This window comes from Cydia splendana, chromosome 25 (assembly GCF_910591565.1).
Source record: "Cydia splendana chromosome 25, ilCydSple1.2, whole genome shotgun sequence".
Lineage (NCBI taxonomy): Eukaryota > Metazoa > Arthropoda > Insecta > Lepidoptera > Tortricidae > Cydia > Cydia splendana.
The window spans coordinates 10453038-10554127 of record NC_085984.1 but is presented as its reverse complement, the minus strand read 5'-3'; the positions used below and the strand labels follow the sequence as shown (position 1 = coordinate 10554127).

General features: G+C 38.9%; 7 protein-coding genes and 1 non-coding gene across 8 annotated transcripts; 4 read left to right on the top strand and 4 right to left on the bottom strand.

Moving 5' to 3' along the window:
- Positions 1 to 4830: 4830 nt before the first annotated feature.
- Positions 4831 to 11731, top strand: LOC134802927 (zinc finger protein 271-like). Its single transcript, XM_063775643.1, has 4 exons — positions 4831 to 5096; positions 5403 to 5600; positions 7148 to 7321; positions 9621 to 11731. Exons 1-4 carry the CDS (start codon positions 4994 to 4996, stop codon positions 11513 to 11515), a joined length of 2370 nt encoding a protein of 789 aa, XP_063631713.1. The 5' UTR covers positions 4831 to 4993; the 3' UTR covers positions 11516 to 11731.
- Positions 11732 to 13808: 2077 nt separating this feature from the next.
- On the top strand, positions 13809 to 33746 carry LOC134802940 (uncharacterized). Its single transcript, XM_063775670.1, has 5 exons — positions 13809 to 13898; positions 15264 to 15514; positions 26574 to 26766; positions 33377 to 33570; positions 33624 to 33746. Exons 1-4 carry the CDS (start codon positions 13838 to 13840, stop codon positions 33511 to 33513), a joined length of 642 nt encoding a protein of 213 aa, XP_063631740.1. The 5' UTR covers positions 13809 to 13837; the 3' UTR covers positions 33514 to 33570; positions 33624 to 33746.
- Positions 20145 to 20247, top strand: LOC134803024 (U6 spliceosomal RNA). Its single transcript, XR_010145935.1, has one exon. It is a non-coding gene; the product is annotated as a U6 spliceosomal RNA (small nuclear RNA).
- An 8226-nt stretch (positions 33747 to 41972) lies between the features above and the next one.
- On the bottom strand, positions 41973 to 48347 carry LOC134803004 (translin). The gene is made up of 7 exons (XM_063775731.1): positions 48211 to 48347; positions 47953 to 48040; positions 46737 to 46833; positions 45897 to 46012; positions 44452 to 44534; positions 42822 to 42913; positions 41973 to 42296 (listed from the first exon to the last, which is right to left on the bottom strand). The coding sequence occupies exons 1-7, from the start codon at positions 48286 to 48288 to the stop codon at positions 42161 to 42163; spliced, it is 690 nt and encodes a 229-aa protein (XP_063631801.1). The 5' UTR covers positions 48289 to 48347; the 3' UTR covers positions 41973 to 42160.
- A 1122-nt stretch (positions 48348 to 49469) lies between these two features.
- LOC134803008 (adenosine 5'-monophosphoramidase HINT1) lies at positions 49470 to 50411 on the bottom strand. The gene is made up of 3 exons (XM_063775735.1): positions 50274 to 50411; positions 49839 to 49950; positions 49470 to 49662 (listed from the first exon to the last, which is right to left on the bottom strand). The coding sequence occupies exons 1-3, from the start codon at positions 50385 to 50387 to the stop codon at positions 49502 to 49504; spliced, it is 387 nt and encodes a 128-aa protein (XP_063631805.1). The 5' UTR covers positions 50388 to 50411; the 3' UTR covers positions 49470 to 49501.
- Positions 50412 to 50905: 494 nt separating this feature from the next.
- LOC134802965 (adenosine 5'-monophosphoramidase HINT2-like) lies at positions 50906 to 54764 on the top strand. Its single transcript, XM_063775701.1, has 3 exons — positions 50906 to 51037; positions 51657 to 51771; positions 54144 to 54764. Exons 1-3 carry the CDS (start codon positions 50954 to 50956, stop codon positions 54314 to 54316), a joined length of 372 nt encoding a protein of 123 aa, XP_063631771.1. The 5' UTR covers positions 50906 to 50953; the 3' UTR covers positions 54317 to 54764.
- A 4988-nt stretch (positions 54765 to 59752) lies between these two features.
- Positions 59753 to 82981, bottom strand: LOC134802934 (alpha-1,3-mannosyl-glycoprotein 2-beta-N-acetylglucosaminyltransferase-like). Its single transcript, XM_063775662.1, has 9 exons — positions 82654 to 82981; positions 67698 to 67813; positions 66473 to 66686; positions 65104 to 65182; positions 63895 to 64044; positions 62826 to 62916; positions 61517 to 61621; positions 60656 to 60823; positions 59753 to 60018 (listed from the first exon to the last, which is right to left on the bottom strand). The coding sequence occupies exons 1-9, from the start codon at positions 82946 to 82948 to the stop codon at positions 59905 to 59907; spliced, it is 1332 nt and encodes a 443-aa protein (XP_063631732.1). The 5' UTR covers positions 82949 to 82981; the 3' UTR covers positions 59753 to 59904.
- A 1970-nt stretch (positions 82982 to 84951) lies between these two features.
- LOC134802624 (alpha-1,3-mannosyl-glycoprotein 2-beta-N-acetylglucosaminyltransferase-like) lies at positions 84952 to 100374 on the bottom strand. Its single transcript, XM_063775260.1, has 9 exons — positions 100137 to 100374; positions 99094 to 99209; positions 96084 to 96297; positions 95339 to 95417; positions 94874 to 95023; positions 94281 to 94371; positions 91771 to 91875; positions 86416 to 86583; positions 84952 to 85068 (listed from the first exon to the last, which is right to left on the bottom strand). Exons 1-9 carry the CDS (start codon positions 100240 to 100242, stop codon positions 84952 to 84954), a joined length of 1146 nt encoding a protein of 381 aa, XP_063631330.1. The 5' UTR covers positions 100243 to 100374.
- Between the last annotated feature and the right edge of the window lie 716 nt (positions 100375 to 101090).

Sequence of the window (101090 nt, the reverse complement as noted above, 5' to 3'; positions counted from 1 at the left end):
GAGGAATACAGTAAAAATATTATTTCCTTCGTATTTGGGTACCTACCATTACTCATTCACTGTAAATACCCGGAAAACACACAGAAACTGTAACTGCAGCGGATTAAATAGATTTTTTATAGTAATAAAAAATATTCGAATATTCGAAACCTGAGCGGCCGAATATTCGAATATCAAAACAGGCCGAATATTCAACAAATTCGAATATTCGAATATTCGAATTGCAAGCCCTAGTTGGAAGTAGTTATTTGAAGCACAAGGTTAGACAGGATAATCCAGAGTTGGTGATTAGAGAATTGGGAACAACGGAAAATAAATCTATCACTAAGATATTGGCGTCGTAAATGAAGTGGAGGCTCAACACACTCAACTTGCATGGCATTGATAGGGCTTGAATTCATGGCCCCACAAATCAATCTGAGTGCTTTGGATTGAATACGATCTAGTTTTTGGAAGCCAGCTACATATCCTGGCTCTAACAAAAATGTCCCATAATCTAAAATACTTCTTATCAAGGCATTATACATGAGTTTCATGCAAAAAGGATGTGAACCCCACCAAACTCCTGAAACGCACCTGAGGATATTAATATTTTTTTCACATTTAGAAACTATGTAATCACAATGTGGAAGACCCGTTAATTTATTATCTAAAATAACACCTAGGAATTTGGTTTTATCTTTAATGGAAATGGAGCAGTTATTAAATTGCACATTGATCGGAGGAGGAAACATTTTTCTAGTAAACAAAACTACAACACTTTTATGCACTGAAAGTTCCAGACCATTTGAATCTAACCATAACTTCAATAAGCCCAAAGAAGAAGTGACTGATCTACTGGCTTGTTCAATAGAAAGGTTTGGCGAATATAATAAATCATCAGCATATTGCAAGACTCTAACCGTGTCATTTAAGGATGATTCTAAATCAAATGTGTAGATATTATATAGCAAAGGACTTAATACGGATCCTTGGGGAAGACCTCTCCACACTAAACGGGAAATCGTATTGTTGTCATCTATGAGAAGGCTAATGGACCTTTCTGATAAAAGGTTTATTATGAAATTGGTTAACATTACTGGTATAGCTAATTTGTGAAGTTTTGCTTGTAACACTGAGACTAAGACATTATCATAAGCGGCGCTTATGTCAAGAAAAGCAGCTACTATAGACTCATTTCTAGAAAATGACAATCGAATATCTGAAATTAAAATACCCAAGCTATCATAAGTAGACCTACCTTTTCGGAAGCCAAATTGACTATGAGAAAGTAATTGGTTTTTTTCTACAAAATATTCTAGTCTGTTTTTAACTAAATGTTCTGCTACTTTAACAAATACTGAGGAAAGGGCAATTGGACGATAAGAAGAAACATCTGACACTGGTTTGAACGGCTTTAAAATAGGAATAACTATTTGAGATCTCCAAGAATCAGGAATTTTACCAGACTGGATAACAGAATTTATTATATTTAGATAATAAGAAAGAATACCATCACTAGCATTTGCTAAAAAGGAATAAGGAACTCCATCTTCCCCAGGTGAAGTATCTTTTAAACCACTTAATACAGCTTTTAACTCCTCCATTTTAAAAGGCTCATTTAAAGTATTATAATAGCATGAGTCAAATGAAAAGGCAGCAGGGTGAAATACATATTCTTCGGGGACGGAAGCAGGTGCTAATCTATCCATAAACTGTGTAGCAAGGTTAGGAGGAAGGATCTGTCTAGAGGACTCATTGAAAGCATGTCTAAATCTTTTAATATTATTCCATACTATGGATGGTTTTACGCTAGGACTAAGAGACAAACAAAATCGCTTCCAGCCTTCGAACTTTTTCTTTCGCAACAATTTTTTTGTCTCACGAGCAACTTGCATGAATGTCTCAAAATTTTCATTTGTCATAAAATGACAATATTTTCTTTCAGCCTCCTTACGGTTTCTGATAGCTTGTGTGCAATCATCATCCCACCAAGGCGGAGAAGGTATTTTACCTGATGCACTGTTTTTAACCGGAAAAATTTCATCAGCTGCTTCAGTCATTATCTGAGCTAATGCAACTGAACAACTAACTACATTACTATCATCTATGGACGGTAAACACAACAATTTCTCCTCTACACGGGTTTTGAAAAGTTTCCAATCAACATTACTTAAATTATACTTAAGCCTAGGGCTAGGTTTCGGAGATGGCGGAATAGAAGATGGAAATGTAATAATGATAGGGTAGTGATCACTCCCATATGTTGATTCCAGAGTATGCCAAGTGAGAGAAGCCGCAAGATCAACTGAACAAATTGATAAATCAATAGCGCTAATTGACTCTGTTGGAGCTGTTCGGCGGGTTGGAGAACCGTTGTTTAAAACACAAAGATTGTGTTGGTCTATGATATGAATGAGGCGATCTCCATTATAATTAGACGATGAACTACCCCAAACCTGGTGATGTGAGTTAAAATCTCCTAAAATTAAAACGGGCCTAGGAAGAGAAGAAATTATTTGTTCAAGCTCAACAAAAATAGATGATGAGGGATGAGGAATATATACAGAAATAATACAGATGTTATTTACAATGGCAGCAACAATTGAAAAATCATCGCTATGGGATGGAAGATGAAAAGGTGAAAATGATATGGAATTCCTGACAAGTAGAGCTACTCCGCCCCATCCGCCAGGAGTGCCAGGTCGCGAAGGACGGTCCTCTCTGAGACATGAATATCCCGTGACTCTAAGAAGAGCCCCAGGCTTGAGCCATGTCTCAGAGAGGGCAAAAACAAATGGTTGAAATTTGTTTAATAAATGAATTAAATCTTGTTTTTTATTTATTACACTTCTGCAGTTCCACTGTATAATTTTGGCCATTATTTTTAATAGTTGAGACAAGTTCTTCAAGCATGGGGGCAACGTGGGACGGTATTCTTACATTAGGCTGAGATAAATGATCAATTAACGCTTGTATTTCCTCAGCTACTGAAACATTATCTTTAGGAGACTCTTGCTGTAGTGCACAGCCATTTTGAGGAGATGGAATGATATATTCTTTAACTAAAGCATTGTGAGCTGCTGCATCATACCCTGTTGTTATAAGTTTTTTAACTGTACGTGGTTTCAAAAAAGTTGTCTTTTTATAACTGTGTGACTGCATGGTTGTACCCGGGGCTGGATTATTGACACTGCGATGTAAATTTGGCTGAGACTGTGGCTGTTGGGGTGATTGTGTCAGAAGGACATCGGCAAATGATTTTGAAGCAGCTGGATGTAATTTAACAGCCTCACCATAAGAAATACAATTGTTAGCCATAGTTACTTTAATATCCTTCTGTCTCTTGTGTTCCGGGCAAGCCCTGTTCGTGGCGAAATGGAAACCATTGCAAAGGCAGCAAACGGCATCGTCCTCCTCCACTGAACAGGTATGACCGGAATGCAATTGACCACACTTAAAGCACTTGGGTTTAGATCTGCAATTAGTTTTCGTATGACCAAATTTAGTACAGTTGAAGCACTGGATTGTGGGAAAGATATACAGTTCGACAGGCAGTGAGTTGTAGCATGAGAATACCCGTTTTGGTAAAACTTGACCATCAAAAGTTAGGACAACTGTCTCAGAGGGTTGCCACGAAACGGCACCATTAACTGTAACTCTATGATTCAAACGCCGAACTTTAAGCACTTTTCCACACCCAGTGGGCACGGAAATGTTGGACACTATTTCCTCCTCGGACCACTGTGATGGAATACCACGGACTAGGCCCATGCGCGTTACTGTAAATGATGGTATGTATGCTGTTAAATTTTCGTTGTCAAGTTGAGGATTGGTTACAAACAAATTAGCATCGATATGATTTGCAAAAGCCATGGAAATTCTTGTCCTACCAATACGTTTCACGCTGCCATTTATAATATTTTTGAAGCCGTTTTTTACTAAGAACCTACCAAAAGACACCGGGTGCAGAGACGAGTTTGGATCAGTTTGTTTTAATTGAACATGCACCGTAAACGGTGCAACATCAGCTGTTGAAAATAAATTTCTGCCAACTTTTGTTGTTTGAATATCAGAAACTACTTTATTTGTGTCAGTATTTGTTATAGAATGAGCTTGGGTCTTTTGTACAATTTCACACTCGCAAACATATTCCCCACCAGCATTTCGCTTTCTCTTTTTGTTACAATCTTTACACCTCTTATTTTTATATACTTTTCTTTTTAAATCATTTTTATTATTTACAGATGTATCAGTATCCATGCTAGACTCTATTTCAATATTTATACCAACCTGGAGGTTTTCTCCTCCAGGGTCGGGAGGATCATCCTCCCCCATTGTAAAGAATTACAAAAGACTTACCTAATATGAGTGAATGTCACAATATATACAGAAAACAAAAATATTTACATGTAATACTATCTAAAATATATACAAATTACCAATTCCTTGATCTTAAATTGAATTAAATGTACGAGAAACCAAAACACACAACCGCCACGTTTCACGTTTCCCGCGCTTTTTTTCGAGGAGCGGTTTATTGGGCACGAGTCAAAGGGGCTCTTTACATTCGCGTTCGGCTGTCATTCTGTTACGAACCTTATACCATGCTGTTTGTGTTTAAAATTGATTAGGTCGACGAGCTTACGAGCTGTGGCCAAGACACGAGACGAGCCACGAGCCGAGCTACGAGGCGAGAGTGTAATCATTGGCTCGACGAGCTTACGAGCTCAAGGCGAACACGACACGAGCCGCGAGCCGCGAATGTAAATAAGCTTAAATACCAAGTTGCCAACATTCTTAATAAATTAAAAAAATAACAAGTCAAATTCAACTGTCAATTTTCTAATCTGTTATTATTGCTTTCGTCAGCCAAAAATAAAAATGTACAACGATTAAGTAACGTTTGTCTTGTTTTGTCGCTTTTAGCTACGTGAAGTTACATTCTTGGCAAAAGCTGTTGCTTAGCGTTAGTTGTTGTGATGTACCTGTATTGAAGTTTAGTCTAGTTAGCATGTCTGCGCAAGCGCCGTGCGTGAAGCAGGAGCCGGCGGGTGAACAAGACCAGGGCGCGTGGTGCGTGAGGGACTTGCCAGCCTCGCTGTTCGCGGGCGAAGGTGAGTGACAAGGTCTTTTCCTGGTGAAGGTATCGTATAGATAGGCAAACAAGTTTTGTCAGTAACAAAAAATTCTACTATATTGTCAATAATTCACTTTGTATAATTCTGGATATAAGATTCCATCACCATACCTCATACCCAAAACAATGCTATAGATTGCTATAGATAGAAGACTATAGAATATAGGTTGTTCATGAGAAGTTATTTTCGTAGTCTTATTGCATATTAAAATATTCAAATTAATATTGTGTCTTTTGAATATTGTTATAACATTATGACTTTATGATATTTTCAATCTTGTAGTGCACATTAAAGAGGATACAGAGCTCAAAGTCAAAGAAGCCGAAGTGAATGAGAAGCTGTCATGTGAAGAAAGTCAAAGGCCATGCATGAGCGAGGCAGACATGGTGACCAATCTGTTCATGGACCACGGCATGCAGGACGAGCCCTTGCTGAAACCAAAGCATGTGCAGGCACAGGAAACGGCTTACAAACTTCATGGTAACTTTCTCTGCGGTTTTCTTTGTTTTTACACTTTTTACCTGACTACGGCAAAGCAAAAGGGGGGTTATGATTTTGACCGGTATATATTATGTTTAAATTAATAGGTTAAGCCCCGTCTCCATATTGCGCGGCGGCCGCGTGAGCATTGTTCTACCGCGGCAAACCTGTATTTTGGCTCGCGAGCCAATTTCGGCACCATCTTGAACTATAGCGCGGCCGCCGCGCGCGGCAGGCGATCCGACGATTGACCATCGACCACATTATATCACAAACATTAATTATTCGGAATGAAGTATAGCCAAATAGAAAAATGATCTGTTGCGATAATCACTACATTTACTGTTCCAAAGAAACTGTTTAGTGCCGTATAATTTAATTAAAGTATGCCACTTTTCATTATCCATGTTTGCGGCCGCGCGAGCCAACTGAAATATATACACATCTGTCCCAACTGCGCGCGAACAATCCTTTGCCGCGCGTCGAAAAACCGACAATGAATGGTTCGTCGCGCGGCGCGTTCTAGCGCTCCAATGATCGAGTTGGCTCGCGCAGCAGCCCGGTATCCATTGCGCGCGGCTGCCGCGCGAGCCAATGCTCGATAGCTTGCCGCGCAAAATGGAGACGGGGCTTTAGACAAGAGATTTATCACAGTTCCACCTTGAGAGCTAATATGTATACTTTGTAAGTTGTCTATTATGGGTGGAAGGAATGGGGTTTTATGGGTGGGTGGGTATTATTATTATGGGTGTATTATGTATGTCTCTCTATAAATGTTTTACTGAGGTTGTGCAATAAAGATAATTTGTATTGTATTGTTGTCTCCATGAAATTCTAATTCTCTTACTACTGGAAGTATCCAACCAAACCAATTGAAAACAACCTCCACCTTACAGGAGACCACACCTACTCTACAAGTCTCGGGTTTTTAACAATTTGAAATAAACTCGAGTTATGTCTTAATTATAACTATTATAAGAGTCTGAAAAACTGAGTTGAGTCTTAAAGCAGAGGACTCAAATGACTTGAGTCTTAACCAACACTAGTTAACTGTCCATCGGTAGACCTTATGCCTTTTGTAATAAGGTCCACCAATGTAGAGTTAAGAGTTTTGCTGTTTGTATGTCAAAATTTTACAAATCATCAATAAAAATGTTTATTCAGAGACCATACTTTTATATCCGCAACGCAGGCTTCGTCAGGTAAACACAAATTTACAATTAGCTACAGGCACAAAAAACTACAGCGATAAAATCCGCAACAGGCTTCGTCAACTCACTCTAAAAATACACATTAATAAAAACAAACAACCTACAAATAAAATACACCCTCCAACTCACCGCTAGCAGGCAGTGTACCCAACAGGCTGGCCGCATTTCCCCGTTGAATAGCGATGCTAATTCTCTGGGCAAAATACTGGCCAGCCCTTTGGTCACCCGTGGCATCGACCAAACGCGACGCCAAACCCTTATATAAGCAAAATTCAAAATCAAAAGTAGTAGTCAAAATTGTCAAATTATAATATTTTAACTAAAGCATACTTTCAGAGGCAGCCATAAAGGGAGAACAGCAGGAGCTGAAAAACTGTACTGTAAGGCTCGAGCGCATTGATAAACTACTTATCCACGTGTGTCCCAGCACAAAGGACCATATCCGCACCATATCCTCAACATGTGTTAACAAGGAAACTGGCATGAAAACTGAAACACTGGATGACAGTTGTAAGACTTGTAAGTATTTAATATCTGGGAGACTGAGCTTTGCTCGGAAAACATAAAAAAACAAAAATGCGCGTATTCCCAGAGATAAGACCTAGCTAGATCGATTTTTCGCCCCCGAAAACGCCCATATAGCAAATTTCATCGAAATCGTTAGAGCCGTTTCCGAGATCCCCGAAATATATATATGTCGGAGACCGATGGTCCTAAAGGCGGGTGGGCGCATGGGGGTAGTACCTAGATGTATTACTTCACAGCTAAATTAGTATGCTACCATTGCTACCAGTGCATGAAATAAACCTTAGGACTCGTTAACCATACTAGTGCCTACTATATTTCAGAACTAAATGATGAAATGAACTAATTGCTATTAGAATGTTGACTGGTTAAATTGAAAATGAAAAGATCACATGAAACCGTTCAAATCTTTATTCAAGTCAAGCTAGGCCGGCTCCAACCCTATGCCTCTGACATGAGAAGATTTAGCCCTATATGGGACCGGCAACAAACTCAAGAGGGACAAATCTTTTCAAAACAACACATAACACATCCTTTCTTTATTTCACAAAAGTAAGCTTCTAATGAAACATAAGAAATCAAAATAACACTTGAAATAAAACACTTAGCTAAATGGTTAAAGAACGCGGGATTCTATAAGCTATCAGAATAATTCTTCAGGTATAAGCCTTCAGGAACGTGGCGAATTAGGCACGAGGTTGGCTAACGAGTACGTCCGATCTCAAGCGCGGTCCGATCAAGAAGAACTACCAGCGACGGAGCCTCTCTGCTCCCGCCTCAAAGTCAAGTTGGCAAACCTGCTCGACCAGTCTACCAACATAACGACAAAAATGCCAACTCGTGCCTACGTTCACCCAAGAGAAACCTCTTGACGTTCCAAAGCCTTCTACCTGTCATTTTAGTTCAACAACACGCCAATAGATGGCGTTACTCTCTACGCAACTTTATTTCAACAATGCGCCACTAGACGGCGTTACTCTCTACGCAACTTTATTTATTTCGTTACAACCAAATAATACGTAGGTCAACATTGCTAATCGATTTTATACAGGCGTCTAAAATAATGAACTATAACGCTGCAATACGTCTTTCTGGTGTCAGGCTCCGACATATACAAGAATTGCTTTAATTTTAGGAAGAGACTTAGCAGCATTTTTGATTTTTTTATATTTTCCGAGCAAAGCTCGGTCTCTTAGATATTATCTATAGTACATGGATTTCAAGGTCATAAAAGTCAACTGGGTATACCAAGTTGATTTTTGAGGACGTTATTTTAGTAACAACCCAGTTTAGATGTGACGTTTTCAACCAAAAGGTACCACATTGTCGGTTGTCGATAAGGTTGATTTCAAATTGACTCCTTATTAACATCCGACAATAAGTACCCTTTTGGTTGAGAATGGCACACTGATCTTTATGGCTCCTCTACACGATGGCCCAACCTGTTGGTCCGATATGTTGGGCCAACGTGTAGAGGGGGTAGTGGTGTCGGTTGGCTTATGGCGCGCGGGATGACGATGAGTTGGCCGCGGTGTCGGTTTTTCGGCCGCACATCAAAGGGATTGGCCAAGCGATGACGGTACGCATCTACACGTGGCCCAATCCACAGTGCGTGCTCGGACGCGGTCGATTGCGGACGTTTGTGCTCAATATCAATTTTCGTTTTTTTTTTTATTAAAATGACGAGTATTAAGTGGATTTGTTATGGAAGTAATGAAGGAATAGGAAATTTACTCAGACAGTACATTTAAAATTTAAATAAATAAATATAACAATACATACTTTAAATAGTTAGTTAAATAAATGAATATTAGATACATATCTAACTATATGTAGTAAGTACCTACATTGCACAATTTGCACAGCTATGTTGGTAAGCTAGTAACAAAATTAAATAAAAATTATAATATGCTCTAAAATAATTTAAGCAAATTATACGGTAACATGAAATTAAAAAAGAAATTTAATTAATTTAATTCTTTAAAAAAATCTAACATTCATTTATTTTCGGGAAGTAGGTAGGTATCATCAAAAACTCTTGCAGCTTCTACGACATTTTTTTTAATTACTTGATGATAATAATGGTACGTGCGTGATAAATTGCTGCAACGGCTAATGCTTCCACGTCCATCTTGGAAACCGGTTAGATCACAACTGAATGTCGCCATCGTGTAGATGCGTTCCAACCACCACAAGGTCATCTCTTTGGCGCAGCGCTGGGCCATCGTGTAGAGGAGCCATTATAGTTATATGTATATTGCTTGATATTGTTTTTTCTCTTTAGCTGCTACCAACCACGCTATAGCGGTGAAGCTAGAACGCCTGCAGCTAAGAGACTGCTGCGTGAGGCTCGAACGCCTCCAACACCAAGAGGCGCTGCTTAGATGCAACATGGGGCCCGCCGCGCTCTACCAATCACAAGCTAAGCGCGCCGTGTCTGGACCCTCTAATTCGCGACACGAAGCAAATACTAATAAAAATAACCCAGAGATGTATGCGTGTAACGATTGTGGAAAAACGTTTCACCGAAAATTTAACTTAATACGCCATATTCAAAGTAACATTTGTAAAACAGAGAGACCATACTCTTGTCACACATGCGGGAAAACATTTAAACAAAAAAGCCATTTGAATACACATACATTTACTCACACGAGCGTAAAACCATACGCTTGTGAAACATGCGGGAAAAAATTTAAACAAAAAAGCCATTTGAATACACATACATTTACTCACACTGGCGCAAAACTATACGCTTGTGGCACGTGCGGAAATAAATATAAACATAAAAGTTATTTGAAAATGCATGCATTTATTCACACTGGTGAAAAACCGTATGCATGTGAAGTATGTAAAAGGCAGTTTTCGAACAGTGGTTCTTTATTTGCTCATAAACGAGAACATACGGGAGAAAAGGCTTTTCTGTGTCACATTTGTAGTAAACCGTTTTCGAGTGGGACTGTTTTAAAAATGCATATGAGGATGCACACTGGCGAAAAGCCGTATTCATGCGAAATTTGTAAAAAGCAGTTTGCGTATTCTAACAGTCTAACAATACACAAACGGATGCATACAGGGGAAAGGCCATATTCGTGTGAGTTTTGTGAGAAACGGTTTAAGACTTCGGGTTATTTAGGCATACATAGACGGATCCATACTGGCGAAAGACCGTATATGTGCGAGATATGTTATCGGGAGTTTTCGGATTCTGGACACTTTTTGGAACATAAACGGACCCATACCGGCGAAAAGCCTTACTCGTGCAACGTATGTGGAAAGCAGTTTAGGCGCTCAGAGCATTTGCGTATGCATGAGCGAATTCACACTGGCGAGAAGCCTTACTTTTGCGAGACTTGCGACAAACGATTTGCGCATTCGCAAAGTTTGCATAAGCATAAACAAACTCACAAAGAAAAATCGTATTTGTGCAAAATATGCAATGAAAATTTTTCACAATTGAGAGACTTTAAAAAACATAAAAGGATTCACAAGAAGCGTGATTTTACGTGTGAAATATGTTACAAATCTTTTACCCGTTTGCTCCATCTGGAGACGCATAAACGTATTCATACTGGCGAGAAGCCTTATACATGCAAAATTTGTGACAAACAGTTTTCCCAAAAAGGTCACTTGAATGTGCACTCTCAAATTCATAGTGACAAAAGGCCGTACGCTTGTGAGATATGTAATATGCGGTTCAAAGATTACGGTTACTTGCTCAAACACAAACGAATCCACACTGGCATAAAGCCCTATTCTTGTGAAATTTGCGGAAAAAAGTTTTTGGAGAAAAGCGGTCTGATCAGTCATAACAGAATACACAGTGGTGAAAAGCCGTATACGTGCTACATATGCAAGAAATCATTTGCACATGCACATACCTTAACTATGCACAGAAGACTTCATACCGGCGAAATGCCTTATACGTGCAAAGTTTGTAAAAAGCAGTTTTTATGTTCGTCTGCTTTGTCTTCTCATGAACGGACTCACACTGGTGAGAAACCATATTCGTGCCAAGATTGTGGCAAACGTTTTGCGCACTCATCAGCGCTTGTTATACATATTAGACGAACTCATACTGGCGAAAAGCCCTACTTTTGTGAAGATTGCAGCAAAAGCTTTGTGGATGCAAGTAGTTTGGGTAAACATAGACGCGTCTGTACGGGTAAAAATTCGTAAAAAAATTGTTATGTGAACTTTATAAAAAAATGGTCGCAGTCGAGATTTACATACATAAAACAGATAGCATTTATTACAATGAAATAAAGTAGACAAGCAAATATTGGTTTTGGTTGGGAATGCTATCTAATACGTGTATGTGTATACTCAACTTGAAAAACATATAAAAGCGAAAAGTAAAATTACACTAAGCGCCACTTGCACCATCCCACCAACCCGGGGTTAACCCGTTAACACAGTCAGATTGTCCTGGTAACCATGGTAACTCCAGGTTTAACCGGTTAATCCCGGGTTAGTGGAATGGTGCAAGTGGCGCGTATTCTAAAATTAAATATAATCTTATTTCTTAGTATTTTTAATACAAAATTAATCAATTTAATTTATCAAATGCTCAAAATATTATTAATCAATTAAATTGTCAAATCACAAAATACCTACAAATACAAATGCATTTCAACACATCTAAATTTAACCTTATAAAATAACTTACAATTAAATAAAAACTAAATTACAACTAACACAAATAGTCCCCCAGATCCGATCCCTGCGGAAGGGTGCCCATAATGCTGGCTACATTCCCCCGCTGAATCGCAACTCCAATTCTTTGGCCAAGGAATGAGCCAGCCCTAGGATCCCTGGTGGAGTCAAGGAGCATCTTCTTCAAATCTTTGTACAAACTGAGCGCATCCTGACACCAAGGTCCCAAAGTTTCAACCGCAAATGCCGAAAACAAGTGATTGCCCGACAGTCCAGCATATTTGCGGCGTTTTAGAGCTTCAGCTGCTGCCGCCGCTCCGCCAGGCCTTAACGAAGTAGCGGCTAAATGGGACGGCGCCAGAGTATCCACGCAAGTTGCATCCCAGATAAGCGGCCGTCCCATCCGCCAGGGAATAAGGGTCATTCCGTCGGGCCTCTTTCCGTCGTCGCGCACAAGACCGGGAGGCTCCAACACAGATGGCACGCCCACACTGACAAGAGCCCGGCGGATAACATCATTAAGGCTGGCATGGCGGGAAAAGCGACCTGCGCTCTTCCGGCAGGAAAGGCCGTGGTAACCGCGACTATCAACCTCCTATCTTAATAAACTATCTTATTTAAAATAATAGGGCGAATTCAAGTTTTCGCCTTTATATTACATCTCCTCACACTTTTTGGACCGCGTCTTCTGAGATGATATTTATGAAATGTTTCTCATAGTCATAGTTGTTTCTTTAAGCTTGATGAGCTATTTAATACCTTATTAAATTGTCTTTTTTTTTCAATATTCAACTTTTTTGATTTGACTGCACTTTGAGGTAGTTACATGGAATTTCCACTTTTGTGTATTTGCCATTTTTACAAGCTTTTATTTAGTTTCACCTGTCCGCTGTCTGTCTGTCTGTCGGTCTGTAATCAATTCTTGCAAGTTAAATTTGATCCACTTCCCGGTTTCCGATTGAGCTGAAATTTTGCATGTATGTATAAATCGGATGACAATGCAATATTATGGTACAATCGAGCTGATCTGATGATGTGGACAGGAGGTGGCCATAGGAACTCTGTGATGAAACAACGCAACTTAATTGTGTTAGGGGTTTTTAGAATTGTCTCGATGAGTATTAGTTGTCTGTCGTAAGAAAAGTACAGTCAGCGATAAAAGCTTGTACCAAAAATGAAATTTTTGCCAAAAACTTATTACAGATATTTGTCTCCCATAAAAAAACCTCTGTCAGAGGTTAGATTGGATAGACTTCCTGACTACCCAAGATAAAATCCAGTTAATAGGTTTAACTTATTCGTAAGATGATATTCCTAAAAACATAAAAAAAGTTGTGAAAATGGAAATTCAATTGCGTCATTGTGGAAAAGGACAAGTTAAAATTGTCACATTGTGTTGTTCAAAACTTTTCAAACAACATTGCAATAAAAATGAGATAACTCTAACAATCTCATATTTTTCAGTATTATTTTTATTTTATTGTATGTTATGTATGTTGTATAGTGTGCTATGTACTCTATGGTTTACTAGGTAGGTTACTTCTGCACTCTGGCAGAACATTGCAGTAATACCCCCTATTGTTAAGTACCTACATCTTATTGTTTATTTATGGTGGTGATAATTTCGTGCTTTGAAATTGACAGCTACACGAGATGGCGCTGTACGGCTCCGCACATTAACTATCAAATTCAAATCTAATTGGTCAAGCATAATAAATAATAATCAATATTTTGATTAGCCAGCAACCTACACTGAAAATTTTATTGTTAATTAAATATCGTAATAAACAATAAACAAGTAAGTACTGAAATAAACTGCCATGAAACATAACAATGCGATAAGAGATGTGGCAACGACGCGGCAGTTTCCTCATTTTAATATGCAAGCATATAATTTTACTAACAGGTATTTATTAATTATTGATTAACTAATTAATAAAAACTTTTTAAGTTTCTTTATTTTTCAAAAAAAACACGAACAATATAACGTAAATTCTTGGAACTGTTTTAAAAAAACCGGGCAAGTGCGAGTCGGACTCGCGCACGAAGGGTTCCGTACTATAATGCAAAAAACGGCAAAAAAAACGGTCACCCATCCAAGTACTGACCCCGCCCGACGTTGCTTAACTTCGGTCAAAAATCACGTTTGTTGTATGGGAGCCCCACTTAAATCTTTATTTTATTCTGTTTTTAGTATTTGTTGTTATAGCGGCAACAGAAATACATCATCTGTGAAAATTTCAACTGTCTAGCTATCACGGTTTGTGAGATACAGCCTGGTGACAGACAGACGGACGGACGGACGGACAGCGGAGTCTTAGTAATAGGGTCCCGTTTTACCCTTTGGGTACGGAACCCTAAAAAGCAATGTTTTCTTCTTCCTCGCGTTATCCCGATTTTGCCACGGCTCTTTCCCATGAGTTCCCCCCGCTCCCGCCTGGGGAACTAATCCCAAGAATTGACGTTGGCACTAGTTTTTACGAAAGCGACTGCCATCTGACCTTCCAACCCAGAGGGGAAACTAAGCCTTATTGGGATTAGACCGGTTTCCTTGCGATGTTTTCCTTCACCGAAAAGCAACTGGTAAATATAAAATGATATTTCGTACATAAGTTCCGAAAAACTCATTTGGTACGAGCCGCGGTTCCTAAATGATGTACCTCCTCCTCTTCTTCCTCGCGTTATCCCAGCATTCGCCACGGCTCATGGGAGCCTGGGGTCCGCTTGACAACTAATCCCAAGATTTGACGTAGACACTAATTTTTACGAAAGCGACTGCCATCTGACCTTCCAACCTAGAGGGGAAGCTAGGCCTTATTGGGATTAGTCCGGTTTCCTCACGATGTTTTTCTTCACCGAAAAGCAACTGGTAAATATCAAATGATGTACCTAAATGTTGTATAGTTTTTAGGGTTCCGTACCTCAAAAGGAAAAAACGGAAGCCTTATAGGATCATTCGTGCGTCTGTCTGTCCGGCCATTTCCCCCTCCCCCCTTTCCCCGAAACTACTGGGTCTAAAATTTTGAGAAAAATACACAAAATAGTTCTTTACCTATAAAACCTATTAGAAATGTGCAGTTTGAGTCGGACTTAATTAATTAGTTTTAGATCCGACCCCTACGGGTTTTTCTAAAGACATTTCATTTACGTTCCACATAAAAAAATAGGTACATTGTTAAAAATTGGATAATTGTACGGAACCCTTGGAACGCGAGTCCGACTCGCGCTTGACCGGTTTTTATTATTTATACTGAATCAGGCACATGTTCAGGTGTATTACGGCAGACCGTAACCAAACAGCTGCCTCAGGAAGCCTACCAGTTTCAAGGCTATGTGCCATCCCGTCAACCGACTACGGACCCGAAATTGATAAGCGTGCATAGGCAAAAGGAATTACTGGTGATGTCAGCGGCTGATATCATACACGGGACTAATCCCATGATATGGCGCACCGCTGAGATCAGGATGAGGAGCGACCAGTGCGCGTCGTTTGAGGTCGGCTTCGTCTTTAAGACTCTGGAGGTAGAGGATTTTACAGATACTAGCTTTTTATCAACGTGCACACCTAGCGCCACTGCTAAATAATCGTGATTATTTAAATTTAAGGACAGAGGTATTTAAAAAAAGGGGGCCGCTACGTACTGTATTGTGTAGTTAAGTACCTTTAGAATAAATCAAACTAGTTTTTATGTTGCTGGATTCATCAATCTATGCGTCTAAAGTTAAAACGGCCGTTTTTGTTTTGAGTTCCTAGATCGACGAATCCAGCAACATAAAAACTAGTCTGATGTATTCAAAAGGTACTTAAATATACACAATACAGTACGTAGCGGCCCCCGTTTTTAAATACCTGTCGTTAGATTTAAATAATCACGATTATTTAGCAGTGGCGCTAGGGTGCACGTTGATGGGCTCTTAAATAAAAGAAAAATATAAGTACCTGAGAAAAGAGCCAAACATCATTTTCTTGCCAAAACGCGGGTTATTTTCATAGTGGACATGAGCGTCAAGTTGCGAATTTATCAGTACTGCTGCTTGACAATAGATGTCGCGTCGAACGAAAAGTCTAATGCTCAACAATTTTCAGCTAATATTATAACCGGAACTCTATTTTCAACTCCTTCTGCTTTAACGGCCTCCTAGCCTAGTCGGTAGTGACCCTGCCTACGAAGCAGGGGGTCCCGGTTCGAATCCTGGTATGGGCATTTATTTGTGTATTTATCACAAATATTTGTTCCTGAGTTATAGATGTTTTCTATGTATACAGGGTGGTACTTTACTATGATCTTTGCTGAAAGTATATTGTTATCTAATTAATTTTCAATCAATTTAATTATTATCATTTTAAAGCTAGGTTAAGTAAAACAAAAAGACATTAAAAATTAATCATTTTACTATAGGTGACAAACCTAACTGCCGCTATAAAGTTACTGTTTACATTTTCACAGTATGACAGAGGTCATCACTCACTTCACTTACGTAGAATACTTTACACTATTTACATGCGATGTTCAAAAGTACCGCCATGTCTGATTATGCACGCTGCTGCCCGTGCTCGCGTATGTCGGTGTACCTGCGACTTAGATAATATAACCAACGGAGACGCCATGTCTATCATTTTCGGTACAAAATAGTCTGCCGTTTTTTGCGGGGGAGGGGCACATCAAATGTATACGTAACGTAAACATAGCCATGTCAGATAAACGTCAGTCCATACATGTGATTGACATGAGGTTGACCATTGGCCGCCTATTTTCGACAGAGGGGAACGCCTGTTAATTACCACTCCGTTTGGTTATATTCTCTAAGACCTGCGACAACATTTGCTAAACTTTGGTTGGTCTAACCTTCTTGTTTATTATTTATGACCGGCAATCTAGATCTGTCAATTCCTACATTTATTTAGCAGTGACATGTAATTGTCATTTATTTTTTCATTTTTGCTACAAAAGGTCATTAAACTTATTTTCATGACGTCATCGCCCGATCAACTTGCTAGGGTTGAAACAAGTGGATTTTTGCACTAAAGTTTAACCGGCTTTATCTCGTAAATAGTAGAACATAGTTCATTGGGAAAATATAAAGCTATTAGGTCGAACAAATCCCCGTTTTTGTAAAAGTTCTTCGTTCTGTTCCACCCTGTATAAGTATTTATATATCATTACATATTATATATATCGTCGTCTAGTGCCCACAACACAAGCCTTAATAAGCTTACCGTGGGACTAGATTGATATGTGTAAAATTGTCCTATAATATTTATTTATTTATTCTGCTTGTAATATTAGTTGTAAATTATTTTAGTAGTACATTTTTGGTCAGTAGCGACACATGTGACATCTGGTGTCAAGTAGCAGTATTGATAGTTCCACTACTTGACGTTAGATGTCGACTACGAAATAACTCGTGCTTTGGTAAGAAAACTAATGTATGGAGTTACCACTCTTTCTTTACCTACTTATATTTCTCTATGGCTTTACTTACCTTGGCGCAGACGCTCGGAATGACCATGTACAAGCAAGACAGCACTATACATGTGTAGAGCGACGTCCCCTTCCCACCTGTCATTCCGTACGGAAACCGAATCAAAATTCCGTACGTCTGCGGTTAGTCTAACACCTTCGAGCAACACCGGCTTCCGACACATCGGAAGGGAGGGGCCCAAGCGATATCTCACCGTACAAATCTTTCTGCCATTTTTCGCGGGGGGAAAGGTGCACACAGTCGCACTTCTCACACACTTACATACAAAATCCAATCTGTAATGACGACACAAATACATAGAAAATGACACACGTCAAAGACCAATCTTGCAAACCTCGATCTCTTTTTGTGTACGGACGAGTGACAAGTGTCACAACACACGCACGCACACTAACTCATTTTCGTTGAAGTATGTTATAGTATTCTGAGAGATGAGAAGTCGGATTTGTCGCTCGACCGATCCGCAATTTGTACTGAGCGAGCAAAATCGATAAATCCAACAATTACATGAGACTAAAATGTAATAATTGTGTTTGAATCAGGGATGTTACGGAGCTCCGGTTCCGTTTCCGTTAAGGCGGAACTTCCGTTTGGTATTACACATCCGTTTCTGTTCCGGTTCCGTTATGTTTAAAACGGAAGTTATAACGGATGTCAATGCTTCGCGCGGCGGCAGCGTACATTTTATTCGTGTTATTAAAATTAAAATCGTATGTGTTCTGTTGTGTACTGACTACTGACTGTGTGTAGTGTGTGTGGTGAATGTTAGTGTGTAAAAAAACGCACAATGAAGCCGAAATCAAGTTCGATTTGGAACTATTTTGATGAAGTTAGTGGGGACACGGCTAAGTGTAAACTTTGTCTGAAGGTTTATTCTAGAAAGGGGAAAACGACTACATCGTTAAAAAATCAGGCTCCGATTCTGGTTCCGTTTTCGTTTCCGATACCGTTTTCGGTTCCGTTTCCGTTTTCGGTTCCGTTTCCGTTTTCGGTTCCGATTAAAACCACATCCGTTACATCCCTGGTTTGAATGTAATTAAACGTATGATATGTAAAAAAAAAATATTACATGTGAAATGTAACACTTTCTTTTTGTAAATTTGATGTCCTCGACCTCTTTTTATAACAAAAAACCGAGCAAACAGGCATTTTTGTGCAGCAGTGTTCACGCGCGCGTCTGGACTCGGTCTAGTGAAAAACCCAAGTGCAACTAGTTTTATTACCCGCGCTAATCTTGTACCTCGGCAGAGGGGAAATAGTGCGAATGCCGCCTCCCTTCCGTGTTGCTCGAAGTCTAACACAGTCAGAAATATTTTGGGTTCTGGTTCAGCATATATCAGCTCTTTAAATTATCGCCCACTGCTGAGCATAGGCCTCTCTTCTAGTACGCCACTTGTCCCGGTCCCGAGCCAATATCATCCAGAAGTGACCCGCAATTTTCCGGATGTCGTTCACCCAATGAGCCAACGGACGCCATGTTTTTTCATCTGAAAGCGGCTATTCCATTTACCATTTGTGCAACCGACGAAAAGTGTATGAAAAACCACCCATTATACTCTGTATCTTTAGGTATTTAAATAAAAGTAAACAAATAATTTGTATATTTTCGGGTAGTTATAATATTTTTTGGTTAACCAACCAAAGGGAGAGGCCTATGTTCAGCAGTGGACGTCTTATGGCTGAGATGATGATGAACCAACCAAATACAAAACCGCCTGGATCTGTCACTGAACGACCTGACTTTAACCTACATTAAACAACTGTACCGATATTCGGAACCTAATAATAATATTGAGAATGGCAACACTGCGTAGTCGGTCGTATTGTCCTTTTCTAGCATATACGTCCTTCTCTCTCCCACACTCCCACCACTCAGGCAGGTTGCTTTGACAGTTAAACAAGGCAAATTTTCAAGTCATTGGCTTGCTGTTTTTCCATCTGGAAGGTCGTGAAGCTAAACTGCTGGTGAGTTTTTGAATTTGTACCCCAGTTTAGCTGACTATATTGAAAAACAGTTTCTAACGGTTTTTGCCGTTCGAAATAAATATTTAAATTTAGTTGTCCGATAAACTATCTAGCAAATAAAAACGATCCGGAATAGTGATGTGCAAGTGTTTTCAAAGGCTGCCTGCGCGCACCGTGGCTATGCCAATGAAAATACTAAAACACATATGTTAGAAAACACATCGAGCTGGTAAAGCGTGCACGTGTCACCATTAGAATTTAATTTTATACCTACATTAAGTCTCTTCCGAGTCTTGTTAGTTTAAATCTTTGTGTGTGTATAATAACGGTTGAAATTATAATACTTAAATGGTGATGTGTGGAGGCATACCCTTCAGTTTTCAAGTGATTTGTGTTTTCGAATACGAAAGGATCGGATAGTTAATACGTGTTAAGTAGAACCTATGTATTGAGGTAGAAGTTTATAGACGTGTAGGTTTTATCTGCCCAAGTATCTATCAGCAATTTGTCTTTTTATCCCGTTCCGGGTTAATATAATATTACAAAATTATTTTTTTGTGAATTAAATTGCTGACAAATAAGTGTACCCGCTTAGGAGTCGACGAAGCCCCGCCTTCGCGGGGCTTCTATTTCCGCTCTGAGGGACACAAGGTAACGAACAAACCTACATCGCAAACATTGCATTTATTTTTGTGGAAAGTGAGTACTTCGCAGTACATAAACTTAAATCTGACTAGACATAGAGAGAGATTAGCATGGCTCTGCGCAAGAATGACATGCGAAATCGTGAAGTATTTCACTCTTGATCTACCAACTTATATCTCTCCAACTAGATATTTAATTTTGAAAAAATTGTTAAAATGTAGGTAGGTTAAAATGTAGGTACCTACTTAAATAAATAACTTAGCAGGTACTTACAGCTTAAAAGGTTAAGGAAAATAACTCTTGCATGTAGTTGCTATATGTGCTTGTGTTATTTTGGATTTGAATAACTGGATTATTAATTCGTTACGTAACTACCAAGTAACTACATACAAGAGGGTCAATTCTTAAGCCTACCTACCTACCTACATAAATAGTACACTTGGCATTAACGATACGGGAATCTTTAGATTTATTCATTGACGAAGACGCATGGTTTGGTTCATATTATCAAATTATATTAGTTAACTGAAGAGTTTAGTTTTGGCAAATCTGCGCGTCACCGTGAATGACACTTTCTAAAAGTGCCTGTAAAAGCCTGCATAAAGCCTTTCACCTTGTCGAGCAAGGAACCCGCAACTAAGGGAATATTACCCATAAACTCAGGGTATTCGATTTGAATGATATTCTTAAACCTACGTCTGTTATGGTTCCACCTGCGTAAGGTGTGCCTAAGAAAATCTTTTATTCGTTCACAAACTAACGTCAAGTTATTTGTGATGAAACCAATATATTATGTACCTATCTAAGGCTGCGCAAGGCTGCCATGTCTCCACCTGCGTAAGGTGTGCCAAAGAATCTTTGATTCATTCACAAACTGACGTCAAGTTATTGATGATAATATTATAACCTATGTAAGCCTGCGCAAGGCATGTCAGACATATTCACAGAAATATAAATGATATGGTCATAAGTCATAACACATGCGAGCAAGTAAGCCACAATCAGAAAAATATTACAAAAATGAATTTGTAAATATCTCCTTTTAGAGAAAATAAAAAGGGTTCTAACAAAATCAGTCGAAATAGGCAAAGCTTTGTTATTAGTTTTCATTTTTGTTTACCAATCTATTCTAAAAGGGTCCCAAACACCCTATTGGCTAAGCCCAAAATTGGGCTAATTAACTGTGGTAAAAGTGAAAACTGCTTTCCATTTACATTACATTTCTAAAATTATAAGGTATAAAATAACCTAAGATTCCAGGCCTATCTCGACTCATTTTTATTTTAAAGATGAAAAAATCTTTGCACCCTAATATAAAATTGTGGTCTGGAGACGCTTAGCCTCATAACTTGGGCGGCATAGAGAATACTAAGAGATTTAGTCACCTAATTTCGATTATAAGCCCAGGCAGAAAATTGATAATTAGAATCAGGAGTGGTCAATCCACCAAGGTCCGGACAATCTGTGGACTCTAATTTAATCAGACTATGTAAGCTCACGACAGTGCTTACGGTTCCATTCTGAAATAAGCTATGTTTACAATATAATTCAAATTATATTACTCATGGTGTGAAACAAACAGCCTGCTCAAGGTGTACAAAGGGTCCGATTAACGGCCCTATGAATATCTAAAAAACCTTTGGAGTCTAGGCCTGCTAAGGCAGACTAGAAATAAATACATATGATCTCAATGTAAGAGCAGCTCACAGTTGCATAAATTATATTTGCCTCGAGAGCACTAGACTTTCAGTTAACATGTTTACGAGTACCTACCTATGTACACGACATGACCAAGGTTACCTGCCTATTTAACTATTATATCCCTGACTGCCATGGTATAGGAAAATTATCATGTGCTGGCGGTGCTGCACAAGCATGTTTGAAATAAAATATATAAAACTGGCCTGACGGGCGTTTATCAATTATGTATTTTACACCTTGTGTCTGTATTGTGACCCAGGAAGTTTTAAACCACCTGTATCGTAAGTGCTCCTATGCACGGATTAAGTTTATTTTAAACTACCCATGCCCTAACCTCAAGGGCAAGTGCTTCTATGCACGGACTAGATACTGTTATCACTTAATTCACTTATCATGACTTGTCATAGTTTGATACTACACGTTTAACAAATTTAAGACCGTGGAATGTACCCACTACAAAAAGGTTTTTAAAAACAGTGACTGAATGGTTTGCACGAACGGTTCTAGCACAACTTCTGGGCGGTCACGTCTAGGGCATGACCCTCTAGTTCTCAATTTATACATAATTATAACATTGTGATACTGTTCGCTTTGCACAATAAAATAGGGAAACAGGAGCACGCCTTGGGAAAAGGCGAAGCTATTTTGAAACGCGAACTTTTCAAAAATAGATTGAAATATATAAATATGTCTTTGACGTGGAACATGTACACCCAAACAAATGCAGTCATTTATTATATGTTAGCAAAACTCTGCCAAAGTGTTAGTCTGTCTGTACAGTGTAACCTGAAGGCATCAATGAACAAAAATCTCTTGAAACATGGTGGATTAATTAATTTACACCCCGTCTGTGTCTTGCTCCTACCAAATCCACAATTTAAGGACCTCAACCTATCTAGGTACCCTTCTTGCTCGAGACCTGAAAAAATGTTCACAATAATCTCATGCAGTCAAGTGTCGGAAAACTAGGTCCACACACTTAGCGCTACCGTGAATATATATCTAAGAAGTCTGTATACTGCCTAACAGGAGGCGGGATGTTAATAGACTAGCCTATATCGTAGGCCAGAGATATAGTATACAAAAGCACACTGGCCCAAATCCAGTAATATTATAATTTCAGAATATAAAATAATTGACAATTCTGCGTATATTTGATATCAAAAAATTACAGTTATCCTTAGTTCATAAGGAGGATAAGTATACATAAATATCAAATAAATTCGACAAAGTGTTGACTCTAGCATTGGATGAAATAGGTCCCTCTTAAAGGGCCTCTGCACTGTTGGCTTTGGGCCCACGGGTGCCCGGCAAAAGGTCGGGGACCCCATGGTTCCGCACAGTTATTGCAAATAATGTAAAATCACTAAATAAACACACAAATCTGCATTTTGGTTAAAACACATGCGATGAGCTAAGGTTTCGAATTAAGTACCTTATTCTTAATAATTTACACACTGGAAAGAGGAAACTGAATATTCAGAACTATGCAATGTCTATAAATGCTTTACATAAATTAAGCCACTTAAGCGTTCAGAACCAATCAAGCTTATGCCTACTAGTAGGCACAGATAAGGTAAACTTACTGCATATATAGAAATTAATGAGTACAATTAAGGTCACTTGATGATAGCTAAACATGAATATAATCAGAATGAGCCTGCACCTATACAAATATCATTGATAAGGTTCTGTGGCATTTCTATATTAACCATTTGAACGCCAAGAGCACCAAAAAGCGTCATTATCATTACTAGTCGTGCCAACATGAGTGTTATGTTATGGCCAAGGACCGGAAAACCCCTCTTTACGCTTAATCCTATCAATTCGGTAACCCAATCGATTCGGTTACCGTATCATTCGGTAACCCTATCATACTGTTACCTGATTGTAATGGTAACCTTATTGAAACGGTAACCCTAACCTTTAACCGAGTTAATCTCAAAACCCCATCGCGATAGGGTTTTTGTTAAGGGTTTTTAACAGGTTTTCATTCAGTTATGGTAACCTTTATTATCGGTTGCTTACTGGTTTGCTACATTGAAGTAGTTTTAGTGATGTGCCGTCAGAACTAAAAAAAAATACAAAAAAATTTGTTTATTTTATTTACTTTATTTATATTTTGTTGATTTTATTGATTTTACTTATTAAATTTATTTAATTTAATTTATTTATTTAATTGAGTTAATTGATTTAATTTTTTGAATTTGTTGAATTTATTTATTTTTTTGAATTTATTTAATTTATTTAATTTATTTCATTTATTTAATTTATTTCATTTATTTAATTAGTTTAATTTGTTATATTTGTTTAATTAATTTAATTAATTTAATTATTTTTTTATTTTTATTATTATTATTTTTTTTTTTTTTTATCTATTTTATTTATTTTATTTATTTTATTTATTTTATTTATTTTATTTATTTTATTTATTTTATTTATTTTATTTATTTTATTTATTTTATTTATTTTATTTATTTTATTTATTTTATTTATTTTATTTATTTTATTTATTTTATTTATTTTATTTATTTTATTTATTTTATTTATTTTATTTATTTTATTTATTTTATTTATTTTATTTATTTTATTTATTTTATTTATTTTATTTATTTTATTTATTTTATTTATTTTATTTATTTTATTTATTTTATTTATTTTATTTATTTTATTTATTTTATTTATTTTATTTATTTTATTTATTTTATTTATTTTATTTATTTTATTTATTTTATTTATTTTATTTATTTTATTTATTTTATTTATTTTATTTATTTTATTTATTTTATTTATTTTATTTATTTTATTTATTTTATTTATTTTATTTATTTTATTTATTTTATTTATTTTATTTATTTTATTTATTTTATTTATTTTATTTATTTTATTTATTTTATTTATTTTATTTATTTTATTTATTTTATTTATTTATTTTAATTATTTTAGTTATAATATAATAATATTTATAATAAGAACACACCACACAAGTAGGTATAAAGATAAACAAAGGAAAGGCAAAAAAACTTGTTTGTGCTGGAGGCTTCATAGACCGCCCATGCCAACCTCGGTTATTCAATAATAAGTTGAATTTAGGTGTGCGTAAAGATTACAATCGTTTGAACTGGTCAAAAACCTCATAATGAGGTAACTGAATAGACTGGGTTTTTATTTCGGTTACCGGTAACAGAGGTTAACTCGATCTGATACGGTTACCGAATCAAAGTGTTACCTTATTAAGCGGTTACCGTTATGGTAGGGGTTTTTATAAACACCTCTAAAATAACCCTATGAAAAACCCCGGTTAAGGTAACCGGTTCCTGTCCCTGGTTATGGCTTAAGCTCTCAAAGTAACCTTCACAATTTTAAGTAAGGTTTGTTTAGGTACATTAGCTCGCGTTCGCGTTAGTAAAGCGTACAAAGGATTAAATGCATTTTATAGCTATAACCAAGTATATAGCACACATTGGCTCACAGTCATGAAAGGAATTCAGTAATTCCCTATGACATTTTAGTAAGTAGGTACCCAATACTAACTTTGTGGGTAGTGATAGTGATATAACGAATATGTACAATATTCGTCTACTTAATCCCGAGAGATTTTGGAAATAAGAAAGGTCTTGTCCTTGTTATATTCCTGCAACTGCTTACTTTACTAGATAATTATTATCAAATTTGTTAATAATTGGGAGTTATAAATAAAAACTACTCGAGTACTTTATAAATAATTCTTATCTCTTCATATTTTAATTACATCACTCCTTATCACAGATGTTGTATGCTCCTTGAAGAGTAGACTGACTTAAAATCTCATCTTCTTTTACCTAGTTTCACATACATATAATTAAGTATAGCACCCTTGTGGTGACTCACTTATCCTCTTTGAAAATTTATAAGTACCTACATTAAGTACATATATAAAATGTAAAGTTAGTATCATAATATAATTTTATATCAAAATGTATGCTTTACTAAATACCTCTCTCCTCACAAGTGTTAAAATAAAGGGTGTACTACATAATTAATTAAACACTCGTAATATAATAATATTACATATACATAATAACTCCACGTATAATCACATTGGCTTGGCGTCTTCCCACCACCAGGCGATAACAAACACGTCTCAATATTATTATTAGGTTCCGAATATCGGTACAGTTGTTTAATGACAGCGTTTTACACAAAAATAAAACGCTAATTAAATAACTTACCATATTCGGAACCTAAAGTTTTAATCCTGCCTGGTGTAAATATGAATAATTTTGAGACAATGACTTGAAAATTTGCCTTGTTTAACTGTCAAAGCAACCTGCCTGAGTGGTGGGAGTGTGGGAGAGAGAAGGACGTATATGCTAGAAAAGGACAATACGACCGACTACGCAGTGTTGCCATTCTCAATATTATTATTAGGTTCCGAATATGGTAAGTTATTTAATTAGCGTTTTATTTTTGTGTAAAACGCTGTCATTATTTGATCATGTAATGTTTTCAACTACCCTCAACTGGCTTAAGGAGCCATTTGAGGGTAGATTTTGTTTACTTTTATTTAAATACCTAAAGATACAGTCATATAAAAGCGGCCACCATTCCATTTACTATTTTTTTTTTTTTTTTTTTTTTTTTTTTTTTTATTGAAAATTTAACAGAAAAAATACAATATTTAGTACCTTAATCTAATGTTTCGCCAAACTGTGAGACAGTTTGTTGGCGGTGCAACTACCCGACGAAAAGTGTATGAAAAACCACCCATTATATACACATAATGTTAATTATTATTGTTCCTTAGGAGACCTATAAAAAAATGCTGGACCTATACAATACGACGGTGCAGATACGCAAGAACAATACCAATATAGACCACATGGACCACATGATGTTTTTGCAAAAGTTCGAGAAGCTACACTGGCGGATATACCACCTGCACAACATGCTTCACGAGGTCGAAAGAAAATACAAGATGGACGCCATCATCAACGCATGTAATAGCCGTAACCACAGAATAAATAATAGTACTGTAGACGACAGAACCTGTAAACGAAACTTAAAACTAATACTTACCTATACTTATATCTAAATATACCTTTTTTACTTACCTATTCTGTATTATGATGTACTTCTTATATAAATAAATCTATACTTACGTATTGAATGGTGAGCGCGAGCGACATGCAATACTATATATACATACCTAGATGCATAGATGCATACGTACCTGTATCCAACCCGGATCAGTTGCTAACTGACCACTGTCACACACAGACGCTGTCCCTCGCGGCCGCTACCTATCTTTCATTTCTCATACTTACGTGTTTTTCTCCTGCTACTCTTCTTCCCTGCACCCCTTTCACCGTCTACAGTCTACAAAGTGGTCTTCGAGCCGGATCTGGAAATAACCGGACCGCCGCGCAAGATGGTGAACACCCGCAGAAACGTAAAAAAAGAACGTGAAAAGCAGGAACGCGAAATGAAACAGGCGGACAAGGAGGAAAATGATGTGAAGCAACTCACTAAGGAGTCTACAGATGAAAACTCGAAAAAGAACGTTAAGGAATTCGACAAGACTTACGTAGCACCCGATCCAGGAGAGGGTACTTCAAAAATGTTTTTGAACCCGGCTGATAAAGAGCCCCAACACCCATCCGGGTCACGCAGTAGCAATCGCTCGAAGTCGAAGAAATCTCCGTCGTTTAAGAGTACATTATTGGATGAACGTAAAAATATAAAAATAAAAGCGGCTGAAGAGTTAGCTCGCATACAGTCGGAATTGGTTCAAAAGAAACTAGCGGCAGATCTAGCAGCCTTGGAAGAAAAATACAGTCACATATCGTCGTCGAAGTCAAGTGAAAAGAAGGATAATGGAAGTGAAATTGAGAAGTGGATCGACCAAGGTCAACAAGTGCTTCAACAGGGTGACGTCATCGGTCGCCCGCCGGCGCCTGCCGCCAACGATTTAGAAGCCACCGTGTCTATGCTGGCACAGGCCCTCAAGGATCTCACAGCTTCCACCTGCAAACAAAACAATAATTTAATTAGTCGTTTGAGTACACCGCGAGAACTACCTACCTTCTCCGGTGATGCTATGGAGTGGCTAAACTTCAAACAATCCTTTGATGAATCTACAGAACTCTGTAATTATAGCACTAAAGAAAATATGTGGCGTTTGAGGAAATGCCTCGTCGGCGCGGCACGAGAAGCAGTAGCGGCGTTACTCACCAGCGGTTCGTCGCCCGACACCATCATGGCCACCCTCCAACTGCAATTTGGAAACCCAGAATTAATCATAAATAAAATCATGAATGATATCAAGAAGATACCTGCATTGCCTCAAGATTATATTGGGGATCTCGTGAAATTTTCAATAAAAATTAAAAACTTCATGGCAGCAGTAAAAACGCTCAACCGAGATGAGTACCTAAAAGGCGTCAGTATTTGTACTATCGTCTTATCAAAGTTACCGACTGCGTTACTCACTAAGTGGTCTGATTATTATTATAAACAAAAAGAAATTAATGGCGACATCAAGCTGAACAAGTTGGAATTATTATCACAGTTCCTCTCAGAAGAAGCTACAAAAATTACTGAATCTGGTATCAGTTTACTAAATATGAAGCAAATAAATTACAGTGGTGATAAAAGTGGATTTAAACAACATGCAGTTTGTACGACAAGTCAACAAACAGAAAAGTGCAAGTTTTGCAAGTTATCCCCTCACAGCCTTATTAATTGTAGGCTATTTAAAAAGTCATTACGCAAAGAGCGATGGAAGTTTGTGAGAAATAACGGGATTTGTTTTTAAATGCTTATCAGCTGATCATGATAAGGAAACCTGCCGAGCGCCGATGTGCGACAAGGACGGCTGCGCACAGCCACACCATGCACTACTTCATTACTCTATCAACAAAGAAGCCCCGAAGCAAGTTCACGCCGTGGATGTTATCGCTGAAGACAAGGACGTGGACCAGGTGGAGTCTGAGGAAGACTCACAATCCTCACAGCCCGAAAGTGAGCCCGTCTCTGAGAACAGTATTGTGGCGAACGTCAGTGATAATAACAACAAAGTATTTTTAAAAGTTGTTCGTGTCAATGTTCACGGTCCTAAGGGTGTGATCACAACGCACGCCTTTTTAGACGACGGGTCGGCAATTTCATTGATTTCTGAAAATGTGGTAAATCGAGTGGGGTTGACTGGGAAAACTCTAAATTTACATTTACGTGGTGCCTGGAACTCTGGAGAAATCTTGTGCAAATCGAAACTAGTGGACTTAAAAATATCAAACGTGGACAATGAATGTTTTGAATTACGTGCTCGAAAAATGTCGGAACTGAATATACCAGTGCAAAAGTTATCTAAAATAAACATTAAAAACTATGAACATTTAAGTGAATTAAATAACTACTATTATCAAAATACGGATGTGAAACCGGAACTATTGATCGGACAAGATTATTATCACCTAATTAAGCCTATAAAAATAATTTCGCGTGAATGGAACGAACCTTGTGCTACATTGACTGTTTTGGGATGGTGTGTACACGGCCCTATAAATCAAGACTCGCTAAAGCAGCGCACTGCAAGCGACACGCTTTGCGTGTCTCACTCTCCCGCGCGCGCGCATCGACGTTCTCTCTCGCTCCCTCCTGGCAAGTTAGGTGCATCACCTATTGTTAATGAAGCCGGCCGCCTTACCTACGATAACAGCGGTCCGCCCCGCGCGCCCGCGCCCGCGCCCGCCGCCCCTGCAAGTACATGTGCATCAGCTGTGTTGTCAACGGCCGAGCAAACTTGTTTTGACGAATCTGCAGTTTTATTTATTGATGCGAGCGACCCCGCTGATAATTACAACGCCGATGTGTTATTACACGAAACAGTGAGAAATTATTTTAACTTAGAAAGTGTCGGCGTAACTTCAGAAAAGAGGGAAAATAAAGAAGAACAACAGGCAATTTCTATTTTAAATGATACGGCGAAGTTAAAGAATGGCAGATGGGAAGTGGGACTTCCCTGGAAAAGTGAAGAAAAATTAGTGAAATCTTACTCAATTGCGGAAAGAAGATTAAAATCCGTGGAGAAGCGATTACGAAGTAACGAAGAATACGCTTCGAGATATCGCGAGCGAATAAAACATTTATTTGAAAATGATTACGCAAGAGAAGTAAAACCAAAAGAAAATGGAAATAGAATTTGGGTAATTCCCCACTTTGGAGTGGATAATCCGAGGAAGAAGAAACTGAGACTAGTCTTTGACTGTGCTAGTATTTCCCATGGAAAATGCCTAAATGATTATTTGCTTCAAGGTCCTGATTTGTTAAGCTCATTTTATGGGATTATGTTACGATTCAGTGAAAACCCCATAGGAATAACGGGTGACATTCGTGACATGTTTCTAAGAATTAAAATAAGACAAGAAAATCAACACGCCTTGAGATTTATATGGCGCGACAGTCAAGATCAACCAATAAAACAATGTGTTATGACGTCACTTTTATTTGGCGGAAATTGCAGCCCATTTATTGCACAATTTATAAGAGATAAGAATGCTCAACAATTCGTCAAAACAAAGCCTAACGCCGTCCGAGCTATTATGCATAGTCATTACGTAGACGATTTCATAGACTCGCTGCCCACAGAAAGCAAAGCGATAAATATTATTGACGATGTTTCTACGGTGCATAAATTCGGAGGATTTGAGATACGCGGCTGGACAAGTAACAACAAAACTGTTTTGTCACACTTACCTAAAGATCAATTAAGTACTAACGGAGAAAGTTTGCTGGTAGATGGCGAAAATAAAACTCAACGAACTTTGGGATTATTATGGGATCCAGCGCAAAATACTTTGGCAGTCGATGTGTCTTTTAAGAACATACCCGAAGACATCCTGGAATTCAAGAAAACGCCGACAAATCGAATTTTACGCATCACTATGTCAATTAAACACTGGATCACCGACCTAAAGAGTGTTGTGCACCTGACCGTACCAATATGGTATTTTACTACGTCCGCAAATTTCATTACGAGTGCGAAAGAGACAACTAGCATTCTGGAACCTCATTTGTATTGTGATGCAGCAGACCAGCAGCTCGCATTGTACGCCTACCAGTGTGAGTACTGCCGAAGCAGTACTGGGGGGGAGGTTGTAGACGACAGAACCTGTAAACGAAACTTAAAACTAATACTTACCTATACTTATATCTAAATATACCTTTTTTACTTACCTATTCTGTATTATGATGTACTTCTTATATAAATAAATCTATACTTACGTATTGAATGGTGAGCGCGAGCGACATGCAATACTATATATACATACCTAGATGCATAGATGCATACGTACCTGTATCCAACCCGGATCAGTTGCTAACTGACCACTGTCACACACAGACGCTGTCCCTCGCGGCCGCTACCTATCTTTCATTTCTCATACTTACGTGTTTTTCTCCTGCTACTCTTCTTCCCTGCACCCCTTTCACCGTCTACAGTCTACAAGTACTATCGTACAGAAAGGAAACTTCCTACAAAACCGAAGTTTGACAGCGGTTCAGGGTCGAATCATGCTATCCCTTTCTAATATATGACACTATCCCTTTCGGCTAATTAGGATTGTCAAAATTCAAGTGATTATCTTATCTGTGGTCGTGCACGCAAAAGGAAGTCAAGTGGTGCCAACCCTAATAATTGCTCGGAGCAATGCTGAGCCGAGTTTGGCCGAAGTCAGGAGTTTCGCACCCCTGCCGTAACACACTATCGCACCGCACCGCGACCTTGGTGCCGCGCACCCATAAGTGAGAGCGAGAAAGAGATATTTCTTTCTTGCTCATACGTATGGGTGTGGCGCCCGTGACCTTGGTGCGGTGCGGTAGTGTATTACGGCTTTAAGTCATCCATAGCAGTGGGGAGACACTATGACATCGGGCAAACTCGGCTTCGTTCGGCTCAGCATTGGTCCGAGGAATTATTAGGGTTGGCACCACTTGACGACATTTTGCGAGGACCACAGATAAAGATAATCACTTTAATTTTGACAACCCCAAATAGCCGAAAGGGATATTAGAAAGAGCCATATATTAGAAAGGGACGGCATGATTCGACCCTGAATCGCTAGCAAACTTCGGTTTTGTAGGAAGTGTCCTTTCTGTACGGTACTACTGTTATTTATTCTGTGTCCATAGACCCTATGATCTTATAACTAGCGACCCGCCCCGGCTTCGCATGGGTTAACAAATTATAAGTACCTAAACCTTCCTCAAAAATCACTCTATTGATAGGTGAAAACCGCATGAAAATCCGTTCAGTAGTTTTTGAGTTTCTCGCGAACATTTAAAACACACAAACAGACAGACGCGGCGGGGGACTTTGTTTTATAAGGTGTAGTGAAGATAGGTTATACACGCTCCAAAATTGAAGCACTCACTTTGTGACAAATTGTACAAGTTGCCTTTAGTCGCGGTCAGGCTTCGAGCAACACGGAAGGGAGGCGGCATTCGCACTATTTCCCCTCTGCCGAGGTACAAGATTAGCGCGTCAATCTAATCTAGCGCGGGTAATAAAACTAGTTGCACTTGGATTTTTCACTAGACCGAGTCCAGACGCGCGCGTGAACACTGCTGCACAAAAATGCCTGTTTGCTCGGTTTTTTGTTATAAAAAGAGGTCGGGGACATCAAATTTACAAAAAGAAAGTGTTACATTTCACATGTAATATTTTTTTTACATATCATAGGTTTAATTACATTCAAACACAATTATTATATTTTAGTCTCATGTAATTGTTGGATTTATCGATTTTGCTCGCTCAGTACAAATTGCGGATCGGTCGAGCGACAAATCCGACATCTCATCTCTCAGAATACAATAACATACTTCAACGAAAATGTGTTAGTGTGCGTGTTGTGACACTTGTCACTCGTCCGTACACAAAAAGAGATCGAGGTTTGCAAGATTTGTCTTTGACGTGTGTCATTTTCTATGTATTTGTGTCGTCATTACAGATTGGATTTTGTATGTAAGTGTGTGAGAAGTGCGACTGTGTGCACCTTTCCCCCGCGAAAAATGGCAGAAAGATTTGTACGGTGAAATATCGCTTGGGCCCCTCCCTTCCGATGTGTCGGAAGCCGGTGTTGCTCGAAGCGGTCAGGCGAGTAATGAGGTGCGGACATGCGGACGTAAGAATACCAATTTGTGACGCCAGTATTTTCGTTCTGGGGCATTTTTTCAATTTAGAGGGCTCTAATATCACCATAAATCAAAAATTGGAGATTGACGCCAATTTTATTTCTGATCAAATCGACCTATTTGATCAGTCCCGTCTGGATACCACTTTAACTTTTATTTAACAGACTATCGCACCGCACCAAGGTCATTGTGCGACGCACCCATAAGTAAGAGCGAGAAAGCGATATCTCTTTCTCGCTCTTACTTATCGGTGCGTCACACAATGACCTTGGTGCGGTGCGATAGTGTGTTACGGCCTTAACAATCGTCAAAACCTATTCGTTGGAATGTATCTAAAATCGCATGCGATTTGTTGTAAGGTGAGTAAAGGCCCCGGACCACCCCGGACCCTAACTATAATATGTTTCCGATTTCCAGCGGGCGTGTTCCGGGATGGTAAGCGCTGGACGCGCCCCACACAGCAATTGGCCAAGACGTTCGTCTGGCCCAAGCGCACCACCAGCTGGTGGCGACCGATGGAATACGGCTGGAATACCGATTACTTCTACTGGTAACGCCAAACCGACCTGACCTGCCACCACGTAAGACCTGGATGCACTGGACCTATCCAGGTTTAAATAATTTTTATTCCAGCTGTATTTCAGCGGTCACTGGACCTATCCAGGTCCAGTGACCGCTGAAATACAGCTGGAATAAAAATTATTTAAAAAACTGTTAACTTCAATGATCTTACCGCCAGTGGTGAAAAGTGCTAAAAATTACAAATTACTTACAACCTGAAATAAAGTAGTAGTAGTAGTAGTAGTGTTTCTACTTGATAAAAACAAATTAAAATATTTTTCTGAAATAATTTAATTTGTTCAAAAACTTTACTTACTTACAACTTAAAATAATAATTTAGCGTATATACGTCCCAGTCCCACTGCTGGGCACGGCCTCCTCTCAAGCACGAGAGGGTTTAGGCTATAGTCCCCACGCTGGCCCAATGCGGGTTGGGGACTTCACATACACCTTTGAATTTCTTCGCGGATGTATGCAGGTTTCCTCACGGTGTTTTCCTTCACCGAAAAAAAAGAACTTAAAATAAGTTGTTTGTAAAATAAGGAGTGTAATAATGGTCTAAGATCTCACATATATGGTCGACCTTCACCAATTTGTCTGACGGCTGAAACTATGAAAATATGAAAGAAAATATGTTCCAGGACATAAATAAATAGGGTTGCCTAAAGAAATATGGTCAAGGCTATTTTTAATAAATGTTTGTAAAAAAAAAATTTTTTTCGGCAAAGGACCATGGGCAGAAATGTCCCCACCCACCAACAGAAATGAAACATGTCTCATTTAATAGATCTTAGCAACCTGATGATTTTTTACTATGACGAGGATCGCCATATGTATGGGGTTTTCTTGGAAAACCGTGTTTTGTTTTTACATATTTTTTGCTCATTTCATTGAAAGTTTTTGTTTTTTTATTATACTAGTTGATTGATAAACAAGCATGCGGGGCTGCGTGATGGTAAACAGTCACCGCAGCCTATAGACGGATGTAACAACTCATGGTTATCACGTAATACGCGTTACCGACCATGTGACGTAAAGATCTTATGCCACAATACCCAGTAATTGCACTGCCATGTCTCACCCTTCAAACCGGAACACCGCCATGAAAACATAACTGCTTAGGGATAGAAAAAAACACCATACATAGGGCGATTCTCGTCATAGTAAAAAATCATCAGTTTGCCAAGATCTATTAAATGAGACATGTTTCATTTCTGTTGGTGGGTGGGGACAGTGCCCATACAAATTTGCCCATGGTCCTTTCACCGATTTGTCTTTTTTTTTTTTTTTCTGGCTTACTCCCTGAATTTTGCACAGGGTGGATTTGCCAATGTCGGTGTTGACTTTCACACGTGAGGAGAATGTTCGGTATAATAATTTTGCATTTTTGGGAGGATGTAGTCGGGGAAACCTAAAAACAAATAATTGTTATGAACATCACAGACAAACACATGACGAATACAACGATTAGCAAAAAAGCGGGAAGCGGATGACAGAACGTTAGTAGTGCCAACATGAAGGAAGTGGAAGAGAAGAAAACGATATATATAATATAGAAACAGAGTATAGAATAAAACGAGTATAGATTGACATGAATTATACGCATTAAATTAGAAGAGATAAGACAATATTTAGAGTTTTATGTTATTTGTTTGTAAATATTTAATTAGAATAGAAGTTAGCTTAGTATCCATGTGGCAAAGAAGCGAGCTAAAGCATATAGGTCGTGGAACATTTTCGGGTAATACATCGTATAGTGAGTAGCTACATTTTGTACAAGCAAAGAAGATGTGGTCCAAGTTGCCCTCATCCAACCCACAAAGAAAGAAATATGCCTAAAGAAATATGGTCAAGGCTACTTTTAATAAATTTTTGAAAAAAAAATATTTTCGGCAAATTTCACCGATTTGTCTGACGATCGAAATAAGTTTCAATGGAAAGTATACAACTTGTACAACATAAATCATCTAGGTTGCCTATCTTTTTCCGGTCACTATTATGTGGTTGCCGTGTTTAAAGAGGTGATTTTATATCGATAATTGCACTCATCTGTCTGACGCTTGAATTATACATCAAAATGATGATAATTTTATTGCAAATACAATGGTATAGGGTTGCCTGCGAAAATCCGGTCACAAATGAGGGTTGCCAGGCTTTTAATTAAAATAAGAAGGGAAGACTTTTAGCGATAACTCATAAACGGCTTAACTGGTCAAGTTTGTTTTAATTTTAATTGATTGAGTTTTTAAGCACTATTTTTTTGATTTTTTTCATATTTTTTGGACAGATGTTTCAAAAGTTGGAAGGAAAAACCTTATTTTTTCTTTCTAAACGATTATTTCCGAAATGATTCACTTTATCAAGAAATGTTGTTTAAAGACCCCTATTCATTTTGAAAGGCCTATCCAGCGACACCCCACACTATGAGGTTGAAAAGATAAAAAAAATGTCACACACATTTTGTTTCTTTCAAAGCGATTATTTCCGAAAATATTCACTTTATCAAAAAATGTTCTTCTACAACCCCTATTCATTTTGAAAGACCTTTTTTTCGTAGGATACCTATGTTGTAAGATGTCATTTGATATGAATTTTAAAATAAATAGGGTTCTTCAAAAAACATTTTTGATAAAGTGAATATTTTAGGAAATAATCGCCTCGAAAGAAACAAAATGTACGTGAGGATTTTTTTTTTCGTGTCAACCCTATGGTGTGGGATGTTGTTGGAAAGGTCTTTCAAAATAAATAGGGGTTTTAGAAGAACATTTTTTGATAAACTGAATATTTTCTGAATCGTTTAAAAAGAAAAAAAAACAAGTTTTCCCTTCTAACTTTTGAAAAATCTGTCCAAAAAATATGAAAAAAATCATGAAAATAGTGCTTAAAAAACTCAATCAAATAAAATTAAAACAAACTTGATCAGTTCAGCCGTTTATGAGTTATTGCTAAAAGTCTTCCCTTCTTATTTTAATTAAAAGCCTGGCAACCCTCATTTGTGACCGGATTTTCGCAGGCAACCCTATACCATTGTATTTGCAATAAAATTACCATCATTTTGATGTATAATTCAAGCGTCAGACAGATGAGTGCAATTATCGATATAAAACTTAGAGGATATAACCAACGGAGACGCCATGTCTAAAATTTTCGGTACAAAATAGTCTGCCGTTTTTTGCGGGGGAGGGGCACATCAAATGTATAGGTACCTCATGTCAGATAAACGTCAGTCCATACATATGGTTGACATGTCGTTGACCATTGGCCGCCTATTTTCGACAGAGGGGAACGCCTGTTAATGGCGGCTCCATTGTTAATTACTCCGAGATATAAAATCACCTCTTTAAACACGGCAACCACATAATAGTGACCGGAAAAAGATAGGCAACCTAGATGATTTATGTTGTACAAGTTGTATACTTTCCATTGAGACTCATTTCGATCGTCAGACAAATCGGTGAAATTTGCCGAAAAAATTTTTTTTTTCAAAAATTTATTAAAAATAGCCTTGACCATATTTCTTTAGGCAACCCTATTTATTTATGTTCTGGAACATATTTTCATAGTTTCATCCGTCAGACAGATTGGTGAAGGTCGGCTATATGGGGGATCTCCTACTATAAATGAAACAAATTATAGATGAAATCAAAGATAATTTCTTGTCACCCACAGATACAAAAAACATACTGGGTAATTACCAATGACCTTTTATTTATGCAGACTTGTGACGTTCATAGATGACAAAACTAAAATTTGATCCAACAATTTTGACAACTTGACAGGTTGGCGTCACCCATACGACTAACTAAATATAGGTTCCGGAACCTATATTTAATGGCTCACGATCGTGCGCCTGGTACCATATCTACCTCAATTTACTTACATCTATGGTAATTACAACTTAATTATTAATAATTTTTGATACATGTTTTTATCGCTGAAAATGAATGAATGAATGAATGAATATTTATTTATTACGTGTAACACATGGACACAATTTTTATTAGTAATGCTTACAAAGTAAGGGGTTAGTAGGTACAGGGTTTTTTAAAACAAAACAACACTGATGGGCGAATGCAATCCCTCACAGTGTAACAAGTAGGGACAGTCAACCCTATCCGCTATCATGCGAAGGATGCTGTTGGGACTGCCACGCACACGGCGCACCAGGGATGCTGAAAAGCATGTATCATCTTTTTTTGACAAAACAATTTATTCTGAAGTTGTAATTAATACATTTTTTGTATCTTGTGGGTGACAGTAAATTATCTTTGATTTCATTTATTAAACTCCTTACTTTAGGAATGTAGTGAGCTTGACTGTGACGTTTTCCAATTCAAATCTGACTGACGGTTCAACTTAGGATGCCAGCCCATCTGTCATTAGAATCAGCCAGGAACCAATCCATTAAAACAGCTGTTCGGGTCTTTCAAATAAATCACTGTATCGCAGCCAGACTCTCAAGCCTCAAGCATAGACTATTTGTGACGTTATCTATGAAAAGGGACCTTATTGTCGATGGCGCTTACGCCATTATTAACGAAGCTCCGATATAAATACCTACTATGCCGCGCGACGCTGTGCGGCGTAAGCGCCATCGACAATAAGGTCCCTTTTCATAGATAATGCCCCATTTCAATACTTGACATTCCATCAAACGCAGCCGTCATAAATTCATAATTTTTTTTCCTTCTTTCTTTCTAATAGACGGTCTGCGACATAGAGTCTGGCTACTGAAATATTACACAAATGTTTGGCGGGAAATTCAAAAAATCTTGGGCTGGTCACACTTTGTGTAGTAGGAAATATAGTTTTGATACTAGAAAATATTTTTGATTTTCTGTGCACACGTAAGGTACCTAAGGATATAAATTAAATATACGTTGACGTGCACTCAAAGTCAGCTCACATAATTTCTACCACTATGTAAAGTACAGTCAACGATAAACACATATGTTAACACTTTCTCACCATATACCATTGTAACAAGGCGAAAAATGAAATGTAGTGTAAATAAGACCTAGCTCTATAATACCGTGATATTAATCCATCACCAAAAAAATACATAAGTACTATGCCAAATATGCTAAATGCTAAGTATCAAAATATTTATAGAGCACCAACCTCCTAATTTGTTTACATTTGTTTAGGAGTTGTAAACATTGCAGTTTTTCGTTATACAACGCTACACGTCGACTTCGCACATTGTCGTAATTATTTACGAGCTTAAATAAAAATTTGCGAACCACACTCAGTATAGACATTATTAATGTAATTTAAAATAAACCCCTTATAAACCGCAAACAATTTGAATTAATGACATAAATTGACAACTGACTTTTAGCTTTTTTTTTAAATCATAGACAATTGGTGATACAACAACGAAATATCTGTCAACAATTTTTGGCTAGCCAGACTCTATTATATTATATGATATAACTAGCTTTTGCCCGCGACTTCGTCTGCGTGGAATTAGTCACAGCAGCTAAAGTGCGCCTGGATAATGCTAATACTAATAGCATTCATTCAATTCGCGCATTGCTTACTTCAATTATTAGGCAATGCATTAACTCTTTCAATTCCACCCCCCTTTGCACTCTCTTCAGGGATGATTTCCGACATAAAAACTATCCTATGTCCTTCCCCGGGATTCAAACTATCTCTATACTAAATTTCAACTAAATCGGTTCAGCGGCTTAAGCGTGAAGAGGTAACAGACAGATACTTTCGCCTTTATAATATTATAGTATATGGATTTAAACGCGTTTATAAAATCTTATTGTTTATTCGTAATAAACATAAATTAGACACAAACAACGAATGTTCTCGATCAGTCTCCGTCAGATCTCTTACCTAAACTTTGTTTTAATATTACAAAAAAATAGAGTTCGATTTTAACACAAAACTGGTACAGTCGCCAGATATATCGGAGCGGCCGAGGTGCACACAAATATCTGAACACGCACTCTAGCGCCACGGCAATAGAGGCGTGCTCAGATATTTGTGATCACATTGGCCGCTCCGATGTATCTAACGGCGACTGTACAGACATGTCTAAAATATGGATGCACACATGATACAAAAAAATATGTCCCATAGCTCGATATTAAACTTTCGTGAGACATATTTTAAACTAATTTAAATTTTATCAAGCAGAAACGCTAGGGTCCCCTTGACCCATAATATGGTGGAAAGATTTGCTGGCTATGGATGAGGTCTTGGTGGCTCAGATGGCAGAGCGCTGGAGTATCGATCCAGAGGCCGTTCAAATCTCACCCAAACCAAGGCAGTAATTTTTCCACTTTTAAATTTTTTCTGAGCTTAATATTTTATACTGTCTAGACGACAACGGTTTCACTCACTTGAATTTTTAGTCGCTATTGGCGACATGATTCGGGCCCGTCGGGGGTCCGTCCTCAGGCTCGAGTGCTCGCGGCGGCTGCACTTCGTGTTTGTCCCATAGCTCTATGTCAGCGAATTAAGAACTATGGGACATATTTATGAGTAAGTTATATGCACCCATATTTTTATACTAGACTGTACCAAAGCAGGATAATTGTATACTATAAGTTCGACTAATCGTGACTCGAACTGTAATTGTTTTGATTAGAGATGCCACGAATATTCGGCAACTATTCGGTATTCGGCCTATTCGGCCACTTCGACGAATAGTAAACATCATTCGGCCGAATACCAATTATCTGTTGCACCTTCCAAAAAAGAAAAATTACACGATAAAATTAATCGCAAACCACTTTATTTAATATTTATAATACACTTTTGGAAAGTGTTTAAATACACAGGCCCTGTTTTGAGCATTTTTTGATTACAAATTATATTATTTTATCATGAGTCTGATTTGATTGACTCTAACTACATTCACTAGTTCTGAATGTTCTGATCAATAAAAGTTAAATATTAGTAAACACTGTGCTTTGTTGGGGAACAGTTTTCATAATTAACATGAGTCAAAATGTTCGCATGTCATGCCAAATATTCGGCGCTTCGGCCGAGATAGGGGCCGAATATTCGGTATTCGGCCAAAAGCACTATTCGGGGCATCTCTAGTTTTGATGATTACTTTATTTTGACTATTAAGTTATCAAACATGTAGCTAAGTATTCTTATTTTGAACTCGTACAGAACCCCTAGTGTACATTTTATTCGATAGCGTGACGGATGTATGTTTGAAAGTTATTATTAATCTTTTGAACAGCGCGCCAAGCGGGACGTTTTGGAAACTCAAAATCCCATACAAAATTAGCCTTAACGCAAACGCGTACGTCACGCTATCCAATGAAATTTACGCTAGGGGTACAAGCAGGGGCGTATTTACCCTAGGGTCATCCGGGCCATGGCCCGGGGCGCCAACCTCCAGGGGCGGCATATGTCAACCCCCAGGGGTGGCGGATCGCATTTTGTTTTTCTTCCTTGACTTCTGGGCGGCGAAACGTATGGCCCGGGGCGCCAAATTTCAAAATACGCCCCTGGGTACAAGTAAGTCCAAAATGCTTTACACATATTCTTCCTCGAACCAACCATAGATACAAACAAAAATCTAACTTATCATTCTAGAATTATATTGATCACATTAGTTTATCTAAATTTAAAAAAAACATGCTTAAGAAAGTGCCTCAATTTATACAGGGTCATTTTTGGACCGTTAGCCATATTGTTCGAGGTGATTAGGTAGGCCATACTGAACAACTTTTTCTATGGGACCAACTCCGAAATCACAAAAATTTTTTTTGGCCGTTTCATAGATTTTGGTCGAGTGGATGTCGACGTTTTCTATGGGAAGGCCAAATTTTTTTTGGGATTTCCGGGTTGGTATTACAGCTGCTGTGTATTCCGAGAGTCGCATCTTTTCTTGTGACTGAACAAACCGATGCGGGCTCTGCACTGCTTCCCACAACGGTCACAAGTAAATTTGGCGTTAGCTGGAGGTGCCGGTTGTTGTCTCTTTAGACGGCGCTCCTTAAGTTTTTCAAAGCACTGATCGTCGTGATTTGTTCTGCCTTTGCGTAGTAAGTGACGCCATTCCAGTCTGTCCAGTGCCAGGAGTTCCCAGTTTTTTGGCTCAATTCCAAAGTCCTTCATATCACGCTTGCATGAGTCCTTAAACCTGAGCATTGGACGCCCAGTAGGTAGGTAGGTAGGTAGTAGGTAGGTAGGCCGACAAGGTTGACAACGCGTCGCGCACGATCGGCGTGGCGAAAGGGTTAAAGTGGCATCTGGTGTGTTTCACAAGGCTCGGAACTGGTTTTAGAAATAGCGGTAAATACCGGTTCATTTCGGTTTTACGAGTTGTAACCTAAATAAACCGGTTTATTCGACGAGCGACAAGACGACCGACCGGCCCGGTGGTATGCCGCGTAAACAAAGACACCGACATACGAAGATACCGGTTTTTATTGTTCAAACCCGGTTAATATGACACTAGAACTTTATGGAAATGTTCTAAAAACCGGTTTCTAAATAACGGTTTTACGAACGGAACCGAAATGAAAAGGTTTTGCGCCAAGTACATGACAACGGTTTGGAAATTTAACCGGTTTCCGAACCTTGGTTTCAGCCTTAACCGGTGTGTATGGTTGTAAAAGCGAATTTTAGTGACAGGAGAGGCAGCTTTTGTTTTTTTGTTTAAACAGCGACAGGGTCCGGCCGCGGCAGCAGACCCCTTATGCTGAGGTCATATACGACCTCCTCGATCTTTTTCACGTCGTATTTGAGAGCGTCGAACCGCTTGCGGAGATGGTCGTTCTTTAGATTCAGGAGTCTGAAAAAGAAATACTTTAGCTTATAGCAGAAATTGATTGATACAAGAATAATATGTAAGACAAATTCGTGATTCGAATCAGACAGAAACATAGGGCCTACCGCGAACCACGTTCGACGTATTGCCTCTCTGTCGCACTTGTAAATTCGTACGTAAGGTTGACAGGGAGGCAACACGTCGAACGTGGTTCGCGGTAGGCCCTCAGTTCTATTTAACAAGCTGACAACTGCCACAGAACGGTATCGTCTTGGGTCGTCCCATTCGTTTTTCGTCAAGTTCTTAAATTAGTCCTATTCTGCTTTCGTCACGCATTCTACATTGAAAGCCACCGACGATTGTGACGAATGTAGAATGAGTGACGAAAGCAGAATAGGACTAATTTAATAACTTGACGAAAAACGAATGGGACGACCCAAGACGATACCTTTTCGTTCATTCCCCGGGAACGAAAAGGATTTCGTTTCCGTTCGCGGTTACCGGTTAAAGAACTGTTCATTGAGACCGGTAAAGAAAACCGGTAAATACCTAAAGCCGGCGTTGAGTTCCATCACGAACTTGGAAATCTGCAGCGGGCGCGCGTAGTCGCCGCGGGTCACCGCGTTCACCGCCAGCCGCGACTGCGAATACAACAAAACATTATTTTGACGACCGGTCTGGCCTAGTGGGTAGTGACCCTGCCTGCTATGCCGACGGTCCTGGGTTCGAATCCCGGTAAGGGCATTTATTTGTGTGATAACACAGATATTTGTTCCTGAGTCATGGTTGTAATCTAAGTACCTATTTAAGTATGTATTTATCTATACATATATGTATAAGTATGTATGTCGTCGCCTAGCACCCATAGTACAAGTTGGTACAAGCTTTGCTTAGTTTGGGGCTAGGTTGATCTGTGTAAGATGTCCCCTAATATTTATTATTAGTTATTACTATGCTTTTTATGGAATGGAAGTACAGTTGAAGTCAAAGATATGTTTACACTTTTGCACCTTACTCCTTTGTAATAAGGCGAAAAGTGTAAACATATTTTTGACGTGGACTGTACAGTGCAAAAACGTACAGTAGAGTAATTAAAAATATATGTATCTAATATATGTATGTAGTAATTCTCCGTAAAATAATGAAAGCTCTAATAATATTATTTTATGCAACCGTTGTTTAAGAGAGGTCAAAAAAGGCGAGTGGCGTGAGTAACAATTTGAGGCGAAGCCGAAAATTGTTAATAAAGACGCCACGAGTATTTTTTGACTCAGTTAAACAACGTTGCATAACTTGCATACAATACTTTTTCTACGACCAAGCACTTACTTTGAAATAAAATTGTAAATTCAACAAATATTTTTAATTCAAGAAGTAGCAAAAATGGAGGGTACGGGCGGGAAAAGAATGAATGAAATAAAAAAAAATGTCTATGGTTCACTCACTCAGAGATGAGATTTAAAATAAGGTTGGCATGGCAACACTGTATTTCATTCAATATTTTTTAAGCGGTCATTACACGAAGTATCGTAAAATCGCCAAAAAGATACTGCGTGTATGCACAAATTCTTTTTTGGGGAATAGACTAAAGACTTGTCTTGACAACTATAAAGTAGGGTTTTAAAGGTGTGTGCACGACCCTTTAAATGACAAATAAAAGTACGGGAGTAGAAAAATAAATAAAACGTTGTACGATACACGTGCGCGGTGCGTATAGATAATTCGCGTCTCGTGTCGATCTAAAACACTGCGATCGGTCGTGTTTTAATTTATCGCCACTCGTTGCGATTTTCCTACTTTCCGCACTTGTATCGTAAATAACTATTTGACCGAGTGAACCCGAAACGCGAGCGAAGCGTGGGATAAAATGTATTTTATGTTTCCCCAGCTGTTTTTCTCTACAGGTCGCATTTTTCACCCAATTTTCGTGAAATATTTGTTTTAGTTTCGAGAAGTTTATAGGTCCATTAGTATGTAGTCTGATAAACCAATTTATCGGAAGAAAAAAGGGTGAAATAAAAAACTCTGGTAGCTTGAACGAATTTGTCGCCTTTTCCTACTGACAAATTGATTTGCCAAACAATATGCCATGCCAAAATGACTAGGCAAAGAACTAGCGGAATATACATAATTGCCCAAAAATTCATGCAAATGCCCTTTAAAGGAATATGAAACTCACCAGTTCAGTGCACATCTGCAGTAGACCAACCAGGTAATCTTCAACATCCAGATGGAATCCTTCTTTCTCCTCCACTGCGCTGACTGAAACAACAAATAGGGATGTTGACATATTAGACATATATGTACTTCATAAAATAATACCAAAATATTACTTTGCTTATCCGCAGAGTAACGCCTGATTCTATTCACTTGTACTTGTGTACATGTACTTCATAATATAATCTGGGGTCCCAGGGACCAGCAATTGCTAGCCAGAAAACTACATTGACGTTTTAAATTTAAAATTGTACATTATGTATTTTTTGATTATCATTGCTGCCACGACATCGCGTCCCAAGAGGTTAAGGCTCATCATTGACAATACGAGATGATGCCATCATCTTCCTCGCGTTGTTGCGGCATTTTTGCCACGGCTCAGGCCTGGAGTCCACTTGGCAACTAATCTCAAGAATTGGCGTAGGCACTAATTTTTCCGAAAGCGACTGCCATGCCATCTGAATCTGACCTTCCAACCGAGAGGGTAAACTAGGCCTTATTGGGATTAGTCCGGTTTCCTTACGATGTTTTCCTACGTTACTATGGACTGGATGATAGACTAAATTCGATAGTTTTGCAAGTCGTGTCGTTTTTTTGACACACATACACATCATTCTCAAACTCGACGCAGTCGACGCGCGCGATTCTCAAACTATCGCGTAGCGCTCAACATTCGCGCAATCATACATTTACTATCAAAATGTATTTACAAATCCATTCGCGAATATCTAACAACAGTGACAACCATTAGCCGGGTCCACACAGAGCGAGCATACGCGCGAGGCAATTTCTTCGCGCACAAAACGGCCGGTGTAGACGTGCCTCGCGCGCGCCGCCTCGGCCGACCACATGGATGCATGCATACCTTCGCACATTTACGAATCGAAATACGAAACTTGCTCTTGCCCTATCCTATTCATTACTAATTCATTATTAAAGGTTCTAAAGGTTGTATTTAAAATTTTAAACCTCATACTGCCAACACTGCAGCCACTGTCTCGTGTGTGGCCAGGATGCCTTCCTCCAGCCATATGGTCAGTGATATGAGGAAGCAGCGTTGGATCATGAACTAGTAATCCACGGTGAACCTAATATCATTGTAACAAGGTGTACTTACTGCCGAGTACATCAGCCACTGTCTCGTGTGTGACCAAGATGCCTTTCTTCAGCCATATGGTCAGGGATATGAGGAAGCAGTATCGTTGGGTCATGAACTAGTAATCCACGGTGAGCCTAATATCATTGTAACGAGGTGTACTTACTGCCGAGTACGTCAGCCACTGTCTCGTGTGTGACCAAGATGCCTTTCTTCAGCCATATGGTCAGTGATATGAGGAAGCAGTATCGTTGGGTCATGAACTAGTAATCCACGGTGAGCCTAATATCATTGTAACGAGGTGTACTTACTGCCGAGTACGTCAGCCACTGTCTCGTGTGTGGCCAGGATGCCTTTTTCCAGCCATATGGTCAGGGATATGAGGAAGCAGTATCGTTGGGTCATGAAGCGCCAATGGTCGTGGTATCTGCGTAATTAATCATAAAATAAATTTATATAAATGCACCATGAACGCACTTATCCCCATCCGTGCCTGGCAGGGACAAATGTCACCTCACCCATATCAGTTATTGATATATAATTCTGTACATTGTATCCTTAGGGTGGTATTCCATCTGTCCAATGTGTATTGCATTTCACATTTTGCTTTAATGAGAGAGTGAGACGCAATCACATTGTCGACGACCAGTCTGGCCTAAAGGCTAGTGACCCTGCCTATAAAGCCGATGGTCCCGGGTTCGAATCCTGCTAAGGGCATTTATTTGTATGATGATACAGATATTTGTTCCCGAGTCGTGGTTGTTTTCTATATGTATACATGTGTAAGTATTTATATACCTATTATATATATCGTTGTCTGAGTACCCACAACACAAGCCTTCTTGAGCTTACCGTGGGGCTTAGGGCAATTTGTGAAAAAATGTCCTATAATATTTATTTATTTATTTATTTATTTATTATTGTACAGGTGGAATACCACCAGTAGGTATCTATTCTGAGATAACTAATGAAAATGGTTTGATGACAGGAAGGTTCAGAAGGGGAGGCCTATGTTCAGAAGGGGGAGGCCTGTGTTCAGAAGGGGGAGGCCTGTGTTCAGAAGGGGGAGGCCTATGTTCATAAGGGGGAAGGCCTATGTTCAGCAGTGGACCTCTTATGGCTGAGATGATAATGAAAATAGAGATACTAACTTGTAGTAATCTGTAGCCGGCACCGTCTCCCGCAGCTTGGCGTAGCCGGCGCGGGCCTTCTCAAACAGCTCGCGAGCGCGCTGGCAGGCCGGAGCAGCTGCAATTAGGTCATGTACAGTTCAGCTGCAGATATAATTGACCCCAACCAGGGGCAGGCGTGGCTCACTCCGCGATTTCGTCGCTTTGCAACAGGGAGCTACAAGTACATCCGTTCCACACCAATTTTGGCTAGCCATAAGCCGCGCGTGGCGCTGTCGCCACCTAGCGGTCATATCTGTCATAATCGTAACAGAAGCGTTTTGTTAGAGAGTGAATCTTCTGTACCTAGTACTATTATTTATTCTGCGCCAGGGGTGTGAAACTCCTCCCTTTGGGCAAACTCGGCTCTGTTCCGCTCAGCATTGCTCTGAGCAATTATTGGGGTTGACACAACTTGATGTCCCTTTGCATGTACGACCACAAATAAGAAAATGGCTTTCCTTTTTTCAACCCTAAATAGCCGAAACGGATAGTGCCATATATTAGAAAGGGATAGCATCATTCGACCCTGAACCACTGTCAAACTTCGGTTTTGTAGGCAGTTTCCTTTCTGTACGGTAGTACTATTATTTATTCTGTGCCCCAACCCCAAAGAAATTTGTTAGCAGGGGGGGTCAGCTATCACTGCAGCTGACTGTACAAGGAATGTTGAAATAAATGACTGTCAACACCATGCGATTCCTATTGGGGGTTGTGCACAAATCACGTGAGGTGTTTTCGGCTACTTTTTGACCCATCCCTCCCCCTTGGTGATATATACACACCCCACCCCACATAAACTTGTGTATTTTTTGAAATTTTTCCATCCAACTGGTCAAGGCCACGCGCTCCAAAATTTCGTAAAATAGGCTCGTTATTTTGAAGTGCGGAGTGAAGATTTATGTTTAACGATACCGAGAAATAGTATCTACTCGTGTGGTAGGCATTTTTTCTTAGTTTCGTTCAAAGTAGAAAAATACACGTTAGGTCTCCTTACACCCCCCCTCCCCCAACGTCTCTCGTGATTTTTTACAGCGGACCTCGCGTGATTTGTGCACAAGCCCTTGCTGTATGCAAAAAAACATGTTATGGCTTTCTGCTGGATAGAATTAAGGCCAATAATTCTTCAAAACAATTGTAGAAACAGGTATTTTATAAAGCAGAGGGTGGACTAAAATTAAACATAGAATAAACTTACTTCCGTCCTCACTGTGGTGAATGACCTGCAGTATTGTGACCGCTTCGCGCGAGATTTGGTCCACCTCCTTACATACTGTGCGGATAACCTAAAATTATTGCGAAAACACATGAAAATCATTAAATGCAACAGCAATAAATAGAACCACAGTAAATTTATACTTAAAAAGATATGTTGTACAGCTTTCAACAGTCAAAAATAGTAATTTTATTGAAAAATCTAAGTTTTTACATCTAAGAATTTCGATTTCGATCTTACCTCTCGCAATTCTTGCTCCTCGTCAAGAGTTTTTTGAAACTCCGTAAAGATGGACGTTATTAAGTGATTATCACCCATTGTTAATGTTTTCTTACTTATAAGATAGTCAATATGTAAATAAACAACGAATTATGGAATTTATGGATTGCAAACAACCGGAACGGAACTTCACAAGTGGTACGGCGGCGGGGGAAGCAAAGGGGCTACCGCGAAAACCGAAATTCGCAAATTGCGGGGATCTTACTCTTTTACTCCAATGAAGGCGTAATTAGAGTGACAGAGAAAAATGCCCGCAAGTGACGATTTTCGGTATTGGCGGTAGCCCTACAAGACATGAGTTTGCGTTTCGTTTCACGCGGCATCCCGGCAAGATTTATGTAAAAATGTTGCCAGCGCATTATACTAAAAAGGCTTAAAATTTATAAATATTTTTGAAGTGAAAACTTCTTTAGCGGCGCTGAGCACTTTTTGTGATGGGGAAAAAATGTTAAACTCGCGAGAGCGTAAGACGTAACCCTCTCTTTCTACCGCACGGCGAACATGTATGCCTGAGCCTGCTGTTTCGTTTAGGCGGCGCAGGGCTATAACCGCGAGGGCTGTCACTCTATTTACGCCTTCGTCGGAGTAAAAGAGAAAGATCCCCGCAATTTGCGAATTTCGGTTTTCGCGGTAGCCGCTCAGGGCGCTTGCGTGACGTCACGTGTGACGGACACTGTTACAATGTCATTGAGTTTTTCCTTTTTGATTTAAATGCCATCTAGTGAATTTCCCTCAAACTGGTACTAATATAACTCTAGTACTCACAGTGATGTGCTTAGGGGTCGGGTTTCAATTATACGTAGTGCTGCAGACATTTTGCACTAGATGGCGCTGTTATTAATATTTTGATTTACAATGTCATTGAGTTTTCACTTCTGCTGGCACTCCCGGAATGCAACCCGTTGTTTTTTTTTTACTAGTAGAGTTGGCATTTGATTAACCTCGTCTCGTGCCGCCAAATGTGCACTTCATTTCAATGGGATTTAAACTATTCTTAAAATATACGTTAGTATTCAAATTTTTGAAGTAGCATTCATTGTCTCAAAAATTTTCGAACAAATGTTATTCAACCCATTTAACAAAATTGAATTTCTTAATTTTTTACTTCCCTAGCCAAGCACTTCATTTGTGTATATTTTTTTTGTGTGTACACTTGCCATCAAAATATCAAATCTTAGGGCAACAAATGTTTTTTACGATTTGGAAAAATTAAAAAGATCTTCACATAAACAAATACTTTATTATAACTAAATTAGCCCGGGGGCCACTTGAGCTGGCGGCCGCCGAGGATGTGAATATGGAGATGGTAGACGCTCTGGGCGCCGTTCTTGCCGTCGTTGATAACCAAACGGAAGCCAGACTCGTCCAGACCCTGCAGTGCAGCCACCTTGCGCGCCACGATCAGCAGATGTCCTGGGGAATAAAGCTAGTTACAACTACCCTTAAAAACAAGCTAACCTAATTAACTTATACTTGAAGGTCTCAGTTCAGCCAGCCCCCAGTCTAAGACTATGGCCAGAGAGTTGTGGCACAGGCTATAGAACATATAAAATAATAAATAATTAATACATATAAAAAAACATATTTACCAAGTAACTGCTCATCAGAATCTTCGGCCTTGGAAAGCTGAGAGATGGGCTTACGCGGGATCACCAGGATGTGCGTAGGAGCTTGCGGAGCCACGTCGTGGAAAGCTACGCACTGAAAATAACAACAAAAAATACAAATCTGTAATTCCTGAGAATTCGGTAAAAGTTTAAAACCTGGCAATACTGACCTAACCTTCAAATTAAGGACAATTTTTCTGTTTGATCTTTGATCATATTTCATTTCATGATATTGATGAATTTTCTAAATTTCAAGTTACAATATTGATATTCAGGTAATATTAAGACAAGATAATACAGTACAAATTCAAAGGTTTAAGATAAACAGCTGACCGAAATGTCAAGTGCAGGTGAACGGATGTGAAAATAAATCAGCAGGAATACAAAAATAATTAAGCCAATTAGCGAAATAAATACCTGATCATCTTCGTAGACGATTTTCGCTGGAATCTCCTTCCTAAGAATCTTTCCAAAGATGGTATCGCCACCAGGGGCAGCAGATTGCGCGAGTTCAACTTCTCCACCCGGCATATTTTTTTCTTTACTTTTTTGTACTTTGTTTTTTTTTTCTCGTTGACACTTGACAGAAAGGCGCATTACCTACGTTCCGTTCTACGCAATTTGAAATAATATCAAAACTTTAAAAAGTTTATTTTAAAATTTACACAATGTTTTTCATGTTAAAAACTTTAAAACGATTGAATAACTTAAATAAGATCAGGGAAAATGAAACAAATAATAAACAGCTTGAGTACCTAACTATTTTATCAACTTAAATGCACTTCATGAAAACCTATGATCAAAACGTATTATTGCAAACAATGATAAAGTTTTATCAGTGGCCTATTTTATAAAGCTACAAGTTACAATTTACAAGCGGAAGTCTCTTTTTAACCCTATGTGTTAGAACGAGACTTCCGCTTGTAAATTGTAACTTGTAGCTTTATAAAATAGGCCACAGGTGTTATCATTATCAATATTCGCGGTGACCTGATAAATCCATGTGTAATCAAAGCCAAAACAAGTATTCTACAAGTATCTGACAGTTTCAATGTATATTCAGGAGATAAATTATCAGAATAACTTATTTTTAAATAATGGCTGCAATAGAAAGCAAAACTAATTCCAACAGAAACTCTTTTGGTCTTAAGCCCGAAGATTACATTTACGAGGACGATTTGGTATGTACTTATATCCTTCCTTACTACCTATCCTAATTGTACATAAGCAGCTAGGCGTGGCTCACTCCGAGATTTCGTCGCTTTGCTACAGGTAGCTAAAAGTACATCCGTTCGGCCCCAATTTTGGGGTTTGCCATAAACCGCGCGTGGCGCTGTCGCCACCTAGCGGCCATACCTGTGCTGATCGTAACCATAAAGGAAATATATCGTAACAGACGCGTTTTGTTAGAGAGTGAGTCTTCTGTACATACCTATTATACCTATATAGTACTATTATTTATTCTGTGTATATAAGTAATTAGGTCTATATTAGGCGGTTGGCGTGTGCGTGACATTTTTGGTGAAGGGTATGATTAAATGAGTTATTCCATCAACCTTTCTATTTAGAGAGACAGGGACGAAAACAAGGTAGATGTAAGAAGCTTCAGGTAATGATGGTCTATCTATACTCTAAAGATTAAACCCAAGTTTCCATTCCATTGCAAGATTTGCAAGCCTATTAATTCACAAAAATATTATTTAATATTTTTTTACAATTAAAGTTTTATTGTAAACATAAATATCAAATAACATAATTAAATAACTAAACTAAACTATAAAAACTTCATGTATTTTTCAGTGTTATGTGTTCGACGAATTGTACAATCCGCAAGCCCCCGTCCACTTTGTGGTGGCGCCAAAGAAGCATATTCCGAGACTATGCCACGCCACAGATGAAGACGAGAAGATTCTTGGTAAGTTCTACTCAGCAATACTCCTACCTGTACAGCTTGGCAAAAAAGAGTAGAAATTAAAAAGTGGCAACACTGTAGTGTCGTCCCGTTTTCTTATATCCATTGGTATGAAAGGGACGACACTAAGACCACTAAGTACAGTGTTGCCACTTTTTAATTTCTAATCTTTTTTGCCAAGCTGTACATCGGTCGGTTACAAAAGGCATAAGTCCACCAACGTACAGTTAATAGTGTGGGCCAGTCACCAGCAATAATATGTTACACAACGAAGGCCGCAAAAATATCTGACACGATCTTATTCGCAGTACAATAAGAGCGCGTCACATATTTTTCCGGCCTTCATTGTGTAACATATTATTGCTGGTGACTGTACTAACAGTAAAACAACTGACATTTTCAACGGAAATAGGTATGCAATTTATAGAGCAACGAAATCCCTCTAGTTAGTGTGCCATACTATCATTATTAATTAATTCGGGCGCCTGGCAACTGTTCAGCGGTGGGTGCGGGAGTGGATGGGCAACAAAGGGGTTGTAAAATCAATTGAAGGTGTGCAATTTATAGAGCTCTGAGTTTGGTGTGATATAATAGCTAATTATGTATTTAATTCAAATATAACAATGCCAGACGTTTTATTTGGGGGAAAAGTAGTGCCAGGTGATGAAAATACACAATCACTTGTGCGCCTGCAAGAAGATCACGAGCAAATTTCACCTGATTCACAATTGCTTTACGCATAGTGTCGTATATATATGTCTTCATGTCATGTTTTAGGCAGTTTTAGCCCAACCGAATATCCGGCCGAATATTCGGCCGAAACATACAGAAACCAGTCGTGTTGGTGACAATAGGGTATTGTCCTACTAGTCAAAACAGTTACTTTTTTAGAACTGTCAAAACAATTTGCTAATATGGAATTTATATGAAACATTAGGTAGGTACATCGTGACGTCACGGTCAACTTACCTACTTACTTTTTACCCGACTACGGCAACGCAAAAGGAGGGTTATGATTTTGACCGGTATGTATGTAGGTATGTATGTATGTTCATTTGTTCCCTCATAACTTCTAAAGTAAGTACACATTATAATTTGACAAACGATATGTCATTCGAATCGTCTTAATCGTCCGCTGGTTATAGGCTACATGACGTCACAAAAAAAATAAACACGGCGGCCCTCTAGAGGTCATAATAAAGTCACGAACCAAAAAATTAAATTAAGTAATGATTACGTGTTGTATATCATTTGAAAGAGCTCAATTAGCACATTTCAAATATATACATATTGTTAGCTTTTGCACCCGGCTTTGCTTGCATGCACCCGATAAAACATTAATAATTTATCGGGTAGGTAATTCGAACTACGAATCTACAAGCGCTCTGGATTCTATCCGCGTATTACCCGACTACGGCGATACAAGAAGGTATTTGCAAAATATATTTGTTTGCCCGCTATATACATGGTGTTTTTTTAATGACCTGCAATATTTTATAACGTGAATAGGTATAGAAGTCCAGATCAGACAAATTGTATGAAACAGCTGTACAAGAGACGTACGAGGGTCGCTGTAGGCGTACCAAAGACGGGCGCCCTCATACTAAAGAGTCGGGCGTAGCCCGACGGACGATGTACGCTGTTCGCGTTCCAAAGCCGGGCGCCCTCATACTAAAGAGTCGGGCGTAGCCCGACGGACGATGTACGCTGTTCGCGTTCCAAAGCCGGGCGCCCTCATACTAAAGAGTCGGGCGTAGCCCGACGGACGATGTACGCTGTTCGCGTTCCAAAGCCGGGCGCCTTCGGCGCCCTCATACTAAAGAGTCGGGCGTAGCCTGACGGACGATGTACGCTGTACGCGTACGCGTTCCAAAGACCCCAAAATTAATTAAATAAAGAATAAGTTCAAAATCTAAAACCGGAGGATAGCCGTGGGCGTATGCCACTTTACCTTAAAGTTTATAATCGTGGCATACGACCACGGCGATCCTTTGAATATCTCTGTAAATATATACAAAATTTAGTAAATTATATTACGTTGTATTTTTTTATTAAAAAAATTATAACATTTATAATATTTCCTGTGTGATCATTCGGATAAGAATCATATCTTGTTTCATACTTTTTAGAGCGCGATTTGCAGTAGTGGGATTTTAGTTTTTGAACTTATTATATTTCTAACCGATTTATTAAATAGAACTTTTGTTTAAAAATAACTTCTATCTGTGTTTTTCTAATAATTATCTGGTGCTTTATTTATTTCATGCATGGTGTAAAATAATTTATTATAAATACCCAACTTGTACCTACACTTCATTTCTTCTTATTCGCAGTATTCGCACGGGTTATTTTATTACACAGCCCATTTGTTTCAGGCCACCTCCTAATCGTCGCCAAAGACACTGCAATATTCCGCGGCCTCCACAAGACGGGCTACCACGTGGTGGTAGACGAGGACCATAGAGCAGGGAAACTGCGGGCGCTCCATGTGTTCGGGCGGGCGCTGCAACACATGTTATGGCCGACAGGGCCCGGAGACCGGCTCTGATATCAATTTCACTATAGCTTCCTAAGTTCCAAAGTCATTTATGCAGATTTGGAATCTTTTTTTCTTCCATTTTGAAATGGCCTTTTAAAAGGACATTGGGTTAGGGATATTATAGGCTAACTCTGCACCGACTTTGACGTGATAAAGTCTGGAGTGCCATGAGCGGGTAAACTGCGGGCGCTCCATGTGTTCGGACGGGCGCTGCAACACATGTTATGGCCGACAGGGCCCGGAGCACGGCTCTGATCTCAATGCAATTTCATTCATTCATTCAAGGCTCGGAACCGGTTTTTTCTTCATACAAAAAATACTGGTATTATTACGTTCTTTGGTTAATTATTTGATTTTTAATGGGACAATCTAATAATACGAAGTTGTTACCTAAATACATGATACAGTCCTACGGAAAGAGCATAAAATAATTTAAAATATTGGGCTATTTCGGGTTTTTAAAAACCGGTTCCGAGCCCTGTGTCAATGTCACTATAGCCTCCTAAGTTCCAAAGTCATTTTTGAAGTTTCGTATTTGGAACCTTTTTTTTATTCCTATTTGAATTGGCCTTTTAAAAGGACAGGAACTTTGACGTGACAAAGTCTGGAGTGCCATGAGCGGGTAGACTAAAGGCGCTCCATGTGTTCGGGTTCGGGCGCGCGCTGCAACACATGTTATGGCCGACAGGGCTCGAAGCCCGGGTCTGATGTCAATGTCACTAAAGCCTCCTAAGTTCCAAAGTCATTTTTGCAGTTTTGTATTTGGAACCTTTTTTTTCTTCCATTTTCAATTTGTCCTTTTAAAAGGACTTTGGAACTTAGGATAGGGATATTATAGGTGTCAGTCTAAGCTAACTTGGCACCGACTTTGACGTGATAGTGTCGAGTGTCATGAGCGGGGAGACTGCAGGCGCTCCCTGTGTTCGGGCGGGCGCTGTCACTATAGTCATGTCATGTCAATGTCACTATAGCCTCCTAAGTTCCAAAGTCATTTTTGAAATTTCGTATTTGGAACCTTTTTTCTTCCATTTTAAATTTGTTCTTTTAAAAGGACATTGGAACTTAGGTTAGGGATATTATAGGTTAGGTCAGCCTAAGCCAGCGGTCGGCAACAGGCGGCCCGCGAACCTCTCACTTGCGGCCCGCGAGCCCCCTGGCTATTTTGTATGTAATATTGTCAAACAACAATATCTGATAAAGTCACACATAATAACAAAGTGCGTGTAAAACGTGTAACAAATTATGTGGCCCTTGGCTGCTAAAAGGTTGCCGACCGCTGGCCTAAGCTGACTCGGCACCGACTTTGACGTGACAAAGTGTGGAGTGCCATGAGTGGGGAGACCGAGAGCACTCCATGTGCTCGGGCGTGCGCTGCAGCAGATGCTTTGTACGGCCACTATTAATGTAATTGCATTATTTCGGAGTGAATTTTGTACGAGTTAAGATAAGAGTTTGGAAAATAGTGTTCTCCCCCAAAAAGACTACAAAAAAATCTAAAAAAATTGTTCGTTCACCTCACTTTCATAATATTGGTTAGTGTGAAAGATGGTATTCATAAATCTGTGCTTAGTTTTGAAAGATAATGATAATGACATTGACAAATATTAATAAGGTATATAGTTGACAAATATAGTCTGTAAACAACTTTGTCAAATAGAAAAAAGGGGCGAAATTTAAATTTTTTATTGGACAAAAATCCTTCGCGCCTACATTTTTTAAATTTACCGCTTTTTTCTACTGACGGAAATGGCTTCACGAACTATAAATAAAGTCAGTAAAATGGTGTGTAAATAAAACATGACAGAATTATAACAAACCGAATTATATTAAATTACAATTACATAACATGAGCTAGTTACAGCGCACACTAACGAATATGCAGATCACAGTCTTACACAGGTTATTATTATAGTTATAGGTCTACTCAAAAAGTGCCTCTCGTATATGTAGAAGCAATGTGCCATGGTTACTGCTATACTATGTATCTTTAGGTATTTAAATAAAAGTAAACAAATAATTTGTACATTTTCGGGTAGTTGGTTAACATTTATTGGTTAACCAACCAAATACAAAACCGCCTGGATCTGTCACTGAACGACCTGACTTTAATTATTTGATCATGTAATGTTTCCATCTACCCTCAACTTGCTTAAGGAGCCATTTGAGGGTAGATTTTGTTTACTTTTATTTAAATACCTAAAGATACGGACTATAGTTTTATGGCATTTTAAATTAACCAAACACAATGGATTGCAAATAAATACTCTGTACCGTACTAAGCAGAGACGTCAAACTATTTTAAACAAAAGAGAAGAAAAATAAAAACTACCGGTGGCCGTGAAAGCCGTGGATGAAGTCCCGTCGACACTATTTTTCATCACTTTTTAGTAATAAATTATATTTTTTTTATAATTTTAGTTTTAATAAACACATTTAACCTAATGTTTCATTTTAGTATAAAATTGGTATAAAATCAGGATGCCTGTTTACTATGTAGTAGATAGGCTAATCCGATAGGAATATTTCCAGAATTGCTAAATTTCAAATTTGTCATATTTTTGCATGGAGATCGAAACTTTCCGTTTCCGAAACGAAAGTTTCATTAATTTCCTCCGTGACATTTCTCAACTTTTTTGTAACTTGCCGCAACTTGCATATGTAGACCACTCTAAGTGTTACGTTAGAATCTGGAATATAAAACCAGTGCTTAGTTTTGATTTCAATATATAGTAATAATTAGCCATTCCTAACAAATTAGAAATAAATAAGCCAATACAAGTCTTATTGTTAAGCACTTTTAAGTGTTAGAGTTTTTCGGAATTTATGTACGAAATATCATTTGATACCTTAGAGCTGAGTTTGATATAATTGGCCACTGCCAATTATATAGTGGCCAATAACTATAGAATCACCCTAAGTTTGGTAAAAACGAGAACTCATGAAAAAGTGCAATGGGGCTATTCATAAATTACGTCATTTCAAATTAGGGGGGGGGGGTCTGGACATCGGATGACGGTAGCATGACGTAGGAGGAAACGGGGTCATTCGAAGCATGATTTTTGGATGATTTTAGGGGGGGGGGGGGTCCAAAATCGTCAAAAATCGATGACGTAATTTATGGACAGCCCCAATGTAATTTGAACCTTAAATCCGAATGCTAAAATTGAAATTCTATTGGCGCGTATGTGGTCGATACATCTTACTATGCCTGGAAAAGGACTAACCCTCCTTTAGGTGCAAGTTGCAACCAATGTCTCCTCGCCCTGCCCGATGTTCTTAATAAAGAACAGTTTATTTTGTCATTACTGCACAATTCCGCAAAAAAAACCAAGTTGTCCTTAATTTAGAATATTGGGAAGCGCGTAGTTATATGAAACCATAGACTAGGAATCCTCTAGACCGAGTTTAGAGCAATTATTCCATGCAACCGATGACGCCAAAAATGCGGGGGTGCGCGGGACGAGGTGAGCGAAGTCCCATGCCGTGATTGGTCCGTTCAAAGACACGGATGTCACACAAAGACATTTTCGACTCGAACATGGAGTAAAATTACCGTATGCGTGGCAGAGGGGGTAGCGCGACTATGCTCAGTCTCGAGGATGTTTTGTCTGTGTATGAAACATAACCCCGAAATTAGTCGAAATCGTAAGCTTCTTCACATTTACAATTATTGCATAGTAGGTAAGAAGATGGCATACACAGTTACACACAATACGTCGTATATAAGGAAAAAAATATCAGTGCCTTTTAAAAGTTACAATTACATACCTCTATGTTTTTTTTAACTGTGTGTGTATGTAAGTTCATTCATTCATCGTTCTTTCCATTCGCCTCTTCTCGCTATTTGAGAAGAGGGGAATGGAATGAACGATGAATGAACCAATTTATTTAATGTATTTTTCTAGTGTCAGTGCACAATAGCCTTTTAAATTATATATACATAGTGTGTCCATTTGGGTATTTTATTTAAATAATTCAATCAAAATACTTTTTTACCCGTAATAAAAAAAAACACTATTCTCAATCTATAAGTTAAATCATGTTTTCTAGGTATTTAAAGAAAACGTGATTTTTATTTATTAATAAGGACAAAAAGTTGTCGAATTGAAATATTTTTGAAATACGAGTACCTATACACAAAAAACCTACTAATTTAGTGTATACCTAAATGGACATAATATACATCATTTTCACAATGTATAGTAATTATAATTTAATTACATAAATTAATCTAAGTATTATATTGGCATATTTTATTTTATACACAATAAGTCTGGCAATTTTAAATCTTGTGACATATTTTGTATTGGGCTATGGCCTGTCCCGTATTAATACAATTACACAAATGTTATATTTACATATATTTGAATTATTATATACATGTTTAATAAATGGATGAGGTTGTATAAAATTGTAAAATAGTCAATATTATCTAAATGCACGACATGTTACTTATAATTTATAATATTTAATTTAATAAATTAAAATTTAAACAACTCACAGTTGCATTCTCACAAAATTTGTCTAACGATCGAATATATCGACCAAATTTATAAGTAAAGAGTTATCAATTGCAGGAACGATTTTTCCCAGACTTAAGAAATCTTTTCACAATAAATAACTCTTTCTTATAAGTAATATTATATCTATAGGAGTTTAGAACTGAAATCATATAGGTACGAAACCTATAAGTACTAAATTAATAACTAAAACTTCTCTATAGAAATAGAGAGTCAAATCTTAATTTTTCACAGACTATCCTCCTAAAGCCCAAGGTCCTACCTATAGTACGTATTCAGTTCGATGAAATTTAAATCATATTAAATTGGAACAGAGTCGCATTTGTTTTGTTTCGTTAAACTTTCAAACAAAACCAAAAAAGCTATTCCCTGCACTAAAGTTTCAAATTTCAGTCGCAAAATCTGGATGTTTCTTTTGTATGGCTGGGCCTTAGGACTCTTAGCGCCACTTGCACCATCCCACTAACCCGGGGTTAACCCGTTTAACCGGTAACCCAGTGTCAAATTGTACTGGTAACCATGGTAATTCCAGGTTTAACCGGTTAACCCCGGGTTAGTGGGATGGTGCAAGTGGCGCTTAGGAGGCTATATTAAAAGGAAAGGCATGGAGAATAGTTTTTACAGTTAGCGCACAAGGTGTCAAGGGTGATCAGTCCGCTTCCTCGGAATTCGTGCGCTACGCTGTTGTGTGATGTCAAAATGTGTTGATTGGAACACGCCACGTGAGAGATGTTGTCCATCTCTTTATCTTTCTGATAAATACTGGCCTTGAGAGGCGGTCCACTGATCCTCGTTTTGATGGCATTCTAAGCACTCCTTGCAAAATATCCTGACAAAACCACGACGATAAAGTCATAATCACATAGAGTCATTGACGAAATGTCATAATGAAATGACATAGAATCATTTTCTAAAAAAATGTTTGTCACTTTTAAACTCCATAAATGAAATAGAGACCCAGTGTCCTACAAAAAGGAAATTTGCGGTCGGAAAAGTGCTGATAAATTAGTTGTTGTCCTATAAAAAGGACATTGGGTTACTTGGTAATCTAAGACTATCTACGCGTGTCTACGTTCGCTATTCCCACGTACGGTCGTACTGCGTCCACACGAAGTCTGGCGCGAGGTACACGCGTCGGTTTTTTATTGAGCATTGGACTACGCCTATGTACGCCGTCCGGGCTATTCCGCTCTGAAAGGGAAAACATAGTTGATTATGATAGAGAGGACATGTCATGTAAAAAAAAATTATATCAGGCTTGTAATATAGTAAGCTCTTAGTTTTAGTATGACGATCATTATGAGATATTAGACATGTATTCTGTTATTTATTGAGTTTTTTTCAATTTGACGATAGTTCACAAATTTCTTTTTAAATTATAAATTTGTAATTTGATTATCATTGTTGACATTGTATAATTATGTTTGCATGCTAAATTATTGACGATCATAATGTAAATTCATATAGATTAGCGTAAGAATAATTTATACTGGAATTTATCATTATGAAATAAATAAACTAAACTAAGTAGTCGTTTTGTAAATAGCCTTTTTTCTGCTTTAAGTTTGCCTTATTTCGAGAAAATGTATACCACATATATGTACATATGTGTATGTATGTATGTATAGGTATGTGTATAAATTAGTTCTATGTTAATAGATATGAAATTGTTTTTTCTATAAAAATAAACAGTTTTTTTTATTGTTCCTTAAATGTCTTTTTCCAACTAAATGCATTTTTTAAATCAGTTTTTCGCAAAAAACTCCGCATGTGCATTTTGGACGTTTCAGTTCCGTCCCCAAATCCACTTGTCGCCGAAATAACTTACCCGGAAGTCGTCCATGAGGCCGAGCCGCTTGGCCGACTTGCGGAACGTCTTGGGGTTAGAATAGGTCACCCTCACAGCGGGGACAGGCGCCGCGCCCGCCATCACTTCCTCCGCCGTGGTCTCAGGGAGGGAGTACACGTATTTTGTAAAATTGTGATCGTAGTTTTCCTGTTAGAAATAAAAGTTTTGGTTATGAATGGGATTTAAACTATTTAAATCCACAAACACGCAGATTCGAGGTTACGATAGTAGAAATTAGAGATGGGCCGAATATTCGGTAATTATTCGGTATTCGGCATATTTTTCAATGTTCGTATTCGGCCGAATAGTTGGGTTCGAAACAAATTATTTTTTAAGGGCGTCCGCTAGCTGGCACGGATGCACTTCGCGGTCAGGCATGAGACGGTTCCGTTTATTTCATATTTTCATAAACATTCCCGGCCGGTCCAGAGGGGAAGGGTCAAAAACACGTGCGGAGTGCAGATCGCGGACCTGTATGAACTTAATGTTTTCAGTATTTTAGGTAGTTTTAGCCTAACCGAATTATCGGCCGAATATTAGTATTCGGTATGATCTGAACCGAATATTCGGCAAAGTCCATATTCGGCCCATCTCTAGTATAAATTATTTATCAACTTAAAACGGGTTTAGAATGAGCCAAATTTTACAAAAATAAAACAGCATCCGATTTCCGATATCGAATAGGACAATGTGAAAAAGCTCTAACAGCGACAAGTTATTTTTCTTTCGTAGCCAATTGTGAAATCTTTATTGCGGAATCGGACTAAATTACAATAATCGTCTTAAATTATGTGAGTTCTAGTTAAGGTTCAATTGCTAAGAAATAAATATGAAAGTTACCTTTAATAAATAACTGAGATCCATTTTGGTGAACTCTACAAACTCAGAGTTGAGGACGATGTAGCGCAGATGGTTGTCGAAGAACAGGCCTTTACTGACGCCCGCCTAGAAACATATTTATTTATATTTAAACTTTGTTTTTTTTGCGAGTCCTAATTACTTTTATTTACAAAAGAACATTAAACATTAAAAACCTAAAGTTGCCTGGGGCATCGTTCCCAGGACGCTTGTTGCGTTTCTCCGCTGGATTGCCAGACTTAGCCGCTGAGCGAAATATTCGCCCAGACAAGTTTATTTAAAATTTCTTGCTATTCGAGGGCTGAGCGGTCAAACCCGATAAATCTCATCGGGTCTATTTTTTCCAAATGTTATATAAGAACTCCACACACTGATACTTCACATATGGTTCCAATTTCAAAAACCCATTTGCTCGACTTATCGGATTTGACCGCTCATCCCTCATATTATAGGTATCGGCAGGAGCCGAGGTGAATGATTCTTACACATACAGCTACACAAAGTACTGATCGCAAAAACAATATTGAATTAATAAATGAGTGAATGTGACTTAAGCGCACGATATTAAGCTAATAAAAATAAAACCTTGAAGAAACTTTTTGGTCCATCTTGCAGTTGGCGGTTCAACTTGCTATCGGTACGAAAAAAATAATACCAACGTCAAAATCCTGCTGTCATTACATGATTTTGTTGTTTTGTGCGTGTCTCTAATGCCCATACCTTTTATTATAGTTTGTTCGTTTGGCAAGAGTAATTTGTCACTGGAGCATAGGTAGAGAGCATCATATATTATATGCAGAGGTTGCATAGGTTTCTTTTATGAATTTTGAAGTTGTTTTGAATTTGTCATTTTAAAAGGACATTGGGATTTACAGACGCCCGCCTACAAACATATCGCCGTCATAGTTTGGCAAGAGTCACTTGTCATTGGAGCATTGGCAGAGCCTTTTTTTTTCGATTTTAAAGTCGATTTGAATTTGGCCTTTTAAAAGGACATCGGGCTGAGGACATATGAGATATATATATAGATATCTCAGTCTCTCTATTGCTCTTTTTTTTAAATATTATAGGACATTATCTCCATTGATGTAGTCTTACTCACCCGGAAGTCATTTAAAATGACGGTAATAGGCACAAAGGACAAGCTCCATTGTGAGTTCGCTGTGACAGTGATTTAACGAAGTATTTTTTATTTTAATTTTTTTTAAGCTTATCGCGTGATTTTAGGATTATCCCGGTGCCACTAGATTTTATTAAATTCGTATGTAGCACAGTAAAACATTGAAGTCACCTTGCCAAATGAATAAGTCCTGGATATCTCCGGGCGGATGCACGAACGGGCCCGCGTGTTCACCGGGTCACGGAGCCAATCGTCGAAGAACCTGGAAATAAGATTGTATGTCAAAAAAAATATTTTAATACAGTCGCTATCAGATATCCTCCTAAGTCCCAGCCATACAAATGAATATACCAAAATTTGAACCTATAATGTAGGACATAGAGTTGATTTTGCGTTGTTTGAAAATTGAACGAAACAAAGCAAAAGCGACTCTGTTCCAATTGACTATGATTTAGATTTATTTTCATCGAGCTGATGAAGTACTATAGGTAGGACCTTGGGCCTTACGAGGATATATCGGAGCTGCCTAGGTGTACGCCATAGAGGCGTGGTCAGATATTAGTGAGCACCTTGGCCGCTGCGATATATCTGATGGCGGCTGTACAAGCTTTTATCGCTGGCTGTACTTTTCATTCAACATTCAAATAATATTATCAAGACAATTGTCTGGTACAGTCAGCAGCAATAGTTGCTAAGCGGTAGAGGTGTTCAAAATGATCTTGACGCGACTTTATTGTTAAGAGAATAAGAGCGCGTCAAGGTAATTTTGAACACCTCGCCCGCTTAGCAACTATTGCTGACTGTACCATATGGTATCATAGTACTGTCTGTCTCTCTGGTAGTGGTAGTGGTTGACGGGAAGAGATAGATCGCTCTATAGCGACAAGACCGCCTGTTCTCTGCATCTATCTTTAATCAATTGTTTTTCATTAAGCTGTATCTTTTGAATATATTAAGAATGGGGTCACTCGCGTATTTTAAGTCAAAAAACGCTCGACATGTTTCACTCAGTACCGAGGAGTGTCATCAGGAGCTTGCGTTGACGGCGACGGACCGGCGCAGACTCCAACCCACCGTCAACGCTCCTCAATACGGAGTGAAACATGTCGAGCGTTTTCCGACTTAAAGTACGCGAGTGACCCGTTCATAATATATTTAATATGTTTCGGAAATTTTGTTATTAAAACTGTATCTTTTGACTGAGGTGCGCCAATAAAGAGTATTCTATCCATCTACTCACGCTTTAGGCCATTTAGGTTCGAGCTCGGCCCAGGAGTCAGCCCGCAGCATCCAGCCGAGGCCGGGGAAGAAGTCTGTACGATGGAGCAGTTCTGGTCTCGAGAGATCCACCAGCTGCTTCTTCCCATTGTCGTTCCACGCTGAGACGCACCTGAGAACAATTATATTACTAAATTTAAGGGACGGATTGAAGACCTCGCGAACCTCAGTGGAAGGGCCATCGAGTGTCTGAATATGCATATGCACTTTAAAAAAATGGAAAAAGGAACAATATTCTGTATGTATAACGATGTTAGTTCATGAACATACAATATACCTACATGTAGTATGCAACTGCATGATAATCGTTTACGAACCTAAACTAGCATTTATACATCTGAATATTATCATAACTCATAATTAAATTAATGATGAGCATTTTGTATGACTAGCGCACTGTCTTTCTTAGTTTTTAAATGTTTAAAATGTTAAGTAATACTTAGATACTGCTTACGTTATTTTAAGTAAAACGTAAGCAATGGATAACTGTTATTGGCCATCTGTTATGTAAGCATTCATATGTAAAACTTTTATTTACGGCTCTTGTTGTCCTAAATATTAATAAATAATAAATTAAAAAATAATAATAAAAAGAGTGCAAACCTCAATCTCGAGATTAATATTTAATTTACATCCAGTAACTTTAATGCCATACGATAAATAAATACTAGTGTTGTACCGACTATTGATTTGGCCGACTAATCGGCGCTCGAATGGCCGATTAGTCGGCCGACTAGTCGGCTAGCCGGCCAGATCATAGTTTCGTACAAGTTCTGGTGAAAAACAATAGTTTTGCTCATTTGATTGCGCTATTCATCATATTGGCTTGGCTAAAAGATGTTCTCTACAGGTTCAAAGACCTATCACAAGAATCCTCGTTCAATTTCTGTCTATCTTTTATTTTGCGATACTGAGCAGACCGTCAGTACAGCTTGAAGGAGGTATTTCCAAGGCTCTATTTCCCGTCGGTAGTCGCCAGTTAAGAACCTCCCCTGTGGTTAGCGTCTTTACGAGCAACGTGCCCTGTCTAAATTTTGCAATAACATTTATAGTTCCCCAATTTTGCCGACTAATCGCCGACTACAAATGTGGCCGAATGGTCGACTTTCCCGACTAGTCGGTACATCCCTAATAAATACTCATAACCTGACATCGGATTGCAGGTACATACCATATGCTAGAATCCTTGAGTAAGAGAGGATATGTGCCTTGGAAGTACTCGTAGAAATCCGGCGAAATGTCCAGATCATCTGCAAAGAAAGATTTTCCGTCATTGCGTTGCCAATCGAACTGAGATTTCAGATTAGTCAGGTTTCAGTCACGCTGCCGCCGCGGGGTGAGGCAATTCGATTCGGGGCGGGGAGGTGGAGCGTGGCGATTCTGTATGAAATACTATTCTTATTCTGTGACTATGGTGTACGACGATCAATACCTACAATCTGCGGAAAATTCTAATTTGTATGTATGTGCCACACGGTACCTTCACGATATACAATATATTGATTTAAACTAACACGATTTCCACTCATACTTTGGATAACTAACACGGGACTTAATTGCGTAAAAACTTACGTTTATTCATGGCCTGACGTTTCGAACGTGACGTTACGTTCGTGGTCACAGGCAGAGCCGCGAAAGTCCCGTGTTAGTTATAAAAGTACGATATCAAGTAGATATTGTCAGTAGAAAAAGGCGGCAAATTTGAAAAATGTAGGCGTGAAGAGATATCGTCTCATAGAAAATTTGAATTTCGCGCCTTTTTCTACTGATTTGCTTGACCATCTATACAAGTCCGTGAAATACTCCATGTTCGACTTGATCGAATTTTAATGAAACTTGGCAAGATGCGCAGGTTTGTCACGTTTAAGGTGGACACTGACGAGCCTTCCAACAGTCCAAATAGCGTGGCTGCAATCCAAAATCGGTCTGTGAATGTCAAAAACGTACAATGTTTAATATTAGGATGCCGTCCATTTGGATGAATCCATTGTAACGGCATCCATTTGGAAGGCTCGTCAGTGGCCTGCTTTAAGCCTTGAATAAAATAATTATTATATCCTCCTAAGGCCCAAGGTCCTACCTATAGTACTTCTTCAGATCGATGAAATTTAAACCATATTAAGTTAGAACAGAGTTGCATTTCATTTGGTTCGTTAAATATTCAAACAAATAAAAATCAACCCTATTTCCTAAACTGTAGGTTCAAATTTCATTGGAAAAATTTTGGGTTTTGCATTTGTATGGCTGGGCCATAGACTAGGAATCCTCTAGACGGAGTTTAGAGCAATTATTTCATGAAACCGATGCTGCCAAAAATACTGGGGTGCGGGGGACGAGGTGAGCGAGGTCCCGTGCCGTGATTGGTCCGTTCAAAGACACGGACGTCACACAAAGACACTTTCGACTCGAAAATGGAGTAAAATAACTACCGTATATTGTGGCATAGGGGGTAGAGCTACTATGCTCAGTCTGGAGGATGTCTTGTCTGTGGGCTGGGCCTTAGGAGGATATGACTTTGAGCTTCCGTGATCTTTACTGACCTTCAACGATAATCACAGCCTCATGTCGCAAAGTCTTGAACACATGGTTGAGCGCGAACTTGAAATGCCGAGCTATCTTATAATAGCCCTTATACTTGATATTGGTACGCTCGAGGGGTATCTCCGACAGGTCCGGCTGGCGGACTACGGTGATGGAAGGGTCGGCGTTGGTGAAGGATTTGATCACTTGGTATGTGGCGTTGTGGCCGCAGTCCTGGAAATGCAGAAAATAGGTACTCTTAAATCATTGCCGAAAATTATTTTCACAAATGCCATTTCGCAACGAATTTTTCGCATTTAATTTTGCTGTCAAGCGGCAACTCATTAGCAGTACAATAATTATCCACCTAGGATTAGCAACAGTATGTTTGGACAACAAGTTAAATAACACTTGTTGCTAAAGTAAATAATTAGCGAAAAGTTAGTTGCCACCGAAATTTAAAGAAAAAAACATGATTGACGATTTTGTACATATTATGTAAAAACTGTAAACGACAATAGTCCTTAACTAAAAAGTTTGAAACGGTCTCCTATTAAGACAATTTTCACGTAGCAGCACGGGATCAGGTAGCGGCCCTCAGTGTGGTCAAAAATCTACCCTGTAACCCCTATAAATGGAATAATAAATTTGTTCTGAACCTACGCGACAATTTTTTTTAGAATATAATACAATAGAACAGAAATAAAATAATTTATTTGTAACCTTGTGTTGTGGTTACGTTGTGTTTGTACACAACGTAGGAAATTATATAAAACAGAAAAATATAGGACGGAGAAAGTGCCACGAAATGGTCTCTCATCTCAGCCTGATGCTGGCAACTTCAAGCGCTGATCTTCCGATGAGACCATAAATAATAAATAAATTTATAATATTTATTTATTATTTATGGTCTCATCGGAAGATCAGCGCTTTTTTACACAAATTGACAAAGCCCCACGGTAAGCTCAAGAAGGCTTGTGTTGTGGGTACTCAGACAACGATATATATAATATATAAATACTTAAATACATAGAAAACAACCATGACTCAGGAACAAATATCTGTATCATCATACAAACAATACAATACAATCTGTACCATCCGATGAAACAATCACGCCAGGTACAAAAGTAATCATCAAAAAGAACAAACAAAAAAATCAATAAATTTACGGATCTAAAGATAAAAAAATGCAACATTAAGAAAACAGAAGACTCATAAAGAGAGACCTTTATAATTACATACCTGACTGACTATTATCGGGAATGTTTCTTTACTGGGTCTGAATTTGATGAGGTTGTCCAGGCACCGCTTGACGGTGACGCGGTCACACGCTATCACCAGCACCGGTAGCACTGTATCTGGAATCACAATAGAAACATATATTTTATAATCGAAGTAGGACAAATGTCGAAATCTCGAGAATAGTCCTGAAATTTGCAATGTATCACGAAGCGGTGTGGCACCGCCCGCCGCGGAGGCACGCGGTCGAGCGAATACAAACAAACATACAATATTTCAAACCGCTCGATGGCATGCCGTGCCGCCGCGGCGGCAGTGCCACACCGCTCCGTATATTCTTCACCGACGTTCCATTTTCAGGTGCGGTGTGGACGCTGGCATTTACCAAGATGGCAGCAGTTGTTTCCGAACGTTAAATAATCTGAACATGAAATCGGGACCTATAATTAACAAACACCTACACACCAAATTTTAGGACTGTTCCCGAGATTTCGACCTTTGGCCTATTTGTATGTATTATAATGCTGACACTAGGTGACAGTGGTGACACTATACCTACTGCACTGTATTTCAATCTTTTGCATGAATTTTCTTGAATGTCAAGGGAAAGACCCCTTATAACAGTAGCTATAGATGGTCAAGCAGATCTTGTCAGTAGAAAAAGGCGGCAAATTTGAAAAATGTAGGCCCGAACTCCGAAGGGATATCGTCTCATAGAAATTTTGAATTTCGCGCCTTTTTCTACTGACAAGATTTGCTTGGCCATCTATATATTTGAAACTCCTAAGTCTCCAGAGTCATTTTTGTAGTTTCAAATTATAACCTTCTTTTATTCCATTATAATTCAAATTTCGATTTTATTTTGTCCTTTTAAAAGGACATTGGAACTTACGAGATCTAAACGGTGTAAATTGTTCTATAATACGAATGCAATGTTTCTATTTATATTAAATTATGAGTACTGACATTGGAAGAACGTAGGAAACGCAATAAAACACGTCATATCCTTAGATCAAATAATATAATGTAAATTACTGCAGTTTAATCCTGGGTCAGACAAAGGTCGCGACCGCGACAGTGTCTGATAAAAGTGAATTAAATATTGCAGACTTAATAGTATTTCAATTTATAACTGAATACAATTAACTCGATACTGCAATATATACCGGGTGTGGCCCGTAATACGGGCAAAAAATTAAACTGTACAGTCACCAGCTATAATATGTTACAGAACGAAGGCGGCAAAAATATCTGACACGATCTTATATGTAGTACAATAAGAGCGCGTCACATATTTTTTCCGCCTTCGTTGTGTACAGTCACTTGCACTAAGCAAGTGACTGTACTCGTCATACTGACCAACATTTGTCTAGCAACTTTTAAAAATAACTTGTTTAATAACATTTTATTTACAAACAAAATAATGATCTTTCATAATAGTGAATGAAGTGGAACTGCTGATGATGATCAGAACGGAACTCTTCAATGAAGCATAGTTCACGTTTGGCGATTTGTCTTCTTCGTTATGTTTGTTAAGCAAGTTAAGTTTTTGAGCCACATTTTTGTCAAGCTCGAGTTCTGATGATGGTATCCACGAGGAATCGAGGGAACTCCTCAAATCTTAAAGGCATGCGTAATTGCGTATCGAGATTTATGATGTTTCATACTTAAATGTACTCCGAGAACCGAGTACTATCAGCTGTAAAAATATCCGTGACTAGTTTGTTAGCACCTTATATTATACAGTGGTATTACTAAAAGAAATTAATAACTAGCTTAAATCTAAAATAGGCCCTTGAAGCATTGTACCAAGGATGCTGGCGGCATTTCCTCGCTGTATCGCAATGCTGATACGCCGTGCGAGGTAGCCGCCAGCTCTTAGGTCACCAGTTACGTCAACCAGACGCTTCGCGATTTATACAAATAACTTATGCGCGCTGGGACCCCATGGACCTAGAGTCAGGCGTGGCTCACTCCGCGATTTCGTCGCTTTGCTACAGGTATGTAGCTAAAAATACATCTGTTCCTACCCCAATTTTGGGGAAAGCCATAAGCCGCGCCTGGCGCTGTCGTCACCTAGCGGTCGTATGTGTGCTGATCGTAACAGACGCGTTTTGTTAGAGAGTGAGTCTTCTGTACCTAGTACTATTATTTATTTTGTGCTAGAGTTTCAAATAACTTGTGGTTTGATTTTTAATACACTTTAAAGTTTATTCTAAGACGCAATGTATTGCGGATTTTGTTATGTTTAAAGCCAACCACTGACTAACAGGCCGCCGAAGCCGAACGTTATCGGCCTGTCAGTTAGAACACAAATTTGACAGTTCCGAACAACTGACCGGCCGATATCGTCCGGTGGACTGTTAGTCAGTGGTCGGCTTAAGGCATGACAAGCAACGTCAATCACAAATGATATGGCATGGCGATGGCGTCCATTGAAGATAATATTTATTTTGTATAAAAAGTAGAAAGTCTAAATACTTCATAAATTTCATAATTTTTAAAAGTTGTTTAACAAAAGTGTCAACGTTTGAGGAGTATAATGTATGTTTTAATTATTTGCTCGTGTTACAGGCCACACCCGGTACGGTATAGATGTTAACCAAAAAACAAACAATATTATTCCATTAATTATAATTTTATTATTTCTTTACTGAACGCTATTGAAAAAACCGGACAAGTGCGACTCGGACTCGCCCACCGAGGGTTCCGTACTTTTTAGTATCTGTTATATTGTTATTTTTTCTTCCATGGAACCCAGGATGAGCCTAACAGAAAGAGCGCGCGATTTTCAGTGCGGAGGTTGCGTGTTCAAACCACGGCTCGTACCAGTCGTACCAATGAGTTTTTCCACGATTAACTCACGCTAGAATAGACCGAGCCCGGGCCGCGATGGACATTTCGTGACAAGTGATCGGTGATCATGTCATGCTTTCTGTAGAAAAAGAAGTGTTGAGCAGTGACGCCTCGGCTCGGACCCGGACCATTGTAAGATGAGTCATCTTTTAGTTTTTCCTTAATAATAATGTTATCTGTGTTAAATAAAGAACGGAAGATATCCGAATTCTTAGAATTTTTACATTTATCTGTACCTTTCACCTATATTATCGCCACTGGTCTTATCTCTTTTATGCAAACAAGCTAGCAGGTCGAGTCATTCAGTTTGCATTCGAACTTTGGTCTGACATGAAGTTATTATTGCTGGTGTGTTCTCTCGCAGCGGCGAAAGCTGCCGCAGCAGTTCTTGAAGACTACAATCCAACAAGCGAAGACCTGGGAGCTGCGTACTTCAACGCATCAACTATTTTTACCAAGATAATAAAAACGGAAGATCTTAGGACGCGTGACCCAATTTACGCGACGCCTGCAGTGATGTTCATTGGCAAAGAAACTGGACAGATTCTAAGATGTCTTCTGACAGGACCAAATGAGTGTGAAGTTTTCCATGAGGCGTGTACTCAAGTTCATGCGTTGCTCGTTTTTGGAGAGTACCTCTATGCGAGTTTTTATTCTGGTTTAATTCTAAGATGCGATCTTTATGAGAATAAAGCATGCATTAATTTTTATCAAGGCAGCTCCGAGACATTATCCTTGTCGGCTAAAGGGAGATATCTATATGCTTCTCAATATAGTCCCTCTGGTATTTTACGATGCGATTTAAACCAACCAGATAGCTGCCGAATAATACAGAAAATGAAAGACAGTTATATGTGGGCGTTCAGCCATTTTGGAAAATATATATTCGTCGGACAGCAAGACGGAAAAGTTTTACGTTGCTCATTGAAAGCGGATAATAGTTGCACTAAAATGTACGATATGAATTCAAGTGTATATGGCTCAGCAAATATGGCAAACAGTATTTACGCGTTAACAGTAGATGGTAATTTGTGGAATTGTTCCCTAAATGCTGATACTACTATTGATAGTTGCCGGGATGTGCCTTCAGGTGTAGATTCTCCGAAAGACATGGTATCATTCAATGACCAGTTGTATGCAGTTAATGGAGAAGGTGTATATACATGCAAATGGACCAACAATACCAGCTGCGTTCTCTTCGCTCGGCATGAGAAACTTTCAAGTATAGCGATTGCTTATGAGACCTATCACATGCAGTGTAGATACAAAGATGAACAGAAAACTTGTTCATGGCAGAGTAATTACAAATGCCCTCCATTCGTTTCTTATTACGAAACCCACGAGCGTAACATGTTTGAAGTGCACGTAAGAAACGGAAGGTTGTACAATTCCCAAGGTTTCCTTGTGGACACGAGGTTGGCGAACGAAGGGCACTCAGGTCCTGCAGCGTTATTCGCAATGAGTCCTGAAGGTAGAATATTACTGTCCAACGTGCATTTAAATCAGCTGATCCACGCGTCTAGCTTTTTTGCGGGAAGTCCAGTCGCTGGAGCAGGAGAGATGACGGTCGTTAATGGTGTTATAAAGAAGATGGCGGCTTGTGACGAACACTACAGGGCTGATGCGGATTTGAATAAGCAAGTGATTCAGTCGCTAAGAAAGCAAGGGTACACGGAGCCTTTGGAATCACTAAAGTGCAGTGAGGACGATGAAAACCTAACTGAATCAAACAACCAATAAAACATTTTCAAACTGATGCCAGTTTCTATTATTGATTAGAAAACAAAGATAATCACTATGATCAGCATACTATTGGCGAGAATCTATTGTTTAAAATGAGTGACGTTCACCACCGCATCACTGCCGCGATTATATAGAACGTCCTATCACTATGCATCAATTTTATCAAAGATATTGACAGTGACAGCGCCCGATTTTAAAGGCTGGCGCCCACTAGACTCGCCGAGGCGAATCGAATCGAATCGCAATAATTCGCCTCCTATATTTTCTATGCAACTGAAGAAGATGGCGGCTTGTGACGAACACTACAGGGCTGATGCGGATTTGAATAAGCAAGTGATTCAGTCGCTAAGAAAGCAAGGGTACACGGAGCCTTTGGAATCACTAAAGTGCAGTGAGGACGATGAAAACCTAACTGAATCAAACAACCAATAAAACATTTTCAAACTGATGCCAGTTTCTATTATTGATTAGAAAACAAAGATAATCACTATGATCAGCATACTATTGGCGAGAATCTATTGTTTAAAATGAGTGACGTTCACCACCGCATCACTGCCGCGATTAGAACGTCCTATCACTATGCATCAATTTTATCAAAGATATTGACAGTGACAGCGCCCGATTTTAAAGGCTGGCGTCCACTAGACTCGCCCAGGCGAATCGAATCGAATCGCAATAATTCGCCTCCTATATTTTCTATGCAACTGCGCCCATTAACGAATAGCCGCGGCGCGCCGATTCGACTCTCCGCGCGTATTGCTCGTCAGGCGAATTTCTGCGGCTACGGTAACGCCATAGTTATTTCATGCCCAACATGGGCACTGACCGAACAACAAATAAATAAAATAAAAGTGTATCAAAATGGAATGGAAAGAAGTGTTCTAGGAGTAAAACGCAGAGATAAGATTAGTCTACAAATTATAAAGAATAAAACTAAATTCAAAAACATTCAATCTGTTTGCAAACGATTAAAATGGAGATGGACAGGGCATATGTTAAGGAAGGGAAAGAACAGAAAAGTGGACAAGATTAATAATTAATGGAATGGTACCCGAGGGACGGGAGAAGAAACGAAGGAGGACAATTTAAACGTTGGGAAGACGACATAAGAAAAATAGCTGGCCCTACATGGAGACGAACTGCAAAAGACAGAATAAAATGGAAAGATTTAGAGGAGGCCTATGTCGAAAGACAAGCTGTAAAAAGGAAGAGACGAAAACCGGTTACCGATTCACTTAGTTAAGAAATATAGATATATAGTGTAGTATAAAAGAAACAAAGTGCAAAGGTACCCACTTAATACTTATATTATTATTGTGTTACACAGCAATAAAGGCTTATTTTATTTATTTATTTTAGTTATTTCGTAGTCGACATCTAGCGTCAAGAAGCGTAATTTATCAATACTGCTAGTTGGCAATAGATGTCGCGGCGAACAAAAACTCTAATGCTCAACAATTTTCTGCTAATATTATAATCGTATCAACAGGATCAACTGGAAGTCTATTTAAAACCTTCTTCTGCTTTTAATATTAGTTGTAAATTGTTTTAGTAGTACATTTTTCGTCAGTAGCGACACTTGTGACATCTGGTATCAAGTAGCACAGCCCATTTTCTCCAAAAGTCCTGGACCAATTAAGTTGATATTTGGTACACATATGTAAATTCGTGACCCAAAGACGGACATCTTACGTAAACAAACAGACAGACAGACAGACAGACGCACGAGTGATCCTATAAGGGTTCCGTTTTTTCCTTTTGAGGTACGGAACCCTAAAAACAATTATCTATAGAAATGTTTTAATGAACATGCATGTTTTCTTTGCGCCGTTCCAAAGACATCACACCGACACGGTGGCTAATAAATAACTGCATTCCCGTTGCCAGGGAGGTTTTGGGATTATACTGAGATTACTGACCAACTTTTACTACGGGACCAACCCCCTAATGGCGAAAAAAATATTTACCCACCCATAGAAAATGGACGAGTCAAAATGTATGAAACATACAATTTTTTTTTATCGCGATTTCGGGGTTGGTCCCATCCATAGTAACAGTTGCTCAGTATGATCCCAAAACCTCCCTGGCAACGGGAATGCAGTATTTTTTTAGCCACCCTGTATATGGCTTAAAACAGGGACAGCAGGGGCTGCAGGGGTCTCCAAAGTCTAAACTACGGCTCTCGGTAGATAGCGGGTGAGCTAAATTTTTATCAAGCAGATACGTCTGCGAGCGACCCTAAAAATTTCATATAAAAATTTCCCGTTTCAGGCAGGACTTGAACCTGCGACTCCTCCAAAGGTCGCAGGTTGAAGTCCTGCCGGAAGCGGGGAATTATTCTATTTTTTCTTTAATATGAGGTTTGGAGACCTTTACACTAGTAGGTAATTGAGATTTGTAGCGTGTTGCGTGTTCACCTATATTTGAGCACTATAGCCGTTGCTATGTATTTGCCGACGCGTACTAAACTAAACCAATTATGAAATCAATATCAATAAGATAACAACTGTGTACGCACGGCTCGTTTATCACCATAAACCATAATCGCAATTCGTCACATCACACATGGCTTTAATAGGCATGCATGGTAATAGCAAAGAGAATGTATGTAGGTTAGAGGCGGATTGTCAAAGTAATTTTTGTAGCCACAGTTAATAGGGAATATTATTACGCAAAACTCTGCGTAGAGGGCGTCACTAGGCCAATCACATGGCCTACCGTGAAACACGACAATCGAAAATTTGTTTTCTGCCTCTCTATCACTCTTGCCCATTCGATTGATAGAGAGGCAAAAAAAATTCGCGGTAGGCCACCTGTAAACAGACCGCCTTGCTGCATCAATGTCATAGTGAAAACTTGTCAAAAAACTGTTTAAGGCCTACCTGAGGCCTACATACTAGGCCTTAAACAGTTTTTACGTTACTCTATGGTTTACTAAACAAATTAGTGCTGCACTCTGGCCGCAGAACATTGCAGTAATACTCCCTATTGTATGACGCCATCGCTCGAAAGATGACACCATACCTTTGGCCTGATACTCGAGTAGATGGCGATACTTTTTGACATTTAACAAATTTAACACATATCAGTGAAAGAACAAGGATCAAAGTCGAATGGCGTTCTAAAAGTTTTAATCAGTTGTCGAAAGATGGCAGTAAATTTACTGTGGCTATAAAATTACTTTGACAATCCGCCTCTATATCAAATTCTCTTTGGCAATAGGATAACGGTGATATTACGGACACCTACGAATATCTTTATGTAGATAGTTTTAGACGAACATAACTCTGTTACAATTGATATGCAATGAGCGCACCTGTGCTAACTCGGGGCACAAACAAGTGATGGTAGGTAAGTATTAAAGTTTTTTTACCTTAAGAGGCTCGATATTAGGCATTTCAGAGATCCTCTAAATTTTAATCTAGCCTTTAGCCGCCTTTAGGGTTGTCAAAATTCAAGTAATTATCTTATCTGTGGTCGTACACGCAAAGTGACGTCAAGTTGTGTCAACCCCAATAATTGCTCGGAGCAATGCTGAGCCGAACGGAGCCGAGTTTGCCCGAAGTCAGGAGTGTCTCCCCACTGATGGTGATGAAGTATAGGCAATGTACTGCAAACTTGGCAAACATGCTCGCGGCTTCGCTTGTTCTACACGCATATTATCGCTGTGCAATATAGATTAGATTTGTTTATGAGCTGAATAGCACGGGAATTAAAAAAGCAAACGTTTAATAATAGGCACTTTTATCGCTCCAGCTTTTTAGTATTGCTTGGTGTTAATTAATTTAAGGTAATGGCAACTATGGGGCAAATGCAACTACTCGTACTCTAAATAAGTTATTGCCAAAAAAATCATTTTTGGTACAGTCAGTCAGTGGTTATCAATCAGATGATAGAGTCGAAAAGTGGTAGACCACTTTCTTGGCTGACTGTACAGTCTCTCGCACTGGTATAAATTTTGTATGTATTTATATCCTTTATCTTTCTGGTACCTCGTTGTACATTTTGCTGCATTTGTCACCCTCTTTTCACTTTCTCCTCTCATCTACTCAAAGGTTAACTGAAAGAGATCCCTCAAAGGGATAAGTTCGCCTTTGTACTTCTTACTAATTGTATGTTATTTTTAATATCGTCGTTGAGAATGCCAAATCCGTTATGTGCACGATTTTTGATTGACAAATAGTTACCTAGCAACAAAATACATAAGGTATTAATTAATTTGATTAAAATCGCGCACATACCGTATTTGGCATTCTCAACGACGATATGTCTTTTTGTACAATAAAGAGTAAAAAAAAAAAATACTCATTAAGACAATTCTAAAATCCCCATCATACACAATTAGTTTACGTAGTTTTATCACAGTTCCCATGGCCACCTCCTGTCTCCATCATCAGTTTAGCTCCATGTCATCATAATATTGCATTGTCATCCAATTTACATATGTAAGTATGACAAAATTTCATCCCAATCGGAAATCAGGAAGTGAGTAAAATTGAGCTTCCAAGATTTGACCCACACATGCCCACACTAACAATCACAGGTGTCTTATTGCTATTTCAGTCAGTCTCGGTACAAAAAGTACTGAGGTTGACTGAAGTAGCATGACAAATACGAACGTTTCCGAGAAAATACGATGGAAAACCATTATGCACTAGATCTGCAGATTGTAGATAAGTTGTTTTGAAATTTGGAAAAAGTGATGTGACGCTGGATGCGGGTCGCTTCCAACCGGCAAGTATGGAGGTCCAAGGGGGAGGCCTATGTTCAGCAGTGGACGTCTTATGGCTGAGATGATGATGATGATGATGATGTTTTTGGTTAAGGAAATGTAAGTTTGGACACGGAGAGATCAGTATCATATCGGAAACAGATCGAATAACTAAAAGTCGAATTAGCCTGTGTCAGTATCATATCAAGTAACGTAAACAGATTTTAAAAGTGGGAGGATTATATTGTGCGGTTGGTTTGGTCAGCACTTATTGTATTTATAACCGACTTCAGAAGAGGAGATCCTGGATACGTTGTTAGTGGCAGTATGTTACTGTACTTATCCTCATTGGCTCCTGTTAGAGCCCGACTTTAGATGGCTCCTCTACACGATGGCCCAGCGCTGGATCAGCGAGATGGCCATGCGATGGTTATGGCTCCTCTACACGATGGCCCAGCGCTGGACCACCGAGATGCCCATGCGATCGGTATAAGGCTCCTCGACACGTAGCTCAGCACTGGACCAGCGAGATGGCCGTGCGATGGTTATGGCTCCTCTACACGATGGCCCAGCGCTGGCCCAGCGAGATATCCATGCGATGGTTATAGCTCCACTAGACGATGGCCCAGCACTGGATTAGCGAGTAGCCATGCGATGGTTGAGAGCACGCACTATGGATTGGGCCACGTGTAGACGCGTACGCATCATCTTTGATGTGCGGACGAAAAACCGACACCGTGGCTATCCCATCGACATCGCCATCCCGCCGCGCCATAAGCCATCCGACACCACTACCCTCTCTACCCTCTACACGCTAGCCCATCTTAATGGGCTAGTATGATGGCCCATCGTGTAGAGGAGCCAATAGGGCTAAGTAAGCAAGCCTGAGTCCATAACCATACTGCATTCCACGAGTATCAAATATACTCCGGTCAATCGCTAACCAGTCTAGTAGCTTGAAAGAAAATGTCAACATAACAGTATCAAACGGTAAGCCACTGACAGTTACTTCGGTAGACCTAATGTGGACCTTACTACGTTGCAATACGGCATAGGAATGTATAGTCGAATGTGACGATACGGTAACTATGTCCCATTGTTGACCGTTGCACAAATAGAGCCATTATAAACGACAAACACGATATGTATACCAATTACGTAACATGACGCGTGATTTGTTAGCAACCGACGGTGCCAGTGGTATTTCTCACTTGCGAACAATAAGAATAAGAATAGAAAAAAAAGAGAATAGAACAAGAATAAGAATTGTTTATTGCCACATATTCAATACAAGTACATAACAAAAATAAAATAAATATCGGGGACCAGGGATGTTACGGAGCTCCGGTTCCGTTTCCGTTAAGGCGGAACGTCCGTTTGGTATTACACATCCGTTTCTGTTCCGGTTCCGTTATGTTTAAAACGGAAGTTATAACGGATGTCAATGCTTCGCGCGGCGGCAGCGTACATTTTATTCGTGTTATTAAAATTAAAATCGTATGTGTTCTGTTGTGTACTGACTACTGACTGTGTGTAGTGTGTGTGATGAATGTTAGTGTGTAAAAAAACGCACAATGAAGCCGAAATCAAGTTCGATTTGGAACTATTTTGATGAAGTTAGTGGGGACACGGCTAAGTGTAAACTTTGTCTGAAGGTTTATTCTAGAAAGGGGAAAACGACTACATCGTTAAAAAATCAGGCTCCGATTCTGGTTCCGTTTTCGTTTCCGATACCGTTTTCGGTTCCGTTTCCGTTTTCGGTTCCGTTAAACTAAATTGAAAACATCTGTTTCCGTTTTCGGTTCCGATAAAACCACATCCGTTACATCCCTGCTGGGGACATCTTACACAGATCAACCTAGCCCCAAACTAAGCAAAGCTTGTACTATGGGTGCTAGCCTAGGCGACGATATACATACTTATATAGATAAATACATACTTATATACATAGAAAACACCCATGACTCAGGAACAAATATTTGTGTTCATCACACAAATAAATGCCCTTACCGGGATTCGAACCCAGGACCGTCGGCTTCACAGGCAGGGTCACTACCCACTAGGCCAGACCGGTCGCCAAATCAAATAATTACTTATAATAGAAGAAAACCGGCCAAGTGCGAGTCGGACTCGCAAACGAAGGGTTCCGTACCATTATCTATAAAAACGGTCACCCATCCAAGTACTGACCCCGCCCGACGTTGCTTAACTTCGGTCAAAAATCACGTTTGTTGTATGGGAGCCCCACTTAAATCTTTATTTTATTCTGTTTTTAGTATTTGTTGTTATAGCGGCAACAGGAATACATCATCTGTGAAAATTTCAACTGGCTAGCTATCACGGTTCGTGAGATACAGCCTGGTGACAGACAGACGGACGGACGGACGGACGGACAGCGGAGTCTTAGTAATGGGGTCCCGTTTTACCCTTTGGGTACGGAACCCTAAAAAGAAAAACAATTATTAATGTATACGTACAGATCTACTAACAACTTAGAATATTTTGGGCAAAAGGTTTCCAGTCTCAGCGTGTGCCGGGGCGAGACGCCGGCGCTGGTTTTCCGATCGGTCCCAGACTAGGACGGTCGGAGGGTGGCATCTTATCTTATTGTTTTCGGGGACCCTTGCGGATACACTTCGACCCATAGGGATCTTTTGTGCAATTACCCCCTAGGAAAGATCCCGAGTCAAGAGCTTTTCCCACCATCTCCATGTGCCGGATGATGAAGCTCATGGGTAGCGTTTTGAAGTCCTTTGGTTCCAGATATTCTGCTCCAGAGTCCTTCATTCTTGGTCTGGCGTGGGGAGGCGGAGGTTGGCATAATTATATAAATTACAATTACATCTGTTTTCGTAATTTATTAGGTACGCTTTGATCATTGAATTACAATACGAACGTGCATGATTTTATTAATAGCGCATACTTTTAGATTGACCAAGTGCTGGTACTGTGGGTAATTCGAGAAAGTCGCGCAGCTAAATAGAATATTTTTCACCAGACCAGCTGGTACTGGTAGAATTGACTGTCTAATGATGATTTTGAATGATAAATATTTAATAACATTAATTTCGAATGGATTTGGTTTGATTTTGTTTGATATTTTACAGTTACTATTTTCCTTGCGTTGGTGTGGTAAAAACACGGTAAAAATGTTGTGTTTCACACGGGGGCAAAATTTGTTTAACCCTAGTGCCTTGAAACCCTCGCAACGCTCAAGATTCCACTTTTCTAACCACTATAAATGACAAATACGCTACGCTGATTACCAGTTCGACGGACGATATCAGCCTGGCAGTTAAACGCAAAATTTGAGAGCTCCGAACAACTGACAGGCTGATATCGTCCGGCGAACTGGTAATCTGTAGGCCCCTTAACACTATACGTTCGGCTCAGCATTGCTCCGAGCAATTATTAGGGTTGGTACCACTTAACGTCCTATTGCGTGCACGACCACAGATAAGAAAAAGACTTGAATTTTGACAACCCTAAATAGCCGTAAGGGATAGTGCCATAAGTTAGAAAGAGATAGCATGATTCGACCCTGAACCTCTGTCAATCTTCGGTTTTGTAGGAAGTTTCCTTTCTGTACGGTAGTACTATTAATCTTAATAAGGCGAAAAATGTAAACATATATTTGACGTCGACGTACGTACACCAATGGGTCGCGACCCATAGTTTGGAAAATGCTGCTATAAAGGATTTGAAAGCTTTGGAATATCAGAATGTATATTTAATTCATTGTACATGATAAAACCCATTTAGTCCAGCCATGTGGGTAATGTGGGTGTACAGCCAGCAGCAGAAGTTGCTATCGGGCCAGGTGTTCAAAATGATCTTGACGCTACTCTATTGTTAAGAGAATAAGAGTGTGTCAAGGTAATTTTGAACACCTCGCCTGCTTGGCAACTTCTGCTGCTAACTGTACCAGTACTGTATATTATTATGGCAGTTAGAGAAACAAGGAAATTGCTACGATACATTAGACATATTCAATGAGATAGGTATACAGGATGATTCATGAGACGTGAGCAGGACTAATCCTGCACACTCAGTAACTGATAATTGATCGATCACCGTCGTATTTAGGAGAAACAACAACACTTTTTCCTATTTTTTTACTTTTTGGTGAGGGCAAATTTAATTCTCAACAATCATGGTCACCCTACAGGACCTAATTAATAAACATAAAACATCTTTAACCGTAATGGCATTTTGATTACAAAGAAAATAAACTGTCAAACTTGAGTGAGATACGAGTTTTCAAAAGTAACCAGACCGTGATGACAGTAATGACATTCAATTTGACACAAAATATCGGTAGTTTAGTATTCTAATTTTCGGGTGACCATGCATGTCGTAAAAAAATTAATAACTTTTTTTTTCAACACAACTAGAAAATTAACGTTAACCTCACTAATACTGATACGAAACAGTTGTTTATAATGAATGATATGCACAGTGTTAGTCCTGCTCACGTCTCCTGAATCACCCTGTATAGTTACATTTTCCTTAAAGCATTATACTTAAATACAGTACAGTAGTTATTTGTTATTTTATTATATTGTTATTTGTTACAAGATCATAACGGATTGGTACCCAAGAGGTTGCACATGGAGCCAGAGGAGACCTCGAACAAGATGGGAGGATGAACTCAAACTCACAGCGGGCCCGAACTGGAGAAGAGTGGCCCACGACAGACCCCAGCGGAAAGAGCTGGAGGAGGCCTTTGCCAAGCGGCACACTGAGCTTAGAGACATACTCTAACTCAGAATAAGATAGATAGATAGATAGATAAATCAAATATCAGAATAAAGGGGCTTAATAATAGTTATTTGTTATAAATTACTTTTAGTAATACAAGAAATTATAAAGGTGTTAGTCCTATAGTTGTTTTAATTTTATTTCTGTGAAATTGTAAATCAACAGTTTACGGTTTATGACTGTTCTGTTTTGTGAGTCACCTGAAATTCTTTGCACAAATATAAAACATCTCCATTTTTCGATTTTAAACTGTTGTGAGACATACTAACATTGAATAATTATACAAAAAAAATGTTTTTTTTTTTGAGAAATGAGACCTAGGCTCTCCGAAACATGTAGCGCGAGTGACTAAAAGCAAGTGAGTCAAAACCGTAAAATTATTCTATATCCATTATTGTCTGACAAGTCTTGTAAACTTAAACCTGAACTTCAAGCCAACCAGAGGCTATTAAAAAGGCCTTTCATTGAATTGTATTTTGTATCTTAAACCCAATACTATTACCTCAAAGATTTCCATAAGATGTTAGAACACAATAACAACAACCGTCTGAGAGGTCATCAGTATAAGCTGATGTCCCGCAGGTCCTACAATAATCCTCATAGACACTTCTTTACCAACAGAGTGGTCAAAGCTTGGAGCAAACTCCCAGAGGACGTAGTATCACCCAAACTGTCAATGAGTTTAAGAATAAACTAGACAAGCACAATGGAAACTCTACTCAACACTGAAAACTCGGTTGATGGCTCTAGATACAGGTATTATCAGTTATTTCAACTGCCTGCCTGCTTCACAAATAATAAATAATAATAAAATATGGGCCGAAATACCTATAATCATGTTCAACCTTATTTAAAACAATTCTTTGTAAGAGTTAATAATTTAATTACCTTTAGCCCCAGCCTTTCCCACACCAGGAGCTCGTAGATAATTCACTTCACCCTCCGCCTTGGGTCCCTCTTCTTTCTTCCTAATTCGTTTCACAACCATTTGCAACAATTTACCACTCTCCGTCAGTTGATTGTCCATCATCTCCTCTAATTTGTTTATCCTAGTCTCAATGTACTCTACTTTGACACTTTTTTTCACTATAGGTCCCTCGTTTCCATTATAAAATAACATTAATGATATAATAAATAAGCAAACTAGACCTACTACAAGGAATTTCTTTAAATAAAGTCTCATTTTGAATATAATTACTAAAATACACCACTAATCCTCACATGTATTTAGGCGGCGATAGCGATAATCATAGTCCACGATAGGCCAATTAAAAAGTAAACACTTTATTACCGGGATTTTTTTTAATAAAAAATAATTGCGCCGAGTCTATGGAAAAACATTAAAAGACTAAACACAATAGTATAGTGTTTACACACATTTCTGAGGCATTTTCACGGGCGTAATTTGTTGCAGTTTGATCAACAAGAGTCGCGTGTCGAGAGCAACTGAGTAAATGTTAAAAATTCTGATAAATAAATCACAACAACAATGCCTATAGGACACGTCAAAGAAACAATTGACGGCGACGGGAGAACGAAATCGAAGTGACAGTTATGTTGCGGTATTGCCAGCATAATAAAAAAGAATCCCCCCACGATTAGAGTCCGAAAAGCGCAGTCGTTGACTATATTCATAGAAGGTAGGATCGTATAGAAGTGGTATACGCGTGCCTCCGTGAAGGACAAAACATACGCAAATGCGACACTGTGATTGGTCGAATTCATTTGTTGTCCACCATTCTCCATACTAATAAAAAGGTGGGGAACAAACAAAAAGTGAGACTGTGACAATGACAAGGAATAATACCGCTTTCTCTGCTACTCCTACTGAAAGATACATAAGACTATCCCGTTCTGTCAGTTACCCCCACCACTCATGCCAGGTCCAGGTATATCCTAGATTCATGACTATATTGAATCCCATACATTTCACGAACCTTCTCTTCCGCACAACTATAGCGCAAAACGAACTGAGTCACATTCCAAAAAAAGTTTGGTGTCAATATTTTGATTTACTATTTATTTATAATGATGATTTACTTATTTTTGCATTTGTTTAAGAGTAAGTATTTTTTGGCTAGTCTAAAACATTCCCCAAGAATCCGGGCCATATGGCTATTATAGTCTGTCAAACAACTTTGTCAGTTGAAAAATGCGCGAAAATCAAATTTTCTATGGGATGATAACTATTCGCACCTATTTTTTTTAAATTTGCCGCTTTTTTCTACTGACGGATATATGAAAAGTTGAAGAAAATCCTTTACATCATCGGTATTTTCCTTACGAGGTATCACTGAAAATGACCGTTCGGGTTCAGTGTTACCAGTCTTAAATAAAAATTGGTTAACATTTATTTGTTTTATGTTTCAGACATTATTTTAAACATCGATTAAACTAGGTGTCAGTGTATTGTCCAGTGTAAATGTCATTAATCTACAACGACGCGCATTTTAAATATTTCAATTCATAACAGTTTGAAAAAGAAATATAATTAATAATATAATTTTATTGTATAAGTAAAATAATTAAATTAATGCATAAGTAGGATAAATGTATAGTTGTATACCCATGTGGTTTTCGAGCGGTGCCAATATGATAACCGCATAAAACTGATGATTCGAATCTCAGACTGTCTGAGGTTTTTCTAACACTAACCGTCAAAGGTTTGCATAGATGGCGCCATCATAGCTTGCCCCTTTTTCTATGAGATTTGGCTTAAAGGGCTGGCATCCAATGCATTAAAAAAACAAAATTTGACACAATTCTAGGGAATGACAGGGCAAGCTATGCTGGCGCCATCTGCAACAAACTGTATAACAGGGGACCGTAAGGCTGGCGCGTACCTCTCTCAGCGTATCGCCCTAGCGGTACAGAGAGGTAACGCCCGCCGCCAGTGTAATGGGGTCCATGCTTGGTCCATGCCATGCCGCAAGCCGAACTGTTGAGCCCCCTCCACAATAGTGCGTGAATCGCTGATTCGCGGCGCGAAGCCGTGAATGCGAGTGTGGAGTGGATTTCGCAGATCTAAGAAATCGACTCCACATTCGCGTTCGCAGCTTAGCGATTCACGCACTAGTGTGGAGCGGGCTTTGGACTGGACATTTTTTTATGATTGGGTACTTTATATGTTAATTAAATTTTTATACTGTATTTATAGGTACTGATTTATTTAATTTTAAATTACTATTATAGCATATTATGAATAAGATATAAAAAATAAAAGACGTCTGGCACGAGGTACACGCGTTGATCCTTTACAGTACATTGGACTACGCCTCGGTACCCCGTCCGGGGTATTCCACTCTGAAAGGGAAATAGTTATTTGTTTTACAAGGGGGCAAAGTTGTTGTTTAACGGCTCGTGCTAATATTGATACCCGAGCAAGCGAAAGATTCCAAAATTGAACCACGAGCGTAACGAGTGGTTCGAAAAATGGAATCTTGAGCATTGCGAGGGTTTCAAAACACGAGGGTTAAACAAAATTTGCCCCCGAGTGAAACACAAAATTTTTCACCACACCAACCCGATGCAAATATTAAATGTAAAATATCAAACAAAATCAAATCTAATCCAAATGAATGTTATTAAATATTTATCATCCAAAATCATCATTTAAAAGTCAATCTACCAGCATAAGAAAACAACTCAAAATTTGCATTTGATTACTTTGCCTCACATGTGAATAAAATGCAACTTTGCTATCAGTTTTTGAAGCGCAAAGTAAGCCTTTCCGAGCTGGTGTGGTGAAAACATAGTTATTGATGAGTTATGACAGACCGGGGGTGACATGCAATGAAAACTATAATGCCAGTATTGTCACAGAATAAATAATAGTATTAGGTACAGAAGACTCACTCTCTAACAAAACGCGCCTGTTACGATCAGCACAGATATGGCCGCTAGGTGGCGACAGCGCCACGCGCGACTTATGGCAAACCCCAAAATTGGGGCCGAACGGATGTACTTTTAGAGAGCGCGGCGCGCTCATTCTTTCTTCCGTGGAAGTAACGTATTGTATAGGAGTAGTATTGTAAATAGACTTTTTTAGGGTTTTGTTAGGGGACCTCAGAAGGAAAAAAACGGTTTCCTTGTCTTTATAGGATTCTTTGTTGTCCGTCCGTCCGTCTGTCTGTCAACACCCTTTATCTCAGGAACGCGTGGAGGTATCGAGTTGAAATTAAAAAACCGGGCAAGCGCGAGTCGGACTCGCGCACGAAGGGTTCCGTACCATAATGCAAAAAACGGCAAAATAAAAAACGGTCACCCATCCAAGTAGTACTGACCCCGCCCGACGTTGCTTAACTTCGGTCAAAAATCACGTTTGTTGTATGGGAGCCCCACTTAAATCTTTATTTTATTCTGTGTTTAGTATTTGTTGTTATAGCGGCAACAGAAATACATCATCTGTGAAAATTTCAACTGTCTAGCTATCATGCACGGTTCGTGAGATACAGCCTGGTGACAGACGGACGGACGGACAGCGGATTCTTAGTAATAGGGTCCCGTTTTACCCTTTGGGTACGGAACCCTAAAAAGATACGCTGACAGAGGGGGCAGGCGCCGCCCCCACCATTACTGCCTCCACGGTGGTTCCAGCAGAGTAATGTCTCTCTCACACTCTGCCTCTCTCTGTCTCTTTGTAAAACTCACCCAGAAGTCATCCATGAGGCCGAGCCGCTTGGCCGCCTTGCTGAAGGTATCGAAGGTGGAGTAGGTTACGCGGACAGAGGGGGCAGGCGCCGCGCCCGCCATTACTGCCTCCACGGTGGTCTCAGGGAGGGAATACACGTATTTTGTAAAGTTGTTGTCGTAGTTTTCCTAAGAAAAGTTTTGGTTATGAATGGGATTTAAAGCCACAATCGACTTAGAACGGGCTCTTATGAAAGAGCCTAATTATTCGTTATTCCATAGGTCATTGTTAAACAAATAATTATTAAAAGAAACTGCAAATAATCATCAATCATTATATTTTTCATAAGTTATAAATACGAAAAACGGAAACTTTCTTCTTTCGAGGTAACTGTAACAGAGGGGCTACCGCGAAAACCGAAATTCGCAAATTGCGGGATCTTTCTCTTTTACTCCAATGAAGGCGTAATTAGAGTGACAGAGAGTGTTTCACAATACATTTTACTACGAATAAGAGCGTTTTCACACTGCCGGACCGACATCGGTTGTTTAATACGACCATAAAATAAAGGGGCCCACTATAATTACCAGTTCGCAGGACGATAGAGTCTGGCTAGCCAAAAATTGTTGACAGATATTTCGATGTTGTATCACCATTTGTCTATGATTAAAAAAAAAGCTAAAAGTCAGTTGTCAATTTATTATGTCATTCATTCAAATTGTTTGCGGTTTATAAGGGGTTTATTTTAAATAATATTAATAATGTCTATACTGAGTGAGGTTCGGAAACTATTATTTAAGCTCGTAAATAATTACGACAATGTGCGAAGTCGACGTGTAGCGTTGTATAACGAAAAAATGCAATGTTTACAACTCCTAAACAAATGTAAACAAATTAGGAGGTTGGTGCTCTATAAATATTTTGATACTTAGCATTTAGCATATTCGGCATAGTACTTATGTATGTTTTTGGTGATGGGTTAATATTACGGAATTATCGAGCTAGGTCTGATGACACTACATTTCATTTTTCGCCTTGTTACAATACTTACAATGGTATATGGTGAGAAAGTGTAAAGTGGTAGAAATTAAGTGAGCTGAGTTTGAGTGCACGTCAACGTATATTTATACTACTAGCGCTCTGGTAGGATACCATTGTAATTAGAATTGACAACCCGTTTAGCCTAGCGGGTATTGGCAGTAATCCTGTTCAGGAAGCTAATGGTCATGGGTTCGAATCCCGGAGAGGGAATTTCTTTTTGTATGTTTTCTTTTTTGTTGGGGTCAGGTTTTTAAGAGCCCATCAACGTGCACACTAGCGCCACTGCTAAATAATCGTGATTATTTAAATTTAGCGACAGGTATTTCAAAAAGGGGGCCGCTACTGACTGTATTGTGTATTTAAGTACCTTTTGAATATACCAAACTAGTTTTTATGTTGCTGGATTCGTCGATCTATGAGCTCAAAACAAAAACGACCGTTTTAACTTTAACATAAAAACTAGTTTGATGTATTCAAAAGGTACTTAAATACACAATACAGTCCGTAGCGGCCCCCTTTTTTAAATACCTGTCATTAAATTTAAATAATCACGATTATTTAGCAGCGGCGCTAGTGTGCACGTTGATGGGCTATTAAATTAGCATATCACAAATAAATAAAAAAATACGTTAAAAGGTAATGATTAGGTACTATATTTAGAAATTCGTCAAATATAAAAGGTAACAAAAAAGTATATTAAGATATAAATATTTTCATTCCTATTAGGATTACTGTATATATGTTAGGAGCAATACATATGAATACATACATTGATATGGCAAATAGTTACAAGTTGTTATTACATCTATCCGGTTATCGGACATTTTCTGCATCACAACTCCGCGTAGCGTTCTTGGCACAGAACACCGCCTCTAGAAACCTAATATTGGCCATTTTGTTCCCGACGCAAATCACCAAACGGTGAGGTGCGGGAGGGGTGCTCACGGCGTTGCGATTGGTCGTTTTAAACATGGCGCGCTGACACGTGTAAATGTAGGGATGGGACATGTTCATTATAGGTAGTGGGTACTGCTACCAGTGACATCGAAATTTATTGTGGTAAAATTGTTACCAATTTAGTATACTTAGAGTAAACTTACTTAATAATTATACTTATTGATTAATTTAATATTTCATTAAGTAATTTAACAATGTACCTGAAATTTTTACTTAACATATTAGGGCATTTCTGTTTAAAGTACCCAGAACTTGAATTTTAAAGTTTAGAATTTTTATATTATTTCCACTCAGAATCGCAATCTCTTTCGATACGAGAAAAAAGTGTCGCCAAAATCTCATACAATTATTTTCTTTTGTCCGTTTTATTAAGGTCATAGAAGGTTGTATTGAAAACATATTCAAATGGACCAATAACATATGCCTATTACAAATCAACTCCGAGTTCTCTCGCACTTCTTTGAAGTTCATCATCAGGTCCATCTCGTGACATGAGACCTAACTGCTCACCTAGAGGATTCTAAAAAACCCATACAACATATGTCTATCACAAACCAACACCGAGTTCCCTCGCACTTCTTTGAAGTTCATCATCAGGTCCATCTCGTGACATGAGACCTAACTGCTTACCTAGAGGATTCTAAAAAACCCATACAACATATGTCTATCACAAACCAACACCGAGTTCCCTCGCACTTCTTTGGAGTTCATCATCAGGTCCATCTCGTGACATGAGACCTAACTGCTCACCTAGAGGATTCTAAAAAACCCATACAACATATGTCTATCACAAACCAACACCGAGTTCCCTCGCACTTCTTTGAAGTTCATCATCAGGTCCATCTCGTGACATGAGACCTAACTGCTCACCTAGAGGATTCTAAAAAACCCATACAACATATGTCTATCACAAACCAACACCGAGTTCCCTCGCACTTCTCTGAAGTTCATCATCAGGTCCATCTCGTGACATGAGACCTAACTGCTTACCTAGAGGATTCTAAAAAACCCATACAACATATGTCTATCACAAACCAACACCGAGTTCCCTCGCACTTCTTTGGAGTTCATCATCAGGTCCATCTCGTGACATGAGACCTAACTGCTCACCTAGAGGATTCTAAATAACCCATACAACATATGTCTATCACAAACCAACACCGAGTTCCCTCGCACTTCTTTGAAGTTCATCATCAGATCCATCTCGTGACATGAGACCTAACTGCTCACCTAGAGGATTCTAAATAACCCATACAACATATGTCTATCACAAACCAACACCGAGTTCCCTCGCACTTCTTTGAAGTTCATCATCAGGTCCATCTCGTGACATGAGACCTAACTGCTCACCTAGAGGATTCTAAAAAACCCATACAACATATGTCTATCACAAACCAACACCGAGTTCCCTCGAACTTCTTTGAAGTTCATCATCAGGTCCATCTCGTGACATGAGACCTAACTGCTCACCTAGAGGATTCTAAAAAAACTTACACAACATGTTACCTATATATTATGTCTAAAATGGTACAATACGGTATGACGAAGCACGAAGTTTCCGCAACTGAAAAACCATCATCGTCACATCACTAGTCGAAAGGGAAAGGGATAGCGCATTGCATTTTCAAGTTGACGAAAAGGGACGGACATACTTCGCCTCTGCTTACTGACCAGTATAAAATGAACCCCGCGGACAAGAAACATTATTCAATGAAATAATGAATTTCGCTTTCCTGTGGGATGTTATTCCATCTGTTTTGTAAGTAGAAGTCTTAGATGACTTGCCACACCGTTTTACGCTGCAATATCCCATGATTTCCCAATGAATTCAATAGTTTACGATTTATTTTCTTAGACTCGTGCACACTGCTAACAGGTCGTAACCTTGGGCGCAACTAATCGGAGCGGCGCGCGAACAATCTTATATTTGACCTATACACCATACGGGCGGTGACCGCGAGTCGTCCTATAAGTTCGGTCTATAGGGGTTGGTCTGTGGTTCTTGGTCACCGGGATACTAGTCTGGATATGCGGCAGATACGTGCCCTTTGAGCTTTTTCCAAGAAATCATATGACGGCCCAGGATTATAGTGTTATCTCTTATCTCACGCTCAAGCCATCTGCTGATTCCCTCTCTAAAACAAAACAGTCACAAATTAAACAATATAATCTAACTGCCTAATTACTAACGTCGCTAATTGCTAACGGGTCTAAATTTACCAGTTTAAACAATGTGAGGTTTTACATCTATGATGAATTTTGATTAAAATTTCGAACGCGATATAGCGTCCGCGGGACTTACGGGGATAGTAAGATAAAATTATTATATTTGAATTTGGCAATTAGTACGCTCATTTTTATTTAAAGATTAATATATGTATTTCTTACCTTGAAATTATCGCTGTTTCTGGTTTACTACAACGGTTTAAATTTAACTAAGTCTGTGCGAAGACGCATTTAGATATGTTGCTCGTACATATGAATAGTTTTTATTTTTAAAATTAATAGGTAAGTAAATATATTTCAAGTGAATAAATCGTTTTATATGAAAACTGATATTTTTGCGTTAAATGACTTTAATTACAGCATTGACATTACAGACTTTTGTCTTGCCTATGTTCTTACCGGCCAGACCCAAATCAAGGCCTATCAAAGAGGCCTATTGACAAAGTTTTTTTTAATTTTATCATGGAGGGTAGTGGCACGTCTACCCTTCATAGATTTTATGAACATAGACAAAGACAAACTGAAATAGATAATAATTTACATATGACTTCGACTACTTCATAAAATACAAATCAAAATATATTTGATAAAATAATTGGATTTGTTCCTAGAAATCGTATAGACAAAGCCAGTTCTAGCAATGTTGCTGTAGTAAAATATTTTTATGGTAATTACTGGCAATCTTCCTCTAGGAACGGAGCACACATGTACAATTATAAAGGGTCACGTCATTCCAAGGAAGTCAATAGGCCTCAATTTGACAGCTCCGAACAACTGACAGGCTGATATCGTCCGGCGAACTGGTAATCTGTGGGCCCCATAAAGAGGCAAAATTTCAAATGTGCCTTTTGATTTATTTATCCATTTAATAGATAATAAAGCGTCAACACAAAAATAAAATGACTAAAGCAGGCCACTGACGAGCCTTCCAAATGGATGCCGTTGCAATGGATTCATCCAAATGGACGGCATCCTAATATTAAACATTGTACGTTTTTGACATTCACGGACCGATTTTGGATTGCAGCCACGCTATTTGGACTGTTGGAAGGGTCATCAGTGGCCACCTTAAGCCCTGGGCACTCTCTAGCGGCTATTTTTTCCACGGACCATCCGACATCCGATATCAGATCGAACAATGTGAAAATTACCTTCATTAAATAACTGAGATCCCTTTTGGTGAATTCAACAAACTCCGAGTTGAGAACGATGTATTGCAGATAGTTGTCATAGAACAGGCCTTTACTGACGCCCGCCTGGAAACATTGTTAACTTATACTTAGCTATTTATTCCTTAATAAGTTTGACATAAATACATTCTAATTACAGTGGAAACTGGATAAGTGGAACCTGGGTTAGTGGAAAACCTCTTTAAGTGGACCCAAGTTCTCGGTTCCAGTCCCTTGGCAACGAATTACCTCTATAAGTGGAATTTTGGGACCTCTATAAGCGGAATTCATTTTTTCGAAAATTTCTTATTTTTACCTCTGTAACTGGAAGCAGCCGTCTCCGAAACCTCTATGAGTGGAATAGCTCGGCGTTATAAAATTTGTAATTTTAATAAACCGTCACAAGGAGGGTAGTTTGTTTCGTTAACATTATGGTTCGTGTTTTAATTACGTATTTTGTATGAGATCACAAATCGTTCAGTTTGGTTCTTTTAGCCGTGGTGCGGTGCCGTGCTGATAGATAAGCAATGCCTAAGCGCAAAATCAAGTTTTTATATCTCTTCAGGATAAATTAAAAATTATAACAGACTGAATAAAGCAATAGAAACACTGCAGAGTTTTTTTTAATCGCAGCCAAACGTAGACAAAAATGTGTTCGACAGTATTCTCGATATTGAAAGAAATGTGGTAAAATGTGACTCAGGTCAACAAACCAAAATAACGGTTTTTTTTCATTAAAGTACAATCGGTACATTGATTTATTTAACCATACTGGTTTCTCTTGCATAAATAAATATTAGGAGTGATTTTGTTTAATTGATTTTGTTTTTGAAAATTGTAAACGTATACTGTGGATTATTTACAGTATTGCATTTTTTAAAGTCAGGATTACATACCGATTTTTTGTTAATACATTCATATTTAAGAAAAGATGATTATTTATTTCTTGATCTTTTATTTGACCATACTATACGTGACCTCTATAAGCGACATTACTAGCATTCACAACCTCTGTTAGCGAGAGCCTCTGTAAGTGAGAAAACGTTTTATTTGAACCTGGTTAAGTGGAAAACTGGATAAATGGAAAACCTGGATAAGCGGAACTAAACAGCCGGTCCCTTGCGATTCCACTTATCCAGTTTCCACTGTAATTCATATAGCGCGCACAAGTTTTTTGCAGATATCGCGCAGCGTCTGAAGAGCTGACTGAAGAAGAACTGACGGCACAGAAAATTGCCGTGGTATTGGTATCTTACTAACACGTTATGGACTTTCGTTCGAAATGACATTTTATTTGATTTGATTAACAAAGTATATAATATACAAGCCTTCCTCAAGAATCACTCTATACATAGGTTAAAACCGCATGGAAATCCATTCAGTAGTTGAGTTTATCGCGAACATACAGACAGTCGCGGAAGGTGACTTTGTTTTATAAGGTGTAGGATAGGGATGTAGAAAACTGTCAAAAGAAGGTTAATAGTAGATTGTTAACCAAGGGTTGAAAGGCACCCATTTCTGTCGAGGTAGTTTGGCGCTCGAACGCAGTGAGAGCGCCAATAGTCCGAGACGGAAATGGTGCCTTTCACCCGAGTTAAACACTCTACTTTTCATATCGAATGCGAGGAAACCAAACAAGACAAGGCAATTTCGGAAAATCAGCAATTGAAGTACCTAATAGACCTACGGCCATGATTTTTTTCATTAGGACTTACTTGCAATCGGAGACTTTACAAGTGTAAAGATTAATAACCCCTAGCGAAAATCATTTAGATTGCAATATTTACGAAAATACACATTTTTTAACAAACTGCAGTAATTTTAAAATGGTTTGTACATTATAGTATGTAAATCAGCGGGATTGCCTCTTACTTTTTAATTTTATACTTTTTCGTTCTAAAAGCCGCAACAGGCTACCGGACCGCACCGCGACCTTGGTGCACCGCACCACGTAATAACATAATAAAAGTATTTTAAATATTAAATAACTATTTCATTAATAATATAACAAAATTTTTATCTTGTATTTTATTTTATTTTCATGAATATAGTGCTAAATAACTTTAAAAACCAATTTAATATCGTACAAAGGTTTAACTGTGGCTGTATAAGATTTTGCCTTTGCTAATTTACGCAAGTGTAAGGTTTAAAAAAATATTTTTGGTGTATTCCTGTTGGTTCCCGCCTTACGAAATCGAGTAAATAGAATTCAACGAAAAAAACAAGAAAAAATTGTTTTTAACAATTTACTTACATAATTTTTTTATAAAAAAAGGATTAACGTAGGATTAGTAAAATTAAACAATTACCAATTGTTCCAAGCGAGGAAATAAAGACACTATTTTTCCATTTTGTTTCCACCCAGTTGTTCGTGGGACGGGGACGCAGAGGAGTACACTACTTTTCTGCGCTAGAGCATAAACGTATCACTTTCTGCGCACCTTTTAGAACAACAACGACCCACTTTCAGAGCATGAGATATGAAAAATAACCTTTCCAAATGTATAAGTCCTGGATATCTCCGGCCGGATGCAGGCCCGGCCCCGCGTGTTCACAGCGTCACGGAGCCAAGCGTCGAAGAACCTGGAAAACACATCATCGTCAGTACCGTCTTTACCATAAGGGCACACGGGACCCGTGCCCAGGGCCCCCATCCTCAGGGGGCCCCGAAGGACAGACAGTAACAGTATATTTGATTACCTACAAAAAATAGAAAATCATAGTAGAAAAATGTTAGTTTAATTAGCTTTCTTTACTTTCCAAAAGGGCCCCAAATTCTTATGTGCCCTAGGGCCCGTGCATAGTTTAAGACTGCCCTCTGATCATCTTCATCATTTGATCGGCTTCTAGCCTATTCGGTAGTGAACTTGCCTACGAAGCAGGAAGTCCCGAGTTCGAAGCCTGGTAAGGGTATTTATATGTGTTTATCACAGTTTTGTTCCTGAGGTATGGATGTTTTCTATGTACCTATTTAACTATTTTTCTGTATTTCTGTATTTAGCCGTTGCTGTAAATATGATAAGCTACAAAAAACATCAGAAAACTAAGGCATTCAGATCGAAGGTCATAACTAAATGTAACTCACCCTTTAGGCCAATTAGGTTCGAACTCGGCCCAGGTGTCCGCCCGCAGCATCCAGCCGAGGCCGGGGAAGAAGTCTGTACGATGGAGGAGCTCGGGCTGCAATAAGTCCACCACCTCTTTTTTCCCGTTGTCGTTCCACGCTGAGACGCACCTGAGAACAATTATATTAAACATGACCAGACTTCGGTAGAGAATATAGGAGCAAAATCTAATGACAGGTAGGGAGTAGGATGGGAGTTACCTATATTGATAAATTAAATTATCGATACTAAAACTAAATAATAAAATTATACGGTTTAGGACTCACTTCTTCTTAGGCCTTTCTTCTCAGCCAGCGCTTCTTAGGCCTACCGCGGCCGCGTGATCTAGGGCCTACTACTACTACTGTTATTTCAGTACTGATTTCAAAAAATTCTGTAACGTCCGACGGTTTTCTAGCGTTAAATAACTGCTGTTAGACTTATACCATATGCTAGAATCCTTGAGTAAGAGGGGATATGTGCCTCGGAAGTACTCGTAGAAATCCGGCGAAATGTCCAGATCATCTGCAAATAAAATTTCCGTCATTGCGTTGCCAATCAAACTGAGATTCAGTCAGGTTTCACACTGCCGCGGAGTGAGGTAACTCCATAAGGGGCGGGGGCATTATGCATGGCAGAAGCGATGGAGTACGTCCGGAGCCCTCCGCGACCGCGAAGAGCAGACCGGCTCGCGGCCGTACAAATGTGAAATCAGTGGCGGATAGGCCCGGGCCTAGGGCGGCAAAAAATTAGGGGCGGCAAATTGTGACAAAAAATTCGCTGATGATAACAAGAAATAACTCAAAATGTAGTCAATAAGATGGGCGCTGCGAAAGGGGCGGCTATAGGGCCTGGTGCCTAGGGCGGCAAAGACTGCAAATCCGCCACTGTGTGAAATACGCTCCGACTCCGCCCCGCCCGTTCGGTGGGAATCGTACTTTATACTTGATATTGGTACGTTCGAGGGGTATTTTTACGGGTCGGGTTGACAGACTACGGTGACACAAGGGTGGAATTCATATAAATGTATGCATGACCTTGACCTTTATAATAACCCTTGACTTTACTGACCTTTGACAATAATGACAACGTTATGAGTATTAAGCTTGGAGTTTGTTACAATAGCCATTAAATAAATTGCCGTATGACCTTAATTTATAAATAGCTGTGACCTTTATGACCTTTATTGACCTTCAACGACAATCACAGCCTCGTGTCCCAAAATCTTGAACACATGGTTGAGCGCGAACTTGAAATGCCGCGCTATCTTATAGTAGCTCCCGTACTTGATGTTGTTACGTTTGAGAGGAATCCTAGACAGGTCCGGTTGGCGTATTACGGTGATGGAAGGGTCGGCGACGGTGAAGGATTTGATCACTTGGTATGTGGCGTTGTGGCCGCAGTCCTGGATATATACAAAATATTACAGATTAATTTACGGCTCTGACAATAATGCCGCCCTAATGTAATCCAGTAACTTTGTCGAATTTTGTAACCTGGCTCTTTTGCGTCAAATCCGGTAGTTCTGATTTTTTGCAGACTTATTTATGATATTGGCCCAATGAGTAGGTAATACAAGTTTGTGACTTCGAGCGCCGAACGCAACTTTGTCAAATATCGAAAAACCCGCGATAATTATGGTTTTCTTTTAGATTTGGGCGATTATAACCCTAAAGGACTAGTTTTTGATAGGGCCTTCTCAGGACGTTTTTAAAGTGGACTAAATTTGCTACAATACGAGACTAGAATTGTCTATGTACATCTAGTAGTTTCAGAAATAAAACCTTTCAAAATTTATAATTTTTTGGAGTTGTATTCGTAGGCTAAGTAAGTGCAGTGAGTATGCACTTTTGTCTCAGGCGATGCCGCTTGGCACAATTGTTTCTAAGGTGGTGAAAGGTTTTATTTCGGAAACTACTAGATGTACAGAGACAATTCTAGTCTCGTATTGTAGCAAATTTAGTCCACTTTAAAAACGTCCTGAGAAGGCACTATCAAAAACTAGTCCTTTAGGGTTATAATCGCCCAAATCTAAAAGAAAACCGAAATTTTTGCGGGTTTTTCGATATTTGACAAAGTTGCGTTCGGCGCTCGAAGTCACAAACTTGTATTATTCATTTGGCCAACATCATAAACACGTCTGCAAAAAATCAGAACTACCGGATTTAACGCAAACGCGAAATGTATAAAATTACTGTATTATTAAGGGGCCCACTGATTACCAGTAGGGCTTGCAATATCGGACGGTTTCCAATTCCGTAACTGGTTTTCGATATTGGATTTTAATTCCGGAATTCCGGAACTGGTTCCGGAATTAGGGTTTATCATATTATTATTCGTTTTTTTAGTAAAAAACAACAAAAAATGTGAAAACCCACTATATACACATATAAAAATATTTGCATAAATCTTCGTGCGTCATGTCAAAAAAAAAACATTATCGAACAAGGATCTCGGAAACGGCTCTAAACATAAAAAAACTCAAAAATGCGCGTTTTCCCAGAGATAAGACCTAGCTAAATCAATTTATCGCCCCCGAAAACACCCATATAGCAAATTTCATCGAAATCGTTAGAGCCGTTTCCGAGATCCTTGTTCGATAATTTTTTTTTTTTGACATGACGCACGAAGATTTATGCAAATATTTTTATATGTGTATATAGTGGGTATAAATAAATCTTTATTTACATACAATATATATATAGTGGTACTACTAAACGAAATTAATAACTAGCTTAAATCTAAAATAGGCCCTTGAGGCATTGTACCAAGGATGCTGGCGGCATTTCCTCGCTGTATCGCAATGCTGATACGTTGTGCGAGGTAGCCGCCAGCTCTTCGGTCACCAGTTACGTCAATCAGACGCTTCGCGATTTCTGCGAACAACTTATGCGCGCTGGGACCCCATGGACCTAGAGTTTCAACACCAAATGGTACAAAATGGGTATTAGTGGCTACTCATGCATATTTTTTTTGTAGGTGTACCTCCGCGAATAGTATAAAAAATAATGAGACAAAAATAAAATGTTTTTTTTTTATAATGAAGTATAAGGACATGATGCAGGTTAAACATATTCATTTTGTAGTCTATTTTATTGTTGTCAAATATAATTTTGTTTGGTTAATCTAACTTGAACGGTTTACAAAATATGACACTTCAATGATACACTGATGATTTTACATTATCCTGAATAACTCGAAAACAAAAGAAGATTGAGGACTGCTATTAAGCATCGAGAGTTCTTAGGACCTGCCAGTACACCACCTGAAAGAATGACCAAATCCGTCGTTGGGGGCACTTCTTGTTCGCTTAGCCTGCTAGACCCTTTAATTTGAAGTAGCTACGTTTTTGTAACCTCTTATTTTACCACCTTATTAAAATGGTTACTTTTATTCACTTCTATGATACGGGGTATTTATTTGGCTAAACTATAGTTGCTAGCAAACCATTCGATGCATAATTTTATAAAATAGTTAGGTAAATATAATAGCTTCCTACTTTTCCTAACCTAGTATTCTCTCTGAATCGAAGATAAAAAGTCCAAATATTTTTAAATTTATATTCTTAAAATTAGTTTATGTAGGATTTAGACTATTCTGACTATTCTAAGCAAGTAATTCGCTTTGCTTTTTTTATGAGTCCATATTGTCCCACTGCTTTAGCAAACGGAAAAGTAAAATATACCTATACTATAGGTAGTTCACTAAATTACTAAGCTAAGAGGCACTTAATAACAACAAAAAACACAAGTATAGTGTAGTTTCTTAACAAGTTTCAATAATAAACGTATTAAAACCTAAAAAAAGTACTTAAATCCAATTCCGGAATTTTCGATATTGAGTTGTATCAATTCCGGAATTGTAATATCGGAAAATTTGTCCTAGATTCCGGAATTTCGAAATTCCGGAATGCAAGCCCTAATTACCAGTTCGCCGGACGATATCAGTCTTTCAGTTAAACTCAATATTTGACAGCTCCGAACCGGCGAATTAGTAATCTGTGGGTCCCTTTAGGGATGAATGTTGATGGACGGAGAGCGGATGGTAGACCCAAAAAACGAGGGATGGATTGTCTGAAAGAGGATATGAGAAAGAAAGGAGTGAGTGCTGAGGTGACTAACTTTTACTCTTAACTGCTCTTAACTTATGCCTTTTGTAATAAGGTCCACCGATGGACAGTTAACATTGTGGGCGATGGTACCTGACTGACTATAATTGGGAACGTCTCATTCTTGGGTCTGAACTTGATGAGGTTGTCCAGACACCGCTTGACCGTGACGCGGTCACACGCTATCACTAGCACCGGTAGCACTGTATCTGGAATCACATACATTTTGTAGGAAAGATTAGAGAGGGAGCAATATAGACATAGAGTAGTCTCTCCAGGCCGGTGATATGCCTGGGGACCGAAGACAGATGCCGTTAGGGAGCTAGAATGGTGGAGCCTCCCGATCATCACGTCGGGGTCACCAATGTAGGAAAGATTAGAGAGCGAGCAGCGATTTCGCTGCGTACTGTCATACTGGAATGGAAGCGAAGTCGTTGCGCGCTCACGGCGATATCGTTGCGCGCTCGCGACGAAGTCGCTGCGCGCTCGCCTCGCTTTCAACTCGCTCGCAAATCGCCAGTGTGGCCACGCCCTAATACCAGCGGGGTTGTGTGTGTTGTCGGCCTTTAAGATGGTAGTATGTACACTCTTTTCTTGGATATCGTATTAGTCCGAAATACCGCAGGCGACAGTTCATTCCACAGTTTCCAATGTTCGGCATTATTTAAAATAACACTCTAGTTATTTATTGGGAGGAATATTCCAAAACGTCCACTAGTGTGAAACCCGCTCTGCGAAGCCGCGAACGCGAGTGTGGACTGTGTGGAGTCGATTTCGCAGACCTGCCTTCGCGCTGCGACTCGCGCACGAGTGTGGAGCGGGCTTGAGCGATAGCAAACACGGGCAGCGGCGGATTTGCCATCTTTGCCGCTCTAGGCCCCAAACCCTGTAGCCGCCCCTTTCTCAGCACCCATCATATTGACTACATTTTGAGTTATTTCTTGTTATCAACAGCGAATTTATTGTCCAATTTGCCGCCCCTAATATCTTGCCGCCCTAGGCCCGGGCCTACGAGGCCTTAGGGCAAATCCGCCACTGAACACAGAGCAGTTTTGGGGATAGAACTCATAGAACGCCAAATAAATAACTACAAATACTCTCTGTAAGAGCCCAATTAATTTAAAATATAAATTTACCTTTCGACTCGGCCTTCCCAACGTCCGGAGCTCGCAGATAATTCACTCTACGCGCCGCCTTGGGCTTGGGTCGCTCTACCTTCTTCCTAATCCGCTCCACAACCATTTCCTCCAATTTCTTTATCCTAGTTTCTATGTCCTCTACTTTGGCTCTTTTCTTCACTATAGGTCGCTCGCTCCCATTATAAAAGAATACCAATGATACAATAAATAAGGATACTAGACATATTACGAGGAACTTCTTACAAAGGTTCATTTTGAATATAATTAGTAAAATACAATACACCACTAATTCACACACGTATTTAGACGGCGATAGCAGTAATTAATCATATTTCCCTAAGTCAATTCACATTCCGATGCCAAAGGGGCCCGATTTCTTAGTTGTATTTTAATTTTTAGTTTTTAGTTTTATTTAGTTTCAATTTATAGATAAGTTAAGTTTATTTTTACGATAAAAATAGGTGTAATTTTTATGATTTACTTATAAAGATGATTTAGCTGTTATAGCATTTGTTAAAGAAATTAAAGGCTTAAATAAATAAATAAAATAAAAAGTTAGGCGCATATTTATAAATTATAAATAAGTTAAACTTGACAATAGCAACCAAATAGCACGATCAAAGAGTATAATAATATCTTTGAATAATATATGAGCACGATAGCAGAGCTGCCTTTTTTTGAAGTTGATGCTTTTTATTTTTTTATCATCAAACCTACTTCATAGTCAAGTTCTCACCTTATTACTCTATGGATTCATTTTTTACAAGTATTAAATCTCATAGGTATTCTAATAAGGTCTTATAGGGATTTTTTCTTCAACCTTGTGCAGTGTGTACAGCTCCTAACAACAGGGTCATTCCACCGTTTCGGGTGTTACACTTGAACTCTTAAAATAAGGTTTTATTCGATATTGTAACAGGAACTAGGAGGTTATAACTATTGATTCATCTA

Bases quoted from the DNA above. Each gene is read 5' to 3' on its own strand.
- LOC134802927 (XM_063775643.1), top strand. From the start codon at position 4,994: ATGTCTGCGCAAGCGCCGTGCGTGAAGCAGGAGCCGGCGGGTGAACAA. The intron at 5,097-5,402 runs GTGAGTGACAAG...TCAATCTTGTAG, and splicing joins CTCGCTGTTCGCGGGCGAAG to TGCACATTAAAGAGGATACA. The intron at 5,601-7,147 runs GTAACTTTCTCT...GCATACTTTCAG, and splicing joins AACGGCTTACAAACTTCATG to AGGCAGCCATAAAGGGAGAA.
- LOC134802940 (XM_063775670.1), top strand. From the start codon at position 13,838: ATGTGGCAACGACGCGGCAGTTTCCTCATTTTAATATGCAAGCATATA. The intron at 13,899-15,263 runs GTATTTATTAAT...GCACATGTTCAG, and splicing joins GCATATAATTTTACTAACAG to GTGTATTACGGCAGACCGTA. The intron at 26,767-33,376 runs GTAATAGCCGTA...TCCGATTTCCAG, and splicing joins GGACGCCATCATCAACGCAT to CGGGCGTGTTCCGGGATGGT.
- LOC134803004 (XM_063775731.1), bottom strand. From the start codon at position 48,288: ATGGGTGATAATCACTTAATAACGTCCATCTTTACGGAGTTTCAAAAA. The intron at 46,834-47,952 runs GTAAGTTTATTC...ACCTAATTGCAG, and splicing joins TCACCACAGTGAGGACGGAA to CTGCTCCGGCCTGCCAGCGC. The intron at 42,914-44,451 runs GTGAGTTTCATA...TTGTATTCGCAG, and splicing joins TGCAGATGTGCACTGAACTG to TCGCGGCTGGCGGTGAACGC.
- LOC134803008 (XM_063775735.1), bottom strand. From the start codon at position 50,387: ATGCCGGGTGGAGAAGTTGAACTCGCGCAATCTGCTGCCCCTGGTGGC. The intron at 49,951-50,273 runs GTATTTATTTCG...TGTTATTTTCAG, and splicing joins TCGTCTACGAAGATGATCAG to TGCGTAGCTTTCCACGACGT. The intron at 49,663-49,838 runs GTAAATATGTTT...TTTATTCCCCAG, and splicing joins TTCTGATGAGCAGTTACTTG to GACATCTGCTGATCGTGGCG.
- LOC134802965 (XM_063775701.1), top strand. From the start codon at position 50,954: ATGGCTGCAATAGAAAGCAAAACTAATTCCAACAGAAACTCTTTTGGT. The intron at 51,038-51,656 runs GTATGTACTTAT...TGTATTTTTCAG, and splicing joins ACATTTACGAGGACGATTTG to TGTTATGTGTTCGACGAATT. The intron at 51,772-54,143 runs GTAAGTTCTACT...CATTTGTTTCAG, and splicing joins TGAAGACGAGAAGATTCTTG to GCCACCTCCTAATCGTCGCC.
- LOC134802934 (XM_063775662.1), bottom strand. From the start codon at position 82,948: ATGAGACTTTATTTAAAGAAATTCCTTGTAGTAGGTCTAGTTTGCTTA. The intron at 67,814-82,653 runs GTAATTAAATTA...TTGTGATTCCAG, and splicing joins GGGAAAGGCTGGGGCTAAAG to ATACAGTGCTACCGGTGCTG. The intron at 66,687-67,697 runs GTATGTAATTAT...CTGCATTTCCAG, and splicing joins TCCCGATAATAGTCAGTCAG to GACTGCGGCCACAACGCCAC.
- LOC134802624 (XM_063775260.1), bottom strand. From the start codon at position 100,242: ATGGTTGTGGAGCGGATTAGGAAGAAGGTAGAGCGACCCAAGCCCAAG. The intron at 99,210-100,136 runs GTAAATTTATAT...ATGTGATTCCAG, and splicing joins TGGGAAGGCCGAGTCGAAAG to ATACAGTGCTACCGGTGCTA. The intron at 95,418-96,083 runs GTCAATAAAGGT...TTTTATTTGCAG, and splicing joins GGCTGTGATTGTCGTTGAAG to ATGATCTGGACATTTCGCCG.